At 38.5% G+C, this 120,035-nt stretch overlaps 4 protein-coding genes across 10 annotated transcripts; 1 reads left to right on the forward strand and 3 right to left on the reverse strand.

The window, feature by feature from the left end:
- Positions 1-19,294: 19,294 nt before the first annotated feature.
- Positions 19,295-22,526, reverse strand: LOC109268697 (uncharacterized). The gene is made up of 2 exons (XM_019452170.2): positions 21,760-22,526; positions 19,295-20,907 (listed from the first exon to the last, which is right to left on the reverse strand). The coding sequence occupies exons 1-2, from the start codon at positions 22,520-22,522 to the stop codon at positions 20,657-20,659; spliced, it is 1,014 nt and encodes a 337-aa protein (XP_019307715.1). The 5' UTR covers positions 22,523-22,526; the 3' UTR covers positions 19,295-20,656.
- Positions 22,527-27,731: 5,205 nt separating this feature from the next.
- On the forward strand, positions 27,732-92,775 carry LOC109268695 (ATP-dependent DNA helicase Q1-like). Of its 6 annotated transcripts, none has more exons than XM_019452169.1 (4): positions 27,732-27,853; positions 58,555-58,653; positions 75,238-75,300; positions 92,365-92,775. In XM_019452169.1, exons 1-4 carry the CDS (start codon positions 27,747-27,749, stop codon positions 92,375-92,377), a joined length of 282 nt encoding a protein of 93 aa, XP_019307714.1. In that variant the 5' UTR covers positions 27,732-27,746; the 3' UTR covers positions 92,378-92,775. The 6 variants fall into 6 exon arrangements, 4 of the variants coding, with proteins under 4 accessions (XP_019307714.1, XP_019307712.1, XP_019307713.1 ...); XM_019452167.2 differs by lacking the exon at positions 92,365-92,775 and adding an exon at positions 86,013-90,460; XM_019452168.2 differs by lacking the exon at positions 92,365-92,775 and adding an exon at positions 85,395-85,784.
- Positions 75,203-105,033, reverse strand: LOC109268694 (pyridine nucleotide-disulfide oxidoreductase domain-containing protein 1). 2 transcript variants are annotated; one of them, XM_019452165.2, is made up of 12 exons: positions 104,860-105,033; positions 99,374-99,454; positions 93,644-93,763; positions 90,500-90,628; positions 88,361-88,434; positions 85,356-85,516; positions 83,073-83,173; positions 81,212-81,347; positions 80,060-80,172; positions 79,076-79,198; positions 76,809-76,946; positions 75,203-76,213 (listed from the first exon to the last, which is right to left on the reverse strand). In XM_019452165.2, exons 1-12 carry the CDS (start codon positions 104,944-104,946, stop codon positions 75,965-75,967), a joined length of 1,512 nt encoding a protein of 503 aa, XP_019307710.1. In that variant the 5' UTR covers positions 104,947-105,033; the 3' UTR covers positions 75,203-75,964. The 2 variants fall into 2 exon arrangements, with proteins under 2 accessions (XP_019307710.1, XP_053751931.1); XM_053895956.1 differs by lacking the exons at positions 99,374-99,454; positions 104,860-105,033 and adding an exon at positions 96,198-96,354.
- A 13,643-nt stretch (positions 105,034-118,676) lies between these two features.
- LOC109268604 (non-histone chromosomal protein HMG-17-like) lies at positions 118,677-119,323 on the reverse strand. The gene has a single exon (XM_053895253.1). The coding sequence runs from the start codon at positions 119,092-119,094 to the stop codon at positions 118,741-118,743; it is 354 nt and encodes a 117-aa protein (XP_053751228.1). The 5' UTR covers positions 119,095-119,323; the 3' UTR covers positions 118,677-118,740.
- Between the last annotated feature and the right edge of the window lie 712 nt (positions 119,324-120,035).

The following is a 120,035-nucleotide window of genomic DNA, read 5'->3' on the forward strand; positions in this document are numbered from 1 at the left end:
CTTATTGGATATATCATTTGCAAATATCTTCTCCCATTCAGTAGGTTGCCTTTTTGTTTTGCTGATGGCTTCTTTGCTATGGAAAAGTTTCTTATTTACACTAAGTCCAAAAGATTTATGCATCCTTATGTTTATAGCAGCACTATATACAATAACCAAGATATGGAAGCAACCCAAGTGTCCATCAGTAGATGAAGGGATAAAGGAGATTATATATATATACATATACATATATATATGAATATTAATCAACCATTGGAAAAAAACAAAAGAAACCTTGCAATTTATAACAACATTGATGGAACTAGAAGATGTAATGCTAAGTGAAATAAGTCAGTCAAAGACAAATACTATATGATTTCACTCACATGTAGAATTTAATAAAACAAACAAACAGACAAACAAATTAAAAAAAACAGACTCTTAAATACAAGGAACAAACAGGTAGTTACCAAAAGGGAAATGGGTGGGAGGATGGGTAAAATAGACACAGGGAATTCCGAGTACACTTAACTTGTTGAGCACTGAAAAATGTATGGAATTGTTAAATCATTTTATTCTACACCTGAGAGTAATATAATGACACTATGTGTTAATTATACTTCAATAAAAAATAAAATTAGAAAAAGACAAAAGAAAAGATGAAATATGGCCTCTGCCCTTAAGGGGCTTGTATTCTAATACAAGAGGTAAAGCACAACTGTAACAAAAAGTAAAAAGTGTTGCCATAATAAGTAAATACAAATGAGGTGTCTTAGAAATTCAGAGTGGAGAATGACCATTTGTGGCTGCCACAGTGATGACAGTTGGTGGTGAAATCAGAGAAGACTGTAGAGGAATGACATTTGGGTTAGCTCTCTCCATGGACAATAGGATTTTGCCACACATGGGCAGCAGGGAGAGACTGTAGGCAGAGAGAACAACAGTAGGAAAACGAAGAAGTGGTCAGAGCACACTGAGCAGGTTGTGTAGCTTGACGCTTGGCTGCGGGGGTGGGGGGGAGTAGGAAGGAGGATGGGCAACAGAACATACACAGGTAGATTGAAGCCAGATCTTTCCTCTGATCACAAAGTACTTTGGCTTTGAACCCACTGCCCATGCTACAAATCCCTGGGGTTGCTTCTTCTACTTGGTCATGTATGCATTCATGTACTTTAAAGTTTCTCTACTATTGTATGCTTTGGTCCACTAGTTCAGAAAGTGCACAGCTGAGAGCCAAGTGTCCTTGGTTCTAGTCTTGTTTCCACCACTAACTAGCACTGTGATCTTCAGCAAGCCCCTCAGTTCCTTCAGTGCTCTGTTTATTTGTCTGTAACATGAGAGTTCACAACTGATAATTTCTAAAGTTCCCTTTAGTTAAAAAATTGTAGGATATTGTCTTGTTCTTCTGTCTTGTTTTTCTCTCAATTTGGTCTCTACTACAAGTGATCTGAACCTGCATTCTGCCCACTTTTTACTACAACCTATTGTTGGAGTTGTAGAGGTACAATAAATAACACCACATTTCCCTCTCCTATGATATTCAAGACATAGAGACAAATGATTAAACCATTAGCCTCAGCCTAATTGGCTTGTTAATCTAGCATCACTAAGTTAGATAGTCTTACTCTTCATCACAAGCACTGCTGAGCACACCCTACCTCCTACCACAAGAGAGAGCCTGTTTTTATTAGATTTTATTGTGTATGAGCAAATTGGAGTGCATTTGTCCTGTGAGCATGTTGGATCCAGATGAAAAAAAGGAAACCACCAAAAAAAAAAAAAAAACCTGTAAGAAGCTTAGCTAGGCATGCTCAGTACCGTCTCTTTAACTGACTGATAGACACAGAGAGAGAAGGAAGCAGAGAGAAGCCAGGAATAGTACTCTGTTCAATGAGGCTCAAACTTCAATGGATGTCACCTCACCTGGAGGGCTTCTGAAAATACACATTGTTGGGCTCTGACCCCAGCATTTGGAATTCAGTACATCTGGGTAGGACCCAGAATTTGTTCTTCTAACAAGTTTTCAGGAGATGCTGCTGCTGCTGCTGCTGCTCCAGGGACCTCACATTGAACACCAAGGCTCCAGTTTAAACTCCTCCACATACATGTAAAATGAAGCAAGGGAAATATGGCACCCTCTGAACATTCACTTCATTTCATGAAACACTGAGATTAAAATACCATCATGAATGCTTTCACAGTGGGGAAATCATAGAGAATCACTTCACAATATTTCACAATCCCTACAGATTCTTCCCAATGCCTAGCCTTAGTTAAAGTAATATCATTTTTTGGCTTCCATTTATTCACTTGTAGTTTTAAAAATATGAGCATCATAATACTAATGCCTACTTTTCCCATCCCCATATGAGATGTTTGTGAAGATTGGTTGAAGTAATGGGTATAAAAATTCTCTAAATAAACTTTGTGAATGTTAGTGATTCCCTCTTAACTTCTCAGTAGAAATATAGAGCCTTTTCCTCCTACAAATAGTACATCTAAAAAGATTATCTTATTTGTATTTATTTAAATTCAAGTTAGTTAACATCGTAGTATTGGTTTGAGGAGTAGAACCCAGTGATTCATCACTTACATGCAACACCCAGTGCTCATCCCAAGTGCCCTCTTTAATGTCCATCACCCATTTAGCTCATCCCCACACAAACCTCCCCTCTAGCAACCTCCAGTTTGTTCTCATATGATATTTGTCTTTCTCTGCTTGACTTATTTCACTTGGCACAATACACTCTAGTTCCATCCATGTTGTTGCAAATGGCAAAATTTCATTCTTTATGATTCATGAGTAGTAGTATTCCATATAAATGTGTGTGTGTGTGTGTGTGTGTGTGTGTGTCTACACATATATATGGAATGGAACATATTTCATATGTGGAACATGTGTCCACATTTTCTTTATTCATCAATTGATGGACATTTGGGCTCTTTCCATAATTTGACTATTGTTGATGGTGCTACTATAAACACTGGGCTGCATGTGCCCCTTCGAATTCAGCATTTTTATGTCCTTTGGATAAATACTTAGTGGTCCAATTGCTGGATCATAGGGTAGTTCTATTTTTAATTTTTTGAGGTAATGGCATACCGTTGTCCAGAGTATCTGTACCAGTTTCCATTCTCACCAACAGTTCAAAAGGGTTCCCCTTTCTCCTCATCCTCACCAACATCTGTTGTTTCCTGGGTTTTTAATTTTAGCTATTCTGACAGGTGTGAGGTGGTATTTAAGTGTGGTTTTGATTTGTATTTCCCTAATGATGAATGGTGTTGAGTATATTTTCATGTGTCTGTTAGCCATCCGAATGTCTTCTTTGGAAAAGTGTCTATTCATGTCTTTTGCCCATTTCTTCAGTGGATTATTTGTTTTCTGGGTGTTGATGTTGATAAGTTCTTTATAGATTTTGGATACTAACTGATAAATATACTAACTGATATTTATTCCATATGTCATTTGAAAATATCTTCTCCCATTCTATTGGTTGCCTTTTAGTTTTGTTGATTGTTTCCTTTGCTGTGCAGAGCTTTTTATCTTGATGAGGTCCCAATATTTCATTTTTGCTTTTGTTTCCCTTGCCTCCTGAGACATGTTTACTAAGAAGTTGCTGTGACCATACTTTGGCTATTGTTGATAGTGCTGCTATAAACACAGGGGTGCATGTGTCCCTTCGAAACAGCACACTTGTATCCCTTGGATACATGCCTAGTAGTGCAATTGCTGGGTCGTAGGTAGTTCTATTTTTAGTTTTTTGAGGAACCTCCATACTGTTTTTCAGAGTGGCTGCACCAGCTTGCATTCCCACCATCGATGGATGAATGGATAAAGAAGATGTTGTATATGTATGTACACACACACACACACACACACACACACACACACACACAATGGAGTAGTAGTCAGCAATCAAAAAGAATGAAATCTTGCCATTTGCAATTATGTGGATGGAACTGGAGGGTGTTATGCTAAGTGAAATTAGTCAGAGAAAGACAAAAATCATGACTTCACTCATATGAGGACTTGAAGAAACAAAACAGATGAACATAAGGGAAGGGAAACAAAAATATAAAAAAACAGGGAGGGTGACAAAACAGAAGAGACTTATAAATATGGAGAACAAACTGAAGGTTATGGAAGGGGTTGTGGGAGGGGGGATGGGATAAATGGGTAAGGGGCACTAAGGAATCTACTCCTGAAATCATTGTTGCACTATATGCTAACTAATTTAGATGTAAATTTTAAAAAATTTTTAAAAAGTTGCTGTGACCAAGGTCAAAGAGGTTGTTGCTTGTTTTCTCCTCTAGAATTTTGATGGTTTCTGTTTCACAGTTAGGTTTTTTTCTATTTTGAATTTATATTTGTGTGTGGTGTAAGAAAGTGGTCAAGTTTCATTCTTCTGCATGTCGCTGTCCAGTTCTCCCAGCAGCATTTGCTGAAGAGATTCACTTTTTCCATTGGATAGTCTTTCCTGCCATATAAGAAAGATTAGTTGGCCATACATTTGTGGATCCATTTCTGGGTTCTCTATTCTGTTCCATTGATCTATGTGTCTGTTTTCATGCCAGTACCATACTGTCTTGATAATTACAGCTTTGTAATACAGCTTAAAGCCTAGAATTGTGATGCCTCCAGCTTTGCTTTGCTTTTTCAAAATTACTTTGTCTATTTGGGGTCTTTTCTGGTTTCATGAATTTTTTAGGATTGTTCTAGCTCTGACAAGAATGCTGTGATTGGGATTAAGTTGAATGTATAGATTGCTTTGGGTAGTATTGACATTTTAACAATATTTTTTCTTCCAATTCATGAGCATGGAATGTTTTTCTATTTCTTTGTGCCTTCTTCGATTTCTTTCATAAGCTTTCTATAGTTTTCAGCATACAGATCTTTTACATCTCTGGTTAGGTTTATTCCTAGGTATTTTATGATTCTTGGTGCAATTGTGAACGGGATCAGTTTCTTTATTTGTCTTTCTGTTGCTTCATTATTAGTGTATAAGAATGCAACTGATTTCTGTACATTAATTTTGTATCCTGCGATTTTGCTGAATTCATGTATCAGTTCTAGCAGACTTTTGGTGGAGTCTATCGGGTTTTCCATGTATAGTATCATGCCATCTGCAAAAAGTGAAAGCTTAACTTCATCTTTGCCAATTTTGATGCCTTTGATTTCCTTTTGTTGTCTGATTGCTGATGCTAGAACTTCCCAACACTATGTTAAACAACAGCGGTGAGAGTAGACATCCCTGTCGTGTTCCTCATCTCAGGGTGAAAGCTCTCAGTTTTTCCCCATTGAGGGCGATATTTGCTGTGGGCTTTTCATAAATGGCGTTTATGATGTTTAAGTATGTTCCTTCCATCCCGACTTTCTTGAGGGTTTTTATTATGAAAGAATGCTGAATTTTGTCAAATGCTTTTTCTGCATCTATTGACAGGATCATATGGTTCCTATCCTTTATTTTATTAATGAGGTATATCACATTGATTGATTTGCAAATACTAAACCAGTCCTGTGGCCCAGGACTAAATTCCACTTGATCTTGGTGAATAATTCTTTTAATGTACTGTTGAATTTGACTTGCTAGTATCTTGTTGAGAATTTTTGCATCCAGGTACATTAGGGATATAGGTCTAATTCTCCTTTCTACTGGGGCCTTTGTCTGGTTTTGGGATCAAGGTAATGCTGGCTTCATAGGATGAGTTTGGACTCTTTCCTTCTATTTCTATTTTTTGGAACAGTTAGAGAATAATAGATATTGACTCTTCTTTAAATGGTAGAATTCCCTGGGAAGACATCTGACCCAGGACTCTTATTTTTTGGGAAATTTTTGAAAATGTATTCAATTTCTTTGCTGGTTATGGGCCTGTTCAAATTCTCTATTTCTTCCTGCTTGAGTTTTGGTAGTGTGTGTGTCTCAGAATTTGTCAATTTATTTCAGATTGTCCAGTGTGTTGGCATATAATTTTTCATACTATTCTCCTAAAATTATTCGTATTTCTGTGGCGTTGGCTGTGCTCTCTCCTCTTTCATTCCTGATTTTATCTATGAGTCTTCTCAAAAGATAATTTTAAATAATTAATGGTTGTATCAATCTTTGGTCTCTTTTCAATTTACTCATTTGTAGATGGCATTTTTTTTTTTTTACTTCTATGAGATCCATGTCCCTTCAAAAAAATGTCCTTGAAGAAAATAAATGCTTCTTAAATAGTAGTAGGCATTGGGGGCAAACTTCAGAAAGAAGCCCTTAACTACCTAGCTATGAGGACATAAATAATAGGAAAAATTCTCCCCCGTCACAATATGATCACTTGTATTATCATTGGAGGCCAGGGGATTGCTATGATGATCAGGGAGGAGCCTGAGGATTACATGGGTGCTATGACTTGATCACAGATAATGGATTTTGAAAAAGAAATCCATTAGGCTGCCCTAAGTCAGAAAATATCATCAAACTCTGTGCCTAAGCTGACTTAAGAGCAGCTGCTGGATTCACCATTACTTACAGAAGGTGGAGGCAGAGAGTAGGGGTAGAAGCTGATTGGGCCAGAAGCCTTCCCTGGATCCCAGGGTAGGAAGCCAGCTTATTGGAGCCCTTACTTCTGGGCTTACCTATATGGATAGGTTGCAGTGGGGGATACAATCTGGTGCTTCCCCATTGGATGGATCAGCATAATGAGTTTCAAACAACTGAATGACATTTACAAGCTTTCCTTTCTCCACTATCTTCCTCCAGACTGACCCAAAGAAATGGTTTTCCAAACTCCCTTCTCAGCCCTGACCCACCCTGAAAACACACACACCACAATCCTGTCAGAAATGTCTCCCAGTTGTCAAGCAAGCCTACTTCACAGCTTGTGCCTGGTAGAAAAGTTTGCACTTTGTGCTGGTGTTATGTTGTGTAGCCCCTTCTCTAGCCAAAGTTAATCTTTTTGGGTTTTTTCCAATTTTTTGGTCTGTGTCTTCCATGCCTTTGACTTTAGTCCTTTATTGGTTTCTTTGTTTTTCTGGCCTTTTAAGACAGCCATCACTATCTTCTTGGGAGTGTTTCCAACTTTAATGGTTGGTAGGTTCTTCTCAAAGTTTGTTTTCATCCTCTATCAGTTTGGCACATCCCTTTTCTCTCCAATTCCCTTGTGGAACCAGAAAACAGTCCCATGTTCCCCAGGACTCTGAGCATGGGCATTTTCAGAGTTTGCCTTTCCTCATTTTTCACCTGGTTCTTTCATCTGCTGGCTGCTGAGCAAGGAGATCCATGCATGGCACCTACAGAGCACCTCATAGTGACTCAGGCTGAGCAGGTTGAGCTCAAAGGCACATCATAAACCCATTTGTAATATGGTTGCTTTTCTTTCAAATCCTTAAGAACATAAGTGACCCAAATTATGGTAGAATAGTGAAATGGAGGTGGTGGGTTGGGGTTGAGAGGTGGTTCCAAATTTTATTTTCACTTCAGGAGGCCCATTTTTCAGCATTTCCTCAGAAGCTCTTCTGGGCCAACAAGAGGACAGTTCGTCAAAATATGAACGACCAGCTACCCTGCTCATTTCCCAAGCCAAGTACCCCAGAGCCTTACCTTGTCTGATGCCTTTCTTTGGCTAATTGTACAGCATTAATGCTTTTCAGCTTCCTTCTGTTCATTCTCACTGATGTGTTTCAGTCAGGGCATCTCTGATGACAGAGCCTGCATTTGCATTTTTTGCTTTATTCCACACCACTCATAGTGCAACTGAGAGCTTGAATTCATAATAACCCCAGGTGCTAGACGTGAATAGTTACCTAGATAATTTGATCTGTGTAGACGATGCTTGTCTTTCTGAAACATGTTTAGAGGCTTAGAATATCTAACTCCTGTTCCTCTTGCTTTGCTAACAGATCAAGTCCTCTTGAAAAGCAACATGACACCACACACTCCCCCTCCTCACTCATGCCATACCTTTTTATTAAATAAAAGTAAGTGGAGCTATAAGATGTGACTGGCCTGGATCCCAGATTCATAAAACAAAACACACCCTGTTTATCAAGGGGCTGAAGCATCCAGAGATTTCTTAGGCCATTTTGCTGTCATGTAAGTGGGAATCAATATTCAATAAGCCCTTGATGCGTTTCACTACTGCTTTACTTAATACCAGCTTCTGGTATAGTAAGTGTCATTGATATAGGAAGGGCTTATTTGTAAAATAACACTGCAGCCCTCACCTTCTGGATATTGGACCTGGCTTCTCCTAGAAAAGAAGAGTCAAGCCACTGAACAAGGAAGAGAGTCATCTTGCCAGGCCTGGTGCCTCAGCACAGATTCTCCTATAACCTATCTTAAAAAAGAAGACAGATTCTATGCTTTTAAAGCAACCAGTTTAACAGAGCCTAGAGGTTAACAGTCCTGCATGCCTATTAGGAAAATATCCACTGTGTCTGGTCTGATAGTCTCCCCACTTCCAATAAATTAGTCAAATTGAAACCAATTGAGGGATAGAATTGATTCCACTATTAACAGATGAGAGTAGACTTTCCAGGGCTCTCAGAGCCTACAGGAGTTAGTAATAATACTTCATTTCCCTCACCTCCTGTGTTTCTGCAGGGGAAGACTGCTGACCACCTGGCCTCCTGATAGGTGCATGGTAGGTCTGAGTTTCTCTGTGTCTAGTGATGGTGAGTACGGTAGGAAACTGACCATTGGTCATTTTTTTAGTTTCAATTCTCGGATATCTTTGCAAGGAATTTGTAACGTTAGACTTCCTTCACCCACACAGCTCCAAGGAGGCACAGGTTAAGGAAAAGTGATCTCATGTCTGCCTGAATAACAGATACATTGTATAAAATTTTCATATAATATATTTCTGAGCCAAATGGATTTTATATAATTTATCAACAGTTTTGGTTGTCTCCATTCTCAGTTTTTCTGAGAGTTTTTCTCCATTCTCAGTTTTCACAGAGTACAGGATTCACAATCTGGGGTAGAAGTGGAATCTTTCAGAGATTCATCCTGCATCATGGTCTTAGCTATTTCTTATCCTATTAGGGGGGTTGACAGTTTGGGGCAAGCCAGGCATAGAAGATTTTTTCCATTCATTACTGTTTGGGGATACAGTGGAGGTCAGACCTGCTCTCTGCTCTCTGCAGTGATCCTATAGTTGTCACTACAGAGAGATGTCCTGGCTTAAGTCTCCTAGGGCCATTTTAGACCAGACCATTAGAAAGTTCCCAACCTGTTCCAAATAGGTTTAGTGAATCTAAGGCAAGAAGCTTGTATTTGGCCTCTCTGTATGGGCACAAATAGGAGTGAGCTGTTCTGCAGCATTTGCTTATGTTAAGTTATTCTTATGGGGTGATCCCTCCAAGGATATTTAGTGGGTGCATGTTTTAAAGGAGGGATGTCTATAAACTCTTATGGGTTTCTTGTCTTCAAAATTTCTACTTGGCAAAGAATACCCAGGAGTGCTGAGTTTATAAGGGGCTCAGAGATTTCATAGTGTGGCTTGGGGCTTTTACAACCAGTTTCTGGGGTACTAAATGAAAGAGAAGGGTCTTCCTTTTCTCCTTTTCCAATAAGAGGAAAAGAGATCATTTAAAGCTCGAGGTGCTGAGGTTAAACTTAGTAAAGGACTTCCCAACAGTAAACACAACATGACCAACTCATTTAGTTTAGAGGTCATTCTGACCTTCCTTCCAGACCTCCTTTTCTGCTGCCCTGCCATCAGGTGTTATGGGATCTCTCACTGCATCAACATCCAGAGTTGACTGGACGGGAGTCCCTACCTCCCTATCCCTTTCAAGTCCATCCCTCTTGCAGCTACATAAGAGAGAGAGAGAGAGAGAGAGAGAGAGACAGAGAGACAGAGAGACAGAGAGAGACAGAGAAGTGCTTTTCTTTTGTTAGAAATTTTTTCTTGGGCTAGACAGGAGCAGTCTTCCCTGCCACACCTCCAAACAAGCTCCCTTGTTTTAGTGAGGTGTGCACATAGGATGAAGTCAGACCAAAAATATGGACTGAGAGCTAAGATTTCAGGATATGGACCTCCTAGGGGATAGTGAACTCTCAAGTTACTTTCTTAAAGAAAGAGGTAATGGAACAAGACTTCAAATTTTCACTTTCTGAGATGGTTGGGCTTCTCTCAGCAAAGGGATATATGGCCAAATGTTGCCTTGAAGAGTCCTACTAGTCCATACACTAGTCTTTTCCCTTGCAGTCTGCTTTATGCTAGTAATAGACCACTTATCCTGTAGCAGTACATCTCAATGTAGGGTGTTACTGAGGACCACCCCCCTCTGCTCCTCTGCTAAAAAACTTTTAATCACTCGGTATCTCTGGAGGTTCATTCTTGCCACAACGTATGTTCTGGCATCAGTGTTTCCCCCATGCAGCAGCTGATTACATCTCTGGGCCTCCCTCTTCCCCAACCTGCCCCAGCCTGTAACCCTGATCTCATTTTCTCCTATCTCACACATTGTTCTGGGACCTTCTGTGCTTGCACACCTTTGGAGCCCTTCTCTTCCTTAGGAGAGCCTGCTCCTCACTGATCTAATATCCCCTGTATTTTGTACCTTCCCCAACACTTTTCAGAACCAGAGGACTCTCCCAAGAGGAGGGTGGCTCCTATCCCTGAGATTGCCTCCAGCTCCTCAGGAGGAGGAGGTGGATTTCATGCCTGGGTTATGTGTCGTCTGTCTCAGACTTTGCAGCCTCTGAGCAATGGCTCTGTGTGCAGACTCAGGGAATCTTTGGAACCAGCAGATAATAAATACTCTGGAAACACCACCTGCAACTTGCTAATGAGTGTCTTTCCCCTGCACCCCTCACCTCTTGGAGGTTGACCCTGATTTTGGAGAAATGGATGTCTTCTTTTTACAGTCTGGGAGAATTGAAGTTGGAATATAGGGGCAGGTTCTTTTTAGGGGCAGAGGAATATAGAAATGACCTTGAGGAGTATACTAAATAAAAATATGAGTATATACCTAATATTTCTTCTGATTGCAGAACTTTGGAGATGGAAATCTTTAGGAGTGGGACAAGTCTGGGGTTCTTTGGATTTGGAGGGAAATCCTGGGCTTTGGTTCCACAGGCAAACTGGGGAGCTATCACCTAAATCCCATCTCTTTCCTCCAGTCATGTGTTTTCCTAAGTAATTGGTGAGTTTGATACTCAAGGAGTCATCTTCTTCCAAGTCCATAGGTTAAGCCACTAAATGACTCTACTGTCTTCATTCAGTTTTGGAATATTAAAGTTAGCACACTACAGGAATTTTTCTTGAAGGTACCTGTACCTGAAATTCCAGCAGTAGCCACCAGGTCAATCAGTGGTGATTTGACTTTGGGTCATCAAAAGCAAGCCGGACAGGTATACAGTCTTGTCCATTTATGCATTTTCAAGCTGTCAACAAAAATGCCCTTATTTTAAAGTATATTTTCTAGTGTGGGTTTGACTCTATACAAGCTACATATGCCACCAGGCAAAGGCCCTTTAAACCTTTGTTGTGGTAAGTGTAGAAGCAAAAAGGAGTGGAGTATAGGATTTTCTGAGATTGTCTAATGACCCAGCCAACTGTGGTCTGTATCAGAAAGAGCCATTCAAAATGATTTTGGCTTCATTCCAGTGTAATGATGTCTGTGGAAATGGAGAGGTAGGTTGGGATGTTTTTATTTACTTGATCCACATAGCTCTTGGCGTGGTGTTATGGAGGCTCTAATGTGGGGCAGAAAGTAGGTTTCGTGATAAATAGAAATCACATTCTGATGTACACACTATGGGTCTGAATTCAGGCTTTGTACGTAGGCTACTTCTGCAGGAAAACTGATGTTGCCTCTTTTGATATCCAGGAAAATGAAGACCAGCCCTTCCTTGGTTTGCCATCCAGTGCTACTCTTAAGACTTCAGTTTCCCAGAACTATCCTCCTCAGACTCTCTTGATCCAGGAAGTATTTCTTCAGCTACTTTCCATCTCCTTTAAAAGATGTTTCCCTCATTTCTGTTTCTGACCTCCAAAATTATTCAATGGGCAAGTGCAGAGCCTACTTAAGATCTTGTCTCCCTCTCTCTGCCTCTCCTCTGCTCACACCATATCTCTCTCAAAATATAAATAAACATTTAAAAGAAAGTCTGAAATGAAGATTTCAGGTATTCTAAAATCTTAAAAATCTCACTTAACCACAAATAGTCTTCTTTTACCTTGCTTTTTTTTTAAATGATTATTTATTTTTGAGAGACAGAGCACAAGTGGGGGAGGAGCAGAGAGTGAGGAAGACACAGAATCTGAAGCAGGCTCCAGGTTCTGATCTGTCAGCACAGAGCCCAACATGGGGCTTGAACTCAAGAACCATGACATCAAACCCTGAGCTGAAGTAGGATGCCTAACCGACTGAGCCACTCAGGCGCTCCTCTTTTACCTTGATTTTAAAGCCACAAATTACAAATAGTGCCATCTTCTTCACTTACATCCCTCCCAGTATGGCCCTCCCAGTCATAGGTCCTTGGGGTCTATGTGCACTGTTTTCTGGCAAAAGTGATGAATGTTCGAATGATATGCTTTACCCACTCTGAATTAAGTGATATTCGTTACAATGGTTAAGGGTTCTAGAAAAGTGTGTGTGTGTGTGTGTGTGTGTGTGTGTGTGTGTGTGTGTGTGTTAAGTCACATGGCTTTGAAAAGAGGATATAAATAAGAAAGTTGTGATTGGTATGGAGAAGAGAAAGGTCAGAAATGGAGAGGAAGACAGAAGAAGTAGAGGGGAGAGAGAATACTGACCAGGGGATTTAAGGTGTTGAAGCTCAAGAAAAGGAGAACCTTAGCCTTCCCTGAGGCCAGCGCAGAAGCAACTGGGACTTTTGGACTGAGAGATTAGGGGTAGACTAGGAGAAGCACTGCTTTGCTGGGAAGTTGATGGGGTTCACTCTAAGAGACTGTGGAATCTACTGCTGTTAGGAGCCTTGTGCAAAGGAACAGTGACTGGCAGAGGGGGCAGTGTAGAAAGAGAGCTCACTACAGTGATCCCCTGCCGCCCTCCTCCGGAACTGTTTGCTGCCCTCCCTTATCAGTCAGGACTGTCCAGTCCCACTGTCTGAAACAGATTCGATAACAATGACCAATTAGGCATTAACACATCTACCTCTGGGGTTATCTAGACATCCTTATGGAGAACAGGATCTAAAATCCCTGCCCATCAGGGCAGACAGAGGCTTTGCCTGAATGGTGTAAAGAGCCATAAACATTTTTTTGTAATTACAATGACATTTTACAGGGAGAGCCATAACTGCCGCTCCATAACTTTAGTGTGGGGAGGAATGCACTGTAGACTCTGTGATGTGGGGAATGGAGCCATCTGATGACTGTCTTCTTCAGATTGTGCTTTTCTACCATGAACAATTTCTGGGAACAAAACTCACAAAGGAGAAGAAGATGATTTCTATTCCAGAAGCCCTTCTACTGAGAAGAGACAGACTGCAAATCTCCAGAGGTAGACGATGAGTGGCAGCAGGTCGGCAAATGAATGAGTAGTACATAACTTGGCCAACCTCCAAATATCTATGTGCAGGGAAGGGCATTTAGGGGGGTTGTTGGTTCTGAAAAGCTTCCTGGAAGAAGCATATGTGCAGAGGGGGAGGTCATTCTTAGAGGAAATGGCCCTTGTCTAGACATGGGTAAGATGGAGATGTAGAGCAACTCAGGAGCATAGATCCCACTATACGTCACCCAGTCTTGTCATCTTAGTCTTCCAATCGATTAGTTAGCTTATATTCAATCTCTCTCAGTGATCCCCTATGCTTTTGTAAAAATTTCATAACACACCATGAGTCAGGCCCAAGATCTTCCTGTCTCACCACCCTCTCTCCTTGGTCCACCTCGTTTAATGACTTTTTGGTCTATTTCGTCTTCCCCTGTAAGACATATGTGAAAATATGAACATTCTTTCATACTGCACTTCAGTAGTTTGATTTCCCCCAAACTACCAAACAGTCTTTTTCTCAGCCTTCTAGCAGCCTGTGCTTTCTTCACTACACCTCAGAAGCTCTTCTGGGCCAACAAGAGGACAGTTTGTCAACATATGAACGACTAGCTACCCTGCTCATTTCCCAAACCAAGTACCCCAGAGCCTTACCTTGTCTGATGCCTTTCTTTGGCTAATTGTACAGCATTAATGCTTTTCAGCTTCCTTCTGTTCATTCTCACTGATGTGTTTGACATTGTAAATAAACTCAAGTTGTAATTCAGTCGCAGGGATGAAGGGAACTTAGACTTGTTTTATATAAGGGAAAAATATTAAATGGATTTGTGGAAGAACAACTATGGCAGTCCGTATTGTCTCTGGTACCTTAGCACTGAGTTTTGGAACTACAAGGGACTCTCTAGGTCTTCTGATCCAATGGTCTTTTTTTTTTTTTTAATTCTAATATAGTTAACATGCAGTATTAGCTTCAGATGTAAAATACAGTGATTTAACAATTTTATACATTACTCAGTGATAAACAAGATAAGTGTACTCTTAATCCCTTTCACCTACTTCACCCATCCCCTCCATCCACCTCCCATCTAGTAACCATCAGTTTGTTTTCTATAGTTAATAAAGTGGTTTCCTTTTTTGTTTGTCTTTTTGTCTTTATTCGTTTGTTTCTTAAATTCCACATGTGTGAAAATATATGGTATTTGTCTTTTTCTGAAAAATTACTTAGCAATATATTCTCTAGATCCATCCATGCTGTTGCAAATGGCAAGATCTCATTATTTGTTATGGCTGAATAATATTCTATTCTATATATAATATTCCATTAAATACACACACACATACACACATGTACACACTACATCTTCTCTATCCATTCATCTATCAATGGACATGGGCTGTTTCCATAATTTGGCTATTGTGAGCAAAGCTGCAATAAACATAGGGCTGTGTACATCTTTTCAAATTAGTGTTTTTGTATTCTTTGGGTAAATACCCACTAGTGGAATTACTGGATCACAGGGTAGTTCTATTTTAATTTTTTGAGGACCCCCCCCCCATACTGTTTTCCACAGTGGCTGCATCAGTTTGCATTCCTACCAATAGTGCTTGAGGGGTTCCTTAGTATCCGCATCCTCACCACCACCTCTTGATTACTGTGTTTTCTATTTTAGCCAATCTGACAGGTGTGATAGCTCATTGTGGTTTTAATTTGCATTTCTCTGATGATGAGTGATTTTGAGCATCATTTCATGTGTTTATTGTCCAATGGTCTTATTTTATACATGAGAAGACTAAGACCTATAGTACCTGAGATGGTAGCAGATCCAGGACTGGAACCCATGTCTTTTGACTCACACTTCAAGACTCCTAATACTACACCATGCTACTGCTTGTCACATTCAGACTCTAGTTTTACTTGCAAGACTCTACTGTCAACTTCCTTCTACTCAGTTCTTTTCTGTCCCTCCCTATGGTCCACGTCAGCTGATTCAAGCTGCTTCCTGGCCTCCTGTCCATGCTACACATTTTCTGGCCTCTGAAACATCCCTCACACACTTCCCCTTCTCCATCAGGCTGGCATATCTTCATCTTTTTCTCCTTTCTGCCCCTTTCTTCTCCAAACCAGCTTCATACTCCCTCTTCCTGGAAGCCTTCTCTAACTTCTTCTGTCTTTGAATGGTTCTTGGTTCTTCCTCTTTTCAAGCCTTTTTGTTGGTTTGTATTCACTGCTTTGTTGCTTAGTAAGCATTTTGACAGAAGTTAATATAGATATTTACATTCCATAAGAAAACTTAGATTAGGTGCTTCCTAAAGGTAAAACCTGGAACACGCAGGGGGCATTTTACATCATTGTGTGACTATAGCTGGGAATGGACAGTCTGAGAAAGGCAAATTACTTCTGTATTTGGGAAGAGGAAAGAAGACTGCCTTCGAGGTGGGCGGGTATGGTGACCCTCTTAGAGGCAGGGGGTATTTGAAATGACTTCTTAAGATTATTTCCAGTCCTGGGACTCTATACCCTTTTGCACCAACTTGTATATACCAGAGCCTTAGCCTGATGCTGTTACCAATTTTGTGGCCTGCGTTGAAGAATAAGAAATCCTGCAACTAATAGGTGACAGATTGGTGTGTCCACTGCATGTTATGAAGAACAACAAAAGAGCTTGGTAAAAGGAACTTCCCACATGGAATGCATTGTTAGGTGGATCACCTGGCTGCCCTGTGGATGACTTCATTTACTGCCTGGAGATCTCTACCTCAGGGAAAGAAGGCCAAGAGCCCTTTTGAGCCAAGTTCAAATTCTCTTGCCTGATTGATACCTTGGTCAATGGTGTCATTAACAATGCTTCAATAGCCTGACTGGCTGATTTCAAAATGGGAGAGGTGATTAATGTCAGAAATCCAGTTGGGGAGAGCATTGAAGGGATGTCCCAGAGAGAAAAAATGGGGGAGGGGTCCACCTGTGCCCCCAGAGGACCATCCACTGTCTGCAACCAAAGGGAAGATCGTGGGGATAAGAGTCTGATTTCCAGCCCTTTTTTGCTTTGCTGATTGCTCTCCATCTCCCTTCCCCTATCTCCTCCAACAGCACACATTCTGACACCTACAAGCTCATTACATGATGATGACCTATTTTTTCATCTTTTCCATGAGCATCAAACATATATCATCTTGCAAGCACATGTATTTTTTTTTTCCCCCTACCAATGCTGAGTGCCTTTGAAGTCCAATTTATTGTAGGGTTAAGCAGCCAGGTCTTGATTGTACCCTAAAATTGCTTATAATTTTGATGCCTCCAAACTATTTCCCAAATCTACCTTTTTTCTACAGAAGGGTGTGGCACAACCCCTTTTTACTATCTTCTGTGGCAGAATGTGGAGAATAGAGAGGACTTGGGGAGCAATTCTCCAGGTGGGTTTCAGGAACGACTTAGTCCCTAGCTTCTAATTGCAGTTGGGCTGTATTAAAGTTGTACTCTACTCAGCAAAACTGAATTCAGTTTTTCCTTCAAGGTTTAGGGCCAATATGGCTTTACTGATTGCTCATAATGGTCACTGAGAAGTTTCTACTTCAGTATTCAGACTTTTCAGGATATTTCCATTGTGGCCACTTACATCTGTGAATCCAAATGGGATTAGAATTGAAAATATCGTGCCTTAATCTAGGGAGTCAGGGCTGTGGCAGGCAGCTAACCCAAAGCATAGTAGTCTTTCTGAAATCATTCTGTAATAACTTCTACTTCCACATCTAACCATTCCCTCACCTGGCTTAAGTGGAATTCAGCATCTCAAGTGATGTTCAGGGGGAAGAGAGGAAAATGGAAGATAAGCAGTGAAATCCTAAGAACATAGGGGCACCTGGGTGGCTTAGTCGATTGAGTGTCTGACTTTAGCTGAGGTCTTAATCTTGCAGTTCATGAGTTCGAGCCCTGCAACAGGCTCTGTGCTGATGGATTGGAGCCTGGAGCCTGCCTCAGATTCTGTCTCTCCTTCCCTCTCTGCCCCTCCCCGACCTGCACTCTCTCTCTCAAAAATGAATATTAAAATAAAGCAATAATAAATCCTAAGGATATAAATTGAGCCCAAGCAGAACTCAGCTCTTAAATACAATTCAAATTTGGATCCAATAGTCTTCTCTGCTCCAGGCTTCACTTTATCCCTTAGTACAATAGAGAGGAGCATCATACCTTTGAACACTCAGATTCATTACAGGAGGACGAGTCTGTGTGTCCAAAACAACCAGGAATGCAACCAACATTTCCTTAAAGTACAAGGAGAAAATGGAAACTAAAATTCCTACTTCTCTTTCTGGAGAGGCCAACAGTAGCATTCAATGTTGACCCATGCTGTTGGGCTGGAGACTGGCCTACCTATAGTCTGACTCCTTGTTAGCTCTTGTTATAGACTGTCTACAGCTGACTTAATTTGTTCTGTGTGTCTCCCATACATGACACTCACCACATATGCTTGCTGGGACTTGCCTCCAAACATTTATACTGGCCAGTTCCCTCTTCCCCCAACCTTAGGTACTGTCTTCCCATCCTCTCTGTTCAACTGTGTCCCTTTCCTCTTTGTATAACTGGTCCTAAAGTCTCTTCTCTGCCTTGTTGGTCTTAGCTGGCTCTTAGGACTCCATTATTCTATGGTTCCTCCACATATTTTTGGAAACCCAGTTTGAAATACACTATTAATGATTTCTGATCTGTTATTTAACTTTTGGCCTTGGCTCCACAAAGCCAAAATCAAGGGCACAGCTATTTAAAAATGTTGAAGCCTTGTAAAATATTCTGATGAGTTGAATACTTCTATCATATACCTTTTCTACATCCTCCACCTCCTCAATTTAGTTAACTACTGCCTTCCATTTCAACTATCTTTTTCTTGCAAATTCTCCTAAAAGAATTCAGTTATCTGTTTGTAAATATACTGAGAAGTATATTCCAAAGAGACAAAATCCTATGAAAATGTTTGGCTAATATTTCCATGTTTAAATTCCTTAAGAGAATTGACCAAAATAACTTTACCTGTCAGACATAATTTCCTAGAGAAAAATATGGACAAAAGAATAAATTCCATTATATAACTATTTAGTGGTTAGGGTTTAATCACTGGCAGCTGAGTTATTTGAATATGACTAATTTCTATCTATTCACAAATTATATTAATGATTACATAAAAATTTTGAGATGTTTGTTCATTAGAAAGGAAATTATATGGAAATATACTATGTACTGAGAATTTGTCATGAATTATCTCTGAGGTGATTTACATGCCTTATAGAATTAAATCCCCCCAGTACTATTGCAAGATAGGTATTTCATTACATCGTTTTAGGGATGGAGAAAGTTGAGGTTTAGAGAAATAACTTGCCTGGAGTCATGCTTCTGGTTAAGCATTTTAACAGTCCCTGTGTTTAACCATTATGTCACACTGCTTCCTATGGGATTTTTTTTTTTCAGGTTAAATATGTTTTATTAAATGAAGAAAGCCTGATTGGGGTCGTAGTGTATATAGGAGATATTAGAAGCTCTGTTAAGTTCAAGCCAGCTATGACTTGAACCCAAATCTTAAGACTCCACTTTAAAATAGGGCATTTTAAATGAAGTTCTGTTTTCAAAGGACTTTTTAATACTTAAAATTTTGAAAATCAAAGGAAATTAAGCAAAGTAAGAAACCGAGAGGATGGCAGATAAAGCGAAGTGAGACAAAAAGACTATTATGACCATTAAAAAATATAGGACCAACAAGGTTGGGCAGATATGTAAATACTTAAGATTGACAAAGTGGTAGAGAAGTAGGAGTGTTATGAAAGAAAGTGTTGTATCCACACGACTCCTGAAACAGAATGCTACGGGCACCAGTGACAGTCACAACAAAGTTTATTACAATGAGAGGCAAGGCCGACCGATCGGGACCAACACTCTTGATAAGAGTGCGGGCCCCGAACAGCCGGGGGACAGAGTTTTTATAACCAATCACATCGTTTTATCATCACCTGGGAACAAAACAAAGAAACAGGTTCCAGATGAGTTAACAGTTGCCTAATGAGGTGTTTACTTTAGACTTTCTGCCTCTAAGTTGCAACCAGTGGATCTCCTTGACCCTGTCTCTGATGCTCTTTTCTTTGAACTTTTGTTTCCTTAATTGGTGAAGCCTAATTTACAAGGGTATGAGGCGTAGTTTACCAGAGCAAAGCAAGGCTGTTATCTCTTAACCTTTAGTGTCAACACAAAGCTGTTATTTTTTAAGCTAAGCATTAGCCCTACACTACAATTTAACCCTTATATTTCCCCCTTTTCTTGTCAGTGAATCAATCCCTTGATTCATCATTAGGAACTAAGGGGATATAATTGGACCTGAACATCATAATTTTTATTTTACTAACTCGCTTCTTGACATATTGTACTAACCAATTGATAAGGCACAGGCCAATAGTTAACCCGAGAAGTAACAACAGCAGTGGCCCAGCTATAGCTGTAAGCAGTGATGTGAGCCAGGGGGACCAAGAGAATAAACTCTGATACCAATTATTGCTGGCCTCCCTGGCACGTTCCCTGGTCCTAAGATTATCCCTGACCAAACTGAGAGTGTCTCAGATTACTCTGGAATTGTTTGCATAAAAACAGCACGTTTCTCCGAGGGCCACGCAGAGGCCCCCTTCCTTCATGAAGAGTAAATCAAGCCCTCTTCTGTTTTGTAATACAACCTTGGCTAAAGAGTTTACTTGGTGTTCTAGCCAAGAAATTGAAGTTTCCAAGTAGCCTAGGTCTCGGTCTACTTGCTTACAGTTTTGAAGTTTTGGTCCCCCACAATGAGTCCAGCAGTTCCAATAGCTGTGGATCCCGCAATTCCCAGTCCCACTAGGAGTGGAATGAGGACTGGTGCTGCCCTTTTTACCCTGGTATGTTAGCCAATTTTTGTTCTTGATCCCTGTGTCCACATCCATAGGTAACCATATAGGGGTTTTCAGGGACCAGAGGAGCAAAGCCCGTTGGCTGTTTATAATTAGTAACTAAAGTGCCCCATGAGTCCCCCACCAAGTCGCATAAATCAAACAAACAAACAAACAACAACAACAAAAAAAAACAAGGCACAGTGGAAGAGGTATTAGATGCTATCACCTTCCTCGTGACAGTGTCCCTGAGTTCCCATTTGTATGGCCAAAAAGATAGGGGATGCAATTCCATACAGTCCCCCACACTTAACACCATACAAACCCAAAAAATTATTATGCTCACATCAGTCTTAGCTTTAAAGGATCTTCTGGGTGCCTTTGAAACTCCTGTTGCTGTTTGTTATCTGGTTCTGTATCAGTCTGGGTTGCTCCTGCCTTCACGCAGTTTTTCTTAACCTGAGAGTGATGAATCCAGGTTCGGACACCATCTACCTTGACGGCCGTGTGCGTAGTCAGATTCACGGTGTGTGGTCCTTTCCAGTGCGGCTCCAGGGTTTTAGGCTCATGCCTTTTGACCCAGACTAAGTCTCCTGGTTGAAAGGGGTGGGGAAGAACAGGAGGATGAGCGAAGGCTTCTCTCAAGGCCCTGGTTATTTCCTTCTGTACATGTTGCAGGGCCATGAGCGAAGCCAGCAAATGGTCCCATTCCAACTGTTCCATTATGTCGTCTCCTAGCCTCGGCAGGATAGGTAGAGGTCTGCCAAATAAAATTTCATAAGGGGAAAATTCCTTGACAAATGGAGTACAACGCGCTCGCAAAAGGGCAAAAGGCAGGACATCAACCCTATTTTCGCCTGTCTCAAGGGACAATTTGGTTAAGGTCTCTTTTAGGGTCCGATTCATCCTTTCTACTTGACCCGAGCTCCGGGGCCTATATGCACAATGTAATTTCTAATCTATTCCCAATGCCTAGGCTAGACCCTGGGACACCTGCGCCGTGAAGGCCGGGCCATTGTCTGATCCTATGTTCAAAGGCAGCCCGAATCTAGGAATTATTTTATTTAATAATTTCTTAACTGTCGCCTGAGCCATTTTTGATTTGGTGGGGAACGCCTCGACCCACCTGGAGAAGGTGTCTACAAGAACAAGCAAGTATTTATATCTGTATTTCCCTGGTTTAATCTCAGGAAAATCTATTTCCCAAAAGCGGCCTGGCTCAATTCCTCTATCTCTTTTAGTTTCTGAAACCTTCCTATTTGCACCCTGATTTACTTGGGCACAACTTACACACCTTTCAACCATCTCTTCAATCTCTTTTCGCAGCCCTTGTGCCCTGAACTTTCTCCGCACTAATTCTGCCATCCTCGTTTTTCCCAGATGAGTCCCTTGGTGGAGCTGACCCACCATGTGCCTCCCGAGTGCCGCGGGTAAGAGTATCTTACCTTCAGGATCTTGAAACCACTTTTGTCCCGGCATCTTACTTCCCCCTTTTCTGGAAATCCACTCCAAATCTTTAGGAGTGTAACTGGGCTCCAGTGGAAGCAGGGGCTCTGTCAAGATCGGTAGCTCTAAGGCACTTTTACTTTTAGTTGGCACAGCTTCTCGGGCTGCTGTATCAGCCAGGCGGTTTCCGATTGCCTGTAGGGAGTCGCCTTTCTGATGTCCCGGGCAGTGAATGATTGCCAGCCTCACAGGTTCCCAGATGGCTGCTAGAAGATCTAAAATTTTAGCTTTATTTTTGATGGCCTTGCCTTCTGCTGTGAGGAGACCGCACTCTTGATAAATGGATCCGTGTACATGCGTGGTTGCAAAAGCATAGCGGCTGTCCGTATAAATGTTAACTGACTTGTTTCTTCTGAGTTTTAGGGCTTTTGTTAGTGCGATGAGCTCTGCGCATTGGGCTGAAGTTCCTGGGGGAAGGGTCTGTTGCCATAAAACTTTACGGTCTGTCGTCACCGCAGCACCGGCATACCTTTGCCCTTGAAACACAAAACTACTGCCGTCTGAAAACATGCTGATATCAGGGTCATGTAAAGGAATGTCCGTAAGATCAGAGCCAAGGTTTCTGGGCAAGGGTGTACAGGGGGATTCTGTCCTTCGGGCAGCAAAGTGGCTGGGTTTAAGGTTGTGGGAGCACAAAAACGTATTCGGGGCTGGTCGAGTAGCAATGCTTGATTTTGGGTAATCTAAGCATTTGACAGCCATCACTCTGGGGGAGCCCGCAGTAAAGTTTTTACTTCATGGGGCCCCGTGATAGACAATGCGTGCCCTAAGGTTAGTTTGTCTGTATCTTTAACTAGAAGCACAGTGGCGGCAATTTGTCAAATGCATGGGGGCCATCCGGAAGCAACTGGACCCAGCCGTTTGGATAAATAAGCCACCGGTCAGTGCCAAGGTCTTAGGCGCTGAGTCAGAACTTCCTTGGCTACCCCTTTTTCGGCTACAAACAAATGGAATGGCTTGGTGGGATCTGACAAAGCCAAGGCTGGTGGGGTTATGAGAGCATCTTGTAAGGCTTTAGTTTGAGTCTCCCCCCACGTGAAGGACTCTGGAGATCCTTTGCGAGTGGCTTATAAAGGGGCCTCCAGTTTAGCAAAACCAGGTATCTACAGTCTGCAGTAGCTTGTTGCCCCAAGGAACTCGCGGACTTGTTTGCGAGTTCTAGGCTGAGGAATATCGAGTATAGGCCGAATTCTTTGTTCACCAAGATAGTGCTTACCTTTTTTAAGGCTGTAACCTAAATAGGTCACTGTAGTACGACAGATCCGTGTTTTTCTGGCTGACACTCGGTACCCCAGTTTTTGTAGAAGACTCAAGAGTTCTTTGGTGGCACTCAGGCATTTCAGATGAGAAGGGGCTGCCAACAAGATATCATCAACATATTGCAGTAGAGTTACCTGTGGGTTGAAGATCCGAAATGGCTCTAAATCTTGGTGCAGGGCTTCATTAAAAAGAGTACGAGAATTTTTAAATCCTTGGGGAAGTCATGTCCAGGTGAGCTGTCCGGCTTTTTCCTCTTTAGGATTAGTCCATTCAAATGCAAATAGCGGCTGGCTTTGTGGGGCCAGCGGGATGGCAAAGAAGGCATCTTTTAAGTCCAGAACTGTATAATACACCTGAGAAGAGGGAAGCAGACTAAGAAGAGTATAAGGGTTGGGTACAGTGGGATGAATGTCCATTACCCTGGCGTTTACTGCTCTTAGGTCTTGAACTGGCCAGAAATCGGATGAGTTAGGCTTCCGGACAGGACGAAGTAGAGTATTCCATGGCGACTTGCATGGGATCAAAATGCCAGAGTCGCGCAAACGCTTGATGTGAATAGTGATTCCCCGCCTAGCCTCCCGGGACATGGGATATTGTTTTCCTCTTACCAGAAGCGCGGATGCCTTAAGTTCTACTATTATGGGAGCTTGATAAATTGCCAGCCCAGGTGGATTGGTTTCAGCCCACACATGGGGGAAATCCGCTTGGAGGCTTTTAAGGAGGGGATTGACCGCATGGACATTTTTATTAGGCACTGGAGTGAGCAGGCCCTCTTCCCCAAGTGGCACAGTCACCATTATTGTTGTTGGGCCATCCTGGCCGACTTTAATATGCATACCCCCTTCAGTGAATTTCAAAGAAGCTGTTAGTTTATGCAGTAGGTCTCTAGTAATCCACGGTAGAGGCATTCAGGCATGATTAGGAAAGAATGTGTAACAGTTTTACGGCCTAAATCTACTTGTTGGTCAGTGGTCCATTTACAAGTCTGGGACCCAGTTCCTCCTTGCACCAGGGTTGCCCCTGGCCTGGTGGGGCCCGGATCTTGTTTTAGAACTGAAAATGTTGCCCCAGTGTCCACCAAGAAGGTCTTAGGTTGGCCCCCTATATTAACAGTAACCAACGGCTCAGAAGGGGCCACTGAGCCGCGGCCCCGTCAGTTGAAATCGACTCCCATCACAGATACCTGGGGTGGCCAAGTTTTGCATTGGACTAAGTTGGGGCAATCCTTTTTCCAGTGTCCCTCTTGTTTGCAATATGCACACTGATTTTTTTCTTAGTGACACTTTAACCCTTTGTTTATCTTTTTTCTTTTGTCCAGACCAGAATTCTTTGGGCGTTCTGGGTCCTCTTCCCTCACGGGCATCCAGGACGGCTGCCACCACCCTGCTTAATTTTTTTTTTTTGTCTGTCTTTTTTTCTGAGAATTCCTATTGTTGAAAACTTTTCAGGCTATTTTAACTAACTTAGATAAATTTTTTCTTTTAAACCCATCTAATTTTTGTAATTTTTTCCGAATGTCTGGGGCTGCCTGTGAGACAAAAGCCAGATTTAATGCCCTTTTATTTTCAGGTGCCTCAGGGTCAATAGGGGTAAAGGTGCGGTACGCCTCCATGAGCCTTTCTAAGAAGGCTGAGGGGCTTTCCTCAGCTCCCTGAATTACTTCTGTTACCTTAGACATGTTTGTGGGCCGGCGGGCGGCCGCTCGGAGACCTCCCAGTAGAGTCTGGCGAAATAGGGTTAATGATCGCCTACCGTGAGGAGTGTTTGGGTCCCAATTCTCAGGATTCGAGGAAGGAAAAACTTCCTCCAGCACAGCAGGATCCTCGGTGGGTTGCCCGTTTGGCCCCATCACTAATTTTTGGGCCTCACGACAGATCTTATCTCGCTCCTCAGTGGTGGAGAGAACCTGCAAGAGCTGCTGGGTCACAAATATAGTTTCAAGAAGAGAAATTAATATTTGGGGTTTCTCTGAGAACGAGGGGTTTTGAAGCTTCCAATTATAAAGGCCACTAGTGGAGAAGGGTACATAAGTCATAAAGGGTTGGATATCACCCTGCAGGGGTGACCCCGGACAAAGGGGTAGGGCAGCGGGAGGGGGGTGGAAGGGAGTCCTTGACTGGGTGTGAGACAAGCTCAGGAGAATGTCCCGACTCGGGTTTGCCTCCTGATCTGAAGCATCTTGACCCGTATTTTTTTGGGCGAGAACTATAGGGTGGCGGGTGGTAAGTTTCTTCTTCTTCCTCCGGTGCAGGTGATAGAGGGGGCAGCCGCTTAGTCCCGTCAAGATTCTTATTTTGAGCTCCAGATGGGCTGCCTTTGAGTGGTAAAGCCTGTACTTTAGGGAGGCAAGGGGGAAGGGGAAGGAGAAGTTTTAACCAATCAGGAGGGTTTTCAATGAGGGTCCTCCATGCCCCAATATATGGGATTTGGTCTTCGTGCCTAGAAAAGACAATATCATGAAACTTATATACCAATGTAAGGTCAAAGGTCCCCTGTGGAGGCCATTCCACCTGAAAGCTGGTCCATTCCACCTCGCAGAGAATTCGAAGGACTGGCTTCTTAACGTGGAGGCTGAAAACTGAGGTAGCTCTCTTATAGTCCTGGAAATGGGTTAGTATGAGACTCAGAGGGGTGGGGGTACTCTGATTTTGACCCATGACAAAGATAGGCAGAACTGACAAGGACGCACAGACAGTCAACAGGAAGAAGACAATTAAGACATGAAGAAAACACAAGTTTGAGATCTCTAGGCCAGTAGGCCGTGGCAGCCACCTGAAAATAGGATCCTTCTTGACAAAAACCAAACCAAATGGGGTCCACCAGCGTCCCGGTAGGATCCCTGACTCTGGGTCTATAGCCGCGTCCAGCAGACCCTCCTGAGTCATCCAAATGGCGCGCCCCAAGAATTCCTTACCTCTCCCAATCCCGAGCTTCTTCCCAGGGGTCGGCAGAGCAATCCGCAGAAAGGGCCCTGTTTCAGACCTTTAACTTTCTGGCGGAACAATCCGAGGAAAGGGCCCTGTTTCAGACCTTTAACTTTCCCACGGAACAATCCAAGGAAAGGGCCCTGTTTCAGACCTTTAACTTTCCCGGCCAACGCACCAAATGTTGCATCCACACGACTCCTGAAACAGAATGCTACGGGCACCAGTGACAGTCACAACAAAGTTTATTACAATGAGAGGCAAGGCCGACCGATCGGGACCAACACTCTTGATAAGAGTGCGGGCCCCGAACAGCCGGGGGACAGAGTTTTTATAACCAATCACATCGTTTTATCATCACCTGGGAACAAAACAAAGAAACAGGTTCCAGATGAGTTAACAGTTGCCTAATGAGGTGTTTACTTTAGACTTTCTGCCTCTAAGTTGCAACCAGTGGATCTCCTTGACCCTGCCTCTGATGCTCTTTTCTTTGAACTTTTGTTTCCTTAATTGGTGAAGCCTAATTTACAAGGGTATGAGGCATAGTTTACCAGAGCAAAGCAAGGCTGTTATCTCTTAACCTTTAGTGTCAACACAAAGCTGTTATTTTTTAAGCTAAACATTAGCCCTACACTACAATTTAACCCTTACAAAAGGAAAACAGCAATTCTAACCTTAGAGATAAGAAAGGCGTGGAGAACTGTTGTCAGGCAGAAAGAGATTCTAAAATAATAAAATAAGCCACAAAGCACAATATACAACATTGAGGAAAGGCACTGTATAACTGAACACAATGTGGCTTTTTACTACTGCGGAAACATTAGGTGGTAGAAAAGTGAAATCGTTTAAAGAAATTTTTTGAAGTTTCTTTCCAGAGGTGGCAAACGGCGAAATAGTAAAAATATTAAAGTATAAGCATATTAAGAGAAAAAAAAAAAAGAAAGAAAGAAAGAAAGAAAGAAAGAAAGAAAGAAAGCCAAAACCCGATAACTGGTGACATTTAAAATACCGCCTCCCAAACAACGGGCCTGTAACTTGTAGAGGAGTCCAAGTTTGCAGAAACGTCCCCAAGGATGAACCGCGGACATTGTACATCAAACTTTCTCTTGTGGCCATCTGCAGGAACAAAGCGTCCATCTCACTGGGGTGAGAGCGGCGAGACCCTGGTGCAAGACAGACGCTCAGCAAAGGCTTCCCCCCACTCCAGATCGGACTTCTCCCCAGACCCCGCCGACCCGCCTCCCAGGCCAGGTCTGCCACTGCAAGTCCAGCCCCTGACCCCTCAAGGCAGCCCTCCCAGTCCCGCATCCCTGGCTCAGTCCCGCAGGCCGCCGCCCCCAACACGGAGCTTCATTCATTGACCCGGGCAGAGCGGGGCGGGCGAGCGAGACGAGCTCGGGCAACGGGGCGTGTGAGGCTCCAGGCGGGGATACCCGGGCGAGTGCTTACTCTGGGTGTCCGTTAAGGAGATCATGGCTCCAGCGGTGAGGGCAGCGGCGATAGCACCCTGCAAGAGCCCAGGGGACGAAGCAACGCGGAAAAAAAATAATAAATAAATAAATAAAAATAAATAAAAATAAAAAAAAAATAAATTAATTAAAAAAACCCGGTAGGCAGCCAAGGGTACAGCCCGAGCATCTACAGAACACTCGAGCCCCCCTACAAGAGCTTCAAGACTGCTTCCCATTGGCGAAACCCTCTCAATAGCAACCAATCATCCATAGTCTTGTTCGGTGATACACATGGTGGCCACACCCCTTCACCAATTAGAGAAGAGTGTTACTTGCAATTGGTTGAGGAGACCAAACCGGAGGGCGAATGCTCCCAGCTGGAGAAAAAGGGAAGCTTGGTAGGGGGAGGTTTTGTTTGGAGAGCGGCTGAAAGCCTACTGTTCCTGAGCTGGGCTCTTTGAGGTCGGAGACCTAAGAAGCAGGGGGTGGGGGTGGGGGTGCGGGTGGAGGGGCTGGAGGGTGGAAGGGGTGGAGGGTGGATGGGTGGGAGAGGATCTGGGGTGATTCCGCTTTGAAAGGGCAAATCTTTCTTTCTCCTTACTGAGGGCGAGGGCGGTCTATCGCGGATCACTTCCTTTCACCAATATACTGGCAGGAGAGAAAAGGGCGTTAATCCTCGCCCATCTCTAGTGGAACTCGGGCCTTTAGGGGCACCTTGGACTTTCTACTCCTTTTTATCTCCAACCTTTCCCATGCAGGAAGTTTGGTTTCCAAAGTCTGTTTATTGGCAACCACCATTTATTGTGAACGGTACAGGGACCACGCAGGCATAGTGGAGGATTGCTGTTGTCTTTAAGAAGCAGTTGGTGGGGAGAGGAGGGGTGTGTTTCTGATTTAGCCTGTAGTACCTCAAGGGTATTTACTCCAACATAAATGATTGGCTGTGACCCCATACAACATTTACTGTGGCTGCTGTCAAAGTTCAGAAATAGCAGAAAACCAATGAATCATTGATGTAGCAATTAGTAAAGTTTGTTGAGCATCCACCAAAGAACAGCTGGGGAACCAGGAGCACTCAAGCCAAAACAGAATTAGGCGCAGGGCTATGTTGTTACAAAGCAGCTTGGGGAGAAAGAAGTCTAAGGATTTTTTTTTTTTTTCTTTAACACTGATAAGAATATTTACATTTTCTTAAGTGATAGGGAATTGGTTAGTTGTTACCTCATATCAACTTTGGGAAACAGTTTAAGTTGTGCTTATGATTTCCACGGGAGTAAACAAGTAATTATCCAGGTGAAGTTAGTCTTACAAAATAAGCTAAATTAAGCTTTGTATGACAAAACTGGTTTGTCTGCCAGGGAAGTTTCAAGGCTCATCTCTGTTGGTTTTTTATTTTAACAATTCCCCCCTTTTGATTATTTTCTCATGTACCCAGTCTGAAGAACCACATATTTGTTTTTGCCATTCGTTGAATAATCAGCCTGAGGGCCATGTAGTCACCGTCTTCATCATTTATGTGTTTATTGTTTATTTCCTCTGGTAATCTGATCCTGATGGATACCATTTGGCATATGAGTGGCTGCTGGCAGGCATTTAAGAACCCTTAGGAGTAGACAACATATTAAAGAAGTATATATGATGACTTAAGGAGAACCATAGCCAAAGACTGAAAAAAATCCCCAGAGCAGATTCCCAGGTGTCAAGATTTAACCAACTAAATAAATCAAATGATTTGCAATTTTTAAAAAGTTATTTACATAAGCATAACATGATGTATGAACAGTCACATCCTCATGATGACTTAGGACTGGATGAACGTGAGGATGTTTTATTTTAGGAGGCAGTGTTGCGGATGAACTTCCACCCCAATTAGGCCTTTTATGATGTGAGCAGTCAAGTAATTTAATAAGAGAGATTTCTGTGGAAACGAAAGAGAAACAAAGGTTAATAGTTCAAGGAAATTATAAATTCACTGAGTTTGGAGGGCAGCCAGTTGAGAAAATTTATAAATATTGGGTTCAAAGCATCTTCAGATGGAGTGAGGGCAAGAGTGGCAGTTGACAGATTTTCCTGGTTTGCAGTTTGAATGTGTCTGGTATCTTGCTGCGTGACCACAGAACAACAGACACAACGACTGGCCTCACATGAGCTGTTTTGGTGGTTTCTCTGAAGTTTATATTCAGTTGTCCAGCTTTACCTTGCATGGCTTTGAGAAAAGGGCAACTTTATTTCCATAGTGATTCCAGGTGAGAAGAGTGGGAGGAAACTGGAAATGTTAGTTTGGAGAGTTCTAGTCAAGTATTGGAGGAAACTAGAAGAATTCAGGATCCAGTTCATTTTGTTCTTATTTTTATCAAAAATAACCACGGTAAGACTAGCTTGTTTGCAAATTAAGTCTAGTTTCAAAAATTTGGCCTGATTATTTACATAAGTGCAGCAAGAATAGCGATTGACCATATAGGCTCTTTTAAATCTGCTCTGCTGGAACTTTTCATAAGGAATCTTAGATTGGACTTTTCAAGTCTTTTTAGGTTGAGAAGCTAACATTAGGACGTTTCTAATTGTGTCCTAATACAAAGAGAAGAGTCAGTTGAGCTTATGTAAATACATGTATTGTCATGAAAAATAAAGATATTCAATATGAATTTCTGAATTCTGGAGGGATCAGGGAGGGAGAAAAATATACATGTTTCAACCTTTGTTTACAAAATTATATTTTACTGAAGTGCTGCTGTAAGCTATAGGTAGCTTAGAAGAGAGGAGAAAATGGGACCCTTTAAATCTGGACAACAAAACATTAAGGAACCAGCAGTGTTTTAAATGAAGTCATAAAAAAATTATAATCATCGTCATCAGTTCAGTCTCTTATAATTCTTGTTTTGCTTCAGCTTAGGTCAGCAGCTTTACGTATCAGTTTGAAATTCTTACCCATTCAGTGTTATGATCTTAAAGTTATGAGAAACCTGTACTTGTCAGTCTTTTCCATGAATTTCCTTGTAAATGAAGCACTTTTATAGGAAAACTTTTGTGAGAGATCAGAGTAAAACAATCACTGCCAGAGAGTGAGAAAAGATTAAAAAATAGCCATGGTTAAAGATCTGGTGAGAGTTCATACACATACATACACACGCACACGTGCAGACATGCAATTGAGAAATAAAATTGGTTATTTTTATGACATATGATATTTTAAGATAAAAGCTGGAATTATGACTAGAATTATGACTATAACAGGAAATGTCAGGTATTTAGGAATTTCAAATAATTTTTGAATTAATTATTTAATATATCCTATATATAAATTATGATCTAAGGTAAAACATTATAGTGTTTCCCATGCAATTTAATATATCAAATAAGTCTACATAAATTAACGTTCCTCTTTTTACTTTATTTAGAAGTTGATTTGGGGAAGTTTGTTTAAAATGTCAAAAGATTTAAAACATTTGGTCAAATAGGATCATAGGTCACTCTGAAAGAATACTTAGGTACCCATTCAACCAAAATAACAATTAAAAGATTCCAAAGGCGAATACAAAAATCTACATAGTTATAAAAAATTGAGCTCTTGTAATAGAGAAGACTCAGTTTTTCTAAGTAATCCAAGATGTGATGAAGAATTACACAAAATTATTTTCATAAGACCCAGATCTTTGTTTCATAAATAGATTACCTTAAAGGTACAGGAAAAGTTTTATTTATAATTTCTTAGGAAGAACTGATCAATACTCAAAACAAAACAAAACTTTGTCCTTTTAACAGAAAACCAAATTCTAATTTTGTACCAGTATACTTTTGATATTAGCACTTTTTTTTAAACTTAAATCCATTTCACTTGTAGCTAGACCATACATAAAATTCTTTTCTCAAGATTTCCAGTTTTGCCCCATCTTTTTTTTTTTTTTCTTTTCCTCATTCTGGAACAATTATTTTACTTGAGGATGAAATCGCTTTATTTGTTTCCCTTACCAAACACCACCACCACCACTACTAACAAAAACCCATGTCCTTCATTTCTTTCCTTGTCCAAAAAACACATTCTATTTTCCTTTCCTACTTTTCATATGAAGTCGTTATCTTTCTCCTGTATTATTTCTATTAGCTTTAAATTACATCTATTAATTAGGATTTTTAATGCTTATAATCTTGAATTCCTAGTAAAAACTAAGAAGTAAGCAATTGTGGACTGGCAAATTTATAAATACACAATTATAAAAACTTTTTAGAGATACGTTTTTTGGTTTTTTTAGATACATTTTTTTATAGTATGTTTATTAGTGTGGCAAAGGACATAGTTATTAACAGACCCAAGTATCGTCTCTCTGTAAAAATTAAAAAGGCCAAAAGTTGGGGTTGTTCTAATGAATCCTCGGCTACTAAAGCTTGAGTGACTCTTGAGACTGTCTGAGCAAGCGAGGCTAGGGTAAAAGAATGTTGGCAGGTGCTAATAGAAAGAATATAGTGATTTCTCATAAGTAAAAGGATAGTTGCCATAGCTTGAATTTATTGGAAGAGTTTTCCTAGAAGATGAAGAACTAGATTTAGGTTACCTTGTAGCAGATGATACAAATGGAAACAAATTAAACATAACTAAGAACCTTGCATAGTAGTGCAAGGGAGGTGCTTAATAAAAACCATTCACTCTGAGGTAGATTTGAGGCAGTATAGTAGTACTGAGGGACTGCCATGATGGGAACCAATTCAGAGAGCTGACTTAAATGTATTTAAATGGCATTTCCAAAACACTGATTTGCTCAGGTCAGTTTTAGTTGTAACTCAGATGTGATAAAAAGTACATTGAATCACATAGCTTAAATACACAATTAAATTAAATACACAATTAAATACACAATTATAAAAACTTTTTAGAGATACGTTTTTAACTTTTTTTAGTTCTTATTAGCTTCAGGGAAAAATTATTAGTTGAGGTTGTATGTCTTTAGTGATTCTCTTATATCTGCTGATTCCTCATTTTAACAAAAAGAGCAATACCCAAGCTCCAAACTCCCAGTAGGCAAAAAATATCATTGGTTACATTTATCATTTATTACAATTATAGGTGTGGTTACTTTTTACTTATAGCAAGTGACTGTTTTGTTTTGTTTTTTCCTCATTTCTGGTAGGAATGTATAGTTTTATTTCAGTAGGAGTTTATTTATTTATTTTTTATTTTTTAATATATGAAATTTACTGTCAAATTGGTTTCCATACAACACCCAGTGCTCATCCCAAAAGGTGCCCTCCTCAATACCCATCACCCACCCTGCCCTCCCTCCCACCCCCCATCAACCCTCAGTTTGTTCTCAGTTTTTAACAGTCTCTAATGCTTTGGCTCTCTCCCACTCTAACCTCTTTTTTTTTTTTTTTTTTTTTTTTTCCTTCCCCTCCCCCATGGGTTTCTGTTACGTTTCTCAGGATCCACATAAGAGTGAAACCATATGGTATCTGTCTTTCTCTGTATGGCTTATTTCACTTAGCATCACACTCTCCAGTTCCATCCATGTTGCTACAAAAGGCCATATTTCATTCTTTCTCATTGCCACGTAGTATTCCATTGTGTATATAAACCACAATTTCTTTATCCATTCATCAGTTGATGGACATTTAGGCTCTTTCCATAATTTGGCTATTGTTGAGAGTGCCGCTATAAACATTGGGGTACAGGTGCCCCTATGCATCAGTACTCCTGTATCCCTTGGATAAATTCCTAGCAGTGCTATTGCTGGGTCATAGGGTAGGTCTATTTTTAATTTTCTGAGGAACCTCCACACTGCTTTCCAGAGCGGCTGCACCAATTTGCATTCCCACCAACAGTGCAAGAGGGTTCCTGTTTCTCCACATCCTCTCCAGCATCTATAGTCTCCTGATTTCTTCATTTTGGCCACTCTGACTGGCGTGAGGTGGTATCTGAGCGTGGTTTTGATTGGTATTTCCCTGATAAGGAGCGACGTTGAACATCTTTTCATGTGCCTGTTGGCCATCCGGATGTCTTCTTTAGAGAAGTGTCTATTCATGTTTTCTGCCCATTTCTTCACTGGGTTATTTGTTTTTCGGGTGTGGAGTTTGATGAGCTCTTTATAGATTTTGGATACTAGCCCTTTGTGCGATATGTCATTTGCAAATATCTTTTCCCATTCCGTTGGTTGCCTTTTAGTTTTGTTGGTTGTTTCCTTTGCTGTGCAGAAGCTTTTTATCTTCATAAGGTCCCAGTAATTCACTTTTGCTTTTAATTCCCTTGCCTTTGGGGATGTGCCGAGTAAGAGATTGCTACGGCTGAGGTCAGAGAGGTCTTTTCCTGCTTTCTCCTCTAAGGTTTTGATGGTTTCCTGTCTCACATTCAGGTCCTTTATCCATTTTGAGTTTATTTTTGTGAATGGTGTGAGAAAGTGGTCTAGTTTCAACCTTCTGCATGTTGCTGTCCAGTTCTCCCAGCACCATTTGTTAAAGAGACTGTCTTTTTTCCATTGGATGTTCTTTCCTGCTTTGTCAAAGATGAGTTGGCCATACGTTTGTGGGTCTAGTTCTGGGGTTTCTATTCTATTCCATTGGTCTATGTGTCTGTTTTTATGCCAATACCATGCTGTCTTGATGATGACAGCTTTGTAGTAGAGGCTAAAGTCTGGGATTGTGATGCCTCCTGCTTTGGTCTTCTTCTTCAAAATTACTTTGGCTATTCGGGGCCTTTTGTGGTTCCATATGAATTTTAGGATTGCTTGTTCTAGTTTCGAGAAGAATGCTGGTGCAATTTTGATTGGGATTGCATTGAATGTGTAGATAGCTTTGGGTAGTATTGACATTTTGACAATATTTATTCTTCCAATCCATGAGCAGGGAATGTCTTTCCATTTCTTTATATCTTCTTCAATTACCTGCATAAGCTTTCTATAGTTTTCAGCATACAGATCTTTTACATCTTTGGTTAGATTTATTCCTAGGTATTTTATGCTTCTTGGTGCAATTGTGAATGGGATCAGTTTCTTCATTTGTCTTTCCATTGCTTCATTGTTAGTGTATAAGAATGCAACTGATTTCTGCACATTGATTTTGTATCCTGCAACTTTGCTGAATTCATGTATCAGTTCTAGCAGACTTTTGGTGGAGTCTGTCGGATTTTCCATGTATAATATCATGTCATCTGCAAAAAGCGAAAGCTTGACTTCATCTTTGCCAATTTTGATGCCTTTGATTTCCTTTTGTTGTCTGATTGCTGATGCTAGAACTTCCAGCACTATATTAAACAGCAGCGGTGACAGTGGGCATCCCTGTCGTGTTCCTGATCTCAGGGAAAAAGCTCTCAGTTTTTCCCCGTTGAGGATGATGTTAGCTGTGGGCTTTTCATAAATGGCCTTTATGATCTTTAAGTATGTTCCTTCTATCCCGACTTTCTCAAGGGTTTTTATTAAGAAAGGGTGCTGGATTTTGTCAAAGGCCTTTTCTGCATCGATTGACAGGATCATATGGTTCTTCTCTTTTTTGTTGTTAATGTGATGTATCACGTTGATCGATTTGCGAATGTTGAACCAGCCCTGCATCCCAGGAATGAATCCCACTTGATCATGGTGAATAATTCTTTTTATATGCTGTTGAATTCGATTTGCTAGTATCTTATTGAGAATTTTTGCATCCATATTCATCAGGGATATTGGCCTGTAGTTCTCTTTTTTTACTGGGTCTCTGTCTGGTTTAGGAATCAAAGTAATACTGGCTTCATAGAATGAGTCTGGAAGTTTTCCTTCCCTTTCTATTTCTTGGAATAGCTTGAGAAGGATAGGTATTATCTCTGCTTTAAATGTCTGGTAGAACTCCCCTGGGAAGCCATCTGGTCCTGGACTCTTATTTGTTGGGAGATTTTTGATAACCGATTCAATTTCTTCGCTGGTTATGGGTCTGTTCAAGCTTTCTATTTCCTCCTGATTGAGTTTTGGAAGAGTGTGGGTGTTTAGAAATTTGTCCATTTCTTCCAGGTTGTCCAATTTGCTGGCATATAATTTTTCATAGTATTCCCTGATAATTGTTTGTATCTCTGAGGGATTGGTTGTAATCATTCCATTTTCATTCATGATTTTATCTATTTGGGTCATCTCCCTTTTCTTTTTGAGAAGCCTGGCTAGAGGTTTGTCAATTTTGTTTATTTTTTCAAAAAACCAACTCTTGGTTTCGTTGATCTGCTCTACAGTTTTTTTAGATTCTATATTGTTTATTTCTGCTCTGATCTTTATGATTTCTCTTCTTCTGCTGGGTTTAGGCTGCCTTTGCTGTTCTGCTTCTATTTCCTTTAGGTGTGCTGTTAGATTTTGTATTTGGGATTTTTCTTGTTTCTTGAGATAGGCCTGGATTGCAATGTATTTTCCTCTCAGGACTGCCTTCGCTGCATCCCAAAGCGTTTGGATTGTTGTATTTTCATTTTCGTTTGTTTCCATATATGTTTTAATTTCTTCTCTAATTGCCTGGTTGACCCACTCATTCGTTAGTAGGGTGTTCTTTAACCTCCATGCTTTTGGAGGTTTTCCAGACTTTTTCCTGTGGTTGATTTCAAGCTTCATAGCATTGTGGTCTGAAAGTATGCATGGTATAATTTCAATTCTTGTAAACTTATGAAGGGCTGTTTTGTGACCCAGTATATGATCTATCTTGGAGAATGTTCCATGTGCACTCGAGAAGAAAGTATATTCTGTTGCTTTGGGATGCAGAGTTCTAAATATATCTGTCAAGTCCATCTGATCCAATGTATCATTCAGGGCCCTTGTTTCTTTATTGACCGTGTGTCTAGATGATCTATCCATTTCTGTAAGTGGGGTGTTAAAGTCCCCTGCAATGACCACATTCTTATCAATAAGGTTGCTTATGTTTATGAGTAATTGTTTTATATATCTGGGGGCTCGGGTATTTGTCGCGTAGACATTTATAATAGTTAGCTCTTCCTGGTGGATAGACCCTGTGATTATTATATAATGCCCTTCTTCATCTCTTGTTACAGCCTTTAATTTAAAGTCTAGTTTGTCTGATATAAGTATGGCTACTCCAGCTTTCTTTTGGCTTCCAGGAGCATGATAAATAGTTCTCCATCCCCTCACTCTCAATCTAAAGGTGTCCTCAGATCTAAAATGAGTCTCTTGTAGACAGCAAATAGATGGGTCTTGTTTTTTTATCCATTCTGATACCCTATGTCTTTTAGTTGGCGCATTTAATCCATTTACATTCAGTGTTATTATAGAAAGATATGGGTTTAGAGTCATTGTGATGTCTGTATGTTTTATGCTTGTAGTGATGTCTCTGGTACTTTGTCTCACAGGATCCCCCTTAGGATCTCTTGTAGGGCTGGTTTCGTGGTGACAAATTCCTTCAGTTTTTGTTTGTTTGGGAAGACCTTTATCTCTCCTTCTATTCTAAATGACAGACTTGCTGGATAAAGGATTCTCGGCTGCATATTTTTCCTGTTTAGCACACTGTAGATATCGTGCCAAGCCTTTCTGGCCTGCCAAGTTTCAAAGGAGAGATCAGTCACGAGTCTTATAGGTCTCCCTTTATATGTGAGGGCACGTTTATCCCTTGCTGCTTTCAGAATTTTCTCTTTATCCTTGTATTTTGCCAGTTTCACTATGATATGTCGTGCAGAAGATCGATTCAAGTTACGTCTGAAGGGAGTTCTCTGTGCCTCTTGGATTTCAATGCCTTTTTCCTTCCCCAGTTCAGGGAAGTTCTCAGCTATAATTTGTTCAAGTACCCCTTCAGCACCCTTCCCTCTCTCTTCCTCCTCTGGGATACCAATTATGCGTATATTATTTTTTTTTAGTGTATCACGTAGTTCTCTAATTTTCCCCTCATACTCCTGGATTTTTTTATCTCTCTTTCTTTCAGCTTCCTCTTTCTCCATAACTTTATCTTCTAGTTCACCTATTCTCTCCTCTGCCTCTTCAAGCCGAGCCATCGTGGATTCCATTTTGTTTTGCAATTCGTTTAAAGCGTTTTTCAACTCCTCGTGACTGTTCCTTAGTCCCTCGATCTTTGTGGCAAGAGATTCTCTGCTGTCCTGTATACTGTTTTCAAGCCCAGCGATTAATTTTATGACTATTATTCTAAATTCACTTTCTGTTATATTATTTAAATCCTTTTTGATCAGTTCATTAGCTGTTGTTATTTCCTGGAGATTCTTCTGAGGGGAATTCTTCCGTTTGGTCATTTTGGAGAGTCCCTGGCATGGTGAGGACCTGCAGTGCACTTCCCCTGTGCTGTGGTGTATAACTGGAGTTAGTGGGCGGGGCCGCAGTCCGACCCGATGTCTGCCCCCAGCCCACTGCTGGGGCCACAGTCAGACTGGTGTGTGCCTTCTCTTCCCCTCTCCTAGGGGCGGGATTCACTGTGGGGTGGCGTGTCCTGTCTGGGCTACTTGCACACTGCCAGGCTTGTGTTGCTGGGGATCTGGCGTATTAGCTGGGGTGGGTAGGCAAGGTGCACGGGGGCTGGAGGGGCAGGCTTAGCTCGCTTCTCCTTAGGTGATCCACTTCAGGAGGAGCCCTGTGGCAGCAGGAGGGAGTCAGATCCGCTGCCGGAGGTTTGGCTCCGCAGAAGCACAGAGTTGGGTGTTTGCGCGGAGCGAGCAAGTTCCCTGGCAGGAACTGGTTCCCTTTGGGATTTTGGCTGGGGGATGGGCGGGGGAGATGGCGCTGGCGCCTTTGTTCCCCGCCAAGCTGAGCTCTGCCGTCCGGGGGCTCAGCAGCTCTCCCTCCCTTTGTCCTCCAGCCTTCCCGCTTTCCGAGCAGAGCTGTTAACTTATGACCTCCCAGACGCTAAGTCGCGCTTGCTGTCGGAACACAGTCTGTCCGGCCCCTCCGCTTTTGCCAGCCAGACTCGGGGGCTCTGCTTGGCCGGCGAGCCGCCCCTCCGCCCCGGCTCCCTCCCGCCAGTCCGTGGAGCGCGCACCGCCTCGCCGCCCTTCCTACCCTCTTCCGTGGGCCTCTAGTCTGCGCTTGACTCCGGAGACTCCCTTCTGCTAATCCTCTGGCGGTTTTCTGGGTTCTTTAGGCAGGTGTAGGTGGAATCTAAGTGATCGGCAGGACGCGCTGTGAGCCCCGCGTCCTCCTACGCCACCATCTTCCGGAACCCCCCGTAGGAGTTTAAATAAAGTTAGTTTCCTTAAATAAAATATTAGCAATACTACAATACAGAAAAAAAAGAAAGCCCAAAGTAGATAAACTTATGTTTAACCTTTAATGATTCAGTATATTTATTATCTCATTGGGAAATAATTTAGATAGTCAACGAATATTCATTATTTAATTTAACTTGGTCTGTACTTTTCTGTATGGGAAATAGGTTCAAGAATTCCTACACTTACATTAACGGATTATAAAGGCTTAGGGCAGAAAGCTGCCCACAGGGCTAAAGAGCCCAAGGTTAGCTAGCTAGAACAGTAACCGGTTATCCTTAAAGCTGCATGCTCCATCAATCTTAAACTTTAAAGATAACTGCTATTTAGTTGTATTGCCTACAGGATACTACTTTCCATCTGGTGACACCAATATATTATTGTGCTTTGATCACAACTTCAAAAGCCACTTGCCCCCCCAGACTCTTTGCTTCCACAAATTAATGACTACTATCTGATTGTTTCTTTCTGCACATTCACCATGTCTGTAGTCTTGAGAGGTCAATAAATATGGAGATGAAAGGAGACAGAAATCTCTGTTTGGGGCTGTTGTATCCTTCTAGATATTAGCCTCTCTCGTTTTCATTTCTGCATTTGCTCTCTTACCAGACCAGAGAGAACTTAGGATTCCTGATAGGCAACATTTCTGTTATTTACATTTATTTAAATTATTTGTTTTTAACAGTTAAGCTTGGATTAAACATTAAACACCTAACCATCAGGGCGCCTGGGTGGCTCAGTCGGTTGAGCATCCGACTTCCGCTCAGGTCGTGATCTCAAGGTTCATGAGTTCGAGCCCCTCGTCGGGCTCTGTGCTGACAGCGTGGAGTCTGGAGCCTGCTTCAGAGTCTGTGTCCCCCTCTCTCTCTGCCCCACCCCTGCTTGTGTTCTGTCTCTCTCTGTCTTTCAAAAATGACTAAACATTAAAAAAGAAAAAAAAAAACCTAACCATCATCCTAAATTATTTTTCTTGTTGGCAAATTTTGAAGACATGCTTGCTTTTATTAAGCCAACAAACTTAAACTAGGTTTTACTTATCAAAAATTATATCAGGTCAGGTGAACTTGAAAAAATTTGGGTTAGTTTTTATATTTTTGAGGGTTTCAAGAGTACTTCATTTATAAGGACTTATTTTTTCTTTAAGCCAATTAAATAGCTCCTTACACATTAGTTATGGCAATACCACCTGGAGTTAGAAAACTATCACACATCTATAACATGTATAGATAGACAAACATATAGACAGAGGCAAACAGATCTTATAACTTTTGTTTAAAAAAAGGCATGAGCTGATAGCCATAATAATGCAAAACTCATTAGTTTATAAAAGAATAGTTGGATCCAAATTGTGTTTCTGGCAGATGGGCTAAGTTGAGGCTACCTGCTCAGATAGCAAAGCAAAGTTTGTTTGTTTGTTTGCAAGCTGTAAGGATCTTTTAGAAGCTTCTGCTTATCAAAGAATGCATTCCGTTGTCTCTGAGAGGTTTGAAATCCTCTTTTGTCAAAGGCACAGCTTAAGATACACTTCAAGTTAAAGTTGCCCTACAGTGACCACTACAATTCTATAAGTTCACCCATTTTCCAAAAAGGCACAAAATCCTGATCCATAGACCAACCAGGTAGAACACATCTTTGCCTTTATATTCCCTAAGAGTTCATTTGAGGGGCTCTGTTTTCTAAAAGCTGTTCTCAAACACAGGGAACCATGTGTTTCCCTGCCCTCTTCCCTTTGGAATAGAATAAGATGATTTAGGTAAATAAGCTTCAACAAACAAAATACAGGTATGCAAATTAAAGTCAGCTCAAAATGGAGAGAACAGAGCTCAGCTATAAGAGAGACTTACCTTCAAACTCTAGAGTAAATGAGAAAGCACTGAACTCAGTAGACTCTGGGTTCCATCACCATAGGGGCCTCAGTTGAGGAGGAAGGGGAGGTAAGGGGTATTTTCTTTGGATCCCATTTTGACGCCACAAACTGTCAAAAGTTTAGAAATAACAGAGGTAAAACTAATGAATCATTGAAGTAGTAATTAGTAAAAGTTTATTGTGCACACACCAAAAAGACAGTTTGCAAACCAGGAGCTTTCAAACCAAAACATGGAAGGAAGCTCAGAGGTATATTGTTAGAAAGTGGTTTATATAGTGAGAAATTCCTGCCCTCAAGCGTCTTCTACTTGTTCATATGTATGTACTACTAAATTTTAGTCGTTCACAGGTATTTGAAGTTCCTTAATTACACACCGTATGTTTCCCCCACTTCTGACCTTTTCATGTTTTCTTCTGAAATCTAATCCCTCCATAGAATAGGAGTTCCTCTTTTAAGATTGAATTGTAACTCTTTAAAGCAAGTATTGAATGAAACGTTGAATGATTAATTTGAGTATTTATGTCGATGGATTTTGCCTAATCTGGGACATTTGAATCTGTTATTTATAAGATAGGTTTTGCCATCTCAATTTTACAGACAAGGAAAGAGGTGAAGAGGAACAGGTTAAGTTTGCTAAGATCATACAATAATTTCTTGCTAAAATTCAATACAGTTGAGTTAATTAAAAAAAGCCTCAAAGCTTTGGTCTTTTTTGCTAATCATTTTGTATGTGGTGTTTAAGTATCATTGGTGTTATACTTGTTTATGTGATTTTGGACACTTCTCTGAAATCTGGAGAATTCTCAGTAAAAATTAGTGTGGGAATAACCATGTAGTCATTTTAAAAGTCACTATAATATATGGTTTACTTTCTAACATTTTTTTTGTGCTTAATAGTGACAAATTATCATTGGTTAGGTTTAAAAAAATATTTTAAATTACGGTTTAAAAATCTTGCTATGATTTTTCTTTCATTTTTATAAAGAAGTTTGAATCTCCAATTCAATTTTAAAATGGCATCCATTTCAAGTTAGTGGAAATGATTACATTGTATAATATATTCTGTTTTATTTCTAATTGCCTGCTCTTTGAAAAAAAAATTTTTTTTTCTCTGTACTTTCAACTTTGCTGTGAACCTTAAACTGCTCTAAGAGGAAAGTCTTAATAAAAATAAAGAAAGATAAATTATAAAAATATTTGTTTTGGTGTGCCTGGGTGGCTCAGAGTTAAGTGTCCGATTATTGATTTCAGCTTAGGTTATGATTTCATGGTTTGTGAGTTCCAGCCCTGCATCAGACTCCGTGCTAGTAGTGTGGGGCCTGCTTGGGATTCTCTCCTTCTCCTTCTTTCTCTTTCTCTGCCTCTCCTGCACTCTCTCTCTCTCTCTCTCTCTCTCTCAAAATAAATAAATACACTTTAAAAATGTGAAATATATATTTGTTTTAAAAATTCTGAGTTTTGTTTTGTGAGTTTTTTTTTTATTGTGGTAAAACATATATACCACAATGTACCATTTTAACTAATTTTAAGTATATAGTACAATGGCAGCAATTCACATTATTGTGTAACCATCACTAGTATCCATCTCCAGAACTTTTTCATCATTCCAAACTGAATTTCTGTACCTATTATACAGTAATGCTCCCTTATTCCCTTTCCTCCAGTTGCTGGTAACACTACTCATATTCTGTCCATATGAAGTTGACTACTCTAGGTACCTCATATAAGTGGACTCATGCAATATTTTTCCTTTTGTTTCTGGCTTATTTCCCTTAGCATAATGTCTCTGAGCTTCATCCATTTTGTGATATATATCTTTTTAAGGCTGAATAACATTGCGTTGTATGTATATACCACCTTTTGTTTATCAGTTTGTCTGTCAGTGTACATTTGGGTTGTTTTATCTTGTGGCAGTTGTGTATGACGCTCCTATAAACATTGGAGTACAAATGTTTTTGAGCCTCTGCTTTCAGTTCTTTTGGATATATACCTAGAAGGAGAATTGCTGAATCACATGGTATTTCTGTGTTTAAATTTTCAAGAACTGTCATATTATTTTCCATACTCACTGTTTCATTTTTTATTCCCCCAAGCAATGCATAAGAGTTCCAAGCAATGATATGTTTTTTGATAGAATTCTAGGAACCTAAGAAATCATAAAGTAGAAAACATAAGTCACTCCTTGTCTCACTACTCAGATTAATATCATAACATAAAGATATATTATTTTTCCACAAACATTTTAGTTTGCAAAGAGTTTTTATTATGTTTTTTTATTTGTTGTTGACATATAATTAACATATAATGATATTATTTTCAGGATTGCAACATGATAACTATAGTCACTACGTATCACCATATGTTGTTATAATATTATTTATATTCCGTATGCTGTACTTTTCATCTCCAGGACTTATTTTACAGCTGGAAATTTGTACCTCTTAATCCCCCTCCACCTATTTCACCATTTCCTCCACCTCTCCACCTTCCTCCCCTCTGCCAACCACCAGTTTGTTCTCTGTATTTCTTTTCATTTTTTTTAACATTTCACCTATAAGTGAAATCATATGGTATTTGTCTTTCTCCGAGTTATTTCACTTAGCATAATACCCTTTATATATATATACATATATATATATGTATATATATACATATATATATATGTATATATATATACACATATATATGTATATATATATACATATACATACATATATATGTATACGTATATATATATACATATATATATATGTGTGTGTGTGTGTGTTGTTGCAAATGGCAAGAGCTCATTCTTTTTTATGATTAATATTCCATTGCATATGTATATCACATCTTATCCATTCATCTGTCATTGGACACGGGTTGCTTTCCTATCTTGGCTATTGTAAATAATGCTGCAGTGAACATAGGGGGGCATATATCTTTTTGAATCAACAATTTCATTCTCTTCATACCCAGAAGTAGAATTGCTGGATTATATGGTATTTCTTTTTTTAATTTTCCGAGGAATCTCCATACTGTTTTTCATAGTGGCTGTACCATTTTACATTCTCACCAAGAGTGCACCAAGGGTCTTTTTCTCCATATCTTTGCCAACACTTGTTATTTCTTGTGTTTTTGATACTAGCTATTTGGACTGATGTGAGGTGACACTCCATTGTTGTTTTGATTTGCATATCTTTTGATGATTTGTGATGTTATGCATCTTTTCATATGTCTGTTTGCCATTCTGTCTTCTTTGGGAAAATGTCTATTCAGGTGTTCTGCCCATGTTTTAATTGGAGTGTTTGTTTGTTTTTTGGTGTTGAGTTATATAAGCTTTTTATGTATTTTGGATATTAATCCCTTATCAAATTTATCATTTGCACTTATCTTCTATCATCCACTAGGTTGTCATTTTGTTTTATTGATGGTTTCCACTGCTGTGCAAAAGCATTTTATTTTGATGTAATTAGCATTTGTAATTTACATTTGCATTTTTTTCCTTACCTAAGAAGATATATCCTTAATTAGGTTGTTAAGGGCAATGTCCAAGAGATCACTGCCTATGTTTTCTTTGAGGATTTTTGTGGTATCAGGGCTCACACTTCATTCTTAATCCATTTTGAGTTTGTTTTAGTATTTGGTGTAAGAAAGTGGTCCAATTTCATTCTTCCTCATGTATCTGCCCAGTTTTCCTAACCATTTATTGAAAAGACTATCTTTTCTCGATTGTATATACTTGCTTCATTTGTCGTAAATTAACCGTATAGATGTGGAGTTATTTCTGGGCTCTCTATTGTGTTCCATTGATCAGTGTGTCTGTTTTGGGACCAGTACCATACTGTTTTGGTTACTGAAGTTTTAGAATATATCTTGAAATCTGAGATTGTAATAGCTCCAGTTTCGTTTCTTCTTTGTCAAGATTGCTATTTGAAGTCTTCTGTGGTTCCATACAAATTTTAGGATTATTTGCCCTAGTTTTATGAAAAATGCCATTAGAATTTTGATAGGGATTTCACTAAATCTGTAGATTGCTGTGGACATTATGAACATTTTAACAATGTCACTTCTTTTAGTCTGTGGGCGGAGAATATTCCCATTTATTTGTGTTTTCTTCAATTTCTTTTAGCAGTGTCCTGTAGTTTACAGGTCTTTCACTTTTTTTGCTTAGGCTTATTACTAGGTATTTTATTCTCTTTGGTACAGTTGTAAATGGAATTGTTTTTATAATTTTTCTTCTACTTCATTATTAGTGTATATAATTGCAACATATGTCTATATATTAATTTTGTATCCTGCAACTTTATTGTTCTAATAGTTTTTCAGTAGAGTCTTTAGAGTTTTCTATATATAGTATAGAAATCTACAAATAGTGACAGTTCTACTTCTTTACCAATATGGATGGTTTTTATTTTTTTGTCTGATTGTTGCAGCTAGGACTCCCAACTGTGTTGAATAAGTGGTGAGAGTGGACATTCTTGTCTTTTCCTAATCTTAGAATAAAGGCTTTCAGTTTTTCATCATGTGTATGATATTAGCTGTGGGTTTTTCATGTATGGCTTTTATTATGTTGAGGTATGTTCCCTCTAAACCTAATTTGTTGAGAATTTTTATCCTGAATGGAAGTTGTATTTTATCAAATGCTTTTTCTCCATCTATTAAGTTGAGCATATGATTTTATTTTTCCTCTTGGTGATGTGATGTATCGTATTGATTGATTTGCAAATAATTGAACCACCCTTGCCTCTCTGGAGTAAATCCCACTAGATCTTGGTGAATGATTTTTTTGTTTTTTAGTGTATTGTTAAATTTGGTGTGCTAATATTTTATTGTGGGTTTTTGCATCTATGTTTATCAGAGATATTGACCTGTGGTTCTCTTTGTAGTGTCTTTATCTGGTTTTGGTATCAGGGTAATGCTGGCTTCATGGAATGAATTTGGAAGTTTTCCGTCCTTTTCTATTTTTTGAAATAGTTTGAGAAGAATAGGTATTAACTCTTCTTTAAATATTTGTAAGAATTCATCTGTGAAGTCATCCGGTGCTAAACTTTTGTTTGCTGGGAGTTTTTTAATTAACTGATTCAATTTCATTTCTGGTATCATTCAGTTCAAATTTTCTATTTCTTCCTGATTCAGTTTTGGGATGTTATTGGTCTGTTTCTATTTCTTCCTGATTCAGTTTTGGAAGGTTGTGTTTCTAGGAATTTTTTCATCTAGATTGTCCTATTTGTTGGCATATGTTTTCATAGTAGTCTCATAATCTTTTGTATATCTGTGGTATCAGTTATTTACCTTTCATTTCTGAATTTATTTGGTTCTCTCTCTTTTATCTTGATGAGTTTGACTAAAGGTTTATCAAGTGTTTTTTTTTTTTATGTTTTCAAAGAACCAGCTCATGGAAACCACATTTTACTGAATTTCTTTTCTTTTTCCTTTCTTTTCCTTTTTCCCTTTCCCTTTCCCTTCTCTTCTTTCTGTCTCTATTTCATTTATTCTTCTTCTGGTGCTTATTATTTCCTTCCTTGTACTAACTTTGGGCTTTGTTTGTTCTTTTTCTAGTTGCTTTAGGTATAAGGTTAGAGTGAGATTTTTCTTTTTTCTTGAGGTAGGCTTGTAGTGCTATAAATTTCCCTCTTTGAACTGCTTTCACTGTGTTCCAAAGATTTTGGACCATTGTGTTTTTATTTTCAGTTGTCTCCAATGTTTTTTTTTTTTTTTTAATTTCCTCTTTGCTTTTTTTGTTGACCTGTTGGTGGCTTAGTATCATGTTATTTAAGCTCCATGTGTTTGTGTCTCCCCCCACCCCCTTTTCTCTTATAATTGATCTCTGGTTTCATACCATTGTGGTCAGAAAAGATTATTTATAATATTTCAATCTTTTTAAATTTTTTGAGGCTTTTTTTGTAGCCTAACGTGATTTATCCTGAAGAATAGCCTATGTGCACTTGAAAAGAATATGTATTGTGCTGTTTTTTGATGTAATATTCTGTATGTATGTTAGCTCCATCTAGTCTAATGTGTTACTCAAAGATATTGTTCCCTCATTGATTTTCTGTTTTGATCTGTGTGTTGATGTAAGTGGGGTGTTAAAGTCTCCTATTATTGCATTACCATTAATTTCTCTCTTTATGTCTCTTAATATTTGCTTTATGTATTTAGATGTTCCAATGTTGGTTGCATAGTGAATTATAGTTGCTATATACTCTTGTTGGATTGATCTCTTTATTGTAATGTAATTCCTTTCTTTGTTATAATAGTCTTTGTTTTAAAGTCTATTTTGTCTGATATGTTGCTATCACCACTTGTCTCCATTTGCATGGAATATTTTGTTTCATCTCTAAATTTTTAGTCTGTATGTTTTTTTAGGTCTGAAGTGAGTCTCTTGTAGGCAGCATATAGATGGGTCTTGTTTTGTGTTTTGTTTTTTTTTTTTTTTCCTTTCAGCTCCTAGGTTTTGATTGCAGCATATTTAGACTGTTCACATTTAAGGTAATTATGAGTAGATATATACTTATTGCTATGTTGTTACTTGTTTTCTGGTTGTTGTTGTCGTTCTTTGTTCCTTATTCTCTTGCTCTCTTTTTTGGTAACTGATGACTTTCTTTTTTCTTTTTTTCTTTTTGATGACTTTCTTTAGTGTTATGCTTGGGTTTCTTTCTCTTTATTATTTATATATCTCATAGAGGTTATTGGCTTGTGGTTGCCATGAGGTTCATATATAACATGTGTATACCAATGTAAATTAAGCTGATGGCTACTCAAGTTTGAACTTTTTTTTTAATGTTTGTTTATTTTTGAGAGAGAGGCAGACAGAGTGCAAGTGGGGAAGGGCAGAGAGAGGGGGAGACAGAATCTGAAGTAGGCTCCAGGCTCCAAGCTGTCAGCACAGAGTCCCACATGGGGTTCCAGCTCACAAACTGTAAGATCATGACCTGAGCCAAAGTCGGACACTTAACTGCCTGAGCCACCCAGGCACCCCGAGTTTGAACACATTCTAAGAGAATTTCAATTTTACTATCCTCCTCAACGTTTATGTATATAGTAGAAGTTTTTACATCTCTTTATTTTGTGAGTTCCCATAATTTATTTTAGGTACAGTGGATTTTACTTCTCTTTATTTTTTAACCATACTAGCTATATAAGTGATTTCTCTAATACCTTACTGTTATGTTTGATTTTACTAATGGAATATTTTTCCTTTCATAATTGTTTAAATTTTTTATTATGGCCTTTTCCACTTAAAGAATTCCACTTAACTTTTTTTTTTTTTTTTTTTTTTTTTTGGTAAGGCCAGTGTAGTGGTGATGAACTCCTTTACTTTTTATTTGTCAGGGAACTCTTTATTCCTTCTTCAATTCTGAATGATAACCTTGTTGTGTAGAGTATTCTTGGTTCCAGGTTTTTTCTTTTCACCACTTTGAATATATCATGCCATTCTCTTCTGGCTTGCAAAGTTTCTGCTGAAAAATCAGCTGATAGCCTCATGGGGTTTTCCTTGAATATAACTTTTTGTTTCTCTCTTGCTCCTTTTTAAAACTCTCTCTTTAATCTTTGCCATTTCCATTATGTGTTTTGTGTGGACCTCCTTGGGTTCATTTTTTTAAGGGCTGCCTGTACTTACTGAACCTTGGATGTCTGTTTTGTTCCCCATATTAGAGAACTATTTTAGCTATTATTTCTTCATATGAGTTTTCTGCCCCTTCCTCTCTTTCTTCTGTTTCTTGCACCCCTCTAATGCAAATGTTACTATGCTTAATGTTGTTACAGAGGACCCTGAATCTATCTTTTTAAATGATTATTTTTGAGAGAGAGAGAGAAAGGGAAGGAAGGAGGAAAAGAAACAGAGAATCCCAAGCAGGCCCCGTGCTGTTAGTGCAGAGCCTGACATGGGGTTCAAACCATGAACCGTGAGATCATGACCTAAGCCAAAATTGGGAGACAGACACTTAATCAACTGAGCTACCCAGGCACCCCTATTCTCTTCTGGGTGGCTCAGTCAGTGAAGCATCCTTCTGACTTTGGCTCAGGTCACGATCTCACAGTTCATGGTTTCAAGCCCTGCATCAGGCTCTGTGCTGACAGCTCAGAGCCTGGAGCCTGCTTTGGATTCTGTGTCTCCCTCTCTCTCTGCCCTTTCCCTGCCTTCTCTCTCTCTCTCTCTCTCTCTCTCTCTCATTCTCTCTCTCTCTCTCTCTCAAAAATACATTAAAAAAATAAATAAAATAAAACATTCAGGTTGGGTGTTCTCCATTACCCTGTCTTCCAGATTGCTGGACTGTTTTTCTGCTTCCTGTGATCTACTGTATTTTATTTCAGTTACCATATTCTTTGGCTCTCATTGGTTCTCTTTTATATTTTCCATCTGTTTGTTGAAGTTCTCACTGAGCTTATCCATTCTACTTTGTAGTCCAGTGAGCATTTTTATGACCGTTACTTTGAATTCTTCATCAAGTAGATTTGCCATATCCATTTCATTTAGTCCTTTATCTGAGGTTTTGTTTTCTCCTAAATGGAGCATATGGTCTGTCTTATTTTTTTTTTTTTTTGGACTTTTTTGTGTTTGTTTCTGTGAATTAGGCTGAGCAGCTACATCTCCTAAACTTGAAAGAATAGTCCTATGTATATGTGTGGTTGTCCCCTGTGCAGACTGTGTGTGCCTGGTGGCTTTCATTGACTTGGAGCTTTGCCTGGCATGGGCCAGGGATGCTGGGGTCCTCTGTGCTGGTGCTGCCTTGGTGGGATGGCCAGAGCTGAGGTGGCCACTGGCCTGGGCAGTCCTCTCTGTACAGATGGTACCCTGGCACAAGAGCTGAAACTGATGTGGGTGCAAGCCAGGGTGTCCTAGGGTGTTCAGCATAGGGGACACCTACATGGGGTGGCTGGAGCTGAAGTGGGCATGACCCAGGGTGTGCTGGGATGCTCCGCACATGTTGTGTCCTGTGGGGCCGTGAGGCGGGACGGGGGCAGGGAGTCTCCCAGGGCACTCCCAAATCGGTGGTTCCTGGGCAAGGTGGCTGTAACCAAGGCGGGTGCAAGGCAGAGATTCCTGTGGTGCTCTGTGGCTAGAGCCACAGAGTGGCCAGAGCAGAAGAGAGCAAGAGCCAGGAGGTCCTGGAGTGCTGTGCACTGTGGTGTCCTAGCACATATCATCTGGAATCAACATGGTAAGGTCTGCGTGGTTCCCAGGTGCTTTGTGCCTGTGTCACTTTGGCAGGTTGGCTGTAGTTGTAGTGAGCGCTGACCAGGGTGCTGCAGTGTGCATTGCATTGGGGCTGCCTTGGTAGGATGGCTTGGGATGGTGTAGACTAGGGACCAGTGCTCACTGAGGCAGTAGGCTAGCTAGGGTGCCTGGATTGTGCTCCCATCCATGCTAGCAAGGTGGAAGAGAACACAGGATCTGGCACTCACCAGGCCCTCCAATCCAGAGATTTCCAGCAGCTCCCTTGCCATTTGGTGGAGTTCTAGGGCTGGATCCTTTATATTTCAGTTGTTCTGTTAAACTGTGGCTTTTTTTCTGTGTCCTAGGGGGTTCAGGGCTAGTATGACCAGGGCTCGCAGAGGCAGCAGGCCAGCTATGGCTTCTGGAACCTGCTCCCGTCTGTGCTGTCAAGGTGGACTGGGAACGTTAACCATGGCACTTGCCAGCGCCTCAGATCTGGAGAGAGTTCTAGGAGCTGCCCCACCATTTGGTAGTGGCCTAAGGATAGTTCCTTTATATTCTAATTTCCCTTCCAAACTGTGGCTGTTTTTCTGTGTCCCAGGGCAGATGAACCTGCTCCCAGCCCTTCAATAGTATCCCTTCCCACTGTAGTTTGCAGCATAGGGGCTGGGAATTTTCTTTGTTACAGTGTGTGTCTCTTGCTGTTTTTCATGTGCTCTATCTTTTGTTGTGCAGAAGCTGTTCAGTCTGCTCGCAGTTCTTCAGAAGGAATTGCTCTGTTAATAGGTGTAGATTTGTTGTGTCTGTGGAGGAGATGAGTTCAGGGTCTTCTATGTTGCCATCTTGGATCGGAAGTTCTCTGTCAGTTAGGGTTTGATCAGAGAAGCAGAGGCACTATGCATGATACAAGGGATTTACTGGAGGAATTTAACCTTATGTGATTGTGTGAAGTGGTCAAGCTCTTCCCTGGTGTTTGTCACCTGTGTGTGTGGCACTGAAGTCCACGCCAACGGTCAGGAAGAGAAGGTGATGTACAGTGGGGGTGCAAAGGCAAATTGCAACCTGTGTATTAGTCTCAGTGCCTCATAGTCTCCAGTGTGGATGATTCAGGAGTGGGTGTACATGCACATGGACTGGCATACTGCTTGGCTGAGGGTTCAGAGAAGCTGAAGGAGAACCAACAGCATCTGGGGGAGCTGCAGACTCTGCTCTTTCCCCGAGGATATCTAGCAGCACCCAGAGTTGTGGGCTCGGTGCTGCCCTGTGTCAGTGAGGTCATCAATCCTGGCCTTAATTAACCTTTTCACATATGGAAAACAAGGGCACTCTTTCACTTCTACCTTCCATATATCTGGCTGTCCAAGGAAACAACTGTCCCTTGTACAACCAAAGATAAACTCTTCCTCTCCCCCTGAAAAGGGCACAGGTTCTTGTTATTCATCTTTGGATGATGCTCATTCCTCTTCCTGCTGAATCACATCCTTCTTTGGTAATCCTCTAACTTAACTCCTGAGATGTGAAGTCAGCTACTATTAACACATTTTATTTAGATGTTAGGAAAATAGGAAAAGGGACCTAAATACATACATACATACATACATACATACATACATACATACATACCACCAACGACAAGAAAATAAGAAACGCTTATAGTTATTACAGTCCTGTTTCTCACTTGATCATGTGGTCATTAGATGTTATTTTATAACTGTCTTCTTCAGTTTCCCATTCCTTATTCTTTTGCTCTCAGCAAGCATCTTAATTAGTCACACATCCTTGCCTGGTGTGTGGACTTGCCTTAGCAGTTTGCTTATATTTGGGTTTTGTAGTTTTGTTTTGTTTTGTTTTTATTTTTGAGAGAGAATGCATGTGAGCTTAGGTGAGGGGCAGAGAGGGAGACAGAGGATCCAAAGCAGGTTCTACATTATCAGTGCAAAGCCCAATGTGGGGCTCGAACTCATGAACCATGAGATCATGACCAGAGCAAAACTTGGATGCTTAACCAGCTGAGCCACCAAGGCACCCCAGGTCTTGCAGTTTTGCATTAACTTTATTTTTTTATTTATGTTTTAATGTTTATTTATGTTTGAGAGAGAGAGAGAGAGAGAGAGAGAGAGAGAGAGAGAGAGAGAAACAGACAGACAATGTGAGCAGAGAGGGGCAGAGAGAGGGAGACAGATTCCAAAGCAGGCTCCAGGCTCTAGGCTCTGAGCTGTCAGCACAGAGCCCAATGCGGGGCTTGAACTCATGAACCGTGAGATCAAGACCTGAGCTGAAGTTAGATGCTTAATTGACTGAACCATCCAGGTGCCCCTGCATTAACTTTCTAATCACAGGACTTGGGAATATCAAAAGGTACTCTAGAGGTTCCCCTACATTTCAGTCATACTCCTCCTTAATTTTCAGTAGTGTTGTAGCAATCCAATTTCCCTTGAATAGTCAGAATCACTCATCCAAGCCAGTACAGTAAACCCTTCTTTGCCTGCTGATTTACTGGCAACCAGGAGCTCAAGGTGGTCAAGAGGCAGTCCATTGCCATTTAAATGGAACCATTGCTTTTTCCCCTGGTAGAAGCATTTCTTCCTTGCTTTTGACCTCTAATTTTTTTTTTTTAATGTTTGTTTATTTTTTTGAGAGACAGAGTGTGAGCAGGGCAGGGGCAGAGAGAGAGGGAGACACAGAATCTGAAACATGCTCTAGGCTTTGAGCTGTCAGCACAGAGTCTGATGTGGGGCCTGAACCCACCAACCATGAGTTCATGACCTGAGCCAAAGTCAGACGCTTAACTGACTGAGCCTCCCAGGCGCCCCAGACCTCTAAACCAGCAAAGTTCAAAATTTCAGGGATGGGAAGCAAGCATTTCACTGGTGGATCACTAGGAAGCAATTGTAAGAGGAGCCACTCCCATTTCCACCCTGATCCCTAGACCCAAGAATCCTATCTATGGGACAAACAGTATTGTATTCACTGTTTTGGTAGGTAAGGGCAGTTATGCTGGCATCTACTTGATCTTTCCTACCATAATAGTCCTTAGTCATAGGCCAGGGGACCAATACATGGATTTGGTTAGTTGCTGAATATGTCTGTTCTGATAATATGATCTGGAACCGGGGAAATAACCGTAGAGTAGGTTAGAGGACCTCCTGGGCCCACTCTGTAATGAACCTGAGCAAAACTGCATCGATCATGTGACTTTTATAAAGTCCAGTCCGTGTTTTGACTGTTGGATCACCATGGCATTTTAGTCTTCCAGAAACTGTCATTTCAGAGTTAATGTCCAGTAATTTCTGAGAAGTTATTTTCCTTTCCCCAGTACGTAATTACTCTGATAAGTTCCTCTGGAGAATACTAGTGTGAAGACTTACTACATAAAATTTTAGTTATGTAATAGAATTCTTCCTCAAAGGGTCCCAACCTCCACTTTATTCAAGGGACTCTTTGTCTATAAATTGGGTCATTTCTGGGAACTGGTTGAAGGACTCTGACTCTGTAGTGATTCAGGTCAAACTTCCATTTACCAGAATCAGGGCTTTGTATTCTGCATATTCATATTGAGTAATCTGTTTCAAGGACATCATGACCAACTAGCCAATGCCAGAGTTCTCTGTGGACTATTGTGATTACTGCTTCTGTTCTCTTGCCTCTTATAGCAACACACGTACCTTTTCTTTGGTTATGAATTGAATTGCTACCATTTAGCTCCCATGCCTTGGAATCCATCATTCTTGTTGATTCTGTTGACCTAGTTCAAAGGCAATACTTTCCTTACTGTCATTCCTAGCTTACAGAGAACAGCCACTATGAGTTCTTCAGGGATGCTGGGGCTCCCTAATTAATGTATTTTTCACAACCTTAGTGAAGGGAGTGTCCTCTGGATTTTCCTGGTGGACACAGCAAGAGAGTAGATAGTAATCTACCTGATAATCCACTCTAGCATTCCCATCTCCCTAAGCCTCTGGACTCCCTTTTTAGACTATACCTAGGAAGTTCTAGCACTTCAGTGTCATTGGAATCTACACCTGTGTCATTCCAGCCCAACTTTCTGACATTCATCATTGGAGCCATGTTTCTGGCAAACAGCCAAGTAAATTATTAGAGCCACTCCTGGCCACTGTATTTAATGCACTAAGCCAGAATTTTTGTATCAGTAAATTTAGCTTTTTACCTATTTTGTTCTGTTCACTCTGATTTAGTATCCTTAGAATCTATTCCCACATATATTCCCTACTTTTCTGGTGATACAGGCATACCTCAGAGATCTTATAGGTTTGTTTCTAACCACTACAATAAAGCCAATATCATAAAGCAAGGTAAATGAATTGTTTGGTTTCCCAGTGCATATAAAAATTATATTTATACTGTGATCTATTAAGTTTGCAATAGAATGTCTCAAACAACAATGTTCATATCTTAATTAAGAATACTTTATTGCTGGAGTTCTGTCAGTTGAGCATCCAGTTTTTGGTTTTAGCTCAGGTCATGATCTCACGGTTCATGGGTTTGAGGCCTGCTTCAGGCTCTACTGTCAGCGTGGGGGCCTGCTTGGGATTTCTCTCTCCCTGCTCCTCCCCAACTCACACTCTCTCCCCCTCTGTATCTCTCAAAATAAGTAAATAAACTTAAAAAAAAAAAAGAATACTTTATTGCTGAAAAATGAGCTTTCAGTGAGTGTAGTATTTTTGCTGGTCAGGTGTCTTCCCTCGATGTTGATGGCTGCTGACTGATCAGGGTGGTGGTTGCTGAAAGTTGGGGTGGCTGTGGCAATTTCTTAAAACAAGACAGCAATCAAGTGTGCCACATTGGTAGGCTTTTTTTCATGTATGATTTCTCTGTACATGTGGTAGCATTTTACCTACAGTAGAACTTCTTTCAAAATTGGAGCCAGTCCTCTCAAAACCTGCTGCTGCTCCTTTATTAACTAGTAAGTTTATGTAATACTCTAAATCCTTTGTTGTTCTTTCAACAATTTTTACAGCATCTTCAAGAACCACTTTATTCGCTCACCCTTAAGATGACTCCTGTTATTTTTATCATGAGAGTGCAGCAGTTCACTCCCGTCTTCAGGCTCTACTTCTAATTCTAGTTCTTTGGCTATTTCTACTGTATCTGCAGTGACTTTGTCCAATGAAATCTTGAACCCTCAAAGTCATCCATGAGGGTTGGAATCAACTTCTTCTGAATTCCTGTTAATATTGATATTTTGACTTCTTCCCATGAATAATGAATTTTCTGAATGGCATCTAGCATGGCAGATCCTTTCCAGAAGGTTTTCAATTGACTTTGCCCAGATCCATCAGAGCAATCCCTATCTGTGGCAGCTATAGCCTTATGAAATATATTTTGTAAATAATAAGACTTGAAAGTCAAAAATGACTTATTGACCCATGGGTTGCAGATGGATGTTGTGTTATCAGGCGTGAAAACAAGATGAATCTCTTGGACATCTCCATCAGAGATGGAGCTCCATCAGAGCTCTTGGGTGACCAGATGCACTATCAATGGAAAAAATCTTTCTTTGTTTTATTCCCCCTGAGCACTAGGTCTCAGCAGTGGGCTTAAAGTACTTAGTAAACATGTTATAAACAAATGTGCTGTCATTCAGGCTTACTGAACATAGACAGAGTATATTTAGCATAATTCTTGCCCCTATGAGTTTTGTAATGGTAAATGAGCATTGGCTCTGTTAGCTCCTAACAGAAAATCAGCCTATTCTTTGAAGCTTTGAAGCCAGGCATTGATTTTTCCTCTCTAGCTATTAAAGTCCTATTGATCTCTGTTTTACAATATAAATAAATAAACTTTTAAAAAAGTTAATGAAAAACAGTTGTTCTTGTAGACATTGAAAATTAACAGAGAAAAGTGTAGGGATTCTTTAAATCTTAATCATTAATCTACTCAACCTACATAAAACCATGTAGAAAATTTTAGATGAAAATTAAAACTTTATTTACCCAAACAAGCAGCCAGTTCTTAGTTTATTGACTCCAGTCTAGTGAGTATAGGTAATTGCAAGCAATTGCAGTAAAGGTTTTGTGATAAAGGTGTTAATAGGGAATTAAGTCAGTGCAAAGATCTGGTCTAGGGGCTGTCCAGAGAAGGCTGTCTGAGGAAGTGGCATTTGAGCTAAAAGCTGAAGGATAAGTAGGCAAAGAAAGGATAGCAGAATAAGGAAGAGTGTTCATTCAGAGGAGCAGTATTTCTGAGAGCCCAAAAGTAAGAACATGTGTGTAGGGAATATCAGTAATCTGGAAGAATTTCAGTGTGGCAGGCAGTGAGGGGCAAGTCATGTGGAAAGAGTCTTGAAAGATACTATAAAATCTTCCTTAGATTAGTGGGAAACCATGGAAGGGTTTTATACCGGTAAGAGACTTGTCAGAATTGTGGTTTAGAAGACGGAGGAATTATAGAAATAATTAGGAGGTAGATTCAGAAGGACTTGGTATTCATTGGATGGGGGTAGGAGAAGGGATAGTCTAGAATGACGCCCAAATTCTAGGCTGGGACAAATGGTGAAGTTGTTCACTGAAGTAGGGTACATTTGGAGAAAGAATTTACGTGGGAATGGAGAGAGAGGGGAGAGAAATTGAGGATGGGGGCTACTGAATGGGATATTCTTTGGAATGAACTGCTGTGAAGGGAAAAAGAGAGGGTGCCCTAAATTAGGTATCCAGGGTTTTTCAAAGATGAGAGAGGCTTGCCCATGTTTAAATGTAATGAGAAGTTACCATTGATGAGGGAGAATGTGAAAATACAGCAGAGAGACTATTTGAGATGGTAAAATCCCTGATAAAGTCTGAATCTGAGTATAGTTTTTAATTTATCTGCTCTCTGTCTCAGGTTATTTTAAGGAACAAACTACAGAGGTCAGCAATTTTAATAATGTAGAATAGCTATATAGCTGCAGACAGTTTCAGTAATAAGAGAAAGGGATATACTTTCAGAACTTCAGTCAAGGGGTGCCTGGGTGGCTTAGTCAGTTGAGCATCCAACTCTTGATTTCTGCTCAGGTCATGATCTCATTGAGTGCTCCCAGTGTAGAGCCTGCTTGGAATTCTCTCTCTGCCCCTACTCTGCTCATGCCATCTCTCTCTCTCTCTCTCTCAAATAAAATAAATATTAAAAAAAAAAAGAACTTCAGTCAATAAACTATTCATCAGTTTCTACTCAGCATAAATTAATCTGGTACAGTGAGTGTGGAAGAATGCTTATGTAACTACCATTCTTAACTATACGGTTGCTATCTTTGGAAAGCTTTGTAGTAATTTTTTCCTGATATAACTGGACAGTATTTGACTAGATTTATGTTATTTTGCTGAGATTACCAATACTGATTGTTAAAAAATGATAGTAAAGTAAAAATTCAAAATGATACCTATGTTTATTATTATTATTTTTTAATGTTTGTTTATTCTTGAGACAGAGACAGAGCATGAACAGGGGAGGGGCAGAGAGAGAGAGGGATACATAGAATCTGAAACAGGCTCCAGGCTCTGAGCTGTCAGCACAGAGCCCGATGCAGGGCTTGAACCCACGAACTGTCAGATCATGACCTGAGCCGAAGTCGGATGCTTAACCGAGTGAGCCACCCAGGCGCCCCTATTTTTATAGTATTGAATAAAGGAAGAGATTTCCCTGTAATCTTCTATTTGCTTATTTGGTTAATGATCATTTATTTATTGCCTCTATTAATGAGGCTAAAAAATAGGAAGTATATTAATGTGTGATGCCCTCAGGTGAGTGGTAGAAACTTATTCTGGAGAAAGTGTAAATTTTAAGGTAGTTACTTTTTCTTTTAGGTTTTACCCTTGTGATTTGCCCATTGATCTCTCTTAGGGAAGACCAGTTAATGGTTTTAAAACATTAGGAATTTCAGCTACCATGTTAAATGTTTCTAAGGTATGCTTCTGTGGTTCTTTTTTTTTTTTTTTTTCCCTTCTTTTTTTTTTTTTTTAATTTAAACCCTTTACTGAAGTAGAGCCTTGGTTACAATTCAGTTGGTTCTAAAATTATAGACTAATGGGGCGCCTGGGTGGCTCAATCGATTAAGCCTCCAACTTCAGCTCAGGTCATGACGGTTTGTGGGTTTGAGCCCCGTGTCGGGCTCTGTGCTGACAGCTCGGAGCCTGGAGCCTGCTTCGGATTCTGTGTCTCCCTCTCTCTCTGCCCCTCCCCTGCTTATGCTCTGTCTCTCTCTGTCTCAAAAATAAATAAATAAAAACATTAAGAATATTTTAACTTAATTTAATTAACATAAAGTGTAAAAACAGATTAGATAGTAGTGGCCACGGTTGCATTTGATACGGGAATTAATATAACAACATGGGAGGTTTGTTATTCATCAGTGAATAAATCTATTGAATTATTACCAAGGATGTGCAGGTATGTATAACTCCTATTCAGAAGTAACTTTTAAAAAAGCTTTTCTAGAGAGCACACTATAGATGATGTTTAATAATTCTGTATTTTGAATCTTCATTATTAGCTAGTATTTTTAGAATGAAGTCATTTTTGCAGTTTTTTTTTTTTTTTTTTTTTTTTTTTTTACTTTAAGTGCCTATTTTACTTGTATTGGAGTGTTATGAATTGTTTCCTATGTTTGCTAAGATAATGTGGTGTCCCATCTTTGCCTTCTGAATTTTTGATTAGTGGTCTCTATAACTTCAATAACTGGATTATTTATGTATATATTTTTTAACTCATAAAGTGGATTAAGTTTCTATAGTCATTTTTTTCTTTTTATAATTTGAGGGAAGCTGTTACAAATTAACTTTCACATTTCTGAACTTTGTAGATGTGATATATTTAGACTATAAAGCATTGCTACCTGATTTTATATATATTATTTTTGCATATTTTGAAATTTTTAAGTAGCTATGCAATCTCAAGATTTCTCACACTACCAGCTGAGATGACATGAAAGTGACTGTATTTTGTATTACAGCTTTGGAGATATATTCAGAATAAGTTCAATGGTGGTGATGGAAAATGTGGGACAACAGAAGCTTTATGAGATGGAGTCATTTTGTCAAAACATAACCAAGTAAGCCACATATCTTTTTTTTTTTAACTTTTTTATTTATTTGCATTTAAACATAAGCACAATTTGAAAGTCTAAGAAATTACTTTGAGTACTTGTTCACTAAGTAAATACACCAGTAGAGTATCAAGTATAAACCTGAAAAGCAAGTGTCTGAAGGATGGGAGCCAGTACATGAACTCTTAGGATCTGCCTTAATTCAAGAAAATATATTCTCTCTCTCTACCTGATAATCCTCCAAAACTATTTTTTTTGTAGTTTTTAAGCAAAACAAGTATACTAAGATGCTGATTTTTTTAGTTGAAGAATAATTGAAGTAGAATGTTGTATTAATTTCAGGTTTATAACATAGTGATTCAGTATTCTCATACGTTACAAAATGGTTACCACAAGAAGTCTAGTTACCCTCTGTCTCCCTACAGAGTTGGTACAATATTATGGACTATATTTCCTCTACTGTACATCATATCCTGCTGTTATCTTTATACTAGAAGATGATACCTCTTAATCCTATTTCATTCATCCCCTCTTTCTTTGAAAGTTTTGATATAAATTGACAATGAGCTTAAGCTTTTTCTCTCTGGCACTGGCATATAGCTACATGCTTTATAATTTTGAAAAGGTGTATATAATAGGTTTTGAGAATTGAGCTTAGTAATGTATCATCTCACCAGCTGATGGGTTGATGAAATAAGAACATAGTTAAGCTTCTCCATAAGAAATAAATTTTAAGGCCATTTAGGGTGGTTTTAATGAGACCATATAATTCCCCAATGGCTTCTTAGTATTAGTCATCTTTATACTACTCAAAAATTTTGAACGGATAAGCAGTAGCTGGACAATAATGCCATTTCTTTCCTATAGAGGGCACAATAATCTAGTTAAATAGGAAAATGAAAATTTCATTAGACATCCAGTAGACTCCCAAGAAGTACATTTTGCGATTTAAATTTTTTTTTTTAATGTTTATTTTGTTTTTGAGAGAGAGAAAGACAGAGTGTGAGCAGGAGAGGAGCAGAGAGAGAGGGAAACATGGAATCCAAAGCAGGTTCCAGGCTCTGAGCTGTCAGCACAGAGCCTGATGCGGGGCTTGAACCCACGAACTGTGAGATCATGACCTGAGCCGAAGTTGGACGCTTAACCAACTGAGCCACCCAGACGCCCCTGCATTTTGCGATTCAGAGTGAAACTGATACTGTAAAAGAAACTGCTTTGCTAATCAGGAAGATTATTTAATAGTTGCAAAATACTGAATTTCAAAGTGAATCTCTGACAACTTCATAAATGTTGTTTAGGGTACATATGGAAAAAATTATATGTGGTGGGGAGAAGACCAGTGCCCCAAAGATGTCTAAATCCAAATTCCTGTAAACTGTAAGCTACCTTGCATGGCAAAAGGGGATTAAGATTGCAAATGGAATTAAGGTTGACAATCAACCTTAAAGTAGGGATATAACTCTGGGTTGTTTGAGGAGTCCCGTATAATCCAAAGGGTCCTTAAATGGGGAAGGAAGCAGGAAAGGTCAGAATGATACTTATTGGCCTTGAAGATGGAGGAAACGGGGGCATTAACCAAGGAATTTAAGGCAGTCTTTAGAAACTGGAAAGGACAAGGAAACAGAGTCTTCCCTAGAGCCTCCAAAAGAAATCCATCCCTGCTGACACCTTGATTTTAATCTAGGGAGACCCATGTCAGACTTCTAACCTATAGAAATGTAAGATAATAAATTTGTGTTTTTTTTAAGCCACTAAGTTTATGGTAATGTTATGATAAGCAACAGGAAAGTAATAGAACATATAACTGTGTTTTGGAATAGGAATTTTTAAAACTTGTTAGGTCATTTTAATAATTTTTATCTCTAAATGTGTTTGCAATGTCACTGTGTATCGATAGCTCAACATTTTGATGAAGCATGCAAGAAAATGTGTGATAACTGATGTAAAGGCATTTATTGAGTTCACTTTTTTCCTCACTGAAGTATAGGTGACATATAAGGTTATTTTCAGGTGTACAGCACAGTGGTTTGGTAAGTCTATACGTTGTGCTGTGCCCACTATAAGTGTGGCTACCATCCATCCCCATATAGTGCAATTACAATACCATTGACTACATTCCCTGTGCTGTACCTTTCATCCCCATTACTTATTCATTCCATTACTGTTAAGCTGTATCTCCCACTCTCCTTCACCCATTTTACCCTCTCTCCCCTCTAGCAAACATCAATTTGTGTTCTGTATTTATGGGTCTGTTTCTGGGTTTTGTTTATTCCTTTGTTTCTTAGTTTCTACATATAAGTGAAATCCTATGGTATTTGTCTTGGACTTATTTCACGTAATACCCTCTCTAGGTCCATTCATGTTGTTGCAAATAGCAAGATCTTTTTTTTATGGTTGAGTAATATTCCATTGTGTATGTATACCACATCTTCTTATTCATTCATGTGTCAACAATGGACACTTGAGTTGCTTCCATATCTTGGCTGTAAAAATAGGAGTGCATAGGTATTTCTAAATTAGTGTTTTCATTTTCTTTGGGTAAATACTTCGTAGTGGAATTACTGGATCATATGGTAATTCTATTTTTAATTTTTTGAGTAGCTTCTGTACTGTTTTCCACAGTGACTGTACCAATTTGCATTGCCATCAACAGTGCACAAGAATTCCCTTATCTCCCCATCCTCACCAACACTTGTTTCTTGTGTTTCTGATTTTAACTATTCTGGCAATGTGTGAAGTGATCCCACATTGTGGTTTTGATTTGCATTTCCCTGATGACTAGTGATGGTGAGCATCTTTTCATGTGTCTGTTGGCTATTTGTAACTCTTCTTTGGAAAAAAGTCTGTTCAGGTCTTCTGCCCATTTTTTTTAATTGGATTATTTCGCTTTTTTGGTTTGAGTTTATAAGCTCTTTACATATTTTGGATACTAACCCTTTATTGGATATGTCATTTGCAAATATCTTCTCCCATTCAGTAGGTTATCTTTCAGTTTTGTTTTTCTTCATTGTGGAAAAGCTTTTTTGGTGTGGACCCAATTAATTTATTTTTGCTTTTGTTTTCTCTTGTGTTAGGAGACATATTCAGAAAAATTATACTATGGCTGATGTCAAAGAAATTATTGCCTAATGTTCTCTTCTGGCATTTTATGGTTTCAGCTCTCACGTTTAGGTCTTTATTCCATTTTGACTTTGGTTCTATGTATGGTGTTAAGAAAGTGGTTCAGTTTCAGTCTTTGCATGTAGCTGTCCAGTTTTCCCAACACTATTTATTGAAGAGACTTTTTCTTTATTGTGTATTCTTGCATTCTGTGTCATAGATTAATTGACCATGTAAGTGTGGATTTATTTCTGGGCTCCCTATTCCGTTCCATTGATCTGCATCTATTTTTGTGCTAGTACAATACTGTTTTGGTTATTACAGTTTTCTACTACATCTTGAAATCTGGGATGTGAAATCCAGCTTTGTTCTTCCTTCTCAAGATTTATTTGGCTATCTGAGGTCTTCTGTGGTTCCATACGAATTTTAGGATTATTCTAGTTCTATGAAAAATGCTATTGGTATTTTGATAGAGATTGCATTGAATCTGTAGATTGCTTTGTGTATTAGGAATTTTATCAGTATTCTTCCAATCCATAAGCATGGAATATCTTTCCATCTGCTTATGTTACCTTTAATTTCTTTCATCATTGTTTTTTTCATTAAAGTATATGTTCTTTCACCTTCCTGGTTAAGTTTATTCCTGGGTATTTTATTATGTGTAGTGCAATTGTAAATGCAATTATGTTTTTAATTTATCTTTCTGCTACTTCATTAGTGTATAGAAACATAATTGATTTCTGTGTATTAATTTTGTATCCTGCAACTTTACTGAATTCATTCTAATACTTTTTGGTGAAGTCTTTAGGGTTTTCTTTGCATAGTTCTTTTTACTTACATATAGTGGCATTTTAATTCCTCCCTTACCAATATGGGTTTCCTTTATTTCTGGTTGCTGTGGCTAGTACTTCCAGTACTATGTTGAACAAAAGTGATGAGAGTGGACATCCTTGTCTTGCTCCTGATTATAGTGGAGAAGCTCCCAGTTTTTCATCATTAAGTGTAAGCTGCAAATTCTTCACGTATGACCTTTATTATGTTGAGGTGTGTTCCCTCTAAACTCACTTTGTTGACTTTTTGTCATGAGCAGATGTTGAATTTTGTCAGATGCTTTTTCTGCATCTATTGAGATGATCATATGGTTTTTACTCTTCCGCTTATAAATATGTAATAGATTTGCCAGTATTGAATTATCCATGTATCCCCAGAATCAATTCCACTTGACTGTTGAATGATCTTTTTAATGTATTGTTAAATATGGTTTGCTAATGTTTTGATGAGTATTTCTGCATCTTTGTTCATTGGGGATATTGGCCTATAGTATTCTTTTTGTCTGTTGTCTTTGGTTTTAGTATCAAGGTAAGTCTGGCCTCATGGAATATATTTAAAAGCTTTCCTTTCTCTTCTATTTTTTGGGTATAGTTTGAGGAGAATTAACTCCTCCTTGGAGCATTAACTCTTTTTTAAGTGTTGGGTAGAATTTACCTATGAATGCATGTGATCTTGGACCTTTATTGGTAGTTTTTGGATTATCACTCCTGTATTGTTCCTAGTAATTGGTCTGTTCAGACTTCCATTTTCCCTGATTCAGTTTTGGAAAACTATAGGTTTCTAGGAATTTACCTATTTATTCTAGGTTCTTCAATTGTTGGCATATAATTTTTCATAATACTCTTACAAGCTTTTGTATTTCTATGGTGTCAGTTGTTACTTCTCTTTCATTTCTGATTTTATTTGAGTCCTCTCTTATTTTTTCTCAATGAGTCTGGGTAACGGTTTATCAATTTAATTTATCTTTTCAAAATACCAGTTCTTGGTTTCCTTGATCTTTGTTTCTCTTAAACTCTGTTTCATTTACTTCTGCTTTTATCTTCATTATATCCTTCCTTCTACTTATCTTGGGTTTTGTTCTTTTTCTAGTTCCTTTGGGCATAAGGTTAAATTTCTTGTTGTTTGAGGTAGGCTTTTATTGCTATAAATTTCTTAGAACAGCTTTTGCTGTGTCCCAAAGATTTTGAACCATTGTGTTTCCGTTTCCCTTTGTCTCCATGTATTTTTTGTGTAGTAGCATGTTGTTTACCCTCCACCTGTATATTTTTTTTTTCTTTAGATTGATTTCTAGTTTCATACTGTTGTGTTCAGAAAAGATGCAGTCTTCTTACATTTACTTAGACTTATTTTGTCCCCTAATGCCTCTGTTCTAGAGAATGCTCCATGTGCACTTGAAAGCATGTGTATTCTGCTCTTTTGGATGGAATGTTCTGTATGTGTCTATTGTGTGCATCTAGTCTAATGTGTTGTTCAAAGACAATGTCCTTGTTGACTTTCTGCCTTTATGATCTATCCATTGATATAAGTGGAGAGTTAAAGTTCCCTACCATTACTACATTACCATTAATTTTTCCCTTTGTCTGCTCATGTTTGCCTTATGTATCTAGATTCGTATGTTGGGTGCATACATAGGATTGGTACCTTTATTATTATGTGATGCCCTTCTTTGACTCTTGTTACAGTCTGTTTTAAAGTTTATTTTAACTGCTACTCTGGCTTTTCTTTTTGCTTTCATTTGCCTAATAAGTTTTTCCATCCCTTCACTTTCAGTCTGTATGTGTCTTTAGGCCCAAAGCAAGTCTCTTAGGCAACAGATAGATGAGTCTTGATTTTTTAATCCATTCCACCATCCTATGTCTTTTGAGTGGAACATTTAGACCATTTACATTAAAAAAAAATTTTTTTGGGGGGTTCCGGAAGATGGCGGCGTAGGAGGACGCGGGGCTCACAGCGCGTCCTGCCGATCACTTAGATTCCACCTACACCTGCCTAAAGAACCCAGAAAACCGCCAGAGGATTAGCAGAAGGGAGTCTCCGGAGTCAAGCGCAGACTAGAGGCCCACGGAAGAGGGTAGGAAGGGCGGCGAGGCGGTGCGCGCTCCACGGACTGGCGGGAGGGAGCCGGGGCGGAGGGGCGGCTCGCCGGCCAAGCAGAGCCCCCGAGTCTGGCTGGCAAAAGCGGAGGGGCCGGACAGACTGTGTTCCGACAGCAAGCGCGACTTAGCATCTGGGAGGTCATAAGTTAACAGCTCTGCTCGGAAAGCAGGAAGGCTGGAGGACAAAGGGAGGGAGAGCTGCTGAGCCCCCGGACGGCAGAGCTCAGCTTGGCGGGGAACAAAGGCGCCAGCGCCATCTCCCCCGCCCATCCCCCAGCCAAAATCCCAAAGGGAACCAGTTCCTGCCAGAGAACTTGCTCGCTCCGCGCAAACACCCAACTCTGTGCTTCTGCGGAGCCAAACCTCCGGCAGCGGATCTGACTCCCTCCCGCTGCCACAGGGCTCCTCCTGAAGTGGATCACCTAAGGAGAAGCGAGCTAAGCCTGCCCCTCCAGCCCCCGTGCACCTTGCCTACCCACCCCAGCTAATACGCCAGATCCCCAGCAACACAAGCCTGGCAGTGTGCAAGTAGCCCAGACGGGACACGCCACCCCACAGTGAATCCCGCCCCTAGGAGAGGGGAAGAGAAGGCACACACCAGTCTGACTGTGGCCCCAGCAGTGGGCTGGGGGCAGACATCGGGTCGGACTGCGGCCCCGCCCACTAACTCCAGTTATACACCACAGCACAGGGGAAGTGCACTGCAGGTCCTCACCACGCCAGGGACTCTCCAAAATGACCAAACGGAAGAATTCCCCTCAGAAGAATCTCCAGGAAATAACAACAGCTAATGAACTGATCAAAAAGGATTTAAATAATATAACAGAAAGTGAATTTAGAATAATAGTCATAAAATTAATCGCTGGGCTTGAAAACAGTATACAGGACAGCAGAGAATCTCTTGCCACAAAGATCTAGGGACTAAGGAACAGTCACGAGGAGTTGAAAAACGCTTTAAACGAATTGCAAAACAAAATGGAATCCACGATGGCTCGGCTTGAAGAGGCAGAGGAGAGAATAGGTGAACTAGAAGATAAAGTTATGGAGAAAGAGGAAGCTGAAAGAAAGAGAGATAAAAAAATCCAGGAGTATGAGGGGAAAATTAGAGAACTACGTGATACACTAAAAAAAAATAATATACGCATAATTGGTATCCCAGAGGAGGAAGAGAGAGGGAAGGGTGCTGAAGGGGTACTTGAACAAATTATAGCTGAGAACTTCCCTGAACTGGGGAAGGAAAAAGGCATTGAAATCCAAGAGGCACAGAGAACTCCCTTCAGACGTAACTTGAATCGATCTTCTGCACGACATATCATAGTGAAACTGGCAAAATACAAGGATAAAGAGAAAATTCTGAAAGCAGCAAGGGATAAACGTGCCCTCACATATAAAGGGAGACCTATAAGACTCGTGACTGATCTCTCCTTTGAAACTTGGCAGGCCAGAAAGGCTTGGCACGATATCTACAGTGTGCTAAACAGGAAAAATATGCAGCCGAGAATCCTTTATCCAGCAAGTCTGTCATTTAGAATAGAAGGAGAGATAAAGGTCTTCCCAAACAAACAAAAACTGAAGGAATTTGTCACCACGAAACCAGCCCTACAAGAGATCCTAAGGGGGATCCTGTGAGACAAAGTACCAGAGACATCACTACAAGCATAAAACATACAGACATCACAATGACTCTAAACCCATATCTTTCTATAATAACACTGAATGTAAATGGATTAAATGCGCCAACTAAAAGACATAGGGTATCAGAATGGATAAAAAAACAAGACCCATCTATTTGCTGTCTACAAGAGACTCATTTTAGATCTGAGGACACCTTTAGATTGAGAGTGAGGGGATGGAGAACTATTTATCATGCTCCTGGAAGCCAAAAGAAAGCTGGAGTAGCCATACTTATATCAGACAAACTAGACTTTAAATTAAAGGCTGTAACAAGAGATGAAGAAGGGCATTATATAATAATCACAGGGTCTATCCACCAGGAAGAGCTAACTATTATAAATGTCTACGCGACAAATACCCGAGCCCCCAGATATATAAAACAATTACTCATAAACATAAGCAACCTTATTGATAAGAATGTGGTCATTGCAGGGGACTTTAACACCCCACTTACAGAAATGGATAGATCATCTAGACACACGGTCAATAAAGAAACAAGGGCCCTGAATGATACATTGGATCAGATGGACTTGACAGATATATTTAGAACTCTGCATCCCAAAGCAACAGAATATACTTTCTTCTCGAGTGCACATGGAACATTCTCCAAGATAGATCATATACTGGGTCACAAAACAGCCCTTCATAAGTTTACAAGAATTGAAATTATACCATGCATACTTTCAGACCACAATGCTATGAAGCTTGAAATCAACCACAGGAAAAAGTCTGGAAAACCTCCAAAAGCATGGAGGTTAAAGAACACCCTACTAACGAATGAGTGGGTCAACCAGGCAATTAGAGAAGAAATTAAAACATATATGGAAACAAACGAAAATGAAAATACAACAATCCAAACGCTTTGGGATGCAGCGAAGGCAGTCCTGAGAGGAAAATACATTGCAATCCAGGCCTATCTCAAGAAACAAGAAAAATCCCAAATACAAAATCTAACAGCACACCTAAAGGAAATAGAAGCAGAACAGCAAAGGCAGCCTAAACCCAGCAGAAGAAGAGAAATCATAAAGATCAGAGCAGAAATAAACAATATAGAATCTAAAAAAACTGTAGAGCAGATCAACGAAACCAAGAGTTGGTTTTTTGAAAAAATAAACAAAATTGACAAACCTCTAGCCAGGCTTCTCAAAAAGAAAAGGGAGATGACCCAAATAGATAAAATCATGAATGAAAATGGAATGATTACAACCAATCCCTCAGAGATACAAACAATTATCAGGGAATACTATGAAAAATTATATGCCAGCAAATTGGACAACCTGGAAGAAATGGACAAATTTCTAAACACCCACACTCTTCCAAAACTCAATCAGGAGGAAATAGAAAGCTTGAACAGACCCATAACCAGCGAAGAAATTGAATCGGTTATCAAAAATCTCCCAACAAATAAGAGTCCAGGACCAGATGGCTTCCCAGGGGAGTTCTACCAGACATTTAAAGCAGAGATAATACCTATCCTTCTCAAGCTATTCCAAGAAATAGAAAGGGAAGGAAAACTTCCAGACTCATTCTATGAAGCCAGTATTACTTTGATTCCTAAACCAGACAGAGACCCAGTAAAAAAAGAGAACTACAGGCCAATATCCCTGATGAATATGGATGCAAAAATTCTTAATAAGATACTAGCAAATCAAATTCAACAGCATATAAAAAGAATTATTCACCATGATCAAGTGGGATTCATTCCTGGGATGCAGGGCTGGTTCAACATTCGCAAATCGATCAACGTGATACATCACATTAACAAAAAAAAAGAGAAGAACCATATGATCCTGTCAATCGATGCAGAAAAGGCCTTTGACAAAATCCAGCACCCTTTCTTAATAAAAACCCTTGAGAAAGTCGGGATAGAAGGAACATACTTAAAGATCATAAAGGCCATTTATGAAAAGCCCACAGCTAACATCATCCTCAACGGGGAAAAACTGAGAGCTTTTTCCCTGAGATCAGGAACACGACAGGGATGCCCACTGCCACCGCTGCTGTTTAATATAGTGCTGGAAGTTCTAGCATCAGCAATCAGACAACAAAAGGAAATCAAAGGCATCAAAATTGGCAAAGATGAAGTCAAGCTTTCGCTTTTTGCAGATGACATGATATTATACATGGAAAATCCGACAGACTCCACCAAAAGTCTGCTAGAACTGATACATGAATTCAGCAAAGTTGCAGGATACAAAATCAATGTGCAGAAATCAGTTGCATTCTTATACACTAACAATGAAGCAACGGAAAGACAAATGAAGAAACTGATCCCATTCACAATTGCACCAAGAAGCATAAAATACCTAGGAATAAATCTAACCAAAGATGTAAAAGATCTGTATGCTGAAAACTATAGAAAGCTTATGCAGGTAATTGAAGAAGATATAAAGAAATGGAAAGACATTCCCTGCTCATGGATTGGAAGAATAAATATTGTCAAAATGTCAATACTACCCAAAGCTATCTACACATTCAATGCAATCCCAATCAAAATTGCACCAGCATTCTTCTCGAAACTAGAACAAGCAATCCTAAAATTCATACGGAACCACAAAAGGCCCCGAATAGCCAAAGTAATTTTGAAGAAGAAGACCAAAGCAGGAGGCATCACAATCCCAGACTTTAGCCTCTACTACAAAGCTGTCATCATCAAGACAGCATGGTATTGGCATAAAAACAGACACATAGACCAATGGAATAGAATAGAAACCCCAGAACTAGACCCACAAACGTATGGCCAACTCATCTTTGACAAAGCAGGAAAGAACATCCAATGGAAAAAAGACAGTCTCTTTAACAAATGGTGCTGGGAGAACTGGACAGCAACATGCAGAAGGTTGAAACTAGACCACTTTCTCACACCATTCACAAAAATAAACTCAAAATGGATAAAGGACCTGAATGTGAGACAGGAAACCATCAAAACCTTAGAGGAGAAAGCAGGAAAAGACCTCTCTGACCTCAGCCGTAGCAATCTCTTACTCGGCACATCCCCAAAGGCAAGGGAATTAAAAGCAAAAGTGAATTACTGGGACCTTATGAAGATAAAAAGCTTCTGCACAGCAAAGGAAACAACCAACAAAACTAAAAGGCAACCAACGGAATGGGAAAAGATATTTGCAAATGACATATCGGACAAAGGGCTAGTATCCAAAATCTATAAAGAGCTCATCAAACTCCACACCCGAAAAACAAATAACCCAGTGAAGAAATGGGCAGAAAACATGAATAGACACTTCTCTAAAGAAGACATCCGGATGGCCAACAGGCACATGAAAAGATGTTCAACGTCGCTCCTTATCAGGGAAATACCAATCAAAACCACGCTCAGATACCACCTCACGCCAGTCAGAGTGGCCAAAATGAAGAAATCAGGAGACTATAGATGCTGGAGAGGATGTGGAGAAACAGGAACCCTCTTGCACTGTTGGTGGGAATGCAAATTGGTGCAGCCGCTCTGGAAAGCAGTGTGGAGGTTCCTCAGAAAATTAAAAATAGACCTACCCTATGACCCAGCAATAGCACTGCTAGGAATTTATCCAAGGGATACAGGAGTACTGATGCATAGGGGCACCTGTACCCCAATGTTTATAGCGGCACTCTCAACAATAGCCAAATTATGGAAAGAGCCTAAATGTCCATCAACTGATGAATGGATAAAGAAATTGTGGTTTATATACACAATGGAATACTACGTGGCAATGAGAAAAAATGAAATATGGCCTTTTGTAGCAACATGGATGGAACTGGAGAGTGTGATGCTAAGTGAAATAAGCCATACAGAGAAAGACAGATACCATATGGTTTCACTCTTATGTGGATCCTGAGAAACATAACAGAAACCCATGGGGGAGGGGAAGGAGAAAAAAAAAAAAAAAAAAAAAAAAAAGAGGTTAGAGTGGGAGAGAGCCAAAGCATTAGAGACTGTTAAAAACTGAGAACAAACTGAGGGTTGATGGGGGGTGGGAGGGAGGGCAGGGTGGGAGGGAGGGCAGGGTGGGTGATGGGTATTGAGGAGGGCACCTTTTGGGATGAGCACTGGGTGTTGTATGGAAACCAATTTGACAGTAAATTTCATATATTAAAAAATAAAAAAAATAAAAAAAAATGATATTTCAAAGCACTTACAAAAACTTTAAAAAAAAAAATTTTTTTTTTAACATTTTATTTATTTTTGAGACAGGGAGAGACAGAGCATGAACAGGGGAGGGTCAGAGAGAGGGAGACACAGAATCTGAAACAGGCTCCAGGCTCTCAGTTGTCAGCACAGAGCCCAACGCGGGGCTCAAACTCATGGACCGAGAGATCATGACCTGAGCTGAAGTCGGCCGTTTAACCGACTGAGCCACCCAGGCGCCCCTAGACCATTTACATTTAAAGCAATTATTAATAGCTGTATACTTACTGTCATTCTGTTGATTGTTTTCTGGGTGTTTTGTATCTTTTCTCTGTTCCTAGCTTTCTTTGTGATTGCTGACTTTCTGTAGCATTATATTTGGCTTTCTCTTTTCATTAATTTTTTTTTTTTAATGTTTATTTATTTTTGAGACAGAGAGACAGAGTGTGAGGGGGCAGGTGCAGAGAGAGAGGTAGACAGAGAATCTGAAACAGGGTCCAGGCTCTGAGCTGTCAGCACAGAGGCGGACACAGGACTCGAACTCACGAACCATGAAATCACGATCTGAGCTGAAGTTGGACCCTTAACTGAGCTGCCCAGGAACCCCTCATTTCATTTCTTTTCTTTTTTTTTTAATATTTATTTTGTCAGAGAGAGAGAGGGAGAGAATGAGTAGGGGAGGGACAGAGAGTGAGGGAGGGGGAGAGAGGAGCCCAAAACAGAGCTCAAACTCATGAACTGTGAGATGAGGACCTGAGCCAAAATCAAGACACTTAATTTAACCTACTGAGCCACTCAGGCACCCCCTTTTTTTCACTTTGAGTGTAGGTGACACACAATATTATAAGTACAACATAATGATTCAGCAACTCTGTTATGCTGTGCCCATCACAAATGTAGCTACCATCTGTCCCCATGCAACACTGTTAAAATACCACTGACTATATCCCATATACTGTACTTTTTCCTTTTTTTTTTCTTTTTTTCTTTTAACCTAATTTGGTTTTGGGTTTGTGGTTAGCATGAGGTTCATAAAGAACATCCTAAATATAAAGCAGTCTATATTGAATTCATGGGCATTTATAACACATTCGAAAAGAACTTCCTTTTCACTCCCCTCTCCATGGTTTATGTTGCCAGTTTTACATCTTTTTATATATAGTTTCCTTATGTCTAATATGTTTTTTTCTTTTCCATTTAAAGAAGTCCCTTTTGCATTCTTGGAAGGCCAGTTTAGTGGTGATGAATTCCTTTACCTTTTGTATGGGAACTCTCTCTCCTTGAATTCCGAATGATAATCTTGTCAGGTATTCTTGAATGTAGGGTTTTTTATTTGTTTTTGTTTGTTTTTTTCCGTTCAGCACTTTGAATGTATAATGCCACTCTTCTGGCCTGCAAAGTTTCTGCTGAAAAATCAGCTGAGAGCTTTTAAGGGGTTTCCTTCTTTCTTACTATTACAATTCTCTCTCTTTAGCCTTTGACATTTTAATTATGTGTTGTGGTGTGGACCTTGAGTTCATCTTAGGGAGGGCTCTAAAATGCTTCCTGAATCTGGATGTCTAGTTCTTTCCTTAGGTTGGGAAGTTTCCAGCTATTATTTCTTCAAATAAATTTCTGCCCCTTTCTCTCCTTCTGGGGTCCTTATAATATGAATGTTCACTAGATGTTGTCAACAGATCCCTTAACCTATCCTCATTTTAAAAAATTCTTTATTTGGGGCAGGTGGCAGGAGGGGGACAGCTGACTAGCCCAATAGGTAGAACATGCGACTCGATCAAAGAGTTGTGAGTTCAAGCCTCACGCTGGGCATAGATTTTGCTTAAGAAAAAAAAAAAAAATCTTTATCTTTGCTGTTCAGTTTGGCTGCTTTCCATTACCCCATCTCCCAGATTGTTCTTCTGCATCATTAATCTACTTTTGATTCCCTCTAGTGTAGTTTTCATTTCAGTTGTATTCTTCAACTCTGGTTTTTATTTTCCAGTTCTTTGTGAAAGTTCTCATGGAGTTCTCCCACTCTTTTCTGTAGTCCAGTGAACATCTTTATGATCAATTACTTTAAATTCTTCATCAAGCATATTGCTTATCTTGATTTCATTTTCTTTTTCTGAGGTTTTGTCTTGTTCTTTCATTTAGAGCACATTCCTCTGTCTCATTTTGCTTAACTTTGTGTTTGTTTCTATGAATTAGACAGTAGAGCTACTCCTCCTAAACTTGAAGGAATGGTCTTTATGTGTGGTTGTCCTCTGTGTAGACTGTATGTATCTGGTGACTTTTGCTGTCTGGCATGGGATGGGGGTTGCAGTGTACCCCCTGCTGGCGCTGCCCTGGTAGAAGAGTGGTAGATTAAGTGGGTGTGGGCTGGGGGTGGGTCCTGAGGCTCTTGGCATTGGGTGCCCTGGCAGGAAAGCTAATGCTGAAGTGGGTGCAAGCCATGGGTAGTCCTGGGGTTCTCCGTGCAGAGGGCACCCTGGCAGGATGGCTGAAATCCAAGTGGGTGTAAGCTGGGGTGTTCTGGGATGTGCAGAAGGTACTTTGACGGGGGCAGTTGGAGCTGAGGTGGGTTGCTGGCTGGGCACGTCACTGGGTGCTTTGTAAAGGGGACAACTTGGACAATTATAGCTGAAATGGGCATAGGCTGGGGTCACTCTAGGGTTCTCTGTATGGAGGGTGCCCTGCAAGGAAGCTCAAGTGTGGGTGTCCTGGCAGGGCAGCTGGAGCTGAAAAAAGGCATCAGCTGGGGGTGTGCTGAAAAGCTGTCTGAAACCACAGTGGTGCAGGCCTGAAGTGTTCCAGTGTGCTTTGTGCCTGCCTCAGTGTGGTGAGATAGTTGGAGCTATAGTGAGCACCGACCAGGGCTTCCTGGTATGCACGACCATGGGGCTGCCTTGGTGGGACAGCTGGGGCTGGTGTCAGGGCTTACTGAGGTGGCAGGCTGGTTAGGACACCTGGACCCTGCTCCCATCTATGCTGTCAAGGTTGTGGGAGGTGCATAAGCTGTGGCACATGTTAGACCTTCCAACCCAGAGAGAGTTGCAGCAGCTCCCCTCCCGTTTAGCAGGGTTCAAGGGCTACTTTATATTCTAGTTGCTCTTTTAAGCCAGGGCTTTTATTTTCTGTGGCCCAGGGTAGATGAATCTGCTCCTGGTACCTCATTACTATCCTCCCCACTACAGTTTGCAGCATCAGGGGTGGGTACCCTTGGTTACCATGTCTGTCTCTCTTGCTGTTCTCCATGTGGTATATCTTTTATTGTACAGAAGCTGTTCAGTCAGTCCGCAGTTCTTCAAGAGGAGTTGCCTATAAACAGGTGTAGATTTGGTGCGCCCAGTTCAGGATCTTCCTATGTTGCCATCTTGGATTGGAACACTCCCTAGTTCATTGTTTTTAAATCTTTATAGGCTAATATATATAGCTAGGACTACATGGGGGCAATACTAGATCCCAAAATGGATTTAAAAGATTAAGCAAGCTGTGAACAGCATGTTCTAGATTCAAAAGTAACACAGTTTTAAAACAGTAAAATAATAAAAGGATAAAAGGATAAGTGGTATGTGTATGGATCTATATTGCTGTACTAAGGGCATGTTAAATTTTTAAGAAATGAAGGGAAAAGTTTAAATCCCTCTGAATAGAAATGCTATTTAAGAAAAGACTAATCTCTAAGAGTTTATAGTGGCTGATTGGAAAGAGAAATTTCATGCAAAAGAGTGAATTATTTTTGAACCAGGTAATGGCTAATCACTCATAAGACACTAATATAGATAGCAGTGTTTGGGTGCTGTAGTTGAACTTTTTTTCATCCTGCATGTTTGTTCTATCTGAAGAGCTGGACTAACCAGTTCCCCCTCACAGAGTTCTGACACCTGGTGGGTGAAGGTAACTATGGTCTTAAATTTGCAACCAGAGAAACTTCTGCGTTTATTATGCTGTGCTATACTCACCAGTTAACAAGAGTCTGATATATAAATCAGGGTACTAGAATCAATAATTATGAATATCTGATGATGAGGACATTCTTGTCTCTAAACTGTGTACCTAGGAAGCCACAGTTTCCAGAATATTGTGTAATGAGCACAAATCAGGTAAATATGAAGAACAGACTGATTCTAAGTATCTCTCAATCATGTCTGGCAGACACTCTGGTTCCTAGAGCATATCCAAAGGCCTTCTGGTAACCAGGTTATTTTCTTTACATCTCTGTAAATTCAACAATGTCTTACAGAGACTATAACAGTTTAGTGACAGACTTGAGGAATATCCTAATTTTAGTTCAGAACAAATTAACAAATCAGTGTTTAGGGTGGCTCATGTTGAGGACTCATTTTAAGCCAGTTTAATAACTAGAATAGCCTGTCCTTGTAATTCCCAAATCCCAGTTGCCTATTTCATTATAGCATGTGAAAGAAGAAACATCTAACAGCATACTGCAGAGATCTAATCAAGATCCTGAAGTAGGCAGAGGACTTGTTCACAATACCGGTTGTGATCAACACTGGTTGAGAAGTCTGCCTGCGCAGCAAAGGTTGAACCAATACTCTCAAGCCTGTGAAACCATGCTGTGTACCACTGTGTCCATAGATTTAGGGTTTCTCAGACAACATATCCCTTCAAGATAGGGCTCACATTTGAGTAGATATTTGAAGACCAAAAACTAGGCCACCGACACTTAACTAAAGAGCTAACCGATATAGAAGGACCCAGGAGGACTATTAATCTGAAGAGAAAATGCAACAGCTGAGTTTTTACCAAAGTGTTTGTTTTTGTTTGTAGACTGAATCACTTCAAACGTTATCATTCTAAAGGAGCTGATAAAGAGGGAAGAAAACAATTCAGGTAACTTCCAAAAGTCTGCAAACATGCTTCAGCAATCTAAGAAGAGAGTGTTTCTGAATTTTCCAAGAAAACATTTTATGCACGTATACACCATTATTTTGTAGTTTAAGACAATTTCATTAATATTGAAGGCTTGAACACTTGAGATCATGATTTATAAAAATTGACAGTATAAAATGAGACAAATGTAAAGTTCACATAAACTCGTATTATTTTTACATAACTAACTGTTGATAGCAGTGTTATCACGTGGAATATATAGGCTTATTACAAAGGGAGTGATTTCAGCTTTTAACAGCTGTGGAATCCAAATGCAAAAGGAATAAAGTATCAATACAAATGATATTAGTAAGTAAGCTATTGCTACATTTCTAGAAGTAAAACCAAACTATAAGCCTCTTGAAACCACAGCCCTAACATTTCAATCAGAATGATTCTGGTGTACCAGGCCAAGTTGTTGGCTAAGTAGATCACAACCTAGCTGAATCTGCCCCAAAGCTAAATTAGAAATGAATAACTTAAATTTACATTAAGTGCTAGGTTTTAAGTTAGAAAAAATATATTTTAAAACTTTGCCACTGAAATCATTATCACTTCTATTAAATTTTACCTTATTGTGACTTTGTATTATTTGGAACATTATGTAGCTCTTGAAATGCTTTTATTAATCAAAATAATCTTCTAAATCAATATTGGGATCTAGCAGATCTTCTCCATATGATGAAAGATCCATTTGATTTAAAATTAAGTTTTCAAATGTTTCTTCTAAATCAGTTTCACCAATTAAGACAGCTCCCATCATGCGCCCATTCTGCATGACGACTTTGACGTATTCTTGTCCTTTGGTACATCTCAGCATTAATTCATGATCTGAACCTAAGCCCTGTGCATTGTATTTTCCCAGCAATACAACCTAAATGCAGGGATAAAGTACAAAAAGGAAACACAGTATGTAGTTACACTGTATTACGCTAGAATAGCACTGCATTTATTATACAGATGACACTAACACACAATCTATATATGAACATTAAAAATATCTAGTGAATTAGCAAATATGCAGGATCTGGACTACATTAGCTTAGAGTCATGATTTAATCTCCTTAAGTCTTACGTGTGTTCTTCCTTATCAGTAAATTATCAAGAAAAAACTTGCCTCAGAGTAAAATAAGTATGGCAGAGTACCTAGTTCATTCTTGAGTATGACAGCTATTAGTTCCCCTTACAAGACAAGGATGGATCTCAAATGAAATGCAGACATGCATCAACAGGGAGTAAGTCTAGAAGAGATGCCCCCCCACCCCCACCTTTAACTATAAAATAGTATCGTAGGAAGGTAGGTGGTGATTAGGAATTAAGACCAGCAGTAATACCAGGTACTGATTTGCAAGAAATGAGATGTCATTTTTTTGTAAAATGACTAAAACCATATATTTACTTACTCAAATGATAAAATTACATAATTAAAGGCGAACAAGCAGAAAAAGGAACTACTTTGTTTATCTTACCTTATAGTTAAAGAATTTTGTTACGTGAGCAAAAAGTTCAAAGCTGAAGTCCATGTCAGTAGATTGTCCTAAAGCAGCTGCGGCCATGCACTTGGCTGCGTACCACCCCATCTGTCTAGCCTGGGTCCACAACCTCATCTGAAATAAAAAAAATGTTATGAGATATAATGTTCATTGTCCATACTTAAAAAATGCTAGCACCTTAACCTTACAGAATTGCTTAAAGGGCTTCAATATTGAGAGTCCTTGAGATTGGTTACATCTAGCTAGTCAGATGACCAGCTGGATTGTCTTTGCCATAGAAGCAATCACCATTCCACACTAACCAAAACGGATTCCGCTATTTGAGAATTCTAAAATTAAAGGATGATACCAACTCTGTACGTTTCAATAAACTATAACAACTAAAACATTTCAGGGTACACCAGGGAAGAATAATACTAATTAACTGGTCTCCTCTCACAGAGTAAGTTTATCATCAGCATAAATAGAGATGAGAAATGATCACTGAAAAATTCATTCCTTTTCCTAATCCTTAGATTTTGGTGCTATATAGTTAAGGCTTCTCATGCAATAAAACCTCAGTGGTCAGGCAGATCGATATATTAGTTGGTGTCCTAACAGCCTCAAGAAATGTTACCAGATTTCAGCAACCAATGCTGGGAATTCATTTTAAATTCTTCCCTTAGGTTATCAGTGATCCTGCATAGAACACTGGCCTTGGAAGTCAAGAGATTTAAATACCAACTCTTCTACATATTTAAGTTTTTATTTCTACTTATTTAACTGAGCCTCAGTTTCTTCGCCTGAAACAAAAATGTATACCACCTATTCAATGGCTATTAAGAGATTTAAATAAGCTAGCCTACACTAAGCAATTAGTAATGTCCTTTTGTGTGCAAAACTAATACCACAATCATTTCTGATAGATTTTTTTTTTAATTCAGTCTCCTCTATAAACATAAACAATGTATACCAGCTTCAAGGTCCCTTCAGTCTGTGTCTCGGACTGTGTAAAACAAATGAATTAGTGTACTTATTTATTATTTACTGCTTCTGCAAATTAAGAGACAGGGTCTATTAGATTCACTCAAGAGACCCTTGTCATTTTTGGACACGGACTATACCAGAGTTTATGACACCCATTAAGGATGTAATTTATCCTAAACGGTTTAAAAGCGTTAAAAAAATCCCACAAACTCAGAGTTTATGACAGATCTGTCACAAAGGGAAAGAGAATGATTACAGAGAAAACTGAAAACAAGCTAGCACTCTTTTTAAAAAAAAATTAAAAAAAATTTTTTTTAACATTTATTTTTTGAGAGACACAAAGCATGAGTGGAGGGTGTGCAGACAGAGAGGGAGACACAGAATCCAAAGCAGGCTTCAGGCTCCCAGCTGTCAGCACAGAGCCTGATGTGGGGCTAAAAACTCACGAACCGTGAGATCATGACCTGAGCTGAGTCTGACGCTTAACTGACTATACCACCCAGGCGCCCCTAGGCTAAAAGCACTTTTATATGATTGTCAGCTCTGCTGTAGGTAAAAACACACAAAGTAATGAAGCTGCCTCTTAAAATACATCTAGCTCTTCTGCTACTTCACACTCCATGGTTGATCTGAAGGAGTAATATCCCTACCTGTGGAGCTGGTCTCACACGGAGTGTTGCCTGGGTCTTTTATCTGTAACATCTACTGTGTCTCTCCTCCCCCTGAGACCACCTCACCTATGACCACGGTCTGAGTATCTTCCTCAAGGATTTCTCCTCCACCATTAGGAGGAAGTCTATGTCCAGTTCAATGGAGGTGTTCAGCTGAGGAAGGCTGTTTACTATAGGAAATTTTTTCAGTCACAGTTCTCACAGGGACAGAATAGGGTCATCATTTATCTACATGGTTTATACCTCAGTAATTATTAATCTAAAGCTGTGCTGTCCAGTCTGGCAGACGCTAGATACATGTAGCTATTTAAACTCAAGTGCTCAATAGAGATACGTAGTTAGTGACTACCTGACTAGACACTGCAAAGGTACAGAACATTTCTGTCATCGCATAAAGTTCCACTGGACAGTGCTGATAAACTACTGTTCCATCACTATATAATAACTTACCGAAAGGGAAAATTCTTTAATTGTCACAAAAAACTCTATGACAGCTTCTTAAAGTAAAAAAGTTGGAAAACCAGATATTTAGATTTGCTGGTAGCAACTCCTTTACCGTCAGATGGAATCTCTGATACGAAGATGTGATCCTGGATGCTGGCTTACCTGCTGCCACACTGGGCTGGGCTGCCATGATGCAGTGCAGATGTCACCTGCAGCATAGATATCAGAGAGAGACGTGTGCATGTGATCATCCACTTTCAGGCCACCATCTTCGCCTAGATCAAACTAAACAATGTTCCTTATGAGAACACATGGGAAGAAAAGTGAAAGATGGCTTTGTCATTCTGAAGTAAAAGAACAAGTCACATTTGTACACCTTGGTATGCTGATCTTTAATGAGAAAGTAAATAATAGCTGAAAAGTTTAGATAACTCAGCTCAATTTCCAGGGGATCAAAATGCTACTAAGACAGACCAACTCAAAAATTCTTAGACTTTCAACATCAGGAACACTCAGTAACCGTGACTACCCCACTCATAATTACAATATTCCAGTTTTGTGAGCTTTAAATGCTAAAAGGCATTTAGCATTTTAGCATTTCTCTACAAGAATCACTTGTAAGAATTCATAGGTGTCAGTCTCTTACCAACCTTTAGACAAATGAACTGTGCATTATGTTCCATCAATGATGACATTTATGCTGGGATGTTAGCTGCTTAAGGACTTTACGCAATAAGAAATACTGCAAATCCAAACATGAATATGATCTAAATTGTTTTCACCTTCCATAAATTACAGTTTTACACTAAAGCAAGGAACAGTTACTTATGCTTGAAAGTTAAATTTCATACAGTACTTTAAAAATATTCACAGCATGAGGCACCTGGGTGGCTCAGTCAGTTAAGCATCTGACTTTAGCTCAGGTCATGATCTCACAGTTTGTGAGTTTGAGCCCCGTCTCAGGCTGTGTGCTGACAGCTTGTTCAGAGCCTGGAGCCTCCCCTGGATTCTGTCTCCCTTTCTCTCTGCCCCTCCCCCTGCTCATACTCTTTCTCTGTCTCTCTCAAAAATAAATAAATATTAAAAAAAATATAAAAATATTCACAGCAGGACAAAAAAAAAAAACAAAAAAAAACTTCACCTTACATTGTTGCCACAGAGAAAAGGTTCTATATTTGGTGTAACTCCTGTAGCACTGACAATGAAATCACAGCCGTATATCTTTTCACTGGTCAATTCCACATATACAGGCCATACTTCTAAAACAAAACAAAATAAACAAAACCTTTATTCTCCAATGTAATCACCACAAGTTATCCATAGCATTATGTGACTATAATACCTAGAATAAAGGGTGAAAGAAAATGGCAGGAGAGTACTTTAAAACAACACTGCTTAATAATTTTTATAAGGCACATTTGCTAAAACAATTATAATACAATCAACATTATCTCCTTGTTTTGGGTATACTTATAACATTACAGCATTCTAAACATTTTCCCTTCAAATTTAGACCTAGACCTTTTCTAACAAAGTAAATTTAAATTGATAATCACTTTATAATTTATCTAAAAATATTAATACATTATATACTCCAGAGAGTTTAGCCCAACTACATTACTCATTTTTCAATGTTTTCCCTTACTGTTCTTAGTCAAACTGTAACATTAACTCTTCCCGTGGAAAAATTCAAAGAATTCAAAACAATGGAATATTACACACTAGTTTGAGTGTATTTCTTCAAATAGTGGTAGGTCTCACAGGAGATGTGGAATAGGAATTAGTCCCAAATTACAGATTTTCAATCTGATTTGGGGGAAGTCACTTCATCTCTGAAAGCATAAAGGTTTTTTTAGTTTCTTTTTGATCTGCAAGATATTTCATTTGACTCACAGAGTTGTGGTGGGCAAAACACCATGAATGCCATGTAAAATGTGATGCTCACTATATCAATTATTAGGAAACTTGAAGATTAAGTAGTGAAAAGGAAATGACTTACATTAAGTAATGATTTCACGTTTACTCTTTTTTTTAAGTTTATTTTTGAAGGAGAGACACAGCATGAGTGGGGGAGGGGCAGAGAGAGAGAGGGAGACACTGAATCCAAAGTGGGCTCCAGGCTCTGAGATGTCAGCACAGAGCCCGAAGTGGGGCTCAAACTCACAAACTGTGAGATCATGACCTGAGCCGAAGTCTCACACTTAATGGATTGAGCCATCCAGATGCCCCTCGTGTTTATTTTTTATGTTTAAGTTTCCTCCTTTTAAATTACTGGTTATTACATTTTTTCTTACTTACCTTTATCAGTTGTGACTGGCTGATTATGATGGTCTCTCGGAAAAGGCAAGGACTTTTTCCTCGAAATTCTAAATTCTTCCTGAAGATAGATTTTCTTTACTTCACACATAGTTTCAATGTGAATCTTACGAGAAAACTAAAAGAAACAATGGTTACCGTAAATAATACTTCCCAAAAGACTGATTTGGGTTACTGATAAAAAAAAAAAAATTACAATACACTTGTAGAAACATATGGAAAATATAAATGAAAACACACTAGATGCCCCCATATAATCTCGATTTCTGTTTGTGAAGGCAGTAAGAAGAAATCCATTCAGAACTTAAGAGAACAAGTAGTTGCACTGACAGGTAACACCAAGGGATGCTTTTTAAGATAAGCCTCACTGATAATTACAAATATATTTTCTAAAAATTTCCACTGTTAGAGAACTATAAAACCCTCTTGAGGGCAGATCTATGTTGATTTACTTACTATTATATCCCAGAACCTTAGTAAAGTACCAAGTATGTAGGAGATAATGTTCACTGAACCAAACTGCTGCTCAGTTTAAAAATACTACTAAACTTAGAATCTGAAGGTGCAGAAGAACTGATTTTGCATAATTTCTATCACAAAAATGAGGTATAACATGAAGCCAGCTCCTCTCCAAACTACCTGAGGCTGAAATCATACAAAGTAATAAGAACTCCGTGTATGCTTCTTACAGTATTTACATATCATAGCCTTTTAGCAATTATTTAAACACAAATACCTAATAAATGAGTAAAAGCAAATCATCTTATCCAATTAAGGTATTAAATGTGTATTTAGAATTTATCAAGTAACCTGTAAAATATTATAATGCATAGGAGGTGACCTTTAAGAAAAGATTAATTTAAAATAGGACAGGTATATTCACTGTAAAAATCTCTGTGCCTGGAGAATTAAAAAGAAGGGCAACAGTTTGTTTGTTTGTTTGTTTGTTTTTAATATGTGAAATTTATTGTCAAATTGGTTTCCATACAATACCCAGTGCTCATCCCGAAAGATGCCCTCTTCAATACCCATCACTCACCCTCCCCTCCCTCCCACCCCCCATCAACCCTCAGTTTGTTCTCAGTTTTTAAGAGTCTCTTAGGCTTTGGCTCTCTCCCACTCTAACCTTTTTTTTTTCCTTCCCCTCCCCCATGGGTTTCTGTTACGTTTCTCAGGATCCACATAAGAGTGAAAACATGGTATCTTTCTCTGTATGGCTTATTTCACTTAGCATAACACTCTCCAGTTCCATCCACGTTGCTACAAAGGGCCATATTTCATTCTTTCTCATTGCCACATAGTACTCCATTCTGTATATAAACCACAATTTCTTTATCCATTCATCAGTTGATGGACATTTAGGCTCTTTCCATAATTCGGCTACTGTTGAGACTGCTGCTATAAACATTGGGGTACAAGTGCCCCTATGCATCAGTACTCCTGTATCCCTTGGATAAATTCCTAGCAGTGCTATTGCTGGGTCATAGGGTAGGTCTATTTTTAATTTTTTGAGGAACTCCACACTATTTTCCAGAGTGGCTACACCAGTTTGCATTCCCACCAACAGTGCAAGAGGGTTCCCGTGTCTCCACATCCTCTCCAGCATCTATAGTCTCCTGATTTGTTCATTTTGGCCACTCTGAACAGTCAGTTTTTGATGAATTAAATACCCACTTATCTCTTAAGGTAAGGAACTGGGCCAGCTGCTATTGGTTCTATCCTAGCACTATGGATTTTAAGTGACCTAGCAGTTGTTGGACTATATTTGTAACCAGTCTTTAACGAATGGTTCAAGAATTTAAAATTCCATCTACACATGTTTAATTAGTGTATGAACACATACCTCTTTTGTTCCTTTAAGATTCAAGCCTTCATGCCAATCAGGTCCCAAGGCACTGCCCATATTGCCAGCACTACCTTTGGTTTGTCTTTCCTTTTTTCTTCCTGAAAAGATAAAACTCAATTCAAAATTCAAATGATAAAAAAACTTCCAGGCAGAGAAGCATACTTGTGTTCTCAAGCTTTTAGGCAATGTCATGATTCTCATATATAGCATAAACTAACTTATCTGTATTGATTGTTTTAATATGTTGTGATATAGAGCTATAGAACAGGTAATTTTTCAATCAAGTGTTGAATATAAACCATACTATATACATGGTCAATATGAAGGGTGAAATCTGATAAAAGGTTGATATCCAAAATGTATGAAGAACTCCTACAACTTGGTAACACAAATACAACCAAAATAAAAAAACAGGCAGAGGACCTGAATAGACATTTTTCCAAAGACATATAGATGGCTAACAAGGACATAAAAAAGTGTTCAAAAATCACTAGTCAGAGAAGTACAAATCAAAACTACAATGAGATAGATCACCTTACACCTGCCAGAATGGCTAGAATCAAAAAGACAAGAAATTACAAGTGTTGGCAAGGATGTAGAGAAACAAGATACCTCGTGCATGGTTGGTGGGAATCCAAATTGGTACAGCCACTATGAAAAACAGTATGGAGGTTCCTCAAAAAATTATCAGAATTACCACATGATCTGGTAACTCCACTACTGGGAATTTACACAAAGTAAATGAAAACACTAATTCAAAAAGATGTATGCTCCCCTATGTGAACTTGCATAATTTACAAGCAAGATAAGGAATCAACTCAAGTGTCCACTGACAGATTTATGGATAAAGAAGATGTGGTGTGCATGTGTATGTGTACACACACACACACACACACAATGGAATATTACTCCACCAGGAAAAAGAATGAGATCTTACCATCTGCAACATGGATGCACCTAGAGGATATTCTGCTAAGTGAAATAACTCAGAGAAGGACAAGTACCGTATGATTTCACTCATACGTAGAATTTAGGAAACAAAGAAAAAGGAGACTCAAAAAAACCCACTCAAAAACTGAGAACTGGGGGTTGCCAGAGGGGAGGTGGGTGAAGGGATGTGTGTGTGGAACAAGGAGGATTAAGAGTGTACTTATCATGATGAGCAGAGTAATGTATAGAATTGTTGAATCATTTTACTGTACACCTGAAAATAACAGAACACTGTATGTTAATTATACTTCAATAAAAATTTTACAATAAATGCAGGCAAGTTAAACTAGAAAAATAATTTAAAAAAAAAACCAAACTCAAAACACAGCAGAAGCAGACTCAGATATAGAGAATAAACTGGTGGTTGCCACAGGGGAGGGAACTGGTGCACAGGATAAACAGGTGAACGGGATTAAGAAGTATGAACTTCCAGTTATAAGTCATGGGGATATAAAGTACACCAGAGGAAATATAGTCAATACTGTAATAATTTGGTACAGTGACAAACGGTAACTAAACCTACAGAGGTGATCACGTCATAATGTATAAAAATACTGAATCACTATTGTACATCTGAAACTAATATATGTGAGTTATAATTCAATTAAACAATTAGCCAACAGTTTTTAAACATTTTGTCAACTTTTAGCACCCTCAACACTTACAGAATTTTTTGAATTTTATAAGCCAAAAGTTAAAAATTTTAAAAAGCCTCTTAAATAAAAATCTAGGTTTGTATTTCCTTTTTAACTCATTGCTTTTTTTTTTTTTTTTTGTAAAATTACCTAAGGTGCTGTCCAGTTGTACCATCTGTTTGCAAAGATGCAGATGGGCTGGTTTAATTCACTTTAAATTTCCAGTCTTAATTATACACAGTTTTCATTAAAAAAAAAAAAGGTCCTGGATAGGAGCTCCTAGATGGCTCAGCTGGTTAGGCATCCAACTTTTGGTTCTGTCTCAGGTCATAATCTCAGGGTTTGTGGGCTTGAGTCCTGGACTGGGCTCTGCACTCACAGCCAGAGCCTGTTTGGGATTCCCTTTCTCTCTCTCTCCTTCCCTATTTCTCTCTGCCCCTGCCCCATCCGTGCTCTCTCCCTCTCAAAATAAATAAACTTTGAAAAAAAAAAAAATCCTCGAAAGTCTAAATCCTGTGTATGGAGACAGGAAATAAATATTATCTATATATCTGTCTCTCAACTGTAGTATTTTTACTCCATGTTCTTATAGCCTTTTTCTATATGGCTAAGAAACAGTTTCATCTGTGAATTAATGAATAGATGCTATACTTACCTTCAGTTGTATATCTGGTTCTTTTATGTGCAATTTTAGCCTCTGGTTTTTCAGCAATGAGCTTTGAAGTCAAGAATTCAGCTGCACCTGCATCGAAGAAAGTATTCCCAATGGCTTTGTCTTTAATGGCCCAAATGACTTCACAGCCTTCAATTTCATACCTAAAAGGAATAAAGTTACTCAGAGCAATTTAAAAAGTCTGAGTAGGAATCTTTTTTTTTTTTTTTTTTTTGTAAATAACAGTTTTCTCCAAAGGCAAAAGAAAGTGTTTTAAGGCAAACAGAAATAAGGAAGAATGTAATACTCTTTCAGGATAATAAGAGCTAAAGTAGAATAAATAATAAATTTATCCAGTTTATTTTAAAGAACATAAAAATGACAAGCATGTGTAAGTGAGTATCAAATAAAATTTCATTACAATGAGCATTACTTCTAAGGGTTCAATTTCTCCAACAGTTACTATACGAATGTTCCCCACGGTTCCCAGGAGTGAGCAGTGCTTTGTTGATGTGGTTATAGTGTAATCAATAATGGATGAATGGATCCATGGTATATGGTTACAGTATTGACAATAGCATACTCTTTGGTAACAAATATTTTGTGTACTCAAAGGAGAGAATCAGAGTTATTAACTACAATTTTAACTTTGTTATAAAGGAACCATTACCCTGCAATCCCTTCCCTTCACCTCAATAATTTCTAAGCCATTCAGCCAAAGAAAGATCCGGTTCACAGAAAAATCAAGAAAGAACAGAATGGCCATGGTGTGTATAGGCCATCACCACTAATGAGACAGCTGGAGCTCCTGGGGATCTATTTTATCTCTACGTTTAGTCACAGAGAATGTGGTTTGCTTAGTATTCATTTCACTAAGTCCCTGAAGTCCATTATATTTTTCTGCTATTATTACTTGTTTTGGTACAACTGATGAACTGAGACCATCCATGATAAACAGGATATATGGTCATCCTAATTATACTAGGACTTTATCAGAACCTATAGAGGTAATAAGAATATTATGTGTTAAGAAATTTTAACATTTACTTATGGTACAAAGTACTGCCATGTTTATTTCACAGACTGCTATAATGTAACACATTAACTTCTCAATAAATAAATGATTCAAACTAATCAATAAATAAATGATGGAAAAAAAGGTTTAGTACATCTGATTTCAGGTCACCTGACATTCATGCTTTGTGACAATTGCTCCCTTACCGCAGAAAAAAATATTTAGTTACTAAATTTCAGATTATTTGGTGAATATTCTATGTTGCTCAGATCACATAGGATTGCTGATGAGCAGAAAGTAGAATACACATTCAGTAATAACTTTCATATTTTAATTTACATATAGGCACATAGTTATTATGAAACACTTTCCTTAGTTTTTATTAAGAAACTCCTCTACCATTTTTTTAAAATTTTAAAGTAATATAATAGTATAACACAGTATCAATATAGTTTAAAATACTAATGCTTGACTAGTAGGCCACAATTATAAGTAACCGCGAGTAACATCTATATACGTCCTACCTCACAAGATGCCCTTAGACTATGAACCATGCCCTCAGCGAGATGCATAACCATGGAGGTAGTATCACATATATAGCAGAAATACTTTCATTTTTAAAACCACTTTTAAAAAATAAACAGTGAAGTATTATGGTTTTTTGAAATCATTAAAAAAATGTCTGAAAAGAAAAGACTAACCTACACTAGTAAAGAAGAAAACAGAGGTAGTAATTGAAATAAAAGTACACTGAAGAAAATCAGCATTAGCCTCAAGGGAACACAAGGGCTATTAAAGAGCAAAAAGGGTTTGTATATAGCATTTTTCACCATGAGATGAAACACCTGATCATTCAGTGGACCTAAGCGGAGACAATCGCATTATATGCAGCCTTTCTTAAACTATCAGAGTTTATTCAATACAAAATTATAAGCTTTGTCCGATTAGTCTTATATCTCCAACCTCAAGAAAATGAGGAATAGGATTACACGTTTTAAGACTGAGCATTTCTGAATGCAAGAAAATTTTCCAGTGTAAATAATAATAGTATTAAATTACACTTTTGGTGATAGCTGATGGAGAAAATTTGTCATGTGCCTCCTTCTTAGACCTGTTTGATTTGGAATCTCCAGTTTTTTCTGTTCTCCATACAGTGCCATAAATTTCATAATTACAAGAATGATTGCCATCTCTAGTACTCAGGCAATCTAGGAACTCTTAGAAACTTCCACTGGGAATCACTATCCTGTCAAAAAGAAGAGCAAAAACCTAGTCTGCGAATAGGAATGGACAAAGCTTTGGCAAATTCATTACTTTGATTCAAATTTGTCCTCTTTGTAGTTGGACTCAACTTTCTGCCCTAAAAATGTCCAGACTATTCCATCTCAGCCATCCAATGGAAGATAAAATCATAAAGAAAATGAATGCTCTGTAGACCATAGCAGGATATTTATTCCTCAGTGTTCTTTAAACTTGAAATATCATTTTAAGATAGTATTTCACATTAATTGATGGGTTCACATTTTTCAACTTCCAAAAAAACAAGAGCTGGGAGTACCACATCTTAAAATAGGGAGTCAAACACACTGTGGGTTTCATGGGCCCAACAGGTAGCATTATAAATGAATGAAGCAGGATGGGTGTAAACAATAAAACGGGTAGATATTGTGACTAGAAATCTCTAAAGGTGTGCACATTTAAATTGTTTTTCAATATAGTACATGCCTACCAAACACATGTGTGGATCACATCTGTCCAGTCACCTGTGACCCCTTGAGACCTAAAACCTTCCCTAAACTCATGTTTTACAATGACATTTCTACAACTATGAATTCCATGAAGCTAAAAATATAAAATGGATTTTTTTCTCCTTGAAAATCTATGAAAAACAATTCTATTTATCTTTGAATTTCAGAACAGGATGTTTTCTAGTCTGCCAACAATTATGAGTCATAGAGTAGTGTTTAAATGATATTTAAAAATATATACTTACACTAGTTCAAGTGCAATGCCACCATTCCCTATGATCATTATTCTTTTAGCTTTAGTAAGCTGTTTCTGAAATTCCTATATTAAAAAGAAAATGAGATAGTGTTTTGTAATAGTGGGCAATACTTGAAGAAAGGCTTCACTGATAATGTTCTTAAAATTGTACGAATTTTACCTGATTTACAAAGGAACAAAAATCTTTCACACTCTGCCAGGAACAGCCTCCCAATATTACAAATGTTTTCCTCTATCTGTCACACAAACTGCCTTTATAGCAATGCCTCTTATGATTTGACTTTTTACGTCATTACATCTAGAGTACTTCAGAATTGCAGCAAGAGGCACTAGCTCTAGTTCATCACATTCCTAACTACTTGATCAAACCAACTTACTAACATGACACTGATCTGTATACATACAGGGTTATTCCTTTTCTTCTAGTCTGTCAGTTGGCACTTCCCTGGACTCACTCAACACCGAAACTTACAGGAATGAGAAGCACAACAGCTTGGTGGTTAAGAGTCCCTGGAGTTACTAACTTCCCCCAGTTAGTAACTTGGTCAAGTTGCTTAACCCTTCTGTGCCTCAGCTTCTTCAATATAAATGGAAACAAGTAGTGACTGTATTTTATTACGTCTCTGTAAGCATTAAGATAATGTAAATAAAGCTGTTAAGAGCAGGCACGATAATGTCTAAATTAAAAAAAAAATGCTACTTTCTTATCATAAGACAATCAATTGATGGCTCTACCCCCCCTCTTCTGCCCCCTAAAAAAAATTATCACAATGAGCTTAGGGAAGCCATGGTCATTTTTATGGCACTTTTGAAAGTACAGAATAGTCCCACTGGATCAGGATGACATCTCAATAGCTAAATTTCCTCTTCCTACCATGTCAAGTTACCATTTCTATTAAATTCACCCAAAAACTTATTGTAATATTCAATAAATAATCACTGAAACTGACTGGTTTAAAATTCTACCAGAAAAAAAAAAAAAAAAACCTTAAGTTAATTTCAGTCAGCCTTTCTCTGAGGACAGTAAATAAGAAAGATCTGTTAAAAGCACTGGATGTGGAGATGAATGGCATAAGTTTATATTGTACTTCTGGTAACAGCTATTTAAGTGTAGGTAAATAATTAATCTATTGGAGTTTGCTATTTGTAAATTGGGAGTAATACTGTCACACAGTATTATCATAAGCAGTCAGTGAATTCATGTATGTAGGCAGCCTCGCTGGAACACAGCTATGCTCATGGTTTGTAGGATCGAGCCCCATGTTGGGCTCTGCACTGACAGTGCGGAGCCTACTTGGGATTTTCTTTCCTTCTCTCCCTGCCACTCATCTGCTCACACACACACACTCTCTCTCTCTCTCTCAAAATAATAAACTTTAAAAAAGTTTTAAATTAAGAAAGATTGAAAGAAAACATCAATTTCAAGAATATAAAATATTATTAGTATACATAAAATTATCACCTTAGGGACAGAACTACAACAATAAGCTACAGGTAAGACAAAGTATTATGACTGGAAACCAGGAAGAGCTTCTTGGCAAGAAGGGTCAATAAACCCTGAAGCCCTGCAATAAATTATCAGAAGAAGTTGTAGAAGGTTCCACACAGTTTTCACCTTATTGGGATAGTTTACTATGGTTCTTGAGCAGAACAATAAACCAAATGAATTTTTTAGTTCTGGGATTCTGTCATGATTCTGGACCACAAAGATCTGAATATTAATTTCTTTGCTAAGGAGTACAGTAAGTTTGGGATATGCCTTACCTTTGTGGAAAAAGATTGCTACATTATTTAGGCTACAAATCACTATTCCCAATCAAAATACAGTAATGAATGTGTGTATAATTTAAGTTATAACCTTCAGCTTAGTCATTATATCTGGGATAGTGCACAACGGAAAGAACACAGAACATCAGCATGGGACTAAAAACAGGAAAAATTATCAGCTACAACCAAACTGAAATTGGCAATAATAAAACATTATAACTATTTTCTGGTTTATGGATCACAAAACAAACCTCTTCTGTAATTTAAGAATTAACACTGTAAGTGGAATACTTTGATTCAAATAAAGCAAGTCTATGAAATACTCATGTTCCTTTCCCGTGGCCCCATCTCAGAATGTTACCTGAGCACTGTCTGTATCACGGATTCCTAATACATAAGGATTTCCTTCACATATCAACTTTGGCTTAGCTCCAGCACACAGACAGAGTTTCTTATATACATGCTGACTGCCATCTCCTGTTAAAATGCACTGTAAAAACAGGGCAAGGAAGGGGAGAGGAGAAACATATTTATACATGGGTACAGTTTCATTTTAAATACAAAATTCAGTAAGACAAAAGCAAAAAAAATACATTAAGGCTGCCTCTTGGTGGCACTCAATACGTTGTTACAGCAATTGCAAATCAGAGTAAACATGAGAATGCATTCTCCAACCCAGTGATTCACCATCATTTTAGGGCCACGAACCATTTTGAGAATCTAGGGCAAAACAGTCTTTCTTCCCTGGAAAAAAAACATACATTCACACCAGATTTTGCCTAAAACTTAGGGAATCTTATTATATTCAGGGAGGTATGTTGACCTCAGGTTAAAAACTAAACATTCAGAAATTTTTAAATCAAGCATTCTGATCATATACCTGAGGTAGGCCTTAATGAATATTTCTGATCTCAATGGAAGTTATCGTAGGAAGATCTAGTAATTCTAATGGCATCATACCTTAATATTTGTTATGGGTACAGAGGAGTACAGTGCAGTAAAAAGGTTACATTATGTCTTCTTAATCTAAAAATATTAAAAGTGTTTGGGAAGCTTGGGTGGCTCAGTCTGTTAAGTACCTGACTCTTGATTTTGGCTCAGGGTCATGATTCCTGTGTCATGGGATCAAGCCCCGTGTCAGGTTCTGTGCTGAGCATAGATTCTAAGAATCTCAATGTCTCAATCTCTCTCTCCCTCCCTCCCTCCCCCACTCTACCTCCCCAGTTTGCATGTGCATGCATTCTTCTTAAGTACAAATAACAATCACCTAACCACAAACAAATATTCTTTGGGGATATTTTCATATTAAGTGAAAAACATTAACCTTAAATCCTAACATGTACTAGCTTTTAAAGTCATTTATATTAATTTTTAATAATATTATTGAGTCTAAAAATATATATTTGTGATCCATTGTTTTTATTCTTTAAAATCAAATGGAAATCTGCACATAAGTAGGAGCTTTTAATAAGCATATATGTATGTGTATGTATATATACACACACGTGACTATGACACAAGACTTTGTTGGAATGGTTTAGAGATTAACACTGTGACATGTGTTTGACTTATAAAACATAACAAATCATAAGATAGCACTTGATACCCACTGAGCCATTTGTTACCCACTGTAACTCTTCAGCTGCATAACAAATACATAAAACTGATGATAATTCAACATAGTATAACGCATACAGAAATTCTGTGCAATTCTTTCTGAAGATAATGTAATGTGGTGGGAATTTTATCTGACAAACAGTAATTAACAGACACTGACCAAATTTAAAAAATAATTTACATTTTATGTTGTAAAAACAAACACAAAAACTCCTTTCATTGGCTACTGCTAAATTTTTGGAAGTAGACATGAAGATAAAACACACAATCTCTAATTCATCAAAGAATATAAAGGACAAATAAGAGAATACAGACATGAGCTCATACAGGACACTTCAAATGGTAATGGGTGGCATTTGGATTTATTTAAATGCCCTAATATAAATTCCCTCACAATTTATTAGTCTACATTTGAGCCCACCTCAATTTACAAATTAACGGACATGGATGTTATATAGGATATGTACTACTGTAAATGTTAGAAATTTATTCCAGTTTTGGGATTCAGATTTTTTATTTTTTTCTCATAAAATTTAGTCCTTTTTCTTATTTTTTTACTGTCAAATTATTTGTGTTTCAAATGTATTATGTATGTGTTTTCTCCATAAGGGTGAAAAATTAGAGCTGCTGTAGAGAAACAACTAGAAACCCTACTTCTCATCTTGCCTAAAGCTCACCTGAGGATATTGTTAATCATCTGACAACATGTTTCCTTCGACTGCCTTATTCATTCCCACATCCAATGCGTTACTGAGTCCTGCTAAGTTTACAGGAGAAATCGCACTCATACCTGCGCCATTCTTTCCAATTACACAGTTCTTGTCTTCGTTCAGGCCTTCTATCAGTTTGGACTATTGCAACCACCTTCTGGTTTGGTTGCTGGCCACTATCACTCACTCCACCCCATTTCATCCTCAACATTGGTATCAGATCTGTCTTCCTAAAAGAATATATTACCATCCCTGCCTCCACTTTATTTCTCCACTGACTGTAAAATAAATCATCTTGGCATGATGTAAACAGCTCTTCACAGTCCTATTTGTTTGCCCTAGTCTGCCAATCTCCTCTCTTTATCTCCACCACAGTACCTCTGACGATGTTATTCTTCCACATGCTGCTTTTCTTTGGGTTTCTGAACAAGCAACCTCGTTTTCCTACAATGTCCTTAATTAAGAACTCTTAATTCACCCACCTTTTAAACCCAGTTCAAACATTTTCTCCTTCTGTGAGGTCCTCCAAAATCCCTAATATCAGAGCTTTGATAATACTTCAGTGACTGTGCTTTTCACATGTATATATAATTAATACATGTGCATGTCTATATTCCCTATGACAATGAGACCTCCCAGGCCAAGTTCACTGTAATGTTCCTGTTGTATCCCAGCACTTATTGCAGTGCCTGTTACACAACAGACACTATGTAAATGTTAATGCTAATTTGAAATGTAAAACCTAAAATGTTAAATCAAACTAATTATATAATCCCAATAAATTCGGAAATAGTATAAATTTTCCTAATAAAAAGAAATCAATGTTACTAAACTTTACATGCTAGGGAACTTAGTAGTGGTGGGGGTACAGATGGGTTCAAAAGAAAGCAGGGGAAAGCTCATCAATATTTAACAATGGACCATCATTAAGAAAAACATCTTCTAGGGGTGCCTGGGTGACTCAGTCAGTTGGGTGTCCAACTTCAGCTCGGGTTATGATCTTGTAGTTCGTGGATTCGAGCCCCATGTCGGGCTCTGCACTGACAGCTCAGAGCCTGGAGCTTGCTTTGGATTCTATGTCCCCCTCTCTCTCCGCCCCTCCCCTGCTTGTGCTCTGCCTCTCTCTCTCAAAAATAAGCAAACATTTAACAAAATTAAAAAAAAAAACAACTTCTTACATGTTCTTTACTCTTCAGTTGCTTTACTCCGGATTCTATAACCTTAATGTTGGGAAAGCGATTTTCTAACATGGTATTCGGTTGCTCTTCAACATCAAATTCCTCCAATACTTTAGAAACCTGTATTAAATCAAAAAGGTGAAAATGTAAATTTTCAAAAAAATATTTCCTTTTAAGAATTTTAAATAATGAAAATATTTTCATTTATTTTTATATACTACTTAATGTTCATAAAACAAGAACGTCGGCCAACTGTACTGTATACAGTGAAAAAAGGGCTAACTCGCATTTTAAGACTTGAACTCAAATGACAATCCTACCACTGGGGCAAGTCAGCCAAGTACCTGCACCTTAGTTTCCTAGCCTGGAAAATGAGGGCTAACTCTACTTACTTCTGCATATTTTAATTACACAGCTTGTCTGTTTCTGTATCCTTATAGTTTTCTCTACTTACTAACTAACTCTATCGTGAGCTAGTCTTTGGACTCTTTCCTGTTGTCCAAAACCATCAGCATCCTCTTGGATTCACTTTTCTTCCTATGCAGCCAAGACTCCATTGCAGATCATTTCGTGTTTTGCCCACTTATACTTCCTTGCTCTCGTCTTTAACCATTAATTACCCTGAAAACTCACAACCACAGATTGAACAACCTGCTTTCTCCAGTCCTATATCCAGTATGCAGTGGAAAGACCACACCTTGCAGACTAGTATTTGACCTCAGCTACCCCTTCAATACTACTTGTAAGACCTACTACATGGCCCTACCAGTTCTCAAACGTTTCAGTCTCAAGACTCTCCCTTTATATTCTTACAATGGACTGAGGACTCCAAAGAACTTTAGTCTGTGTAAGTTAAACTCAGTGATATTTGCAACTACTAGAAATGAAAACTGAAAATTTAAAACATTTCTTAATTCACTTAAGAATAATAGATCCGATACATGTTAAACAGATATAATATCCTTTTAATAAGAGAACTTTTTTTTCCAAAACAAATTAAGTGAGAAGAATGGCAGTTTTGCATTTTTACAAATGTCTTTAATATCCGGTCTTAATAGACCTGCTTTTGCATTCAAACTGCTTCCATACTCTGCATCTGCATTCAAACTATTGCAGTATGTTAATTTGGTTAAAATTTATGAAGACAGTTCAGGCTGACAGAGATGTGCAGCCTTTTTAGAGAACTGTATATTCTTCTTTGATGTTATACTAAAACCCAACAAGTGTGGTTTCTTAAAGATTAGTTGCAGTGTAGAATTTGAAACCATTATCAAAGAATTTTTCATACCCTACTACTCTGAAATCTATTGGTCTATCCTGCACTTTGAATGGATCGTGTAACATCACATTTGTCATCTGGACAATAGTGGTTCACAAAGTTATGGAGATCTTCCACATGTTAATTTCAACTCAATACAATATCAAAAACCACATTCATTATTGTCACAAACAATCTCATCAGAAAAGTCTTTAAGTACCGTGAGCCTCACAGTGAAGAATAGGAGTTTTCCAAAATTCTTATATTGGCCTAAAAGCTCTAATTTTGTTATACTGGCAACAAATACTGTCACTTGTTTTCACTCATTTTCCAAATATGAAATTAGTTTGTCAGTTGTTCTTTCAAGTAAAATTGGTATTCCACAAAAAAGGTAATTAATTCTTCTTGCAACTCAGCAACTGCACAATTGCTTTTCCCTCCTAGCCCCATATGTGGAACAAATGTTTTATGCATACATCCCATCTCATCACACAGAACATTAAAAAGATGTGCACTGAAGAGTCAGGATTTAATAAAATTACCATTTTTTACTAGCTTTAATTTATTTCACTGAGTGCCTGGAAGTGAAGAATACATGACCACTAGTTCAGTTTAGCCACCAAAGCTTTTTTAAACCATCAGTGTTTATGTGTCAATGTAGTGACAAGAGTAACATTGAAGTAACATCTTCCAACCCTTGGTGATTTTTCTTTTTTTTTTTTTTTTTTAATGTTTATTTATTTTTGAGACAGAGAGAGACAGAGCATGAATGGGGGAGGGGCAGAGAGAGAGGGAGACACAGAATCGGAAGCAGGCTCCAGGCTCTGAGCCATCAGCCCAGAGCCTGATGCGGGGCTCGAACTCACGAACCGTGAGATCGTGACCTGAGCTGAAGTCAGACGCTCAACTGACTGAGCCACCCAGGCGCCCCCCTTGGTGATTTTTCTAAACGTTCACCATTCTAATGCTTCCCAAACACATTCCATCCTCAGCACTCCCAGCAAATCACTTTACTTCTTGGCTCAAAGAGACTACTAAGAACTCTTATGACTTCTTTCCCACCATCTATATACATTTCCGTACTACAGTCCACCTTCCATGACCCATTTCTACCTTTTCAAGGTGAATCCAGTAATCTGTGCTCTATATGCCATCATCTCTCACCTCCTCAGGACTCCTTCCTTATTATGTACTCCTTGCTTTCCTTCATCTTCAGCCTTTCCTACTGGTTTCTAAATCTCAATAGGTAAACACGCTAAAGTGTCTTCCACCTTAAAAGAATAAAACTCGGGGCACCTGGGTGGCTCAGTTGGTTAAGCATGTGACTTTGGCGCAGGTCATGATCTCATGGTTCATGAGTTCGAGCCCCACATCGAGCTCTGTGCTGACAGGTCAGAGCCTGGAGCCTGCTTCAGATTCTGTGTCTCCCTCTCTCTGCCCCTCCCCTGCTCATGTGCTCGCTCACTCTTAAGAATAAATCAACAGTAAAAAAAAAAAAAAAAAAGAATAAAACTCAACTTAATGCTAGTCTTCATGTTCTCTATTTGCTGCCACCCTATCTTTTCTCCTTTTGCAGCTAAATTTCAAAAGAGAAAAGTTTATCGTTACTGTCATTTTAGAGTTACCCCCCACTAATTTCTGAAAATGGTGTAAACTGTCTCAAAGTCACCAATAATTTACTAGATATAGGCACTTTTGAGTCATTATCTTACCTGCTATCCTTGGATCTGACACCACTGACCACTGCACTTAATTAAACTTTTGCCTTCTTTGGCTTCAGGGAAACAAACTCTTCTTCTCTCATAGTTTTCCTCTCTGACTTAAGACTAATAGGGTGCCCACTTTCAGGGCTTCCTTTCTCTCTGATCTTCCTTTAAATGTCGGTGTTCCATAGAACACTACTATTGGGCTCTTCTCCCTGAGAAGTTGCAGCCAATGCCTATGGCTTAGCTGGTACTGAGACAATGATGAATACCAACTTGTTATATCTCCAATTCAGTGTTCTCACCTGCTAAAAATGCTCCAAAAGTTTGGCATCATCTAAATTTTGGATAAAATACAATTCCACATCATAGCATACAAGCCCACCATGGTCTGCCCTCTGACTATTGGTTCAGCACTGAATTTACATTCCAGCAGAACTGAACTGATACCTATTACAACATATTATATAGTCATATACTTTCATCATCTTGGCACATGCCTGCCTCCATTCAACCTCTTGCAAACATGGCAAAACCTACTTATTCTTTCAGTCTCAGAATCAATCCACCCTCCTATGTAAAGCCTTTCTTGATCTCAAAGGCAGGCTCTGACACTCATTCAAAATATATTTATAAAAATACGTATGTATTGCAATACAACAGCAATTTTTTTTGCCACTATAAGGATAATTACCACATTATAAGGATAACTTTGTCTTGCAGATTTGTTACCATTCTGAGAAAGTGCTACTCATTAACCATGAGGGTTACAGAGCCAACCTGAATTCAAAACCTATCTATACACACCTTGGAGATTTACCCAGCCTCACTGACTCATTTACCTCATCTGTAAGTGGGGATAATATAAGAACCCGTTTCATAGGATTACTTTAAGGATTAAATAAGTTAATGTATTTAAAACATTTAGAAGAGTGTTTAGTACACAGCAAGTACTCCATATATAACATGTTATTATTAATCTTTTTTCCCCTTTAGAAATTACACATGCCATGAAAACATGTTCTTTAACATTAAACAAACAATACCTAATATAAAATAAAGTGTCCCTTTTACTCTTCCCTAAATCTCACACTACCCCACCATGACTGCCATTCCCCAACTCCAGAGATGACCATTAGTGACTTTTTGGTGTATGTTTTATACTTTCAATCTGTCTTCTGGGTACTCAGCACACTGGCTCATACATAATATAGATGTTCAATAAATGATAAAAAGGATGCAATTTCCTACTTCTGAATATTAAGAATAACTGACATTTGCATAATGTTTGTTATTCCAATTCATTTTCACATATATTAGTATATCTTAAACTCCCAACCTCATTCAAGTAAACAAGGAAGATACTATCCTAATATTAGAAGTGAAACAACTTAGATACAGAGGTTTGCCAAGGCTACACAGGCAGTAAATAACAGGTAGGCCTAGAATCCAAAATTGTTTTTCTTCTATTATACAAAATTTACAAAATCAGCAAAAAATTAAGTCTTATAACTCTGGAATAGTCACACTGAATTAAGTCTTCCAGAAAAACACTTATAAGACACAGCCAAACACCTTTCTCTTATGTATGTGCTCCTGGCCTATAATTGGATTTTTTTTTTTTTTTCCCATTAGAGATTAATAGCCACAATTTGTTCTCTAGTTCTCCCAATCCCTTAAGTCCTTTGGCCATACCTCAGTAGTAAGATATCTTACGTATCTCTAAGAAGGTTATAAAGGAAAAACATATCACACTAAATTACCCTTGGTCTTAGGAGTTTACAACATGAGAAAGTTTTATTTTATTATCAGGATCTAAAGGAAAACTTGTATTAAAAACTATAGTAGTATTCTTCACTGAAGTATCAGAAGAAATACTTAAGTATGATTTACTTAATTTTTTTGCATAGCCATTATAACATTCATAATTAGAGCACTATAGTATATACATAGTTTATAAATATATAAATATACATATATTACAAGATCAGCCAAAACTTTTTAACAGGTGAGGTATCAGATCAAAAATGTTTATAGATCACTTTTCTATAACACTAAGACCCAAATGATCTTAGACTCCTAATGTAATGCTATAATGTGTGTAATATAAATTCATGGAACTACAAAGTGTTCTGAGATGCTTATTACACATCTGAAACATTAATTACCTACAAGTGTAAACTTAGCTGAGAAGTACTCTTCTGATATGCAAACACACAATTTATACACACACAACTACTTATAATAATTACATATATGTATTGGTATTCATATTTACATTTGCAAAGCATTTTTCCTCAAAAGAACTTTATTTAAAAATTCCTGAAAAGTAACTCTGAGTGGGAGGAAAAGATAGGAAAAACAAGACTAGGAATTCAACATCAGTTGGGTGCTTTTGGTATTTAATTGTATGTACGTATGTATGTATGTATTTATTTATTTGGAGAGCGAGAGGCAGAGAGAGAGTGAGAGAGAGAAACATAAGCAGGCTCCACCCTGCCAGTGCAAACCCAATTTGGGGCTCGAACTCACCAACTGTGAGATCATGACCTGAGCCAAAATCCAGAGTCAGACCCTTAACCAACTGAGCCACCCAGGTGCCCTGGTATTTAATATAATTCTAAACGTGGGGCTTTGGTTTTAAAATGACCGTCAAAAGAACATTTATCATTTTAAACATTTAAAAACTATAATTACACTAACTGCTGGGCAAGTTACTGAAATTACAAAAATATATATGACTAAGAAAGTTATATAAAGGATTCTTACCTGCTTGAAATTTGTAACTGCTTTAATAACAGGAGAAGCTGTTACCAGGAGAATATCCTCTGATGGAAAGTGAATAGCCAACTTATTTAAAGAAAAAAAAAATTGGGAGAAAAAATTTCATAAGTAACTTTAGGTATTAATATATATGACATGGGGGTGAGATAGGGATAATGCAATTTTAATAATGTTATTATTAACCTAGAAAACTAAAAAGTCACTTTTCCTCATCCACAGGTCTCCATTATTCTGTGTCTTGTTCCTATTTATGGGGTAGTAGTGACTAACGTTCAACTCTGATACTGATAAAATGTATAATATGTTTATAATAGACACTAACAAAAACCTCCTGAATAAGAAAAATATAAAGAGGTATCCCTTACTATCTTGCATACCAATGTAAAGTTGTCATTCAGAGAATGAGAAAAAAAATATCTTCCTAATTAACAGTTAAACCAACTTTTATTTCTTTTAAAATAGTATTTTCATTTCCCTTCAGTGGCATGAAATTATAGTAAATCCTTACTCATAAATATTCAGAATCTTAGCCTGACTTTTCCCAAGTGTTTTGGAACTCCTATTCTGCCTCTTCCAAATGCCCAACCAGTGTATATTCTGGAAAAACAAAACCATTTTAGTAGTAGCTTCAACAGTATTTAGAGGCTTAACTTGCTATTTTTTTCCATCATTCTCCTCTGGCTACAACCTCTCTTTCACTTTAAACTTCTTAAAAGAATTTTCTTAAATCATACTCTGGTTCCTCAACCAATTCTATTTCTCCACCAATTTCTATTTCTTTCCCTACTATACTGTTAAAACTGGCATGTTCATTCAAAAAAACAAACAAAAATAAATAAATAAATAACCAAAAAATAATATTAGAATGAAAAAATGAATCCAGTAAAACTACAGGATACAAAATTGACATACAGAAAATGCATGTCAAGTTTCTGTATACTAGTAACAATCTATCTGAGAGAGAAATTAAGAAAACAATCTCATTTATAACCACATCAAAAAGAATAAAATACCTAGGAATAAATTAAACCAAAGAAGTGAAAGACCTGTACTCTGAAAACTATAAGCCACCGATGAAAGAAATTGAGTCAGACGTAAATAAATGGAAAGATCATGCTCATGGATTGGAAGACTTAATATTAAAATGTCCATACTACCCAAAGCAATCTACAGATTCAATGCAATGGCCACCAAAATAGCAATGGCATTTTTCACAGAACTGGAACAAAGAATCCTAGAATTTGGATGAAACTGCAAAAGACCCCAAACAGCCAAAGGAGAAAGAACAAGGCTGGAAGTATTATGCTTCCTGATTTCAAACCACACTACAAGGCTGTAGTAATCAAAACAGTATGGTACTGGCACAAAAATAGACACAAAGATTAATGGTACGGAACACAGAGCCCAGATATAAATCCACACATAGATGGTCAATTAATCTATGACAAAGGGGGCAAGAATACACAGTGGGAGTGGGGGAAGTTTCTTCATAAATGATGTTGGAAAAATGGGACAGCTTACATGCCGAAGAATGAAACATGACCACTGTTTCATACAAAAATAAAGTCAAAATGGATTAAAGACTTGAATATGACTCGAAACCATAAAACTCCTAGAAGAAAACATAAGCAGTAAGCTCTTGAACACCAATCTTAGCAATATTTTTTGAGCCATTTTCCTCAGGCAAGGTTAAACAAAGCTAAAACAAACAAAAGAAATTACATCAAACTAAAAAGCTTTTGGAAAGAGAAGGAAACCATCAACAAGACGGAAAGACAACCTACTGAATGGGAGAGGATACTTGCAAATCACACATCCAATACGGGTTAATATCCAAAATATATTAAAAACTTACACAACTTACTATTAAAAAAATTTGTAAATGGGCAAAACTTGGATAGACATTTTTCCAAAGAAGACAGATGGCCATTAGATACAACAAAACATGTTCAGTATCACTCATGCAAATCAAAACTACAATGAAATATCACCTCGCCCCTGTCAGATTGGCTATTATGAAAAACACAAGAAATAGCAAGTGTTGGTGAGGATGTGGGGAAAGGGAACCATTGTACACTGTTTTTCAGAATGTAAATTGGTGCAGCCACCATAGAAAACAGTATGGAGGTTCCTCAAAAAATTAACAACAGAACTACTATATGATCCAGCAATTCTACTTCTAGGTATGTATGGGAAGAGAACCAAAACACAGCTCAAAGAGATACATGCATTCCTATGTTCACTACAGCATTATTTACAATAGCCAAGATATGGAAGTAACCTAAGTGTCTACTGATGAATGGATAAAGAAGAGATGGTATAAATATATTCAATGAAATACTATTCAGCTATAAATGAAATCTTGCCATTTTTGACAACATGAATGGACCCAGCGGGTATTATGTTAAGTGAAGTAAGTCAAAGAAAGACAAATATTATATGATTTCACATATTTGTGGAAAACGAAAAAACAATGCAAACAAAACAGACTCATAGATACAGGAAACAAACTATTAATGGAGTGGAAAGGGATTGGGGCTGGGGGGAAGAGGGAAAAATAGGTTAAAGAGATTAAGAAGAACAAATTTCCAGTTATAAAATAAATAAGTCATAGGGATGTAATGTGCAGCATAGGGAATATAGTCAACACTGTAATAACTTTGTAGTGACAAGGGGTAACTATGCCTATTGAGATGATCATTTCATAATGTACAGAAATAGCCAATCACTATGATGTACACCTGATGAATATTGTATGTCAATACTTCAGTAAAGAAAAAAGGAGCATCTTGACTTCACCTCCAGACTCTTAAAATTCACTAAATTTTTTTAAATATCACCCTATTTGAACTTTCCATAATATCTGATGATATTACCATTCTTTCCATCTTTCTTCTCTTTATATATTGTTATTTCCCCACTTTGTTTTCATTGCTATACCTGGCTTCAAAATTTCTTTATACCACTAAATTCACCTTCCAGTTGGCCTTCCAGTCTCATTTTAACCAGCTGCCCCTGCCCCAAACATACTGGAGCTAATCAACTCTCAAAATATTTCGTTTGATCACATTACTCCACTGCTTAAAATCACCTCACTTCTTGCAAGTTCTGGCTAAATTTTTTTGTTTTAATTTTATTTTAGAAAGAGAGCACAAGCAGGAGAGAGGGGCAGAGGGAGAGAGAGAATCCCAAGCAGTCCCCTCGCTCAGTATGTAGCCTGCCATGGGGCTTGATCCCACAACTGTAAAATCATGACCTGAGCTGAAATCAAGAGTTGGACATTCAACTAAATGAGCCACCCAGGTGCCCCACTTGTTAGTTATTAGTAAGACTTAATAAGATACTTCATGATGTGGTCTCTACCAGCCTTCCCAGCTTCATCTCTGGTCACCTCCCCAAGCACCATGTTCTTTAAGCTTTGCTGCTCTCAGTAGTACTTTTCTACCTGAGATTATATATCCTTGCCTCCCTTTGGACCATCTAGTTTTTCTTGTCCACCTGGTCAACTTTTACTCATTTTCTATAGTGAGACAAAAGGACACCTCCCCCTAATTCATGCCCTGTCAACTCGAGAGACACCCTTAAGCTGGCAAACACACTGATGAAATGGTTCATTTACATGTCTCTTCCACTAGATTGCGAGTCCCTAGAAAGGAGGTACCATGCTCTGTTTATAATTGATTACTCAGCTCTTAGTACAGTACCTGGATAACAGGTGTTTACTTGGTGAAAACATGGAAAATACACACCTAAAGATTAAAAGTTTGAAAACAATACTTGGATTTCCTAAACTTCTGTGACTTCAATGATTGCTTATATTTACTTTATATCAACAAAACGATTCTTTTTGGAATGTGTGTGTGTGTGTGTGTAGTGTGTGGTGTAGTCTGATTATTCACTATAATTAGAAAAGCATTCCCCAGCATTAATCTAAAAGGCAACCAACAGAATGGGAAAAGATATTTGCAAATGACATATCGCACAAAGGGCTAGTATCCAAAATCTATAAAGAGCTCATCAAACTCCACACCCGAAAAACAAATAACCCAGTGAAGAAATGGGCAGAAAACATGAATAGACACTTCTCTAAAGAAGACATCCGGATGGCCAACAGGCACATGAAAAGATGTTCAACGTCGCTCCTTATCAGGGAAATACAAATCAAAACCACACTCAGATATCACCTCACGCCAGTCAGAGTGGCCAAAATGAACAAATCAGGAGACTATAGATGCTGGAGAGGATGTGGAGAAATGGGAACCCTCTTGCACTGTTGGTGGGAATGCAAATTGGTGCAGCCGCTCTGGAAAGCAGTGTGGAGGTTCCTCAGAAAATTAAAAATAGACCTACCCTATGACCCAGCAATAGCACTGCTAGGAATTTATCCAAGGGATACAGGAGTACTGATGCAGAGGGGCACTTGTACCCCAATGTTTATAGCAGTACTCTCAACAATAGCCAAATTATGGAAAGGGCCTAAATGTCCATCAACTGATGAATGGATAAAGAAATTGTGGTTTATATACACAATGGAATACTACGTGGCAATGAGAAAGAATGAAATATGGCCTTTTGTAGCAACGTGGATGGAACTGGAGAGTGTGATGCTAAGTGAAATAAGCCATACAGAGAAAGACAGATACCATATGGTTTCACTCTTATGTGGATCCTGAGAAACGTAACAGAAACCCATGGGGGAGGGGAAGGAAAAAAAAAAAAAAAAAAGAGGTTAGAGTGGGAGAGAGCCAAAGCATAAGAGACTGTTAAAAACTGAGAACAAACTGAAGGTTGATGGGGGGTGGGAGGGAGGGCAGGGTGGGTGATGGGTATTGAGGAGGGCACCTTTTGGGATGAGCACTGGGTGTTGTATGGAAACCAATTTGACAGTAAATTTCATATATTAAAAAATAAAAAATAAAAAAAATAAAAAAAAATAAAAAATAAAAAGAAAAGCATTCCCCAGCTGCTTTTAATCCCTTGTTGGTTGTTTTACAAAACATTACTACAGATGAAATCTCTTCCATCTTGGGAGTTCAAAGTATATGAAACTACGTAAGGGTTTATCAATTATTTACTAAGAACTAAGGACCTGGCATCTACCTGAAAGCTGAATTCAATCAGCTAATGAGCAATGGAGGCTGAATTTTCTGACCAACTATTAACCAGTTTAAGCCCTCTTGTCTGCTCTGGCATAACTAGCACCACAGTCTGGTTCAGTCAGCTTTGGGGTCCCACCTGCCAACAACTTGCTCCCCACTCCTCTTCCCTAGGCCTAAGGCGAAGCTTGCGAGGTACCAAGAACTTCGTACAGGGGCCGCCACGCAGTCTCTAGTATCTGAGAGCAATTGAGGGCGGGGGGAAAGAAGCGGCTAAAGCGGGATCTGGAAGGCCAAGGTGGGGGCGAGAGGGTGCCTTGAGTGCCACCGCCGCGGGGTCAGGGAAGAGGCGGAACTATTGGCGCGTCAGCCTACCTGCTCAGCACAGGTGACACCCGCGATGCCACCGCCAACCACCACAAACTTTCCCGCCGTCGACGGAGGGCGCGCTGCCTCCATCATCTCAGACTCTTAGCGGTTTTCTGGCAACCGGTGGGCGAGCCGCAAGCGTTCTTGCTCTGGGAGCGGAAGTCAAGCTGGGCGGCCACTTCCGGTGCCGGGGCCTGAGCCTGAGACTCTGAGCTACGGGTGCCCAGCAGTTCACACTTAGTGTTCTCGCGTATCCGCTTAGAGCCTCGTTTCCGCGGTAGAAAGACGTCTCTTTGATTCCAGGGTTTCGTTTTACTGTCAGCACACCTGAATAGAATTTTGACACATAGATATGATAAAGAGAAGACCAAAATAATAATAATAATAAATAATAATAATAATAAATTTAAAAAAGAAAAAATCTAACAAAATTAAAGTAAAAAGATGAGTCGCCAAGAGAAGCTTGGCAAATTGTCTAAACACAGACCAGAGTTCTCACAGACCGGGCACTCTCAGAATAAATAAACTGCCCTGAAGTTTTCACTATTGGTTCTTCGAGGAATTTGACAGTCAATTTTAAACTCTTATATCATAAGTAATATAATCCTTGCCTACCTTCTGCCTGGCAAACCAAGATTTGATATTTTGAAAGCACATTCTTCATGATATATTAAAGCAAAGCAATACTACTGAATTGTTCTGAGAAGTTATTTCCATTTACAATTTTGACCTCAGCTAAAATTTTCAGTAGTATAGAGAGTTGCTCACCATTTTGTCAAGATAAATGAACATTCCTCCCAAGTGTCCAGTAAATAGCATGTGTGAAAGAATTTAATATTCCCAAGGTAATTTTATTGCTAATACCTTTTTTGTTGTATTCGTTTTGAGAAATGACTAAGTTTTTTAAAAATGTTTTTTATATTTGTATTATAGTATTCACTATTTTCATTATTTTGCTATTTACTATTGCCTTTACTGTCTCATACAACATGTTTCCATAGTGTTGTACTATAGTATTAAGAACGTACAATTTCTCTAAGTGGCTGACTCTAAAACTGGTAATTGCAACCCCCCCCCCCTTTAATTCTTTAAACTCTGTAAATAACCATTCTGGATAAATAGAAAACCCTGCCATGTAATTATATATATTTGCTGATATTCTAATAATTATTGAATAATTATTAAATACTTAATTTCACAAATTAAATAGTAGTTCAATTGTGAGTTTAATTCCCATTACTAGCTTAGACAACCAAACAAAACATTTCTAAGAGGAGGAACTAGTACTTTAAGCCCATTGTTTACTTCTGTAGCTTCTTATTTTCACATGATCTCACTCACACTGTGCTCTAATTAGATTGAACCGCACTGGCAGCACCCAGGATATGGTATGTTCTTTCTTTTCTGAGCATTTGAACATAACTTTTTCTGTGATATTCTTCCTCCAACTAATTTCCCCTAGCTAAAGCCTTGCTGACCTTTGGTTACCTCCCTTAAAAAGGTCATTACCTCCCTTAAAAAGCTTTATCAAATGTTGTTAAGACTGAGCTAGGTGTCTTCTCTGTATGTCCCAATAGCACCTTGTCATCCCCTGAGTTTAGACTTATATCACCTTATTTTATTTTATTTATTTTTATTTTTTTTAATATATGAAATTTACTGTCAAATTGGTTTCCATACAACACCCAGTGCTCATCCCAAAAGGTGCCCTCCTCAATACCCATCACCCACCCTCCCCTCCCTCCCACCCCCCATCAACCCTCAGTTTGTTCTCAGTTTTTAACAGTCTCTTATGCTTTGGCTCTCTCCCACTCTAACCTCTTTTTTTTTTTCCTTCCCCTCCCCCATGGGTTTCTGTTACGTTTCTCAGGATCCACATAAGAGTGAAACCATATGGTATCTGTCTTTCTCTGTATGGCTTATTTCACTTAGCATCACACTCTCCAGTTCCATCCACGTTGCTACAAAAGGCCATATTTCATTCTTTCTCATTGCCACGTAGTATTCCATTGTATCACCTTATTTTAAAACTACCTATTACCCTAACCCTCACACCCCACCACAATAAACTCCTTAATCTTAGGGATTATTACTAGTCTCCCTTTGTAGTCCCAATCTTCAATTAGTAGTGAGTGCTCAATGTAAATGTCCTGAATGAATTAGTAATTAAGTGGGGCATGAGACTGCCTGTGAGTTCCCTAAAGACTTTTAGATTCATTTTCCAGGGTCAAGATCTTCCTGTATATTGAAAGCTAGCTCCCCTTTAGGATGGGCAAAGAGAAGAACAGCCTAGAACTCAAGCATCTGGAGGAAATGGAGAACGGCCAGTGGAATGGAATTATTGTTTACTTATCTTGATACTTAACTATTTTTCATTTTAGTGTATAAGGTAACATTTTAACATTAGCTATGTTGAAGATAAGAGAAATTAAAATTGTTTTCTGATAAATAATTAAAATATTTCCCAGAGCTAGTTATTATAGTAAGGGAAGAAAAAGGAACACTGCTTTGTATTTATACTTTTTTGTTTATTGAAATTGTAGTTCCCATAAAATAAATGGAGGTATAAAGAAGGTAAAGCATATTCCCTTCCAATGAGAAAAATGCTAAAATAGGGTATCAAGTAGATATGGCTAATTTAATTGATATAAATACTGATGTTGAACAGTTGCACCAAAGAATTTTACCTGTTTTTAAAAGAAAAAAATACGTTGTTTCAAATACTACAAACACTGCATTATCTTCTCCATTATTATTTTTTTAACTTCACATTAACACAAGACAGACTTACATGAAAGTTTAAGTAAATTTTCCATTTTTAGTCTTGAAAATTCTTTCAGGTTTACATGAGATTTTGGAATTCTAGCCATCAAAATGATCTCAATCAAAATATATTTGGTAGCAACAATGATTCATATACATGCCAACCTGAACATATCAAGCTAAAAGTGAAAAGAAATTCAAATTTCATCATTAGCCCTGGGAGACACAAGTATATAACCAATTTCTGGTTTGGTTCAGGTGAGGTTATTTATTGTATAGATCACATTTTGAAAAACAGCTGTTTAAAAAAAACATTTTGGGGGTGCCTAGGTGGCTCAGTCAGTTAAGCATCTGACTTTGGCTCAGGTCATGATTTCCCCGTTCGTGGGTTCCAGCCCCGTGTTGGGCTCTGTGCTGACAGTGCAGAGCCTGGAGCCTACTTCAGTTTCTGTGTCTCCCTCTCTCTCTGCCCCTCCCCTGCTCATCCTCTGTGTCTCTCTCTCTCTCTCAAAAATAAACATTAAAAAAAATTTTTAAAAAAGTTCTAAAAAATCTTGTTATTATTGTGACTGTGGAACTGCATTCACAAAGGGAAATATTTTTCTTCAAGAAGGTGAACATGTATTTAAAGAGACACATTAGCTGGCCGTGCAATGATTTCACTTTTTGACATCTTTGAAGTAATCTAATGTATTACCAGTTATAGAATAGTTACAGCATCTAGTGTTTGTAGAGAATTACACAACCATTTATTTCCTCCTTTTTTTGCCCCAGCCATCTGCCCCAGGAACCTACACTATATTTTTGTTGTTCTTTGTATTGATTAATGCTCCATTTGAATTTTTTTAACGTTTATTTATTTTTGAGACTGAGAGAGACAGAGCATGAATGGGGGAGGGCCAGAGAGAGAGGGAGACACAGAATCTGAAGCAGGCTCCAGGCTTTGAGCTGTCAGCACAGAGCCCGATGTGGGGCTGGAACTCAATGCAAGATCATGACCTGAGCCGAAGTTGGACGCTTAACTGACTGAGCCACCCAGGCGCCCCGATTAATGCTCCATTTGAAAAGGAATGTTAATACCAATTATCAGACAGCCATGACTTATGGAATCATGAAGTAATTATTTTCCTCATATTTAAAAATATTTTAGAAAAGTGTCATAACATTATATAAACCTAATAATATTATAAAACTTGAATAACTCTTTTAACAATGCTCCTATTTTCCTTTTACATATTTAAGTCTTTTTGCTTTCTGTCCTATGATGATCCATTTTCTTTCACCTGCCCCTAAATGCACTTGTTTCTCAAAGTTCTATTCTCTGTGAAGTTCTCTTCCCTTTCTATTTTCCATTTCTAACATATCTGCTCCTCTGTCGCCTATTGGATATACATTCTTCCCCTTTTTCCTTGCTAACAGAATCCTAATTTTGTTTAAATTTACAATGTGCTATCTACCTGGAGCAGAGACCTGAGGGGGAAAGAGTAAGATATGAGGTGAGAAAGGATAATGAAAGAGGTAGACAGATTAAATAGAGCTTTGTAGGCTATGTGAGAACTTTGGTACTTATTTAATGAAATGAGGAGGCATTGCAAGGTTTTGAACATAAGAGTGACATGCTCTGAAGGCAAGGTCAAAAGCAGAGAGACAAAATGCAGCAAGTGAGAGGAGATGGTGGCTTGCATCAGGAAGAAGTACTTGAATTCTGGATATATTTTGAAGGAAGAACCAACAGGATTTGGAGGGTTGACCATATACTTTTTATCATGTCTATTAGATATTCATAAAACTGAAAAGGGATTCTATTAAATATTATGCCAAGACAAGAGACATAAATCAGAACTGTCCTGGACAAAAGTAGACATAAAATCATTAGTCATTAGTGACCTTGAAAGAACTTCCCCTCCCTGCCCTCTGCAGAGCATTTCTTTCTCTTCTTTCCTCTCCAGTCAAACTGTCCCATAATCCACAAAAATTTATACATTTTGAAACTGTTTATCCTGGGTCAGAAAAATGTCTTCTGAGGAAAATCATCATTGAATGAGAAAGAGAAGGAAGTATTGCTTTAGAGTTTTTGGCTTAAGTAGCCAAATGGATGATATACCATCCACTGAGATGGGGGAACCTGAAGGTGGAATGGCACCTTTTTGTTTGTTTTTGTTTTGTTTTGTTTTGTTTTGTTCTGTTTTGTTTTGTTTTTGAATGAGAGAAGGAGGAAGGAGAACATCAATTCTAATTCCATTTTTTACATGTTATCTTTGATATATCCAGTAGAGATGATAAGTAGACATATATCTGAAGTTTGGTAGTAACATCCAGCCTGGATACATCAGTTTGGGAATGATCAGCCTATAAGAGGTGTTTTTAAGCCATTAAATTAGATGAGATCACTGAGGAAGTTTATATAGATTAAATAAAGAAGAGAACCAAGGACTGAGCCATGAGGTATTCTAGTGTTACAAGATCAACCAGAGGAAGGGGGTGGGAGTCTCACCAGAGGAGACAGAAATAAATCACCCATAATACAGGAGAAAAATAAGAGATGTAGTGTCCTAGAAGCCAAGTGAAGAGACTTTTCAGGAGAAAGGAATGATAGACTTTGTCAAATGCCACTAATAAGTTAAGAGAAGACTGAAAAATATCCATTAGATTTAATAATGGAAAGGTCATTGGTAGGTTGACCATATGAGTTATCATTCAAACTTGACTTTTCAAAAACCAAAAGGGATGGTGGATGTTAATTATGATGCTAAGGTAATAGGCATAAATCAGAACTGACCTGGGCAAGACTGGACATAAGTTCACCTTTGTCATTTGTGACCCCTTCACGGAAATACTACTTCTTTTCTCCTTTTCTCTTAAGTATGCTCCAGTCAGGCTTTTGGACCCACATTCTATAGAAATTGATCAGTTTTGCAATTGTTTTTCCTAGATCAAAAACAAATGTCTTCTGGACAAAGGTAGTATTGAATGATTGAATTCTAGGATTACATAACATTTTATCTTCTGCTAGATTTTGGTCAGAAAAAATATATATAAATATACTTCAGTAGGTTGATCTAATTTACCTAGATCAAGGGTTCACAAACTTCCCTTGTGAAGGGCCAGATAAATATTTTGGCTCTACAGAACATATGGTCTCTCTCATAACTACTCAACTCTCCCATTGAAGCATGAAAGCAGCCATAGACAATATGTAAACAAATTATCATGACATTCTTCCCATACAACTCCATTTATGGACAATGAAATTTGAATTTCATATAATATTTACATACTTTTTTCAACGTTTTTTATTTATTTTGGGGACAGAGAGAGACAGAGCATGAATGGGGGAGGGGCAGAGAGAGAGGGAGACACAGAATCGGAAACAGGCTCCAGGCTCCGAGCCATCAGCCCAGAGCCTGACGCGGGGCTCGAACTCACGGACCGCGAGATCGTGACCTGGCTGAAGTCGGACGCTTAACCGACTGCGCCACCCAGGCGCCCCTAATATTTACATACTTTTTAAAATTAAGCATTGTATATTGATACAATTGAAGATTCACATACAGTTATAGGAAGTACCATAAAAATATCCATGTACCTTTACCCAGTTTCCCTCCAATGGTAATGTCTTGAAAAGCTACAGTACAAATCATTTTGTACTGTACAGTACAGAACATTTCCATTACCACAGGATTGCTCATGCTTCCTCTTTATAGCCACACCTACTTCTCTACCACTGTCATCTCCTTAACTCCTAGCAACCACTAATTTGTTCTCCACTTCTGTTATTTCGTTATTTAAATAATTCCATTCTATAAATGGAATAAGACAATAAGTAAACTTGTAGGATTAACTTTTTTCACTCAGCATCATTCTCTGGAGATTCATCGAGGTTGTTGCATGTATCAATAGTTAAATGTTCTGTTTTCAAAAGTGGAAGCTCCCTTACCTCTTTAAATCTTTATACATAATTGTTCTATATTCTGTGCCTGAAATTTCCAGTATTTGCAGTTCTCAGTAGTCTAATTCTGTTTGTTATTTCTTCTGACTCTCACTCACTTTTTCTTCTGTTGAAACCCAGAGGCACTGGTGACTTGGAACCTTCCTCTAGAATTTTGGCTTCATGAAGGAGACTCATATTTAGCTTCCCTCTGTTGCTGTTGGAGTAAGGTATACCATCCCAATACTGGTATTTTTCTGGCCTTCAGTTTTAGAACAACCCAGGTGCAGGTTGGGAGTGGGAGTAGGGTCATAAAGTTTTACTATCCTTATAGACCTCCCCTACTTCTGTGGAGCCCCATGACATGTTGAAAAAAAAGTTTGTTTTCTTTCCACAAGCTGGAGGTGTTCTGGAGATAATATTGTGTAGTGAGAAAGTCTTTCAGTACACTTATCTGACATAATGCTGGAAACAAAGGTCAACATTCCATTTCTATATGTTTACTGATTATCCTCACATTTCAATACATATGTACATTGTACTATCCTCAAATGCGTATATGCTTCCAATATTTTCCCAAACAACTCAGGAAATTTAGCATGATTTAACTTCTCTTTGATATGCACCATCTCTCATCTTTACACATAGTTTTGGCCATTGAGTATATGTATCAGTTTGTATAGTTTTTATTTTTTATATTTTGTTTACATTTTTAATAAATTATTTTTATAAGTATCAAAATTATGCATGAAAAATGTCAGGAACTACAAATCTTTCAGCAAAAATAATAGTATTTGTTACTTTTCTCCATTCACAAACACCCCTCATTAAAGAAAATTACTTTTAATATTTTTTTTTCTGGTATCACCTCTTTTTTCTTTCCAACTAAGAACTGGCTTTATGCTTTTTATCTGCTTCTTCCTATGGAAGATGTAATTCTTTTTAACCCATTGTATATGTAACTACACAGACAAATACTCCTTTTGATAGCATCCCAATATAGTCAATTATCATTTTGATTAAATGTTTGTCAATGTTTGTATAGTTATGACTGTGTAAATATTATTCACAGTTGATATTACAATATGGATACCTTTCTTGTATAACTTTTTTGTTTTCCTGGAATCAATGGTTGCCTTGCCTTTTTACTTGCTTACTTTACTTGCTTAGTGTTCTTATCACTAATTTCTTCCCAAACTGTCCAAAAAATGAAGATATGACAGGGACATAGAAAATTAATATATTGAGTACCTACTATGTGCTACTTACTTCCCTCATGGAGTTAACATTCTAAATCAGTAAGTTCAAACAGTTAATATTCCAGCTCAATAACTTCAAACACATCAGTAATGTAACAGTTTTGGGTTTTCCTTAGAATTTTCCTTCATTGAGCCCTTCATTCCCCTGATTCAGTTGAAATGAATTAATACGAAACTTAGTAAAAGGGAGACAAACTGAAATTATGAATTAACATGGTAGAAGCAAGTCCAAGTATATCACTAATTAAAAGAAATATAATTACTCAACTCACCAGTTAAAAGATACAGATTAATAAATAGGGCAAATAATCTAAATGTATAGTATTTACAAAAGAAACACCAAATATAAGGACATGCAAAGATCAAAAGTAAAAAAAATTTAAAAAATATTTACATCAGGCAAATGTTAGCCAAGATAACGTTGGTATTGTTATTTATATCAGATAAATTAGACTTTGAGGCAAAAAAATTATAAAGAATAAAATAAATCATCACATAATGATAAAGATTGCAATACATTTTGAAAATGTAGAATTTTAACCCTTAAAATACATGAATCAAAATTGATAGACATTACAGACATTGATACATCCACTATTGTACTGCCAAATAAAACTAAAACAATTTTGTGACAAGTTTGATGTCTTTTATTCGAGGGAAAACAATTCATGGGTTGGGGGGTTACACTGCCTCATAAGCAGTGGAACAATGTTCCCAAAGGATTTGGGACAAGAGGGAGTTTTGTAGAACTTTAGAGGAGGCCGCTTTGAAACAGGACATGATTGGCTGGGAGGTCAGGGTAGCAGCTCCTATTTTCTAGGGTAAGGTAAGCTAGCTAAAGCTAAGTTGGAGGACTGTGTTTGGTGTATGTTAGGATTCTTTGACAGGTGCTTCTTGTAAGTGCAGGCTGAATTGGGTTTACATTTGTGACATGGGCCAGGTACTGGGGTGACCTCCATTTTGAGGGGCCTGACATACAAATTAAGTTTAACAGTACTGAATGTCAGTACACTCTTGTGATTATTGATAAGTCAAATATAGAAAAGGCTAGAACAATTTTAAACACCTAAACAATACTATTAACAAGCTAAAACAAGTTAGAAGTTAGAAACAACAAAGCATAAATACAAACTCCCCACATTTGGAAATTGAAAAAAATGCTACCAAACAAGTCATAAATTAAAAAAAAAATAATGAAAACTAAAAATGGTCTAGAACTTAATGGTAAGAAAATAGTATTCACCAAAATAGTATTTCCCTTAAGGACTTACATTAGGAAAAAAAGAAAGTATCACAATCAGTGAACTAAGCATCCATCTTAAATAAGTCATAGGACCTTTCTTCTGGACTGAAGTCCAAGAGTGCAAGTCACAGCACTGTAACATGGTAGAATCTTGGTCTTTAACCCTAACCCTTTACTATGGCATTCATTAATGGGAAAGCAGCAGCCCTCAGGGCTGAGATCCAAAAGTTACAGAACTTGGGGTCTGAGCCTTCACCTTAACACTCTATCAAGAATGATTGCCTCAAGGACTAAACAGGAGCTGATTTCCAGTGGAGCTTTGCAGGGACTAGTTTACAGAGAATTAGTTTTGAACAAATTAACTCTTACTTCTCAACAAAGGAGAAAGCTCAAAATTGGTTCTTTTAGAAAACTAACAAGACAAATTCATCAATGCAACTCAACAGATTAAGAGAGGAAAATATATTATCATTTGATTAATAACTGAAAAAATCCAACAGGAAATCATGGTAAATATTCTAAGTAACTCAGGAATAGAAAGAAAAGGATCTTAAACTTATAAAATTATTTATGAAATGATTAAATTTGACAAAAGATATTTGTTATATCTATAAGGAAATTATGAAACTTTATTTAGAAATACTTTTTTAAATTCCAGATAGAGATACTATGTTCATAGATAGAACCAAATATCATACAGATGGCATTTATCACCAAATTGATCTATAGATTCAATGCAATTCACAAACATGACACTTGATAAGATTATTCTAATTTTATATGGTCAAGTAAAAGGACACAAATAGGGTGTTTCTAAAGGAAAGTCTGTGGGAGGGTGGACTTAGTCTATCGGATTCTAATAATTATTATAAAGACATAATAATAAACACTGTGTAGTAACATTGCAGAAATAGATAAATTGACAAATGGAATAAAATTAGAGCCCAGAAAGAGGCCCAGATGTGCTTGGAATTTTGGTATGACTGTGATGACATGAGAGATCAATGGGGAAATGAGAAATTGTCTAATAAATGGACCTGGAGAAAAGTATATCCTTATTGAAAAAGATAATATTGGATTAGTATATCATATCATATAGAAAGATCAACTTTAGATGTATTAAAGATCTACTTATCAAAAACAAAATTTTAAAACATGACATGAAAAAATTTAGTTTAAAAAAATATTTTTGGACAGAGTTTTATTGTCACAAACAGGCATTGGCAATAAATTTTTAAAAATTGAAAAATTTGGGGTGCCTGGGTGGCTCAGTCAGTAAAGCATCCGACTTCAGCTCAGGTCATGATCTCACAGTCTGTGAGTTCGACCCCCGCATCGGGCTGTGTGCTGACAGCTCAGAGCCTGGAGCCTGCTTCTGATTCTGTGTCTCCCTCTCTGTCTGTCCCTCCCCCACTCATGCTTTGTCTCTCTCTGTCTCAGAAATAAATAAACATTAAAAAAAATTTAAAAAAATAAAATAAAAATTGAAAAATTTGACTATACTAAAAAGTAAGAATTTTTGTTCATCAAAAGCCAACATAAAGAATGAAATGACAAGTAAAAAAGTTGGAGAAAATATTTACAATGCATACAACTAATATATTAGAATTAGTAATATACAAAGAACCTTTACTCATTAATAAGAAGAGTACAAACAGCCCAATAGAAAAATAGATCAGAGAAATAAGCAGGCATATCACAGAAGAAACATATAGCCAATAGACATATTAAGAAAATGTTCAATCTTCTCAGTTAATCAGTAAATTATACATCACAATCATGAGATATCATTTTATACCCATCCTTTTGAGAAAAATAAAAAAGTCTGAAAATACCAAGTCTGTATTTCAATAACATTTTCCATGCATTGCTGTTCAGTATAAAGTAACTACTAGAAGAGTTTGCATTTACTTCCCTAAGTTGAACATTCACATACCTTCAGTTGCATCCTTCCACAGGGTAAGTCTATTTTCAAAATAAAATTTTGCACTTGTATAATAAGAGCTGTTCTTAATAGCAAAACCCAGATAAAGAGTTTTGTGTTCGAAAACCCTGCAGTTCTCTCTTTTCAGTAGGGAATAATCCTGTTCTTTCTTTGTATGTTCCTCTCCAATGTGTCTACTATGACATCTATGACATCACTAACCCACTCATACATAACACTTGACTTCTGACACTCTGGTTACCAAATGTATATGGAGTTTTCCCCACATCAAGCAATTCTCTGCAACTGCATCTGGGTGTTCTATAATTTTACTCAATTCCAACACTATCTACCTGGAAGTAGCATAAGACCCCACTAAGGCTTCATTCCCACAAGACTGCCCCCACCTGCAGATTCCAATCACAACTAGTAGATCCCCAGGTTACCCACAACTTCTTTTCAATTTGGTTACACATCAGAGGTTCGTATGATCCTTCCTGAGGTTTGATTAATTTTCTAGAGCAGCTCACACAACTAAGGAAAACACTTATTTACATTTACAAGTTTATTAAATGATATGATAAAGAACACAGATGAATAGCCAGATGAGGATATACATATGGCAAGGTCTGGGAGGATCTTAAGTGCAGGTGCTTCTGTCCCTGTGGAGATGTAGTATGTCACCCTCCTGGTATAAGGGTGTGTTCTCCAAACTGGATGTTCTCCGGGCCCACTGCTATTGGGATTTTGTGGAGGCTTCCTCACATAGACATGATCAATTATTAAGTCTATTCCCAGCCTCTCTCCCCACACTGGAAGATGAGGAGGGAGGTAAGGCTGAAAATTCCAAGCTTCTAATCATGGCTTGGTCTTTCTGGTGACCAGCTGCCATCTAGGAGCCATCCCAGGAACCCACCTTGAGTTGCTTCAATAGAATATACAGGAGCCCTGTGTCAGGGATAGGGTCAAAAACAAATATTAGAAGAAGATATTCTTAGTGCTCTTATACCTTAGAAAATTACAAGGGTTTGGGGAGCTCTGTGCCAGGAACAGGGGGAGAGACCAACAAACCTTCATGCCTTCAAAGAGAAAGTAGGTAATTTAACTGTGGTACATTCACCCAATGGAGTTTTATGCAGCAATAAAAACAAATTAATTACCATGATACAATATCCAACAAAATGAATGAATCATAGCAATAAGTGAAAAAAAATTGAGTCCCCTCAAATTACATACACCCTGAAACACTTTATAAAGTTTGAAACAAACAGATATATGCATGCATGGTTGTGCTCTCTCTCTCTGTCTCTCTGTCTCTGTCTCTCTCTCTCTCTCTCTCTCTCTGCCCCTCTCTCTTTAGGAATATTCATAAAAACAAAACTACATAAAAATGAAAGCAAAGGAATGATGAACAAAATATTCATGATGAACATAAGATTCAGGTGGATGGTTACCTTGAACTGGATGAGACAGGAGGTGGGTTGGTGGGAAAATCAGACAGATGCAGTTTATTGATAAGGTGTTAGGTTTTGCAAATAAAAGCATCCATGCATGGGCAATGATGAGAACAAGTTGTAAACCAAGGGGTGTTATTAATGTAATTCTAGGTTCCTGAGGCCCCATAAGTTTTTTTTTTTTTTTTTTTTTTTTGTCCAAATGAAGGATTTCCTAAAAGGGTTACTTTTATTTATTTATTTATTTATTTATTTATTTATTTATAGAAAGAGAGCACAAGTTGGGGAGAGGGGCGGAAGGAGAGAGAGAGAGAGAAAATCTTAAGCAGGCTCCACTCTCAGTGCAGAACCTGACATGGGGCTCTATCCCATGACCCTGAGAACATGACCTGAGCCAAAATCAGGAGTTCGAGACTCAACCTACTGAGCCATCCAGGTGCCCTGAGGGCTACATTCCACATTTTAAAAACACAACACCCACAAAAAAAATTATGAGGGATACATGTATCCCTTGGAACTAGTATATATTTTTTTGTATTCTTTGGGTTAATACCCAGTCCTGCAATTGCTGGATTGTAAGGTAGTTCTATTTTTAACTTTTTGAGGAACCTCCATACTGTTTTCTAGAGTGGCTGGCACCAGTGTGCACTCCCACCAAGAGTCTAGGAGGCTTCCCTTTTCTCCGCATCCTCACCAACACCTGTTGTTTCTTGTGTTGCTGATTTTAGCCATTCTGACAGGAGTGAAGTGATATCTCATTGTAGTTTTCATTTGTATTTCCCTGATGATGAGAGATATTGAAAGTCTTTTCATGTGTCTGCTGGTCAGGTGTATGTCTTCTTTGGAAAAATGTTCATGTCCTCTGTCCAATTTTTAAAATCAGATTATTTGGGGGGTTGAGTTTTATAAGTTATTTCTATATTTTGGATACTAACCCTTTATCAGATATGTCATTCTCAAATACCTTCTCTCATTCTGCAGGTTGCCTTTTAGTTTTGTTGACTGTTTCCTTTGCTGTGCAGAAGCCTTTATTTTGATGAAATCCCAGTAGTTTATTTTTCACCTTTGTTTCCCTTGCCTCAGGAGACATATCTAGTAAGAAGTTATTGCAACCATGAATGGATAAAGAAGGTGCCATATATATATGTGTGTGTGTGTGTGTGTGTGTGTATGCTACGTTTTTATAAAACTTGATAAAAATAGATAAAAAATTGATAAAAAAAATAGATGTCAAGCTGTACAATTACCAGAAGTACACAGTTATCAAAAATGCACACACTTCACTTGGCATCTCCAGCACCTTCAGCTTTCTGTGTCTAGTCTGTTTTGGCATCTCCATTTTCTGCAGGGTTACTCCCATATTTGCCAGTATCAGCTTTTCCTCTTTTTCCTCCGGGAATCTTTTCTCCCTTCTTTACAGGGGCCTTTTTAGGTTTGGGCTCTGGATTTGGAGGAATAGGTTTAGCACATAACTTTGCAGATCTTCTCTGTGGCTTATCCTTCACCTTGGCTTTATCTCCTTTAGCATCCCCTTCAGCCTTTCTCTTGGGCATAGTGGTGACAGTGGTGGGACATAGGCACTGGGCACATGGATGAAGTGGTGTGTGGGCTTTGGCCAGTCTGGGGGTCATTCTTGCCCCCACTTCTTCACACTGCTCTTTTATGTACATATGAATATAATGGAGTATATAGAAAGAATAGAATATATAATAGAATATTACTCATCCATAAAAAAGAATGAAATCTTGCCATTTGTAACGATGTGGATGGAGCTAGAGACTATTATGCTAAGTGAAATAAGTCAGCAGAGAAAGACAAATACCATATGATTTCACTCATATGTGGAATTTAAGAAAAAAAAGAAATGATCAAGAGGAAAAAGAGAGAGAGACAAACCAAGAAACAGACTCTTGGCTATAGAGAACAAAATGATGGTTACCAGAGGGGAGATTGGAGGGGAGGATTGATTAAATATGTGATGGGGACTAAGAAGGGCATTTATTGTAATGAGCACCAGATGTTGTAGATAAGTGTTGAATCACTAAATTGTGCACCTGAAAATAATATTACACCGTGTTAAGTAACTTGGATCTAAATAAAAACATTAAAAAATAAATAAATACTATTTAAATAGATTTTTAAAAGTCATGGGGAACTACCTGACTAACCAGTGCTCACTGAGAGGAAAGAACATGTGCAACGGAGTGAAGAGAACACACATAAATAGTTTAAAGTTCAGAGAGAGATAATCAGGAGGTGCAGATTCTGAAGGAAGTTTCTGAACTGTACAATTCTGTGATATAACCATGATCTCAAAGCTTATTTTCAAAGGCAAAGATGGTAGTTCGTCATTAGCCACACATGGATTCATTTCAACATTTCATGTTGGTATCTGTATAGCTCTAAGTCCAATTTTTATCAGAAATTTTGCTGACATGACACCAAACTGGCATTGCTGTTACCAGGAGCATTATTCTATACTGGGGGTCAGCTAACCTATACTGTAAAGGGCTAAACAATAAACATTTTAGGCTTTGCAGGCTCTATGATCACTGTCACAACTATTCAAAGCTGTCATTAATAGCAGCCATGGATAAAATGTAAATGGTTG

This window comes from Panthera pardus, unplaced genomic scaffold (assembly GCF_024362965.1).
Source record: "Panthera pardus isolate Hobbes unplaced genomic scaffold, ASM2436296v1 HiC_scaffold_6, whole genome shotgun sequence".
Lineage (NCBI taxonomy): Eukaryota > Metazoa > Chordata > Mammalia > Carnivora > Felidae > Panthera > Panthera pardus.

What these genes read in the sequence shown, in the direction of transcription:
- LOC109268697 (XM_019452170.2), bottom strand. Translation starts at nt 22,522, where the DNA reads ATGGCTGTCAAATGCTTAGATTACCCAAAATCAAGCATTGCTACTCGA. An exon ending in GTGGTTTCAAGATCCTGAAG is followed by an intron (nt 20,908 to 21,759) that starts GTAAGATACTCT and finishes CCTTTCAACCAG; the next exon opens with GAGACTTAGTCTGGGTCAAA.
- LOC109268695 (XM_019452166.2), top strand. Translation starts at nt 27,747, where the DNA reads ATGGTGGCCACACCCCTTCACCAATTAGAGAAGAGTGTTACTTGCAAT. An exon ending in TTTTGTCAAAACATAACCAA is followed by an intron (nt 58,654 to 75,237) that starts GTAAGCCACATA and finishes TTTTGTTTGTAG; the next exon opens with ACTGAATCACTTCAAACGTT. An exon ending in GAGGGAAGAAAACAATTCAG is followed by an intron (nt 75,301 to 77,497) that starts GTAACTTCCAAA and finishes TTCTTCCCTTAG; the next exon opens with GTTATCAGTGATCCTGCATA.
- LOC109268694 (XM_019452165.2), bottom strand. Translation starts at nt 104,946, where the DNA reads ATGATGGAGGCAGCGCGCCCTCCGTCGACGGCGGGAAAGTTTGTGGTG. An exon ending in CAGTTACAAATTTCAAGCAG is followed by an intron (nt 93,764 to 99,373) that starts GTAAGAATCCTT and finishes GATTTAATACAG; the next exon opens with GTTTCTAAAGTATTGGAGGA. An exon ending in ATCTTAAAGGAACAAAAGAG is followed by an intron (nt 81,348 to 83,072) that starts GTATGTGTTCAT and finishes TGTTTCTTTTAG; the next exon opens with TTTTCTCGTAAGATTCACAT.
- LOC109268604 (XM_053895253.1), bottom strand. Translation starts at nt 119,094, where the DNA reads ATGTACATAAAAGAGCAGTGTGAAGAAGTGGGGGCAAGAATGACCCCC.